The following is a 122,219-nucleotide window of genomic DNA, read 5'->3' as shown; positions in this document are numbered from 1 at the left end:
CTTTTTTTAGAAATTTAATTTTTTTAATTTAACTACGCATTTTTTTTTTCTAAACTGAAAATTTTTATGTTAGGAAATGTTATTAAAACTATTCAATTATTTATTGTTAGTTTAAATAAAACTTTTTTAAAAAACTAATTAAATATGAATATTAGTCACTGAAGTGAAAAAGATTAAGTTTATGTAGCCTACTAAAATGACTAAAACCAAATCTGAAAGGAAAAATAAAACTACTAGGGTTATAATAATAAATGTAAAATATAAAAAAACGATTAAAAATTACAAAACTAAAATGAAAACTGAAAATATAAAAACAAAAGCTAAATCTACGAAATTAATACATTTTATAGCCTAATAGGCTAGTAATATAATATAAACAATATGTAAAAAAAAGTAATTACCATTGCATGTGATGTCAGTGTCTTGAAGATTAAGCATGATGTAGACTATTTTATTTGTAATTTGCCCGTTTGTCCGAAATTAATTTAATTTCTCTTTTATAATAATAAAAAACTATATAAACAAAACTTTAAACACTTGATAACCACAGTCATTTGAGGACCTGCAGTACTCTGTGGGCATGGATATGTAACAATAACTAGGTAATATGGCTTCTCCACAGCGGTTATTAGAAGCACGGCAGTATCAAATACTTAGTCTGATCTGTAGCCTAGTCAAGTGCTTAAAAAACGGACCCTTGAGTTGCCAAATCAAAACAAGTGCATGAAAACAAGATCAGCTCTGAGTGTGGCGGAAGGTCTTGTACTAACCAGTAATCACCAAGCTGGGGCGCTACAGGCCAATTCAACTTTTAATAGACCCTTTAAAAAAAGAAAAAAACATGGCTGGTTTCTGTCAGGTGAAGTAACCATGGAAGTAACGCAATGATCCTCAACCTTTTTTTATTCAGGCCCTCAGTTGTCCAACACAAAGATATTTTCAGAATTTCTAATATTTGTGCTATAATTAGGCTATACTAAAAAGCTTGTTTTCAAACGGTCTATTAACAGAATCAGTGAGTACGATAATATATTGCATTTAATTAAACACGATTCCTTTGTGGGTTACAGATATTTCAATAACGGTTTGTTCTTGAATTAATACAATAAATAGAGGGGGAGAGGATATTGTTATGTCAGGGCGTAGCCATCATTTTAGTAGTGAGGGGGACAGAATGTCAAAGTGTAATCGGCTAATAGGTTTTTTTTCCTGACCCATCTAATTGACAGGTTATATTTTTCTTATCTCTTGCTTTTAATTGGCTAAGAAATAACAAATTATTGGTTATTCTTCAGCATTTTGGTTAAAGCTGCAGTCCGTCGTTTTTCCTCTTTGTCGCCATCTCTGTTCGAAATCTGCAATTGCAGTTATTCGCGGAATTATTAACTGTGCGTGGGTAGTAAATCGGCATGAAACAGTGCGGATGAACACAATGTATTGAGGCTGCCGCGTCGCTGTGGATACTGTACTGTCATCAGCAATCTCAATCTCATCTTTTTGAAAGTGTCAACATTAGAATTTTCATCGGAAAGTAAGTAACATTCACTTTTGTTCTGACCAAATTCGGGGGGTGGGGGGAAGCATTGCAGTAGGCTAAATCATGCTGATTAATTCTAACGATTGCTTATATCACGTCAAAACGTGAAAAATATATTTTTTCTGTAGCCACTGTGAAGTCCGAAGTCTTTGTGTTTTACAACTGGTGGATCTCCAGTTGTCACTGGTGATTGTCGCTTTAAACTTTCGGGATCCGCCATACCAAGTGCTAAGCTAAATCTCCACCTCCATCATCCACACACGCTAGCCGGGGACTCCTTCTCTATGTGTACAGAAGTGAGGTAATGACGCAAAGACATGCTCGAAATTCCCGCGGAAATCCACCAGTACCACTGGAATTAAAATCATTATTACAAGCTTACCGTTTTGAATCGAGGTAAGGCAAGCAGATCGTTTTGAACACTGGCTGGTTACGTTTTTTTTCAAAAATGTCTTTTTTTATATTTTTAAACCCAAAAAAGTGCCGGACTGCAGCTTTAAATACAAATCATTTTAATTGATTAATAATATAATATATTTTACATTTAAAGGGTAACTCAACCCCTGGTCAGCCTGACTCCACCCACTGGCAATATTTATAAAAAAATGCTGGAAAAGTGGGCGGAGCCCAGCGGAGGGGGCGGGGCGTGCACCTGAGACCCGTCTCTCTGTAGGGCGTGGTGCTGGGGTCTCATTTATAAAACTGTGCGTAGGATCCGTTCTAAAGATGTACGTGCGCCGGAAAGGCAAAAATGGCGTACGCAAAAAAAAAAAATTCAGACTTATAAAACCGTGCGTGCGCCAGTACCTGCACAGAATTCACTTTATAAATCCCAGTCAGCGGAAGATTGTGCGCACATGCGTCTCCTCCCCGAAATAACCATATATGGAGCTTACAACGCCTTTTGTTATATGCATATTATCATCTGCATATAATTTACATATGATTATTCATCCACGTGATAACATGTTTAACGGTAGGCTACAAGACATTAGGAAAATATGAAATACGGATTTGCCTCACATTACATTAATACAAATCATTCAGTAGCCTATCCTTGCCTTGTTTTTGAATAAATAAATCAAATAGTGTTAAATACATTTCAGAGAAAGTTTTTCTCAATCTTTTCCACTGGATTTATGTTTTTAATGGAAAGATAGGCCTTATTGTGCATTGCACGAAACTATTTTCTCAGACAATCTGCTATTATCATGATAAGCAATTATATCTGTAGTTAACAACACAGCACGCCAGAGGAAAAGTGTTCAAAAGCATCGCATCCACTACAAATATTTATATTTATTGAATATACTTTTTTTTTAACTTCTCAGTATGATTTCGTAGATTAAGTGTTTAACTCCATTAATGATCATTAACGGCCATTTAATGGCCTGTTTTGTGCTTATGCAACAGTTATGAGGCCCCTTGTACCTGCCAACGTCAGGCAGTACCACAACATCCAATAGGAAAATTCAACTGGAGTAACCACCGTTCAACCTGAAGAGGGCAGCACTCAGACGTTTTTATTGTAGAATTAAAACACTTTATACCCAAATGTCAAAAAAAATTACTTGAAACAATGAACAGCATTAATAAAGCTCCAGTCTTACAGATCATTAACTAAAAAAAGTTGTTTTATGGTTTAGTAAGTCCCTTTAAATGTTTTATGCCATCCTGGTTGAGGACCACTGAAGTAAAGACTCCTCCCTTAGAATAGTTTCATTATGCATATTTTATATGCTACAAACTCCCTTCATTGTATTTTCCTGATATTACTTTATTTAGTTATTCTCACTCTCACATAGGCCTACTTGTTTTTTAAATGGAATCTGATCTATCTATAGTGTGATAGATGCAACATGCTAATTACCGCCCAGCGGTGTACGCACTATCAGCGAGCAGCGTGTCATTAAAGTTGTGCGTAGGTGGCGAGTACACAGGCTATGCTGACAGTTTCTCAACAACTGCTTTATGCCATTAATAATGTGCTAATTTTACACACAGCAACTGTTTGTACTTATTATCAGAAAAATATTGAGTTCAATAAATTAACAGTTTCACTATATGGCCAAACAAATTACAATAGGCCTATACTTTGTATACCTTATCTTTTCATATGCTCGCCATACCCCATCATCCAATGTTTCAGCTGCATTTCAGATTAAAACAAAAGAAAAAGATGCACAGTCTACAAATATATAGATATCGTTTATGAAATGTTGACATGAGGCATTCATCGGCCTGGGGAGGAGCTGAGAGATAACAGGTTGTTAAGATTTTCCCACAACCAAGCAGCATGTGTGGGTAGCCTCCTGTGGCTAATGATGTGTCTGGAGCCCTGATGTAGACAGAAAGAGTGAGATGGTGGGCGTCTAAAGAAACATCTCTTTGGAGAAGATATGCGCAACATAGCCATCTCAGTATGTGTTGTTTAAACTAGATTTTTCCAATATGTATGTTTACTTATATGTAAGGTTAGGTTAATGGTTCTGATGTTACATTGACATAAACTGAATAATAAAACAACAGCTACCATGTTGATTTCAGATAGTTTCTATGAAAATTATATGTGATAGTGTAAAACCTATACATAATTAAAGGTTAGATTTGGTGAATATTTCGGATGAAAGACCAAGAGGATAAACAGCCATATATATATATATATATATATATATATATATATATATTCACAGCCTGTTTTGCTCATATTTACCAAGATAACCAGTATTAGTGGAAGGCACTGTTCTGTATCTTTCAACCTATTGAGAATTTTTTATTTTATTTGATGAGAATCGATCAGCCACAAAGCAGCTTAATAAACTGCCAATACAATCTGTTTTTTATTTAAAGGAGGGCAGCCTGGTTTCTCGTGTAATGGGCCAATCAAACCTACTCCATTAAATGAGCAATGGTGGCAAACAGTTATGGTTTATTCTCTAAAGAGGGCATTTTCAACAGGCAAATTCTTTTTTTTTTTTTTTTACAATCGCAAAGCATTTAATTTAGGCAGGCACCACCAAGAGATAAAATGATAAATGGAAGATTTATTTAACAATATAGGCATGAAACAGGCCCAGAAAAAATATATATTAGAGAAACCCCAAACTTTCTGACAATGAAAAAAGAGGATCAGCAACAAAAATAAATGTATATTGTTCTGCACATGCTTTTATAAATATTCTGCGTGTAAGAGACAAACAATTCAAGTAGTTTTTGGTTAACTTATACAACTATAACTATATAAAATAAATTATTTTAAAGGATGTTGGAAACCAAACAATTCTGGTTACCATTGACTCAAGACATTTCTCAAATGATGAGAAATACTATTTATGTTCCACAAAAGAAAAAGTCATACAGGTCTGCAACAACATGAGAGTGAGTAAATTATGACAAAATTTGGGGGTGAACTGTCCCTTTAGCAGACTTGAAAATGCCAGGGAAATAAAATCGTATTGTATCATGCAATTAGGTACATTTGAATGGTTTTCAAACTGAGTTTTAAAGTGAGGCTTTAAAAAAGATTCTGGCTCTTCGTAATCTATGACTCAGTCCTAGGGGACACTGTCTTATGCAAAACCTACGCGGTGAAACTGCCAATGTAAAATCAAGCCATATAAAGTAAAATAAACCCAACTAGTGGAAACAGATTTTACCTAAATACAATTAAGCATGACTCATACTGACCTTTAAGTCCTACTTTAATCTAAAAAGTGGCAATTTTGAAACAATAGGCACAGTTGTGCACATTATCGTGCTTATCTAGCATAACCCACGTACACTGCTCCCACAATGCATTGCATTTGGCTTAAAATGAGGGCATTATCCATGCAACAGACAAAGAGCATGTTAGACGACTCTTCTTAATATGTCCATCACTCCTGCTCAGTGATGGCTTAATCAATATGTCTTTCCTCAGCAGGTCCTGGTTTCACCTGTTTCCCTCCAGTGGATGAAACGATGGGCTCAAGTGTGTGAACAGGACTTGATCCCACCAGATCATTCTGTCTCAGCCCTGTAGGGAAATGTAGCAAGCTGGAACTACAAATCCCGGAATGCAAATGTGAACTGACTGCTATGAGAGGCTCTGATGGGCCGGTTGGTGTAACGGATAAATGGATGGGTGTGGGTGCCCTGGAGTGCAGGTCAGATGTCATCTGTATGTTTAAAGACGGATGCGACTGACTCTGGATGTTATGGGTGCACAGAGACGATGTGTTGCCGAGACCCCCACTCCGAACCTGAGGGACCAAACCACTGGACGGAAAGGCTGCCGCCAAGCCTAGGAGTGACCCGTCAGTGCGGGGGACATGATGTCCTAGATAAGGAGAGTTTGGTGTGGTCTTAGAAGTCTGATATGGGTTTGGCTGACTCTCTACACCCAAGGTAGCAACCCTTTCCTGGTCAGGGCAGCATGGAAAATAGGCTGAGTGAGAGCTGGGGGCTTGATTGAGGAGCTCAATGTCCCCTTCCTGCCCCAAGACGGAGCCTCTTTCCTGGGCATGGCTGACGCTGCAAATGCACGTGTGCCTGGATCCTAAAGAATCTCTCAGAGAGGGATCCGGCTGCAGGCAAGGACCAGCCGGCATGTTAAAGGCCAGCCTAGACGGCCAGTCGGCGGTAGAGGAGGCCACGTTGGTGCAGTTGGGTGATGTATGACAGCTGAAAGAGCTGAAGGGAGTAAAAGAGGAGGTGAAGTGCGGTGGGGTCACGTGTGAATGCAGGAATTGCATCATTTCGTGGAGCTCCTTGGTCAGTGAGGACACTTCCTGGTTCAGGTGGTTCATCTGGAACAGATTCAAATGTTAATGTCAGAATATTAATGAATAACAAATACTGGTGACAAATGTCATAAATAAGAATTTATTAAGTAGGTGTTTTCTGATACCTCTGTATTGAGTTGACGGAGACTCTGTCTGACTTCCTCTGTCTCAAGGAGAAGGTTTGCGCCAACCTGAAACGGGTCTAAAAGGGCCAAAACAAGTAAGAAACTGACAGTTTTATGTTTAGAATTATTATATTATCAGATAAATCAGTCTCACTGGGATCTCAGGTTTTTTTTTTCTTCAGATTATTGCGACCTAAATTAACTGAATTTGCAGCAGCTTATCTCAATAGTTTTTATTTTATTTTATTTACAATGGAAATGTACCAATACTAATTATTATGCATTTGGATAATTAGAGTCAGTGAAGGTAGGAGTGTAATTAATGATGGCTTAAATGTGCATAATCAGTGTGTTTACAGTATATGTACAACAAAACACTGATAACTATTGAAAATAACATGCGCAAACTGAATAAGCTACCAGAATGGGAGTAAATGTTTACATGCAAAGTAAAACAATTTAAACATTTATACAATAACAGAACACTGTTTAAGGTTTGTACATGACCTGACAGATTGTCAGGTCATTAAAAGTAATAGGTGTAAGATGCATGTAATTGCCCTCCATAACTGAATAGTAGACTGAAGACATGCAAATTTTATAATGCCATAGGAATCATAATAATGAATATAAATAATATATATATATTTGGTTGGACATTTTGAGTAAAACATATATATTTTTAAATCCTTATACTTAATAAGAGGGGTTTTGAATATTGTTGTGGGCAAAGGGGGGGACTTAGAGTAAAAAAAGTTTGAGAACCTTCTAAACCATATGATCTAAACCATAATGCACTAGTGTAATATTAAGGGAGAGTCCACCTCACCTTTGACCTCTGTGTTAGAAGATGGCTCACTGTGCTCAACATTGAAGTGAAAAGCATGTTCGTTATCCTCAATGCCGTCGACAACCCTACAGGACAGACATGAGGACATAAGTGCATCAAAAATCTATATTATCTGCTGTCAATATCAATAATATTTAATATGAGTGTTTTCTTCTAGAGGTAGTGCCACTGCAAATATAGTTAAAGCAAAGAATACAAATAATGAAATAATAAAAAAGTAATAATGAATTCTGGTTTCTGCTTACCGTGGGCTCAGGTCCAGAGGGCTGACACAGTTCAGGGTGGGAATGAGCAGTTTGGCTGGTCTGTAGTAGAAGCTGTTGTCTATTCTTGGGGCGGGAATGGCACCTGGAGACAGATCCTCATGAAGCGGCATCTGAGGAGCAGGGCTTTGTACCCGGGAGCTTTTAATGGGCGATCTGCAGAGACGGAGCATGCTAAGGTGCCGAAACTCCTCCCCTAACATGGCACTCAGATTAGTCTGAGATGAAGGACCACCCAAGCCAGACAGCAGGGGCTTCCTGCCCTGGTTTTGTCCAGCATCCTCCTCTTGCTCTGTCTCCACAATAAAGGGTAGCTTGGAATCGTCAAAGCGTTCCTATGAGAGATGGAAAGGGACAAAAACAAAGGTAATGTGATTTTAGAGGCCACTGGTTGATATGTTATTATTTTTTGATTGGATCACCAGTGCAGAGTATATTTGAATGTGTCAGAATCACAGCCTTAAAGGGTTTATGAATTGTTTTTAGTTCATTTGCAGAGCACAGGAAATGCTGTGTTTGAGTGTAAATACAGCTGCTTGAACACTGCACTAGAAAAAGGTTTCTTAGAGCAAGTAAACAATGCTAAAATATATCCAAAATTTTACTTGATTAATATTATTTTTTGGAGCTCATCAGAAGCATACCATGCAGGTAAATTGGATTAATGAATTTTGGCCAACACTGATACAAATGGTTCTGTGACCCATTTTGGCCTCTTCCCAACATGCACAAGTTTTTACACTTTTGAGGGCAGATTTACTAAACAGGGCAAATCAGCGTGAGATCGCAATTCCAAAACAGCACCGATGGGAGTGGAAAGTTCTGCGCAGACGCGGCCGGATCATTCCCATAATGACCAACGCAATCTACCAGGTAGCTTCTGGTTTAAGACATGCTTTTTTGGGGCGTTAAATAATGGCGCAAACACCAGTACATTGACGAGCGCAATAAATCCTGACAGTCGTTTTTTTTTAACGCCAAAAGAGGGTTTGCATTGGTGCAAGCTGTTAGTAAATCTGTCCCTGGTTGTTGATTTGGTTGCCATGTTTAGAAATTTAAAAAGCATTAAAGGAATGTCTTGTGACATCAGGATGAGTTTATTCCTCTATTAAAATGATTATCCTTTTTTTTATATAAAACAAATGTGTTTTTGTCTTATGGGTGTACATGTGTTAAATATCCATGTTTTCAATAAATCCAAAAAAAAAAAAAGTGTTTTAGAGTTTCATGACCCTTTAAGTATGTATACACAGGTTTTTTGTATACAAACAATACCGGATGCGCGCACATCCAAGAGGCAAGACCACTATATGTTATGCCGAGTTCTGTAAAAGAACATTGTAATTAACGTAGATTTCAGGGAAATTAATTTGTTTGCAGTTTGCTATTGCTGTGATGTCATGTGAGTGATGTCCGGTTGCCCCACCCTTGCGCAGGGGGAACGTTGATGCAAGACGGAGGGAAAATAAAGAGCAATTACAAGAGCAAATAAAAAATAAAAAAAATAATAATAATGATGTGCACGGATAAATAATTTATAACAAATACTGCACTATTTCATAAAAAAACAAGAAATGTAATTAGAGCAACTTAATCTAAATACATCACTGTTATAAGGATGGCTAATTTCAGGTCATGGCAAGACTTCTTGTTGACATTAAGTTGGCAAGTTGACATGTTTACTTAAGAAATTTACATTAAAAAAATGAAATACTGAACTGAAAACCAAAAAAAACCATGAAAACAGCTGCCTTTAAGTTCTATGACCACCTCACTTTTTACTGTGTGGGGTTTCAAGATCTCTCTGCTTTTGCAAAAGAACATTCAAAATGATTTATGAGTCACTGTTCTGTGCATGTCATCGTGTTCTTCTGAGTTTGTGTGAGTGTGCTTCTGTATCCTTCCTTTGGTGTGTGTGTGTGTGTGTGTGTGTGTGTGTGTGTGTGTGTGTGTGTGTGTGTGTGTGTGTGTGTGTGTGTGTGTGTGCGTGCGTGTGTGTGTGTGTGTGCGTGTGTGTGTCTCTTCTGATCATTAAGACAGCTGTCACAGCAATGAGATGGAGGGTCAGGGCCACAAACAGTGGCCAGTTGCATAAACATAGCCATTATGTTAAGACTGTCTTACGTTTTAGTATGACCTACTAGCAGTTAGTCAGGGGCGGTCAGTCTTACTTTTCAGTTTTAAATTAGGCCAATCTCAGTTTTTATGTAACTGATTAAAAAATATATATGTATGAACAGACTTAAAAAAAATGTGATGTCTAACTTGTAAGACTAGTCTTAGAGGTTTATGCAACCGGCCCCAGATTGCTAATTCACCTGATTCAGGCACATCCAGATGAGTTGCTGTCTGCCAGCTGTGATGTCAGACACACACAGCGTCTGCAGTTCAGAGTGACACTGATAATTGGGGAGCTTATGTAACATGGCCGTAGGATACAGTTATGGCAGCGGAGACGCATGTATGCGAGCATGAGAGTGTTAATCAAAAGGTTAAAATAAATACAATAAAACAATTAAAAAGTGTCAAATGCATGGACAACAAATCTACTTGTTACCTGTGGAAGTCGAGTTGACCGAGAGAATCTGGCATGGCCCTGTTGAGATAAAAGAAAATCCTGAGTACCATTATGACTCAAGGTCAAACTGAATACAAATACACACTGCCAACGTACAACAGATTCCAGATTCCAGATTTAATTTGCATATAAAATTATTTGAATATATACACTGTGGTCAGTAAGATTTATTTTCAAAGAAATTAATACTTTTATTGACCAAGGACGCATGTTTTTTTTTTTACTTTCTATTCATTAAGGAATCCTGAAAATAAATGTATCACGGTTTCCACAAAAATATTAAGCAGCAAAATGGTTGTCAACATTGATAATAATAATAATAAGAAGAGTTTCTTGAGCAGCAAATCAACATATTAGAATGATTTCTGAAGGCTGCTGCTAACTTTCTGAAGTAATGACTGCTGAAAATTCAGTTGTGCCATCACAGGAATACATTATATTTTAAAATATATAAAAATAGAAAAGAGCAAATTTAAATTGTAATAATATTTCACAATAAATCTCTTTTTATTGTATTTTTGATCAAATAAATGCAGCCTTGGTGAGCAGAGATCCCAAACCTTTAAAGGGATACTCCACCGTTTTTTCATGTTATTCCCTTAACTAAGACGAGTTGATACATACCTCTCTCATCTTCTCGTGCACTTAATCGTTGTGGCACGCCGTGACACTTTGATAGCACTTAACTTAGCCCAGTTCATTCAAAATAAAACGTGGCGCTTTTCTAAGCGGGTTAAAAAGGATAACTATAATGTATGGCGGAATAGCACTGGGAGCACTTCGATTTGGCGCAGTAATATCATCACTTCTGATATCACTCCTGATGATATTACTGTGATGATATTACTGCGCCAAGTCGAAGTGCTCCCAGTGCATGTTTTATTTTTATGTCACCACACTTGGTCGTGTAACTGTATTTAAATAAGGGAAAACGTGGAGGTGTTTGGTCGCTTCTAACTTCATCTCTGTTTGGTCCCTAATGAATGAACTGGGCTAAGCTAAGTGCTATCAAAGTGTACCGCGCGCCAGAGCGATTAAGTGCACGCACTGAGACGAGAGAGGTATGTATCAACTCGTCTTAGTTAAGGGAATAACATAGTTTAAGATGAAAAAAACGGTGGAGTATCCCTTTAAATGGTAGTCTGTACACAGTTATGCATTCTAAGTATGTACTGAATATATGTAAAATACATTGATATTTTGAAATTAAGTAATACATGATTCTGTTTATTTTCAAAAATAAATGATTAAAATGACATTAAATAATGATTTATTAAGAATGAATTATTCATTATGTGAAAAGAAAGAGACTTCTGAGTGATACGGAAGACTAGCAGAGCTACGTAGGAAGTCAGTTGAATAGGACAACTATATGGTTTAATTGTCATTAAAATATGTTTTGAATTTTTATCCTATTTTATTAGACTCCCGAAAACTCCCAATCACAAGTTGGTCAATCAAACATTCCAGATGTAATTTGCTTACTGTATATAAATTATTTGAATGAATATATAATTATCATTGTTATACTGTATATCTAATTGTTAGTTTATATATATTGTGTTAATATAAAGCACTTTACCTCTCTGAGGTTGTAGGTGAGGTTGTGGTGTATGTCTTCATTGAAGCGGCTGCTATATTCTGGGTAGAGCTCTAGAACCTCCTGCAGCGCTCGGACGCTGATGTACTGCAGGTCACAGTAGGTCAGAGCCTTCACATCTGCATTAGCTTTGATCACCTGATCCTTCCCAGGCAGGTCAGCACCAATCAGGTCTCCTTTACCTGTATACCAGACAAACATTTTACTACATGTGAGCCAAGCTGTTGTTTGATTTAATTGTCCTAAGAAAAAACAGACCACATGCAGAACTGAGCTTCTATCTGCCACAGCTGGCACTAATATTTAATTGTTTTAAAATATTGATTTGTCTAGAAGATGTAGCCTGCTGGACCTAAATGGACTGAAAGCATTAAAGGGACAATAAGTATCTTTTTAGGTATTTTATTATCTAAAATCAATATTTTTATTCATAAATATGTCCTCAATGGTGTACAAATACCTCAGCCAATTATCTGACTTATAATAAATTCTTCATTTATAAGGATCTTTATATACATGGGACGGGTAGGTCCACGGAGGCTTCCATGTAGTTCCGCCATCTTGCAAAACTATAATAGCAGAGAGGGACAAAAAGTACTAAGCCAACGCGTTTCCACAGCGCGTTTTCGTTCAGAGCCAGCCGAAACCAGCAGAAACGCAGGTGCAGAGCAGTGAGAGGCGCTTGAAACTGCACCGGCAAGTTTAAAAGTCTGGATTGCATTGTTATTATGGACCATACATATGCCAAGCCACAGGAGAAGAAAACATCGTCGCCAAAAAAGTCAAAAATAGAACATAAAAGGAAACGTGACCGTAGATTACAGAAAACAAGAGTTAATGTAGCTAATGTGGCTAATTTTATATAGCTCTCCTTTTTCAAAAACAATCCATTAGCTCAAGTTGTGAATATTTTGTGTGGGATTTCCCCCTTTCTGGTCAATGTATCCCTGCCTCTGCTTAATTATTTTTATCCCCGGTGGGGATAAATTTATCCTCCCCTCAAAGTGATCATAGTGCTACTACATAGTGGCGAGACGGATCACAAAACTTATCACGGATCCGTGGTTTGATTAAAGTCAATTTTATTTTAAAATGATTACTCACTCACTCTTGAGCGTCTGGCGCGAGTGATTTCAATGTAAAGACGCGTTTATGCGCGTCTAGAGACGCGAGCCTCATTCTACTCCAGTTTGCGCGAATGAGGCGAATTGCTTTTTACAGATAATGTCTTCTCTATCATTTCACTGTAGCTCAGCATCGTGATGTAAAGTTAACGTTATTGCATGATCACAGTTCATATGTGTGGGGAAAGATAAGCTATTAGAGTAAAAACATTGCGTTAGGCTACTTCAGTTAATAAGAAAAAAGATTTTACTTTTTAGTTCGTTCATTCGTTTGTTTGTTGTCATGTTGCAGTTTGTTTGAAATAACACACCTGTTCACCTAAAGGAAAACTCGACGAACTGCTATTAGAAGACATCCTGTCAAAGCTTTTTGGTACATATCGCCTACCGTAGATGCAATGCGCATTTGAAAAACCGAGGCGCTGGAGAGCAAAATTAGTCTGAATGCAAAATACAAATTCACCACTAGATGGGAGTAATTCCTACATAATGTCCCATTAAAGCTCGTTGGATTTGTATTTCAAGATGGGAGGGGGTACAAGACCCTTTAAAAGGTGTAGTAAGCGATTTCTGAGAAACGCTGTTGTGATTGGACCGAGCACCGCAACACTCTTGTAGCCAATCAACAGTAGGGGGCGAGTCCACTCATGATAGGGGAGGAGAGAGGGTGAGCAAGAGGGAGATTTGAACAAAAGAGAGATGGCTGAGAGACAATACAAAAGAGAAAAGCTTAGAGAAATATCACTGGAAAAAGAAGGGTTATGATCAGACACAAGCTTTAGGACCCGCCCCACGTTAATATATTAGAAAAGCTTTCCAGCGCTGGAGAGACCTAAGCGGGAAGGCCTGAATACATTCGAGAGTAACATTGGTTTGGCTATGTTTCACAGAACCAAGATATGCTGTTGCTGTAGCTATAGTAACCAGGACTGTTTTGAGTGTCATTGTTTGTCTGGAGTTGCTGTGCTGCTGGTGACTAGCAACAAACTCTTGCTTGAATATACTCTTGTGTACTGTATGTTACATTTTTTTGCTCTTCCTTGTCATTTGTTCATCATCTTTACTTTATTTTTCACAAAGTATTTTTTTTTCTTCACTTCAACTGTGATAAAGAGACATCGGCTGCGTCCAAAATCGCATACTCTCTTGAGCAGGTACTTATTTTGAATAAGTGATAAGTACTTCACAACTGCTAAAAAAGTATGTTCGATATAATATGAGTGTGTAGTAGGAATGTAATCCGGACGCACTACATTCGCCATGTTGTCATTATCATGCGATTTACCAGCGTCAGTTGCGCTGCTTCACATGCCATTCACAAATCCTCTCCTGTGGCCTCATGGGATAGGTCATTTTCCATCATATGTACACTTCAGAATCTCACTGGAAGAAGTGGGCCATCGGGGTACTTTTTGCCTACTGTTTTATGAGTACTGTGAATTCGGGCATACTACTCTTGTCACATACTGTTTTAGCCTACTATTTAGTAGGGAAGTATGTGACTTTGGATGCAGCCTTCCGCTCTTATATTGCGTGTTTGTGCATTTTGGGGGCGGAGCAATGAAAGGGGGCGTTGTTCGGTCGAGCTGATTTCAAACATCAACATTGTTTCTCAAGAATCGCTTACTGCACCTTTAGGATAAGTCACTTCACTTGGCGACTATTTTGGTAACACACTTGGACAGCTTTTTTATGTAGATATTTTTCTATACCATCTCTGGAACGTACCTAGTATGGCAAGCACCATGCCGTCCTTGAGGACCTCTAAAGACCCAGAGCAGACGAAGTGTTGCGCATGCAGGGCATCTCCATGGCGAATCAGGTACTCTCCAGGTGCACAGAACGAGGTCTTAATGTGCAAGGATAGTGAACGCAGGCACCCTCTACTGGCAGAGGAGAAGAGAGGCAGCTGCAGAATGTCTTTGTTCAGGTGCATGGCGATGTCTGCCCGCAGCTCGTCTGGGAAGTCATGTAAAAGCTAATGGACAAGTAGACAGATGGATATTACACACAATACATTGAGGTGATGTAAAGATCATGTTCAGGCTATTGTACTCTAACACTGTCCAAACTGATCATTATGCGATAGTAATATTGTTTCAGTCAAGTATTAGATGTGGTCATCCCTCTTCTTAGAGATCAGAATCTCTCTTTCAGTATGATCTCAAACAGATGCAATACCAGCCGTCTACAGTAGCTGCTGTTTTTCAATCACAGCATAAACTAGTAGCATGACAGATGAGAGTGTAATTGAGCTAGGCCACACTTGTCAGTTGTTTTTTTTCTTCCCACAGATACACATCGCAGGGGAGTAACTAATAAGAGCGCTACTAACTAAACTTCATTTTTGGTAATGTGACTGTAGCTCAGCTGCTTTAATAGTAGTGTAGCTTTTATAGTAAACATGCAACTTTTGCCTTAATACTGTGTTGTGCACAAAGCTTTACAGCTGAGCAAGCTGAAGAAATAATTAAATACATACTTCTAAACAAATATCTCTAGAAAAGTCAGAATGATTTTTTTAGTCATTAATTCAGAGTTAATTCAGATGGTTCATGTAAATCAACTCAAAATAACAATTCATTAATTATTTTAAACCCCAGCAAGAAAATTTCCATCATCTACCAACTCAAAAATAGAAATTGAATTGGATCTATCCATCCAGGTTACAAGCTACTAATTTAAAGTAGCTTCTCATACACTGCACTTAAGCTTCCATTAGATATGGATTTTTTTATTGTGGCCTATCCAATTACCATTCTTATTGCTTTAACAATGACAGTTTTTGGCATTAGTGTAATTCTCAGAAAGCTATAATTAGTCCATTGAAAGTAGATGTGACCCAGATCTTTGCTCATGAATTGTCCTCTATCTGATGATGCTAGTATATTATCAAACTCTGATGGGGGCTTTTACACTCGTAGAAAAAAAAAAAAGTTAATTGGGGTTCTATATTTAACCCTTTATTTTGCTCTTTAATGAACTCCATAGAACACTTTATTAAAAAAAAAAAAAAAAACTTAAATCCGAGCCTCCACACGATTACATATTGAAGATAAAGCAAGTGAATTAAACTGTAATGCCACTGTGTAAATATTTTAGTCATATGTTCCGCAGCTCCCACTCAAGAGCCATGGTCATGTGATGGTTTGTTGGGTCTCACCTCGTTTGCGTTAATACCATTGTTGACAGACCAGGTGGTCTGAAAGTACTCCAGCATGCGCTGTTTCAGCTGCTGAGGCAGGCGATGCACACGGATAAAGTCCTTCAGATCCTTCATGCGTGTGTGGTAGAGCGAGCGACGAGAGTACATGCGCTGGATGATGGCTGTCACATTACCAAACACCACCGCATGCATCAGAGCTGTGACAAGATTGAGAGAGTCTGAATCATCTCAGTGAACAATATGTTCTGCATCTTAAATTAGACACCAAACTTTCCAAAATGAAACACTTGCTTATTTTTTTCTCTCAAAATGGATATCAAAAAGAGGCTTGTTTGACCTACAAACAAGTTAATTATACATTAGGCCTGAAATATGCACTGGTGAACACACCCCCGATAAGCATGGTGCAGATGGAGAAGATCTTCTCAGCGTCTGTGTTGGCACAGACGTTTCCGAACCCGACGCTAGTCAGACTGCTCAACGTGAAGTAGAGCGAAGCGATGTAGGCGCTGCGCAAAGATGGGCCGCCAACTGTACCATTCGTGTAAGGAGTCTCCAGACGCTTACCCAACTCCTGCAGCCAACCTACAGACGACAGGAACAGAGGAAAAGAAAGAAAAATAAGGGATTGAAACTTCAACTCCATATTGGTCTAAAAAAAGAAGCTAACAGTTGATTTATACTAGCTACCATTCAGAAGTTTTGATCAGTATTTTTTTAAATAAACATTTATTCATAATTGACTCAGTAAATTGATCAAAACTTATAGTAAAACTTTTATAATGTTACAGAACATTTCCATTTCAAATAAATGCTGTTCTTTTGAACTTTATATTCATAAAAAAAGAATCCTGTGAAAAAAAGAATGGTTTCCACAAAAATATTACTGTTTTCAACATTGATAATAAGAAATGTTTCTTGAGCATCAAATCATCATAATAGAAGGATCGGTGAAGTATCATGTGACACTGAAGACTGGAGTAATGATGCTGAAAATTCAGCTTTGCATCACAGGAATAAATTACACTTTACAATATATATATATATATATATATTGTATATTGTCATAATATTGTACAATATTACTATTTTTACTGTATTTTTGGTTTTAAACATAAGACTCAACATAAGACTTTCATAAAAAATCTTGCTGACCCAGAACTTTTGAATGGTAGAGTTAATACACAGAGTAAACATACAGTTCCTCACCGATGTCCCAGGTCAGGGGGTCATTGCTGGCAAGCTCTTTGCGTCCAATAACGTACCAAACACATGCCAACCAATGTGCCAGCAGGGCAAATACAGACATTAGCAGTGTCAGGACCACAGCACTGTACTGAGAATAACCATCCAGCTTCTGCAGCAAGCGCAGGAGACGCAGCAAACGCACCGTCTTCAACAAGTGCACAAGCGAAGTCTATAAAACAAACACACACATTAAGAGCAGCCAGCTTCCACTAAGATATTTATGAAAAATATCCATTAATAAATAGAAGAGACATGCCAGCCAGTCACAGCTAAATAAATGAGTACTTTTTTTTGAGGTTTAAAGGAACCATATGTAAGATCGTGGCCAAAACTGGTACTGCAATCACTTTCAAATTACTGTAGAGCGGTGTATCCCGCTCATCATGAAATGAACATGATTTCTTAATATCTACTGACATATCAGGGCCATTTTATGATTAATTGAAATACATTTCTTACATACGGTTCCTTTAAGATGTGAAAATATATTATTTAAATGCAAAAAATATTTATATATTTTCAATATATTTTTGTTGGTGTTGTTGCTTGTAGATGTGCATGCAACAAAAGGCACTTTAAATAGATGTAGGCATGCAAGGAAAGAGTCAAGCAGACAAAACAACCATATGTTATACTATTTAAAGCTTTAATATGTATTTTTACCACTGAGATGTTGAATAAATAGAGCAGGTCAAAGGGCAGAGCAGCGATGAGGTCCAGGATGAACCAGGTAGTACAGTAGTGCAAACAGATCGAGCGAGCATCATACACCACCTGACCCGCAGGCCCAACGTAAGTGGTTCGGAAATTCAGAATGATATCTGGGGGAGGGGAATATGATTTGTAAACAGCATTCAAAAATTAAATAATATTACTCACCAGAGCACTCACTTTAAGCCAAATATTGACTGTGGATTCATGAATATTAAAACATGCTAATTGGAGTGATGAAGCCTTGTACATGCTGGATTAAATAAGTATTCATGGATCCTGTGCAGATTCTCATTACATAGAACATTTAGTGCTATCAACCAATTATTTTACCACATCTGTGTACATGAGATTTATTAAATTACTGCTGGCTTCAGGTCACAGTGGGGCTTCTGTATTATCATCATTTTTATTTTTGCATAAAAAGAGACTTAGTTTTATGCTTTGTGTAAAAAAAACAGATTATATTGAGAGTGTGGAATTATAAAGATGGTCTCAGTTGGAAACAAACGAGGGTGTGATTGTCACTTCGGTAACATGTTTAAGGTGAAAGCAGCTCTATGAGGAAGTCAACACTGTTTAAAAATGGAACAGAGGTGGAAATTAACCCCAAGAACAGATACATGTAGGACACAATTTTCCACAAAATCAACAACGGTGACACATACCGAGGATGAAGAGCATCTCCACAGCTATGTCGCTGACGATGGTGGTTCTGGAGGCCGAGTCACAGTCCAGGTTGTCTTGTTCGCTGTCATCGGGGGTGGAGAAGCAGACGTTGTAGGGGACGGTGACAGCTACATAAAATGTTGCAAGGAGGATCAACCAATCCCATAATGCTTTGCACAAGCTGTAATGAAGCAAAATGAAGCGGGATTTCTGCACCGATGCCACCTTGTATTCCGGAAGAGTTGGCTGTGAAAAAACATGCTGTGAAAAGAATAAGAGTGGGTTACACTTTATTTTTACATTGTCATTTTTATATATGTTACATGCAGTTACTATAGTAATAATAACAACTATAAATTAAACAAAATCAAACCCAAATCCTAAATAAGTACATGTAGTTGCTTAATATTGCTCAGTACTTAAATGTATAGTTACAGTGTAACAAAGAAACCTTAAAATATAGTGTAACCAGAACATAAAAATAAACATTTTATTTCTACACCCACAAAATGCCTCCAAATGTATTTGAATTATAATAAACCCTACACATTTCATGAAAAAAGTAGTTTGAAACTAGGACATAATTATTATTACTAAGAGCCTCTTAAGTGGAAGGGTTTTCTTTTTCATGCGCAAGCAAATTATTTCTCAGCAGTTGGCGAGTTTGAGAGTTGATATGAATCATAAAAGCTGCATGCAATGTCTTCTCAGTAATTCAGCTTTTTAGACTTTAGTTTCCTGATTTTAATGACGGCTGATCCAAATATTCTTTAATACATCTCTTGTGTGAATGTGGGCCAAGCTGTGCCTGTATTATTGGAGTTTTTAAATTAACTGGTGACCCAGCATGCCTAAATGTTCAATGTGCATGTGCTGTCACCTCTCAGAAGTTGTTTCTCGCTACATTAAGCATAATCTAGTAACCTTTCAGAACGGTTGGTTATGATGGACAGAGGTGGGCTACCTTGCTGCTAAAGAATTGAACTTCAGCTAAAATTTTGTTCTCACAGTTAAAACCATCTGAACTAGATAAAGTTAACTTTATCGAAAACTATTTTTTTTACAGGGGACCTATTATGCCCCTTTTTACAATAAGTCTCAGGTGTCCCCAGAATGTGTTTCAGCTCAAAATTTTTATACCATGTTGTAAATTTTTGCGTGAAAGGAAAAACATGCTGTTTTCGTGTGTGTGTGTCTTTAAATGCAAATGAGCTGCTGCTCCCCTCCTCTTTCCAGAAAAGGGCGGAGCCTTTACGGTACGTTCACACGGGGCGTGAGCTTCAACGCTTCCCATTGACTTTGAATGGGTGACGTCAAGCGTAGCCGAAATGAATTGTGGATCCGTCGGCGGGGCTTCACTGGCGTTGCTCGCGGCAGAAGTTGAGAATTTTTCAACTTCTGCCGGGAGCAACGCCAGTGAATCGCCGCAGGCGGAAGCGTCAGCCAATCAGGATCGCTCTATGCAAATACAGTAGCCAGGCGGCAGCCAATCACGTTCATCACGTTCATCCTGTCATTCCTGTCTAATTTCATTGGCTGACGCTGCTATGACCATGGCGTCGTGCCAAACTTCAGCCACGCCTTCAGTCAAGCGTTGACGCTCACGCCCCGTGTGAACGTACCGTTACAGCTCATGCCTTGGACACTGCAGAAAACTAACAAAACATCTGTTTGGTTTTGATTCGTTTTGACTATCATCTATATATCAGTCATCTATATCGCGGTCACGCTCACGTGACATTGCAGTTCTTCATCATCATGAAAGTAACAAGTTTATTATCTGCATGGGTTTTAAAGCCATATCAGTCTAAACTTCTGATATATGGTTTTCTGAGCGCATACATCCGAAGCACATGCACAAAACTGGATGTCAGATGGCGCGTCCTGTGAGTATTAAACTAAGTTCTGTCACGTCTTATTGCGCTTAAATAAAAATGTCAAAAACACACAAAGTTCAAATAAACACAGTCGGTTATGTCTCTGAACGTAAACAGCAGGAAATCGCATGTGTATATTAGATCTGTGTATAAAGGTGAAAGCAGCATAATATACAGTACCTACTTCTATTTATGCTGTTAATATGAATCAAACAACAAACGAAATACAGAAAATAACTCACTGCCCTTTAATAAGAATATATTTCTCACTTGAATGCTGCTCTCAAATAGCTTGGCTAATGTCAGACCTCATCTCATTGAGACGTGGTCTGGGAACAACATGTTCATTTTATCGTATTTGAGGCGTGGTTTACGAATGCCCAGAGCCGTTTATTGGGCGCTACGAATGTCTATCAAATCCGCCTGTACGTAGCTCATAGCCAATCGTTTCAATTATACCAGATGACGTATGTAGAGCGACAGAAATTTGACGAGAAAGAAGACGATGGGTCATATATTTATGTGTACACGATAGGGATGTCCAGATCCGATCACATGATCGGAAATCGGGCCCGATCACGTGGTTATAGACTCGATCGGAATCGGACGTTACCTCCCGATCAGGACTCGGATATATATGTATGTATATATATTCTCATTATTTTTTAACACATCTATAGTTATGCGATGGCACAAAGTTAGACCCTTTTGACTCCACACAGAAACAGCAACGTGTGCGGCATGACATCACTTTGTCGTCACCAAAAGTGAAGAATTTATGTTATTTATTACTTGATTGTTTAAGCTACCTCACAGAAGTGCTCTGTTTGTTAACAGAGTTGTTGAATGTTAAAATAAGGTGAATTAAATAAAAAATAAGGAACATCCTGGATCTGTTTTTTCGCTCTTCTTTTTTTATGTACGTATTATATAAGTTTCGGATCGGGACTCGGTATCGGTAGATACTCAAAATCAAATGACTCGGACTCGAGGGCAAAAAAACCTGATCGGGACATCCCTAGTATACGATGGCGTTCAGCAACTATTGCCATTTGTGCAAGACAAACATGAGGATAAATCTGCAGTGCCCATGTTGATATAAACAAACTGCTTCGGTGTGTCGCATAGACGTCGTCGTCGTCTTGCTGCTCCCTCCCCGTTTTGTGATTGGTCCCCTCGCTGAGGGCGAAAATCAAGTCCATCGAATCCAGGCTGCCTAGCAAAAAAATCGCGTTGCGCGCAAGGCAGCCTGTGGGGACCCAGGCTAGCTCTCAAACTCTCGGGGGAGGAGATAAACAAGGGGGACTGTGTACAGCTCACTCAGGGGAGGAGCTAAGCTAATAGGGCAGAGTCCGTCAGCAGTTGTGGGCGGGGCCTAGGCATTTGTGATGTCACAAAATCTATATTCTGCAAATGGCTGTGTTCTGAGACACAGCTTATGATTTAAGGGGATTTTTAAAAAAAGGAGTGGGTGGATATTTACCATTATAGGGTGGTTGTGTACACCATCGGTTCCCAACAGGGGGGTCGCGGCCCAGAAGGGGGCCTCAGCGAGCTCTGTACGGGGTCGCATCATATTTTGAAAAGTTTGGAGCAATGAGCATTAAATAAAAGTCCTTAACTTTTTTCTGTTCAAAATGTACACAATTTATATAATGAGCAAGTTCATCATGAATCCATTTTCCAATCCGTGTTTTTGTCTTATCCTGAACCACTATGGTACACCTATAATAAGTGTTTACATTGGGACTATTTTACACTGGTTCGGATCTCTGCGGAGTAGCCCAGTACCTGCGTGCTCGTCATAGACGTACACAGAGAGAAGTAGTTCCGGCTACAATGTTCTTCCGAAAGACACATTATTCCGTTAATAAACGCAAGTTTATTATCGCTCACTATAGCGCCAAAAGCGTCAAAAATAAAGCCTCACATTGATAAAGCCTCACAAATAACATGCAAGTATTGAGGACCCAGACAGCAGTCATTTAGTAATAGCCTATATTCTTTATTTTTTTTACCTACACACCAGTGTGAATATTTTTGTTATTGCATTTCCAATAGGGACAATTTATAGGCTACTCCTAGGCTTACGTTTTTAAATTACAAAGGGCCTACTGATGTTTTTGTTATTGTATTTTCAATATTATAGGCTATTATTTGTGCATAAACATATCTGGTTATAATAAATATACCGTTTGTTTGAAAACAACAAATTTTGTCATCCTTGCATCCATCCAAAAGAGAATATAGGTCCCCTTTACATAAAAATGTAGATATTCACAGAAAAAATTCGAAAGTTCGAAAAACTTAGTGCTTAATGATTCATGTCTGTGAGAGAGCAACAAGCTGAATGTGGATTAAATCATTTGCCCTAAAGGCACTGAAAGGCACTTGACTTGTAAAAAATCAATAGGTTTAGCTAACGTTTTCTAACTTCCTGAGTGCGGTAGGAATTAATGTTCATTGACTCTACACACCTGCAGCATTTAGAAAAAAAATATTTGAAAGAAAAAAGCTTGAGACATTTTGAAAAGGTGCAGGTACAGCTCATTATGAAAAACAGCAAGAACATTTAACATTCGCCGTGAAATGCCAGGGAAACTCTTCATGCTAACTGTGCCTCACCACAAGAGAGAATGTCTTCAAATTGCTGTTTGGTTCTGATTCACAAGCTCTCATCCAATTCTTATTAATTTGAATATACTTTAGTTACATTCCACTGCTAATGCTATAAGTTATACAGGGCAGTGTTTAGGATTGATTCAAATCATCTTCATTTGAACGAATCATTAACAGAAGCGGCTCATCATAAGAGTGTTTTGTTTCTGGAATCAGGCTACACTGGTGACCCTGTATGTTATTGATTCACTAAAAATATCTGTCTCACATGATTCATTTGTTCATCAGACTACACTGGTCATCTTGTAGCATATGTTTTCCGTACTTGCAGCCCACAAGGACATCTCAAATAAAAGACCTTTCTTGCCATTATTCTTTCTTTTCACTGTGTTGCATTCAGCACAGACTGCATACTCAGAAAGCACTGCAATGATCATAGATCATTCGAAACGCAGGACTGGAAGTGCTGTGAAAATACGGTCACGTAGCCTCTGAAATAGGCAGATTTTTTCAGAAGATGGATTTTTGGAGTTTAACAATCAAACGATCAAATTAAGTTAGCGATTAATTGGATAATCTATATTTTTCCCAAGCCTTAAAAAATTATATAAAATCACAAAATATTGAATATGCTGTTTGGAATTGTTTTCACTTCCAACTCTATCTTCTTTTTTCCCCTCAGGTATGTTGACGATTCAGGTTTGGAATGGTTTCATACAGCTGGGAGTCATTTCCTCATCACTGGAAGTTAAATAGATGTGATTTTGCGTACAAAGCTATTGTTTACACAACATTTATTAAAAAGCATGAAAATCCAGCACAATGTAGGTGTTTAGTGAGTGCTCTTTTCCAAGTGTCAGAACTGATTGTCCTGTACAAAGGGCTGGTGTCTGGATTTTTTATTTATGAGAGTAAGAATCGCCAGTTGGACGTAAATATTGAATATTCTTCTAGATATCAACACAATTCCAGACATTCAATGAGTCTGACCTTTTCATTTTACAGCTATATTTCTGATTCATCTCGTTAGCTGGAAGCACAAGGACATTTACTCTTTAAAAGTGTCAACAGGTTTGTAAGGTCAGTCATTACCGAACATAATGGCAGAGATGGCAAGAATCTCACATTTATATGCTACATGGCAAAATTGCATTTTCTTTATCAGTATTCTTGTCTGGTTTCCAAGGAATCAGTTTCTAAATTAATTAATTAACTTGCATGAGAAGCAAAATTATGTATGATAAAGAGTTATTTCAGAGAATATGACATTTGTATATATGACATTTCCATGTGTCACGATCTCCAGCTGGAATGCCCAGGATATCCACCAGAGGGGACTCCTCCTCAGAACATTGCCATTCCACCATGAACTGCATTTCCCAGAATCCTTTGCCCAGATTCATTATCCCTGATTAGTTTCAGCTGTTTCTCATTTACCCTTGTTAACTCTGTCTATATCAACCTGGTTAACTCAGTCACTCATTGTGAAGTCTTGTATGGGTCAGCATTTCTGAGTGCTCTTTTGGTTTCATGCTGTTGACCCTTTGACCGATTATTGCCTGGATTAGGTTTTTGGATTACCCTTTATTAAATACTACATTTGGATCCTCAATTTTGTGTTTCAGAGCAGTTTCCCCTCTCTTGTTCGATCTCGTTCATCAAAATGAACAAATCTTTTTTCCGAGTCATTTCGTTCATTTAAGAGGCTTTAAATGTTATACTGGTAACAGGTAAATTCCCCGAACACATCCACCTACGCAATCTTGATCATATTCTGAATTAAGAAATCATTATAATGCAGTCAAAAATTATTTACTTACAGGGAACATAAATAATTACTTTACCTTTCGGTCTTTCGTTCATTTGTCACGTGACAGACGCAATGAACGACTCATCACTAGTTTTAAGCACAAGTTAGTCGTCATAATTTAAAATTTACAGAGGTTTATGCTTAAAGCTAGGAACAACTATTGACAATAGGGTAAGCAAAATTGTATTAAATACATATTCTCTGAATTCAAGTTTATTTTCTTATTTTTTATTTACTCAGGCGTTTTTCAAAACTTTCATTAATACTGAAAGACTATGAATCCTTTACTTGATACCAGATTACTTGCAATTTACACAGCCAATACATGAGAATATTATAGAACTTGTTTCTGCCAAAAAAAAAGTAATAAAGCTAATTACGACTATTTTATCTCACAATTCTGTCTTTTTTCTTTTGCAATTGCGAGTTTGTTCTGCCATTCTGATATTATGGCTCGCCATAGCAAGTTTATATCTGGAAATTCTGAAAAATGACATCAATTGTGCAAAAAAAAAAAAAAAAAAAAAATCGCAATTACCTTATTAATTCCATGGCTTCAATAGAATATTGATTCTGATTTACTACACAAAAATCTCCACAAAAACTAGTGAGAATGATTGTTGTGAGTTTCATATCTGCTTACATTTGGCAGCTTCCTTTTGCTCCTGTTGGTAAACTGACAGGTCAGGTGGTACAGAACGCTGCGGCCACGCTCACGAGCTTGACTCAGATGAGTTCGACCGGACTTCCTGTTGTGAGCACAATCCTCTGAAACAAGTAAGAAAAATAAAGTGTCAAAATATCAGATGCCAAACCTATAAAAGATCAACTACCATTTGGATCAACTTTGCTTTGTTGGCTCACTGCCAGTCAGTTACCTTCTGTGCTGGAGCCGGGATGTGATTTGCCATACGAATCAGTGATGTTTTTGAAGGATAAGAGAAAAAGAACAACTTCTCCTTTCTCATTTTTAATAGGGACAATGTCCAGCAGACACCAGAATGTGGTACCTGGTCACAGAAGGCAAACCGTGAAAGCTTTAGTATTTAATCCGGCCACAACATCTCATTTAATGATGTCAATCATACAAATCATACATGCATTTTGAAGAATTATTCTTAAGTGGTCTTTACCGTTCTTCCTGTAATAGCGGACCTCCGTCTGGAACTCTCTCTGTCCTTCCAAGGTTTTCTCCACCTGCTGAGTGACTCTCTCGCTTGTTTCCTGTCCGTGCAGGAACTGACATGTGCATGTCTTCTTCATTACCTCGGTACGTGCAAACCCGGTGAGCTCGCAAAACCCATCCGAACAGTACACGATGGGGTACCCGCGACTCCCCTGAGCATTTCCCAGCAGGAAGTTACTGTCTGTACACACCAAATATAGACACACAAAGGAAAGAATTGGAAAATGGTGATATGTAAAAAGTCACTTGCTCCGCCTTTCATAAATGCTCAAAGTAAATTCAGGATGTTCATCATTATCATAGAACACTGTGTGCCATTTAGTATTCTCATGATTCTTGCCTTTTCATTAACATGCTAATTATAGATTTTCTGTTTTATTCTGAATTCTTTAGATCACTGGTAGAAAACTAAAAGATCTGTGTACTGTTTCCATGGCAACTTTGCTATTCATTTCAGTTTCACCTAAGTTTTGCAGGGGTGGTGGTAATTATATAATAATCGATTGACTGTGGGTGTTTGTCCATGAGTAAAACGAAGTATATGGTCCGTGATCCTAGACAGCCTCCTTTCCCTAATGGTATCAATTTATTGGTTCCAATTAAACCGCCCTGAATATGTACACACAAAAGACTAGTGGAAATATTATATGAACCGAAACTCAGTGTATTTGTTCTCCAGTGATGAAGAACAAGCATACACAGAATTATTTTGTTCCACTCCATATTTTGTTCGGTCAGTCATTCAGATGAGCTTCGATAAATAATCTTAATAAAGCCCTTATTAAACATTGTTAAAGAGATTGAAAGCACGCAATTGATTGGTATCATGTTACTCTTTACACAATATACATTTCATCCATCAATGTGTTCAATTGTTCCATGTTTGAGTAGGAATCAATAGACGGCACTGGTGCAGAGCAACTATAAATAAAGCTTAAGTAAGTTAGATGCATGACCTCACCATCGACCTCAGTCCACAGATCAACTCCTAGTGTGAGTGCTGCATCTGCGCCACTGATTAATGAACAAATAAATGAGCGGGAGTATGAGAGTATGAAGCCATTGAGGTTTCTAAATGAGCAAATAAAACTATTCAGGGGGATCAGATTTCATATGCGTACAATAGAGAAAGGCCCTTGACATCTGATAGGGTTTTGCTTCATCTGTTACTAATATTATTTCATACAATGATGGTATAAAATTATTCTGTTACAGTTGACATACAAGATTGTATGAGAGATTGCCAATTTGTCCGCTCGTTTTTAATGTTTATCATTATCAGAGGCTGGAATCTGTCTGTGGTATCAGATAAGCTAGAAAGAATGCGGTGTGTTAGACTACTCTAAATGTAAAAACAAAAATATGCCTAATACCTGTGGCGCTAGATCAAGCCCAAAAAAGGCCAAACTCAGACAAGTCAACATTAAAGAGAACATTGTGTTTTCTAATTCTGGACAGAAACATTTCAGGCTTCAACATTTGCATAAGACATACAGATCTGTTTATAATTTTTTTTTAATAGGAATGATCGTGTAATGCAGAACTACAAGTAGGGATAATGGAATTTGTAAATTATACATATGTAATCTTAATTCATTTAAATGGAAATAAATTTAAAATGAGATATTTACACACACATACAGTACATATACACTCACATTGTATTATGTAAACTTGGTGTATTCAAGTTTTTTTTATAGAGAAACTAAAGTTGGTGTTCGGCTATGTGTGTTTATTCCCACATCGTATTTCCCTTTCAATCCATTCAAATATACACTGTTAATGCCACAGAAGCCTACTGGTTTGACAGATTCAGCTTTCCAAGATGGTGAAACTGACAGCTACGAAAACTATCATTATGTGCTGTGGTATTAAGGCAAGATTTTTTTTGGTATCTGGTTGCTATGGAAATATATATTTTAAAAATATATATGTCAGTGTGCTTATTTCTGTCACTGAGGCAGGAAACTGTCTACAGTTTATTTTTAATATAAACTGATAACAGGTTCATATCCATGTAATCTAAGTAAGGGTTAATGCCCGACGAGGTGTCCATTGTCAGGTTTTAATGGACGACGGCGAGGTGTGAACCGGCCGACGCGCAGCGGAGGACGGTTGCCTCTGCCGAAGTCCATTAAAACCTGACAATGGACACCTCGAAGGGCATTAACCCGCTTATACCATGGTCACTTGCAAAATAACACATTTTTAAAACATTAGTTTATATTTTAATTAGTTTTACAATCGAAATCTAAAGTTACAAGTTACAAACAATAACTTGGTTTCCTTGGTTACGCCTGACAGTTTATTTAGGTGTCCTCTATCACTTTTTAACGGACACCCTGCAGCCAATCAGAATCGAGTATTCACCCAGACCATGGTATAATGGAAAATATACACCAGTACATGAAGAAGTTGGTTTCTTTTTAAAAACATGCTGTGACATTTACACGTATGCACTTTCTTCAAAAGTGGCTAACATTGCAGTACACAAATAACTGATAAAAGTTTAGGATCAGTAAGATTTTTTATTTATTTTTTTTTAAGAAAAAATTATACTTTTACTCAGCATGGAGATCAAAGGTTTCAGTAACATATAATGTTATGAAAGATGTCTATGTCAAATATTATAAAAGTTTTGAACCTATTTTGAAAAAGAAAAATCCTAAAAAAAATGTATCATGGTGTCCACAAAAGTGTTTTCAACATTGATGATAATAATAAGAAATATATGACACCTATATGACACAAGTAGTATATGACACCTTTTATTTTCAGGTGTCCAGACACCAGATAACGAGTGTGACTCCCAAATGAGCACCACCACAGGGTTAAATGAAGTACAGGCTGAAAAACACAACATTAAGGCCTTGTCAAGCACGACTCTGTTCTAATAAGCCTCTCCAGATCTTTAGTCTGCTGCAGCTAATTAAAAGTGATTATGAAGAAGAAAGAGAGGGAAGCATACACATACTCAACGTCACGTCTCTCACTCACACATACACATACTGACACTGAATTTAGACAGCCAGTGTTGTTTAGGACGGGTGTGACACGAAGGTTGTTCTAAAAAGTAAGAGAGAGCAAATGGCCAGCTTGACATTTCATAGTGTGAAAATCTGTCCCTGGGAACGGCAGCGGGAATGATTCATGATTTATATGATTGCCTGTACAGTGATACTGTACATTGCTTTTTTTTAAGAGCATCACACAGAGACATTTTTCCTCAGCGTCCCCCAGAACAACCCCGTGCACAAAAAAAGAAAGAAGCATAGGCTAACCAGGAGAGGGCAAGAGAAAACAAGTCTTTTGCATGTTTTAGTTAACATGACTATCAATATTTCTGCTTGACGTGCTTGTTGTGTTGATCCTGTTATTGGTTTGTCATTTTTCTTGTTTTAATAGCCTCATGCATGAAAGTGCTGAGAAGGTGAAAGGCTATTGGCGAATTCTCCTGAGAGCTCATTAAGAGACTCCTTACTGCTAACCAAGAAGACAGACACCAGATGCTTCAATGTATCTGATATTCGGGCAGGTTAAAGATGGTGCAAGCTCATAGACCGGAACATGCTTTGTGACTGTTTGAAATGGAAAACCGTACCCAAATCATAAATTATAAGTCAATCATAAGGTAAAATGTCTCTTTTCAGACCAAAACTTGATGTGAAAAAGCAAAACGAGACACAGACTGGTGTGTTCACACCAAGAGTGAAACCGCAAATTCACCATGTTACAGCAGACGGTGTAATGAGCGGTGTAATGATTTCAGAGTGAATCCAATTCAAATTTGTTTCAAATCCATTTAGTTGTCTGTATGTGTGAACAGTAAAAACTGTTTTGAAATCGGATGCTTTTCAGTTTGAACAGTGAGATTGGACTGGATTTGAGAAAAGAGTCGGATTTGGTAGCAGTGAACAAAGGGCTGTTCACACCAAGAATGATAACTAACAATACAGTTTTAGATCTGTTGAGAATAGGGAGACCCACACTACAAATATAACAGAGAACTGATATCGCTGGAATGATGTTGAATCACTTTCTGAATGTTTTTTTCCCCTTTTTCCGGCAGATGAACGATAAAAACATTCAGAATCAGCATCCATTCGGCTTTAAAGTGGTATAAACAGAATGTTATCGTCCATTGGTGTGTATGCTAATAGTTATTGCAATAGTTATCATTCTTGGAGTCAACGGGCCTTAATCTACATGACTATATGAAGTGAATGAACTCATTGATGGTGTAAATCACAGAATTAATTCATCTCATATAGTCATGTATTGACGGATCAGACTATAACACACTGACTAATATCATTGTGTCTGTCAGTTGCGAGCGGATAAGGCAAGTTCAACACTTCAGCACACTGTATCGCATGTGCACGGTTTAGTCATGCTCACCTTCATGGCTTTAGTACGCTTTGAGTTCTCTCAAAAGACATGATGGCAGGTACAGAGGGAGTGAGGACCACTTATACAAAATTATCCCATCATCTACTGGCCTCCATCTTTTGTTCACTTGTATTTGCACAGAACTGTAAGCATAGCTCCCACACTACTGAATATTGAGTGGCGTTCATGCAATGAATAACACTTCAGGATTTTTTCGAGTAGTTCTTCTCTCAAATGTACACACACAAACAAATTCAAACAGCGCAGCCATGATTTATGCACACTGCAAAAGATCACGACTCCAGAACAATACCGAATACAATTCCTCATCTGACCTACAAAAATAAGACATTCAACCATTAAGAATGGCAAAATTTCTGCCTGCTTCATGAAGTGGAACGGATGGTGAATTAACATATAGTAAACATTATAATTCTCATAATATACTTATGATAACCATAGTTTTTTCATCTAAGAATAAAGATGATATTAGCCTAAAAATGTACACAGGACTTTCTCTGAATGAAGGTACAAACTGAGTCTGCCCAGAAAAGACATTCTGTATTCTGCATAAGATAAATTATCGTTCATAATTATAATATTATATGAAAAATATTTCATGAATAAAAATGTTATCTAAAATGCAGTCTAGCCTTCGCAGAAGGTCATTTAAATAAAGTTGAATTAATATAAAACAAAGATGGAAGATGTGGAAGTGGAAGAAATAAAATAACTAAAGCCGAAATAAAATACATTAAAGATAAATAGAACTATTTAAAAAGCAACCGAACTAACAATAATGACAAAAGCACATTAAATTACTAAAACTGAAAATTGAAAAAGAAAAGCTAATTCAAAATATTAATACTCTAATCTATATCAGTAATACTAAAATAACATGTCTTCAAATGCCTTTCAGGCTCTTTTACACATTTCTGCAGAGAAAGAGGGTGAAAGCTCAGAGAAAAGCAGAATTACTCACGTGTGCCATCAAAGCGCTTGGCGATGGTGTCAAGAAAGGTGTTCTGTGGGGCCAGGAGCCCTTTCATCACTGGCATGATGACAAATCCTCAGATCTTCATCGCACACAGAACAAGAAAGAAAAGCGAGAGCGAGAGAAAGTAGAGGGGAGCGAGGTGAGGTGTATTTGTCCGAGGTTCAAACTGTGTTGGTGTCTGGCTTCTACAAGGTGCGATTGGCTGCTTGTTAAGGACAGTCTCAGTTCAGCAGCAGCAGTTTCACTTCAGTCCTCCATGTCTCTGCGCCTGATGTTTAGCAGACCTCAGAAGCTACACTGAGCTCATTGTAGGATGCATTCTTGTCGTCCAGCAGTCTATGTCCGGATGGTTAAGTTCGTGGGGATATTGTGCTCACTTTCTACAGCCCATCAGTTTGGTACAGCTGTTCTGCATGCTCTTTTCAATGAAAGAGTATGATTTGATGTCGTCTTCTCTCAAAAGCAGCTCAAAACATAGACTTTACCTCTTTCCTTGTTGCTTGCATTCAATCTGTCTCTTCAATGCCTCACTTCAGTCTTCACACAGCTTGTACACAACTCACTATTTCTTTGAATTCCTTTTTTTCGTTGGTTTCTTAGGTTGTCCTATAAGGTAGGATGATTCTTTTCATCCTTCCCTTCTTTTCATCGGTGGTGTCCTCTCTGAGGCAGGTGCACAATCTCTTCTCTACTGCATCTCTCTTCCACTCCACTCATCTCTCTACTCTTCTGTCCCTCCCTCCCTCTCTCTCTCTCTCTCTCTCTCTCTCTCTCTCCCACTCTCTTTCAAAACGAAGAAGCACAAAGAGCAACAATGAAAATGGCTCAAGTAGATCACAGTGAAAATGGTTTGTCAAAAAAATGAATTGAATACAAATAAAAAATTACTATTATTTTTCTTTATCTGAAAATGACGTGTATGTACACATATATATTATATAGAAATAATATATGTGTACATACACGCATATATTCCAATCATATAATTACATTTAAATGTAATTATTCATTTTGTATTAATTTACTATACAAATTTGTGTGTCTATCTATATATCTATATACACATTTGTATAGTAAATTGATTAAAAATTTGTAATTACATTTAAAGCACTGATTGTTGCTGTGTGGATGTAATTTTATATTTGTTTGCGAGACAATAATCTGCCTGAAAGCCAGCAGAAAAATCTTTTGCATATAACCAAATTAATGTGGCACAAGCAGATCTCTCCAGTGACTGAGCGACAGTTATAGAGGCTGTAATGGGAGCAGTACGAGTCTTAAAACCACAAATAAAGACACTTTAAGGGCTGAAGTGGGTTTAAAGGGAAAGTGACATTACTAGAAACACAAGAATTAGGTGCAGAGAAAGAGAGAGGTGGTGCGAAAGGGAAAGCAGAACAGCCATCTGTGCTGAGCAGATATTTACATATATTACCAGACAAAAGCAACATCTCCCACAACACACACAGGAATTTCTATAAGGGTGGAATTTGAAAGGATACAGCTTTGGGTCAATACTTACTGGCAGGGCTGCAGGAACAATCTGGAAATGTGCTGTTTTTACAGGCAGTGGGGGTGGAGGGATAAAGGAGGGTCTTTATGAAAAGCACTAATTATCTCCTAAAAAAAGTGTCAGGATGAGGCAAGCTTTCACATTGATACTGGGGCAAGTTGTCACGTTTGTGTATTTCATGAACCATTAAATATCACATACGCCTTATATTTTATAGATGTCGTGAAAGAGTTATCCTAGCCCCTTATGCTTTGTGAGTTTTTAATATATTTCTTGACCAAAAATGTTTTCTCGACTTTATTGTTGTGGTATTTTACAATATTTACATCACCTGCCATCTGCTGACCACAAAACATATTACACGTTACTGAAATGCAACAAATCATCTTTATAAAACAAGATAGGCCTAATGCTTCCGCCCTGACCGACTGTAATAAAATACGCATCATTAACATCTATTTAATTTAGTTGTGTTTTATTAATGAGAAATATTCACAAATCCCACTGAGACAGGTTAACTGTTCACTATGCAAAGCAAATGATTTTGCATTTTTTGAGAAAGCCACAAGAGAATTTTTTTTTTATTATTTGATTTATTTTATTTAGGCTACGTTAAAAAAAATACGTACAACTTTTTATAAAACACACAGCACACATGGGATTAATGTTCGAAAAAACGTTAAAGTCTCTTCAAGTAGCTAATGTTAACCACAAACATTTTTTACTCAAATCAAAAACGCTATTTTAAAAACCCATTAAGAAGCCTTCCGTATTGGCAATTGACGTTACGAATGAACAGCTTGACTGTGGCTTTTAAAAGCGACAAGTGTCATCGTTTTTCATAAGCGTCCAAATCTTCTGGTACCGTGGGTAACGTTATCAGATATTTAATCGGACCCCCAAGTCCTAGTCTCACGGGCGCGCTCTCGGTCCCTTCCGCGTGCACGAGCGGCAGGTGCCCGCCGTCCTCGAACCTCTTTCCCATAGTCAGGATTCCCGCGGCTTGATTCCGTGAGCCGTGCAGGAGTTGTTGCAGGCGGTCTTCGACGCGTCTCTCGCCCACTTTACGTTTGCCAAGAGTTAAAATCCCGACAGCAGCGTCGTTATTAAAACGACCGAAATGCCTTGCCACGTAAGTATCGTTTCGGCTTCCCGCGCGGCACAGCAGCTCGTAAAATTTGCAGGATCTCGAAGTGCTCGTGCAGCAGGAGGCCACGCCCTCAGCGTCTCGCGCCACGTGCGCCACCAGTGCCATGAAGAGGAGCAGTTGAACTTTCTGTGGTAAGAGAGGACGCAATCAATAAATGCTGAATATTAAATCATATATCATACATTTGAAGACGTTTTAGATAATAACATTCAAATCACAAATGCAAATGATTTTGTATGGTAACTTGTATCGGATTTTTATTATTGAAAATTATTTAATTGTGTTTTTATACCATTGCTGAGTTGACACAAAAAATAGAAACCCTTTCTAAATTAAAATAAAATAATATTTTAGCTACAAATAATATCTAAAAAATATCAGCTACAATGGGTTCATAAACAATGCAACTGATTCTTTATCTGATTGTTATTATTTTGTTTTCCACCCAATTACTCAGTTGGTACATGAAAATAAAAAATCTTTACCACACTAAAATAAAATCATATAAAAGACAAACCAGCAATAAGATATGTTTTGTTTGTATTGAAAATTACTTTTTTTTTTTTATGTCCTGATAGGTAAAAATATAACATTTTCATCCACAATTAAATAGAATAAATAAAAAAGTAAAAAACATATATATGTATATGTTACAAATTAATCATCTTGTTTATTCCAAAAATGTCTGAGTTCTAGTTAGCAGACAGCTGTCATTACAAACACTAATTACTAATAGCCTTGTGGAATAATTTCAGACTTTCAATTGATTTATTTGAAAAAGTCTCACTGAATTTTACTGTTAACCTTTAATTAAATGTTCTAAAAACAATTTTCTTAGATCACCAACTGCCTAAAAGAGTTAGATTGTGTTCTTTATCAGTTAAGCTTTGCACCTGCAGGTTGTATAATTTTTTGGTGTCAATGACACTTTATGATCAGCATGGATGTCATTGCCAATTAAACAGTTTAATCCCCAGATGTAAACCTTAAAATGGTAGTCTTCAGTTTAAATTGCTGAAATAATGTATGAACTCTTACCTTGGCTGTGCAGTCCATGAGTCTGGCTGCTGCCCCGGTCTTGTTGTAGACAAATGTCATGAGTCTGATGGACTTGATGTTTAAAGTCGACGGTCCTTTAACTCTCTGAAACGGGACCAGTGTTTTTATACAGACATGCCAGTGATGCCACCCACTGCTCCAGCCTCGGAAGTTAATTATAGGCACAAATGATACTGACAAAATACCCAGCTGATATTATTTCTTCAATGTCATGTTTCTCATTTGAAGCTGGATTATGATACAATAAAGAATTGTTAGGGTTGTTAGCGTCTTTGTCATTAGCGTGTAACCAGGATTGCCTGTATCCAAGTAGGCTACGTAAAGCTTTTTAAGACTATTATAGACAAGCTTCGTTAGCGAATGTCAACAGAATGAGTGTGACAAGGCCTTGACTTAATTAGCTGCAAATGCAGAGGGTCCTGATACAGCAACAAAAGGCTGAATGGAACAAAAGAGCAGCAGCGTCACTAACTAATAAAGAAGGGGAATATGGATGGCAGGATGCCTTTGTGTAAAGCAGAAGGTCAGAGAACGGTCAGTTACCAGTAATGATGAGTAGCCTACACCTGCATTACACCACAGAGAAAGGTCCATTTATTTATGTGTTGTGGATTGCATGGATAATGGCATTCACATTATAATAAATGGATGTCTTTGGATGAAGTCATAGGAGAGAACCCAGACATATTCTGGAGTCTTTCAGACGGTTAATTATAAAGAAATGAGTGGAGAAATGTAAACGTGAAGGAATTCAAAATTTATGCCACAAATATCATAGTTGCAAATGTCTTAATGAATATTTGTTTCAACGTCATGTGCCAACGTCTTGGGTTTGATTCCCAGGAGACACACTGACAAACATTTTTTTTTAATGAATGCACAGTAAGTCCAAGACATTTATGATCTTCTATCATCTACTCTAACGTTCAAAAGTTCAGGGTCAGTTGATTACATTGATCTAAAGTGACAGTAAAGACAGAAAGTTCGAAAAAAGATTTCTATTTAAAAATTTAGTATTTTTATTTGAACTTTACATTTTACAAAAAAAACCTAAATTAAACAAAATACATTTAGAAAATACAAATCAATGAATGATATTAAAATTACAAATTATTATTAATAATAAGGGGAGGGATAAGAACATGAAAATGTATCAGTTTCCTCAAAAATATGAAGCAAAGAAGCAGAACTGTTTTCAACATTGATAATAATAAGAACTGATTGATTTCTGAAGGATCATGTGACACTGAAGACTGCTGAAAATGCAGCTTTGTAATCACAAGAATAAGTTACATTTTTAAATATATAAAAATAAAAAATTTAAATTGTAATATAATTTCCATATATAAGTACCATATTTTTGATCAAATAAATGCAGCCTGGGTGAGCATAAGAGACTTACCAACCCCAAACTTTTAAATGTAGCCTATATGTCCTTTGGCTTTGATATTATGAAAATGTAATGCACACTGACACAAGTATTAAAAAAATGACCTGGAGACATTTCTGTTGTCATGTGGGCTTTATAAACGACAGACATCATCTCAGTAAGATGTTATTTGACATTAATGTGAAAGTAAACACCCAAATTCTTTGACCCAAACTATATCTCCCAAACATTGACATTTCCTGTTCCTATGAGGTTTCCACCAATGAAAACTGGTACAGAATGACACCTGTTTACGCAATTATAAAATAACTTCCATTTCAATTAACACCTACCCACAATATTAACAGCAGTAATAACAATATTCATGAACAGGGTGTGATGTGTTCTTAACGAGATGGTCACGTGTCTTTTGACTTAAAATTATTAATTCTTCACTTATTGAAATATTTATTTGCTTTTCTGATCGTCATTGGTGCTTTTCTCAACAACTGAGATCCATATTTTCCCAGAGTTTCTAATCTTACCAGTAGAGCCTATATTTCAATGGGACGTGTCCAGTTTCCAGTTTAAAAACGATATACACACTTTTCCTTATTCAAAATACTTCACATACGCATCACGCATACATACATACATACATACATTTATATATACACACACATATACACACTCACACACATGACACCTGGAGAAAGGCCCTTTTAGGACCAAGGTGTATTGAGCTGACAGTTTTAAAATGAATAACAATGCGTAGAGCAGCCAGCAGGGGGAGTGAGAGAGTCTTCAGTTGGTTCTATCATGTTAGTGTGAACTGAGGAAGTGTAAACTATGTTGGTGTAAACATTCGCCTTTCACGTGTACTTTTGATTTTCTGTTCTGCTCTTTTTGCTGAAGCTCTCTTTGTTGGCTCAAAATGCTATACTTCTCTTCCAGCTGAGTAGTTTTGCACTTTTTAAAAAATCTTGCTCAATCTGGAGGTTTAAGATTGATACCCTCCATGCAGTTTTAGACGTACCCATTTTAGACTTACTGCAGCCAAACTTCAAATTTCACAAAAGAAGATATTTTGAAGGATGTTTCAACTGTTTTTATCCATTCAATGAAAGTCACTGGTCTCCAAAACATCATTTGGATCCCATTGACTTTCACTGTATGGACAAAAACAATAATTTTTTAGCATATCTTCTTTTGTGTTCCACAGAATATGATTGAAAATTGGGGCTTGTGGGAGTCGTGGCTAGAGAAGGTGATCACAGCTAATTTTCAACAGAAGCTTTGTCACAGGAGTTCAGGTCACTGTAATGCTTTATAACACGATTATACGGTGGGTGTAAAAATGTAAGACCCGAGTCCGGCAGGCATTGCGGAGCTGGGAAGAGAGTAAAGCGCACTGATCAAAATTAAACTGTCTCCAGTGTGTCCTTCACTGACTCAATGCACCTGACTCTTTCCTTTACTGCTCCCTTTCTCTGGACTAAAGAGGCAAAGACCACCTTCCTCACAATGTTGTGTATAAACTGAAGAAATAAAAAAAAATGATTCTCTCTCTCTCTCTCTCAGTGCAGGGTGGTGCTGTCCGTCTCAGTCTCGTGGATGGTGTGGAGGGGCCGCGCATGGGGCGGCAGTAGAGGAGAGGCAGGGGACGTCGAGCCTCCGTTCTTGGCCAAGCCGCATGAGTGAGCAGCGCACTGAATCTGTCGCAAAGTGTCTACCGCTTCTCCTTTTGCATGCTTCAACAGGTCTGCCTGGCCCTAAAAGACAGGACAAAATCGAAAGTTTAATCATTCATGTTAAGTCGAGAACTTCTGAAGTTGCAGAAAGAAAAAAAAAATCCATGCAGGAGGTGTGATCAACTGTGATCTAATAAAAAAAAATCTTAAATATTTTTAAACACACACACACACACACACACACACACACACACACACACACACACACACACACACACACACACACACACACACACACACACACACACACACACACACACACTCACTAGATGGATTAGATTAGATGTTTTTTCATTTTTAAAGAAAAGGTTTTGAAAAGAATGCCAGTGAACTTATACATAGGCGTCAGATAACCGAAGGGTTTGCACAATAGAAACAAGATGAACATTGCCCATCATGCCAGAACAAAATGTGAAAATGTATATAAAAGTAATGTTTATTAAAACAAAAAAGAAAGAAAGTGTAATAATTGCTAGATGAAAATAATGAGAATATAAAATCCTTATATGCACTGAAAGTAATGAGCCTGCAGGGGTCAGTCTAACACTAGGTGGGAAAGTCGGTGGCACTGCATAAACAACAGCAGCCCTAGAATATTCCCAATACCCTCTGTAAATCACCACTCTCTCTGGAAACGTCCCAGAAAGGACTGGATGAAGGGGACAGAGACAGTGTAAGAGGATGGGACAGGAAAGGGAGGGGAAACACAGTTTGTCTTCTCATCCTGTGTGTGTCCCTTAAATCAGTAAGTATGTATTTATGTGTGTGAGAAGACATTTTGAAGGGAAATAATAAATAAATGCTAATATACAAGGACATATTACCAAACCATGCAAACCTTTACCTGCAAAACATGCACAACCACACATAAATTTGCTTTCTATCTCTTTCACAAGGACGCCAGTTCTTCCCAGCCTTGATTCTTGATTGTTATAAATCTGAGCGTTGGACAAAACTAGCGATTTCCCTGTCAAATGACTGGATAAGAAATGATAGAGTGCAGCTTATTTGTCTATTTCAGCAGTTAAAATCCAGATGTAACCAAACTCATTTCTCAAAATGGCTTCCCTTGAGTTATCATTTATGATTCAAACATGAAACAGCCGATGAAGAGCTTTCAGGACATGGTGGAAACCTGCGTCATGAGGTCACCTAGCGGTCCTATTAGAGAACCAGAGTAAAACAGAATTAACTTTGCTCAATTTGATGTCAACTCCCAAGTAGAGCACTGCAACATCAGCTGCACTGCGTTTTTACTCCTTCAGACTGCAGTAACACTCTTTTATACGCAGGACGGGACAGGTGAGACTAGTACAGGCGGCTCGATGCTTTTTCTGCATGTGCTCCAATATGGATCCTCGAAGGACACCTGCATGTGTGCCCAGAGCTGAAGAGGCTCCTTGACCTGGATAGAGGAGTCTTCTGCCATAAATAAGTTATACATTTTAAAACGGATGAATTATGCATACGGGCGTGACGCATATAGACTCTTAGGCTGTGAGGAGAAGAGACGGCTAAGAGCACTGCAGCGAGACAAGGTGGTACATAGGCTACATACTTTATAAAGCCTGGATGAAACGCTTCTATGGTACTGGGTGACAGTTTGATGTCATTTCCTGGAGTAGTGACTCGTCTAACTCCTCCAAATGTGTCACACAAGGTCAAATGATATATATATATATATATACCGTATATATATATATATATTTACACACACACATATATATATATATTTTATTTATTTAGGGCTGTCAAAGTTAACTTAAAATGTTAACTTAAAATATCTATTAAATACTAAGTTTAATGCTTACTAATATTTAAATAACTGCTGTTGTACAGTGAAAATATTAAATAATTGTTTTGTTTATTTTGCAAACATTTTATATTTATAATATCACACTTAATATTTTTTTCACTCAGTATAAATGGGTTTTATATTTACATTAAGTAGACGCTTTTATCCAAAGTTAGTATAATATTAAAAATATATTGCTGCTTTTATGCTTTAAGTAGGGTTGAGAAATCCTGAACCCTGCAGGGAGAGTAATACTTTTCAAGTTTGGCTTAAGAATGTGTGCAACTACACATTCAGTCCTGTGCATGCGGAATAGAAGTAAATAAATCAGCTCATGCACACTAGGACACACAAACAGGAAGGTTTATGTGAGATACACATAGTTCAATCCCTTTTAGGCCTCTTTAGTGCTTTAGTCAACTAATTAAATTAAAGGCTTAATTAAGACCACAATCTGCCCCACATCTGTTACATACCTGTTCTGCAATGGCACACAAACCTATTTTCACCCAAAAATATTTATTAAATATACTACAACAAAATTCTAAAACCTAGAGATTTCAACAAGAACAAATTGCCATTGACAGAGCAATTAAATCCACAACTTGACCAGAGACCCATCCGCGCTGTTGTTCCGCAATTTGACACTTTCATTAACACTATGGCACACTAAAGGTGACATATTTTGTTCCCACTGTGTCTGGTTTATCTGTTTACATAAGTATGGACACAATTAATCTGTTAGAAAACATGGCACTTTAGCAAAGCTTATCTTATCATGAACACCATAAATATATAAACACAGAGAGATAAAAAGAGAGCAAGAGTGATTAAAGGGGGTTGGTGAGATAATGGGTAAGACTGGAAAGAACCTTGAGCATCATTGCTGGTTAATTCCCTATCTATCTTACTACTGTATGTTCTTTATGGTAGCTGATGGTGTTCAGAGATGCACAATATATATATATATATATAGCATTAGCCTACTGTATATAAAGATTCACCATTGTTACTCACTAAAACTGCATATTTTGACATTTAGAAATACAGTAAAAAAAGATCAAAATAATAATTTAACCATTTTCTTATTTGCTGCTCAAGAGACTATTATTATTATTACTATTAATATTATTATTAGTAGTAGTGTTAAAAACAGTTATGCTGCTTAACATTTTTGTGGAAATTGTGATATATTTTTCAGGATTCTTTGATACATTTTATTTTATTTTTTGGAGATCCTTCAATATGGAGATCCTATATTAAGGACAATACTAGTATATTTGGCAAAAATTTTGTATGAGCAATAATGAAACATTGATATAATTGCACTATACACTTTGATTTTCATGTCTTTCAAAATCTACACACATACTAATTTGATAAATGATCATGTTCTGTAATAATTCCAAGGCTTTAGAGTGCATGTTTAAGGATAATCTACATTGTAATGTACACAACGATATCAGGACAATAGCTACTTAATTGTAGTCTCGACTAGCGTGAAATCTGATTGGTCGTGGACGTGGTTGAGGAAACACTCCGAGTAGTAGCACTGAAAGCAAACCTATTAGTACCCCTGTAATGATTATCCCCTAGGGGTGCACGATATTGACAAAATGTGATATTGCGATATTGGTAATGAATATTGCGATATCGATAATAATTTTGATATTTTTAAACATATGTAAAATTACAAAAGTTATGGGGAAACGTATCAAAATAGATTCATAACAGGTTTATTTCAACTGACAGTCATATTGGGCTGGTACAACACAAATAAATAAATAACAACCATGTCTACAGAACAGGACATCTTTTACTGTTTGTACAGTAGGCTATAAAATAAATACCGGTAAATAAAGAGCATGTCAATAGAACAGGACATGTTGTACTGGTTGTATGTACACTACAAAAACAATAAATAAAGAGCAAGTCTACAGAACAGGACATGTTAGAAACAATACAAATAAATAAATAAAAAACAAGTAAAAAGAAAATGTCATGAGAAACAGGGCCCATCAACCCTGTGTAACCTTTAGAAGGCAATTTGCACTTTCCCCGGCAACTCACAGGTAGAGGTTTCGCCGTATGTAAGGGGCTGTTTACACCTGGCCACTTCATGCGTTTTCTGTGATCGGATAGCTATCCGATCGTGAAAAGACCAGGTGTAAATGCCCTCCAAAACGCATTCAAGATGTATTTGAATCCGATCGCTCAAACCACTTCAGCAGGAGGTCTGGGCTAGCCTGGCTCCGCCCTCCTACGTACTTCCGCTCAATTTTCATTTTCCTTCAGTACTTAGTCTGGGTCTGCGGTATATTCTTGGGTTTTCTCTGGTAAATTTTTTACCGGTCCAGTCAGCTAACAGAGGGAGTGGCTGAGAACGATGACGTTGAGGTTGTGTGCTAGTTTGAGTTAAAGTTTCGTCACGACCAAATGTTAGCGATTGGTTATGGCAGATCCAGAGTGGCTCTGGGCAGATCCAATAGTTTTAAAATTCAACAGAGTACCCGCCTACAAGGAAGTTAATGCTTGTCAATGGAGAGAGGCCAGACTCTCTGTACAAATTAAATGTACGAGAGTCTGGTAGGACCAGACTAGGTCTGGGCCACATTCCAGACGAAACTGGACAAGTGTAAATGCATCTGTCTGTTGAAACCACATATGTAAATTTGACTCTTCCCAGAAACGCTAAAAAATAAACGTGTGAGAGCGTGTTATAGTCTTTGGCTATATGTCATGTTATAGCCAGATATGACTACGCTACTGCAACACGCATCGCCACACATGAGCATCTATTCATCAAGCCAACGTTCAAACTATCGCAAATCAAAGTGAAAGTAAGTTGCAGACGCTTAACACTCAATTATCTTCATTAAAAGTAAAGAAACGAAATGATCTTACCAGGGCTGTTGCCGCTCTCTCTTATTGCGGTCTTTGATTTAGAAATTTTAGCTGATGATCAATAAAATGCAGCTCATAACTGTTGCTTTCGGTGACATGAACTCCGTTAAATCTGCATAGCGCAGGAATTTAAGATCGGATTTATATCCGTTTTGCAAAAACACATTTTTGTGACCAGGTGTAAATGGAATCGTTTTAATAAATCAGATAGCTATCCGATCTGAGAAAACGCATGAAGTGGCCAGGTGGCCTCATTTATAATTGTTGCGTATGCACAAAACAGGCCCTGAAAGAGGCATACTTATAAATTTGGGATTTATAAAAACAAACTCGATGGGAAAATGCGTGCACCTGCAAGCAAACTCTGACCCATGCTTACGAACGTTTTGGAGATGGAGCAGTTTGGCGACACCGATGGTGAGCTGGAGTTAAATGTCTTTTTGGTCACTTTTAGACCTAAAATCTAAAGAAAATTGGGGGAAAGAGTCGGGGGGAAATGCAACGTTACCAAGCGATGTGTATTTTTCGAGAGGTGCATGTCGGACGGGACGCATCATAAACGAAATATTGCTTGATTATCGCAAGACTTTCGATATAATATAGGGCAACATGATATCGCGATTAGAGGTCGACCGATTCATCGGTTTTGCCGATTAATCGGCACCGATTGTTGACTGGTGGAACTATCGTTATCGGCAAAAATATATACCGATAGTTTTTCCTGGTTGCGTCCATTGCTGGAGCGGCTGAGAAGCGCACGCTGTCATTCATTACACAGTGTCAGAGCTGAGAAAGGTCTGCTGGCATGATGCAGTACAAGAGCGGCCTCTAGAGGTGTAATAAAAACTCGTGCCTCGTGTTGTTTATTTCGACACGTGATGCTGCGTGCTGCACTGAGAGCACATGCTGCGTGGAGAGCGCTGACATCAGATGCGCGTTCAAAGCACCGACAGCTCAAATGTATGTAGCCCTTACAGTACATTTTGTCATATCATTATAAAGTGATTAATTTGTTGACTAAATGCTGCATTAGTAGAGACAGTAGGCGTTTGTTTGCCTTTGAGGCTGAGAGGACGCTAACATTAGTAGTACCTCAAGCGGTTAAAACACTGACAAACATAAACGTAAGTCCGACCCGAATGTTTAATGTCACAATTGTTACCTCTATTTGCATTAGTTCATATCCAGCTGGTCACTTTTATGCATTACATATGCAGATAAGTTGCATATTTAAAGCTAGAGACGTAAGCAAACTGATATGTTCATACAGCCGACAGAAACATAAACGAATCAGAAAAGCATTCGATTTCGGTTATTTATTTTTTTCATCTTCACTTTAATACAAATTTAGTTACTTTTTAATTAATTAAGTTGGCTTGAAAAGAACAGTTAAATAGTTACATTTTGTAACTGGTTTTATTTGTTATTTAGAGTATTACTTTTTGTTTCAGTTTGAATGAATGTCTTTTATTGACTTAAATATTTATTCACATTTATATATTTATTTCATTTAGCATGTTTTCATGGTTCAATACAGTTTTTTTATTTTTATAATAAAGTTCAGCACTGTTTTACTTGGAGTGTTATGTTTGTTTTTATCCAGTATCAATTTTAAAAACTATCGGTTCATTAATCGGTTATCGGCAAGTATGGCCCAACCTAGCTATCGTTATCGGTAAAATCCACTATCGGTCGACCTCTAATCGCGATAATGATATTGAGTCGATATATCGTGCATTCCTATCCCCTATACAAAAGTGTTTTACCATGTCCTAAATAAGGTAAAGAAGAGGCGGCCATGGTATATAAATCCCTCAGACCATTATATACAGAAAAGGTGCAAACCTTCAGCACAGTGATGTTCCAAGCGTAACTCTCCATGGCCTTTTGCAACTTCCTCCCTTTCAGTCCTTCTCTTGCCCCGATTCGATGCAGATCCTCATGAAAGTCCAATCCTAAAAGTGCAATAAATCAGCATTTGTTATAGTATTTGTGAAAGACAATAATTGCTAGCCAGCATAACGTCAATCTCAAGAATATGCTTTGTAAACATATGGGAAAAGACATCACAGAGTAATATGGACGTATTGTTATTGTCAGAAGCTGTTTTTTTTCTGACACGCTGCCACAGGGCAACCGAATCGCAGTCGTGACTCACTCCATATATCACTCATAGCAGAAACAGCCACAGAGACAGGAAAAAAACAAAAACAGAGCACTGTGACGAATGGATGGATGGACAGATGGATGTACTAAAATGCAAACAGTATGTGAAAAAAAGTATCTGCTTCAAACAATAGAGCTGATGAAAGGCCAACTGGACGATTTAAAAAAACGTTTGTTAACAGCATCTCAGTGGCAGAATAAGCCAATCTGAAGGCAGATGAAGAAACGCTGCTTATGTCTGTCAAAAGAGTGGCACAAAAGTTCTCTCAAGTAGAACAGTTTATGTCAGACGAGACGACACTATCAAAAAGATGTTTTCTGCCTTGTAAACAAAAGCAATTTTTTAGCCATCAATCCCTTATGAAAATCTACCGTGACAGCACATGTGACGGTGTCAGATGTCAATACCATGGTACTTTAATATAAACCATGAAATTAAATGGCTACTGGTATTTAACTGGTACTCCAAAGTACTTCAAAGAATACCATGGTACTTTCTGTTGGTGAATTCTGTCACAATTATCTTTCAGTTTACATCTCTTTGGCACTTGGCACTCTTTTTTTTTGCGTTTTTCCCTTTATTGAGAGTACAGTGTAGACAGGAAGTGAAGTGGAAGAGAGAGGGGGACGGGTTCGGGAAAGGGCCGCGAGCCAGGACTCGAACTCATGTCGGAGCCCTGCCCACGAGACTATCGGCTCCGACTATTTCCATAAATATGACAAAGGTTAAAAGAAGCAACAGCAAAGTGATGTCACTTATTGTTTCTTGAACGCATTGTCTGTTTGAACTATAATATAGTTTTCACACTCCTTTTCCCCAAAACCTGCAGAACATATACTTATGACATCCTGAGTGAAACGCTATATACGATGTGGGCTCTCAGGTGCAGCAGCTAGTGCTCGTGTGTAAGAGAAATGTCTGAGAGTGTATTTGTGCAAGTCCAGACACTCTCTCCAGGCGTAAGCCTGAAGGTGTCAAAACATTCCCTAACACCTGCCCACCGTCCACTTCACTCAGCTGGGATTCATTCCAAGAACAGCTCCTCTCATCTCCACAGCCGAATTTATGCCAACAGACGCTGCTACTGCAAGGCTAGCTAGTCATAAATACTCTTTTTAAGTAAAATGGGCTGTAGTTGCTCAGCATTCATGTGATTTTACAGTCCCTGAGGCCACAGCTGTAAAAGAGGACAGCCATGCTCATTCAAGTTTATTTGCTTACTATGTCAGGATACTGACAACATTGTTATCTAGATGAGCTCATCTGCAGCTCCACATTTTCAAGGGCACAGAGCGAGGAAGGGCTTGTCAAAAGGAAGGAGAAATAGAGCTGCAAACGACAACGGATTTGCCGGAAGAACCATCATTTTCAAACAATGTACATTTCTGAGCTGTCACCGAATGAGAGGACAGCTACATGTGTTTGTGTCTGAGAGCCTTTGAAGTTTGATACAGATGAGAGAGTGTTTAATGACAGACAAAGTTGCCTTGTTACATTTAATGTGGTTGCTATGGCAATGGTGATGTATGGTGATCCTCTTAGAATAGGTCGCCTCCTGATTGGACGATTGGATGTGACACGCTTGCGTGTGGGATGGAATCGTTGAGTCGGAGGTGTCACGATGAAGGCAAGAGAAAAGGAGATGAATGAAGAAGAGGTTTAAGGGAAGAAATGAAGGACAGGATTAAAGTAACAGGATAAAATACAGGATTGAGTGATTGTGATGAATTGAAAGAAAGATTGTGTTAGTTACGGGCAGTATTGAATAGCTGTCTCAATGCGGAGATGATGAAGCCATTGGAAAGGGAATATTGGCATGTCAAGTAGATTATTACGAACTTCAACTGTATACACAGTCACAGTTAGTATATTTAGAATAATGCATGTGTGTGTTTAAATGCATATAGACACATAAGTGAGTTAGGCCTGAAACATCCATCCATCCGATGTGTTGTAGCAAAAATAGGTCACAGATCTATTCTGATGAATCACGGATGCCAGGGAAAAACAATGGTAAAAGCAATTTCAAGAGAAAATATAACTTTCTAGCCTTTGATAATAATAGAAACCAAAACATTTCAATTGTACTGTCAGAGGGACAATTAAACAATTACTTGAACTTTAGCTTAACATTTACTAAAACTTCACATTTTATTTTTACTGTGTGATGGACAATTATGAATTAAATCACTAAGGGTAATTCATAACAAGAATAGCAATGTACAGCAAGACATTTAAGGTTATGTACAAGTCATTACCATTACAAATAATTGCAAAAAAAAAAAATGTATATGAATATTTTTCTATTAATCTATTTGTCTGTATTTACATTGCATATCTTTTTTGACAAGCCATATTTTTATGGCTTGTCATATCGTGTCATATCGTGTCTACACAGATATCTACACAAACTCCGGTATTTTAAATCCGGAGTGAATTCTGACTAAATTAAACAACTTTGATTGGTCATTGCGTTCGAGAGATCCACAAACATGTCTGTGATTGGCTCCATTTTTCACCGCTGCAAAAACACGTTGTAAATTGAAACATTTGACGTTCAGAGCACAAAACCAAATACGCACTGAAGTGTTATCAAATATGATATTATTACAGTATCTACTGAGGGTGCTCTTGCTTTCATTTGAGGGTGCTAAGCATTTGACTTTGTAATGTTTTCTTTTTACCCCTGTTTTAATTGTTTATGATCAAACATTAATTGGCGGACCCCCTGCAGTATCGCTGCGGCCCCCCGGTTGAAGACCCTTGCCTTAAGCAACCAAGGGACACGATTAATCATCTTAAGATGAGAGCAGGAACGGACAGTTATACTTGTCCTAGCTCTCAATCCTCTCCATCTTAATTACGTAACTCACTTTTAATTAGTTTGACCGAAGTGTTTATTAGAATGGAGAGGTGCTGGACAAGGCTATCAGTGCCCCACAGCACTCTGTCTCTCTCAAACAGCTGCCCCCCTCCCCTCACACTGCTAATTAAAGTTCAGATCGGCAGCTGTGACACTCAGATGGACAAGTCCAGATCCGCACGGCAGAATGTGAGAGACGGCGAGTGCTAGAAACGTGTTTATTTTTGAGCCAAAACCAGTAAGAGCAGAGAAGGTCGTTAGCAAAGGCATGATTCAACCTCTCCACCGGCGTGAGATAGATGGAGGGAGGTGGAAGGACACGAGATGAGAAAGAGTGGGCGAGGAGACAGCGCCAGAGCACGCCAACCTTGTTTATTTACTGACACTCTATTGCTCTCTAAAGCAGATTTCTCCATTAACATGGTGACACATAGCCGAGCAGGGGTTCTGGCGGAGCGTTATATAAAACGGATTGTTTCGACTTTAGATTCCGATTGGATACGCTGCATTCAAAGCTGCTATAAAATGACTATAAACACACATACATATTAATGCACACATTCTGTATTAATGCATTGCTTGGCAACCACAAAACTATGAACTATAGTTATTAGCGGAAGATTTTTAATTATTTCACATTTTTATCAAAAATAAATAATTACAGACTTAATTATGTTGTGTCATGCCTAAGGCCACGGTCACACGAGATGCTGCACTTAAATGACTTCCATAATAATTCCATGATAAGCATGTGGACGCCAGAGACCAGCAACACAATCTCATGTACAGCAGTATCACGTTTTGTGTACATCAGTTACAATTTGATGATCTTTAGCCGGCAAATTTGTATAATAATAATAATAATAATAATTCATTACATTTATATAGTGCTTTTCTTGGCACTCAAAGTGCTTTACATAGAAGGGGTAATCTCCTCAACCACCACCAATGTGCAGCATCCACCTGGATGATGCGATGGCAACCATATTGCGCCAGAACGCCCACCACACACCAGCTTACTGGTGGAGAGGAGACAGAGTGATGAGCCCAATTAGTATATACACTCATAGAAGAAAAGGTTCTATATAGAACCTTAAAAGGTTCTATAGGCGCTTCGTATTTGGAACCCCTAAAAGGTTCTACACTCTTAGAAAAAAAAGGGTTCATTGGGGTTCTATATAGAACCATAGGGTTCTTTACTCAACTCCAAAGAACCTTTTATGCTAAAAAGGTTCTATAATGACAAGAAATAACCCTTTCTTGGGTTCTGTATATAACCTTTTAGGGGTTCCAAATACGAAGCGCCTATAGAACCTTTTAAGGTTCTATATAGAACCTTTTCTTCTAAGAGTGATATATATGGGGATAAAATTCATCATTTAGATGAATAGAGGATCTAAATGTCACAGACTGACACAAACTTGGAGTAGATGATATATGTTTTACGTTTTTAATTTGTAATACCATTCTAAAGTCTGGGCTTAGTACGATTTGTTCACTTTTCAGCAAGGATTCATTAAATTGATCAAAAGTGACAGTAAAGACATTTACAATGTTGCAACAACAAAACACAAAAATTCTATTGCAAATAAATGCTATTCTTTTAAAAAATTGATTCATCAAAGAAGTATGGTTTCAACAAAAATATTAAGTAGCACAACTGTTTTCAACATTGAAAATAATAAGATAATATATACTGTAATGAAACGATTACATTGAGAAAATAAGTTTCTTGCGCACCAAATCATCATATTAGAAATGGATTTCCGAAGGATCATGTGACACTGAAGACTGGAGTAATGATGCTGAAAATTCAGCTTTACCATCACAGGAATAAATTTTATAAACAAATAAATATTGTTTTACAATTTCTACTGTTTTACTGTATTTTTTATCAAATAAATACAGCCTTTACTTTTTTGAACTGTAGTTTGCTACTATTTTCATTTGTTATTAAAAACAGAAGCCCTAAATCATGATATCATATCCTGTTCTCTGCGGTGTCTTAAAATGTGATTGTGGGCCTTTTCCACTGTAAAATCACTGCTTCGAATGACCCCTCTAGGTGTATCACTTTATTCATTTAAGTTAAAAAATTGTTTTAATTCATGATAAGTTATAGTTAACTTATATAGTTTTTAATAGTTTTTTAAATAAACATCTTGTTAACATTTCTCTCTCTCTCTCTTGCTCAAATTTTAGCTTTATCTTTAGTTTAGTTTAACTTTAGTTTATCTACACTGTTGAAGGCTTTAGGGCACAAGCCACCTTGCATCACTTCAAAATAATAGACAATTGTGTTGGTGTGTGTGTTTTATGCCAAAAGTGGGTTAAAAAACAAAAGCCCCCGGGCTATTTAATACGTCCACGAGGTCAGATGATTAAAAAGAATGCTAGAACAGACGAAAAACACAGTTTTCCACTGTGCTCTGGAAAAAAATTCACTTCAGCTACAAAATAGATTATCAAGGCGTACACTGATTATTAACCGTGGAAGAAAATATGTGTGTGCAAGGGTTTATGCTTCCTGTTGCTTCATGAGTAAACAGAAAAAAAACATTACAGTCATTAACAATGTCTAATTGTTATTGTGAAGTACTGTATTTAAATGATCAACCGGCATTGTGCTTGCACTGTTAATCTTACTGCTAATATGTGTACTGTATGTGTGTTTGTGTGTGTTTGTGCAACGATACCTGCTCGCTGTGCTTGTGTAAGTTTAGAGTACACGCCGTCAGCTGACTCGATCAGTGTACGACTCGTCTGGATCATCTATAGGAAACCAAAAACAGGAAACAGGAAGTCAGGTATCAGCAGGAAGTGAGACTTCCAGATCAGGCAAGCCCTACCCAGAGAAGCCCAAACTCACAAACACATACACACACTCGGTAATAAACTGTATTGACAGAAGAGATTGAGCTGCATTCCACAGGCCAGATTAGATGTGCTTCTTGCAGTAACCCCCCAAGCACGCACGCACGCACGCACGCACACATGCCACACACACACACACACACACACACACACACACACACACACACACACACACACACACACACACACACACACACACACACACACACACACACACACACACACACACACACACACACACACACACACACACACACACACACACACACACACACACACACCATATTCCTGCATACATTATATTATATGGATGTCTGCTCATATCAAAATGGAATTGTGTCATGAAAGAGAAAATACACAGCAAGGTGTGATAGAGCAGAAAGGATGCGTAATACAATCAAGCACACTTTCACATCTTTGCAGAATTTAATCTGTTAAATTCCCATTATAAAAGGTACAAGCAAGAAAGAGCAGAACGTTGAAGTTATTCTGCTGTAGGCTATGACTGAATTCATAAACACAACTCCAGTTAAAATACACAGGTACTTATGTATAACTAAATACATATGTGGATTTATTTAGATCAAATATTCAGGATATATGTTTATATATTCACTATGTATTCTGGAGTTATGATATAATATTCAGATTGTCAACTACTGTATATAATCAGTAGGCCTATATAGGATTATTTACACATATTTACAACTATATTCAGGGTATATGACAGTATATTAAGATTTGCAAGTATATACAATCAGTATTACTGATTATACACTCATATTTGCAACTGTATTTTTAGATTTACAAAAATAAATTCATTATTTATAACATTATATTGAGATACTATAAATATACATGGAAGTATGTGCGTTCATGACCTCAAGGCTAGATCATTGTAATTATTGTATTTTAATAAACAAACTCCAGCTGGTCCAAAATGCAGCAGCTCGAGTTCTTACTAAATCCAGGAACAGGAAGTATGACAATAGTAGCACAGTTCTGTCAACACTGCATTGGCTCCCAATAAAACATTGCATACATTTTAAAATCTTGCTAATTACTTACAAAGCACTAAATGGTTTAGCTCCCCAGTACTAGTTAAGAGAGAGCTCTTAACGCATTATAGTCCTTCACATCTATTGCGATCTCAAAATTCTGGCCATTTGATAATACCTAGAATATCAAAATCGACTGCTGGTGGTAGATCAACACCCAAACCCTGGAATAGTCTTCCTAGTCTTGTACGGGAAGCAGACACACTCTGTCAGTTTAAATCTAGACTAAAAAAAACTATTTAACCTGGCATACACATAACACATTATCACCTTTCTATAATTTACATCTGTTAAAGGATTGTTAGGATGCATTATGTCAACCGGGAATACTTCCCCTAACACCCGATGTACTTGTTACTTGTAAGAAGAAGAATGGCATATACGCTTAAATTAGTTTCTCTGTTTATCCAGAGACTACCATAGTCAGCCGAATCCGGTCCGTATCCAGATCAGATGGTGGACCTGAACCTCCTAGACACGACCACAACGCAGGCTTGCATGTCAGCAGAGACAGTGTCTACTAAAAAATTCCCTGTAAAGGCCTCGTCGACATGACAGCCATCGGAATAGATCTCAGCAAAGACCATTAGAACCAGATACTACTGTAAGCCCTCTGCACAGACCTATGGCCAGCTTTGTCTCCGATCTTTAAGCAAAAGGAATTGGATATACAATGTAATTTCTTACTTGTGATGCAGCCTGAATCATAATCACACAATGTGCATTCGTTGGCCAGAAGAGAACTGGCCCCCCGACTGAGTCTGACTTTTAAAAAAAATGTTCTTCTCAGATCTGTCACCTGATGTAGTTTCTGTTTCCTTGCAATTGTCACCTCTGGCTTGCTTAGTTGGGTACACTTGATATTCACCAATACTATTGATCTGTCTGCACTGATGCTGTTGAGCTGGATGATGACATCACTGTTTGTTTTCTGCAGAACTGTTTTAGATGTAACTGTTTTTAAATCAACACTGAACTGACTTCAGCTGAACAATGACACTACAACTACTAAACAAGTTAATGTAATATTCGAGCTGAACTGTCATGCATTACCCTCATGTTTTGTCGCAACATATTTTGGTTCACATGTGCTAGCACTTAGGGTCACGCTGTTGAATTTCACCCTACCGTGTCATAAGCGGTGAGCACTTTACGCAGTAGCTCTGGAATGGGGCCATGGGCTTCCATGGTGGGGTAGGCCTCGCTGAGATTTACCATTACCCGTAGCGCTCGCTCACTGTTCATGAGCCAGGAGGACACAGTCAGGATACACTGTTTCATGTTAGCTGCCGGAGTCAGACCGCAGAGCTCCTTAAACGACACCATGGCATTCTGGAGAAAAAGATAGCAGAGAAGACATTAGCTTTAGCAGGTCAGTTTCACATTCAAGATAAATGTGCGATTACCCACAGCAACAGCACACAGTGATTCTGTTTAAATACAGAAGCTCATGTTTACCTCAACCAAGAGAATTACACTTCCCTCTCTGTTTTGTGCACAAGAAGACACAGCACTCTGTCAAGTTGGAGGCCAAATCAAAGTCACGCACTAGATCGTCTATGAAAGCGCATTGTGCTCATCGAGTCCCGCAGAGATGCAGAAAGGACAAAGCTTTGCCTTCTAGTAACTTAACCAATGCTGAAGAACTAAATATCTGAGAGTCAGAAATCAGAAAGAACTGCTCTAGCCAACAATGTTGCCTTAGTTCAGGAAATTATTAGGGATGATATTATACCAATCTGAGGAAAATTGAGAAAATCATACCAATCTGAGGAAAAAAAAAAACAGAAGGCCTTTGAGAAAAGAGCAGCATGGTTTAAGTTCCCATGACATTAAGATCTCAGACCACTTGGATTTTGGGTTGGTTGAGGTGATGCTGTGTTTCTGTGTGTATTAACAAGAGCATCAAGTAAGCAAGTGTTCTGATTCACGAGTGAGAGTGTGGACAGCTTTTGACACCGATCATACTGTTTTCCTGGCCTCCTCACACACGCAGAGACTTAGGGCTTCACAATTAATCTGATTAAAACCAAAATCGCGATATGGCTCAGTGCGATTGTCTGATCTCAAAGGCTGCAATTAACTTAAATATATGCGCTTTGTGCTTCAGAGTGAAGTGTGGCACTGTGTCCTTTTACACACGAGCAACTCATGATCTGGTGTTTTCAATGTCTCAGAGCGGTTTGCAGTAAATCCTGCTCCACACTTCGCCATCTCTGCATCAGCTGTTTGGGTCGCTATTGGATTGCATTTGGGAAAGCAACATACGGCAACCATATTCCCAAACTTTAAATGAGAAGCACTTAAACCAGCTGCCATCAACAAAAAGAGAAGCTTTAAGACAATTATTTTCCGACAAAATAAAAGCTATTTTTTAAATATTTTTTAATTGAAGAAACTATTATATTAGCTATATAACCATAAATTAGTATTGTAATTTTACAGTTATTGTTATTGTCATTATTTTCCTTAAGCCTTTTTATTTTACAATGAAATTCTTATTATAGCATTATTGTAGTTTAACAACTACTGCTAATCACTAGTAATAATAATAATAATATTGTAGTTATATTGCTGAATAAACACACAATTTTTACCAAATTATTCAGCCCTCAAACAAGCACTGAAAGCTTGGGAGCTTTAAAACATGCATTTTAAATGGCAATTGGAATTCTTATCAGAAAAGTTGCAATTCGATACAAAAGAAGATATTTTGAGGTTAAAACAACATTGGTCCCTAATGTATGGACAAAAACAGTTCTTCAAAATATCTTCGTTTTTGTTCCATAGAAAAGTCCAAGTTAGGTTTGAAACAACATGATGGTGAGTAAATGATGACAGATGTTTCATTTTTTGGGGGGAACTCACCCTTTCATACTCTTTTGGTCTCATGACAGCAATTGTCAGGCCGACAACCATTTCCAATGCAGACACATGTAGTCACATATTCTTTCACACACGTGAATTTATATTTAGCACATTTATTAATCTGTCTTCCCTTTGGAGCCGAGCAGCTGACCCCTGCAAGACGCTTTCAACAGGATTTGCTATTCTCTTGGGAAATTTTCTGAAAAAAGGTCCCCACAGGAATACCAAAATATGCTCACACACACCCACCTACTGTACCTACTACCTTGTGCTGCAAAATGACAAATGTTTATAACTAAGACTGATGCTTGCATGTAAGGGAAATTAGTCGAGTTTTTAAACATAGGTATCTAGGAGTGTCTAGAAACAGGTTTGGACAATTTGTTCTAATAAAGAGAGAGCCATCAGTGGTCTCACACACCCACCCACATACACAAGAAGAGCTGCTCTATCTGTCTAATGCTCTATTTCCCCCCCTCCATTAGACATACATTTTTGTTATTTTCAGTTTAATGAACTCTTTGCTGCATGATTCAAATTTCATTATTTAATTCACACACAAACAGCGTGGCTCAGGCCAGGAGAGCGCGGGAAAGAGCCGCTTCCGGCACACGCTCGGATAATGTGTTCCAGACACTTCGTCCTGTGTTTGTGAAAACAAGGGTGTTTGTGTTTGCATGGATCAGGAAGAGTGGGGGTCATGAAAGCTGAGCTATAATGTGAATGTGTTTACAATAATATAGTGTAAAAACATCGTGACTAGAGATCTGGGTACAAATTGAGCCTGATGTAAGTTATCGAGAACATGAAAAATCATGAATAACCAATTTGGATTAATTGGAATTTGAATTAGCAGGTGAGCCAATAGAGGGGAAAAAAATCATTAAATTATCTATTGTGAATGTAAATTGAGCAAATTTGACAAGTAAATTCATAATCTACTTTTCCCCCATGTTGTCCCGAACTCAGGTGACTTTCCTTTATGGAACACAAAAGGAGAAATCTTGAACAAGGGGTTTTAAACTGAGATCTGGGGCCACAAGGGGGCGCTGGGGAAAAACATGAGCAACGTTTCGGTCTCACAAACTTCATCAGGCATTTACAAATATTCGATTTTTTTTTCTCTCTCCGAACTTCGATATTATTATTTTCAATTATGGTTGTAACGGTTTACAATTACGTTTGTAACTGATGACGTGTTGTTACTTATGTATTCTCAATGAGCTTAAGTGGTTACAGATGGAGCGTTGTTGATTGGTCCTGTGTTTATTTTAAATGGGATGAGTTTGAATATTTGTATATGCCTGATGAAGGTCGTGAGACCGAAACGTTGCTAAGTCATTTTTTTAATATCAATTTGCAAGTACCGATAGTGTGCGGGAGTTCCTTATTTGCAAATTAAGAGAAAAACAAACAAACAACTGAATAAATAATTAAGTTTAGTCATATTACTGTTTCATTCCGCTTTTTAAACATTGGTAAGAAATCATGAAATTAGTTTTTTTGACAAGTAAAAAAAAAAGGGGGGGGGGGGGTGACTGGAGCAACATAAACATAAAACATAAAAAACAAACATCTGCTCTTAGCTCTCCTTGATGTTCAAGAGAGAATTAGCAATGTCTGATTCATGAACAGATGGTTCTTTCGAATCAGATCCTTTCAATGAATCAGCTGATATTTCACGAAAGAAAGAAAATCACATGGGTTTAGAATTTAGAAAATTCTAAGTTGATGCTACAATGAAACTAATGAGCTATATAGCAACATTTGATCCAAAACATTTTCCCAGTTAAAGCAGAAGTACATTATCATGAAACTCTACAGATGCTCTTAAAGTTCTCATGCTAAGACAGCTGTGATTTATTGTTGTCGTTGAGGCATAAAGCTGTCGCTCCATGGCCATGAAATACTCATATTTACCCATTAAATAAGGCAGCACAAGACTAATTCATGCACTCACTAGCTCTGTGCTTTACACAATTATAAAGCTCAGTCTAGAATAGGCACGTTAACTTTAGGCAGGATGTAATAGTAAAAAGTGCTGACTCATGACAGTGTGCATAGTAAACACTGAGCGATGTGCACGCCAGTATGTCCATATTTAAAGCACAGCAGATTTAGATTTAGAGCTTCAATATGGTTGCAATACAAGCCTGACTATTTTTGTCTGCATTGAAAAATTACTTTGTCATGATGGAACGATAGCATCAAATTTAAAAGTGACATGCAAGCCATAATTACAAATGGCTTTGTAAGACTAAAATAGTTCAAGATGTGCTTTCAAAAATAAAAACGTAAAAGTATCCATACCAGAGAAGCATAATCTTATCTGCATATTCACATTGGTCTATGTTTCATTAGTGTGAGAGAGCGGTTCACAGAAGTGACAGATCATTCTACACAAACAACACTTCCTGTGGGATTGCTATGACACCATGGAGACCATGAAGACCATGCTGTTTAACTGTATGAGAGAGACATGGAGAAAGAGGAAGCAGCAGCAGACAGCTTGATGTTGAAACTTTATAAGTGATTGAGCAGAATAACATCCTGCCAAGAACAGGATCACTTGGCGCTTGATACTGATGGTCTGCACTCATCTTCCCTGATTTTATTCCAAAATACAGCAGGACTAAAAAAAGTGTTACACAACACATGCATTCTTAATAGCAGCATTAAAACCCTACACACATTCTGCAGTGAGTGACTGGCATTGTTCAGTGTGTTTCCTTTAACTGTTTGCACACTTGAGTGTTTTCCTGCACCCTCCCCCTTCTTCTCTCCTATTTAGTGGACATGCATCAGTTTCTTCAATCAGTAATCAGTGGAGAGACTGGCTAATAGGAAACGGATCCACTGTTTGAATTGCACAGTGACTTTTATGAGGGTAAATTCTGGCTTTCTTTAAGAAGTTTTAAATACATTTTTTTTAATTAAACAAACACATGAAACTCTATTAGCTAAATTAAATATATGTAAAAGATCTACAATTGTTATAGCAGAGTTAGATAATGGTAAGTTATCAATTTAAATAGACCTTTAAAATATGTTTTTGCTGTTTAGTGGGGTTCCACAGGGGTCCATTCTGGGCCCGGACTTGTTTTCTTTGTATATGCTGCCTTTAGGGTCAATCTTTCGCAAATACCAAAAAGTGACAATTATTTTTATAAATCTATTGTTTTTTGCTTCAAGTGAATTTAGGCATCACAACATTATAATGTAAAACACAAAAAAATATATATATTTTGAAATCTTCTAAAGATTATACTTATCAGTGTTACATTGTTAAATTATTAGTTTTTAAAAGATTATCTTTAAATGAGCATAAGATTATGGCAAAGGTATTCTAAATGTAAAAATACACAATGCAATATCGGCTGCAGCTCATACAGCAGATCATGGCGCTAGGTCAGTTTGCAGGGAATGCAAGAACTGATATTATGGACACATTAACTGCACTGTGGATAAAAGTTTCTGCCAAATTAATAAATGTAAATGTTAGCTTTAATTACACAAAGTAAATGACTAGAAACATATTTTACTATAAAACCTAGCCCTAAGTCATCTGCGTCAACACCAGAGAAATGGGCAATGCAAGAAAATAAGAATATGCAAAAACAGATCTGTGATATAGGAACAGCACAAAAGGCATTCTGGCAAATGAAATAACACAATTACACACATACGTGCACAAATTTAAAGACAAGGGGAGAGATCCACAGCAGAAAGACAGCTAAAGCTGGCCATATGTGTTCTGTCTCTAATCATCTAATGGGATGTCCTTTGAGGTTTTAGTCTTCTTAAATTAGGACCATGCGCTAGAGGACATCATGTTAATTCTGCTGAGCAAGCGTCCTTTGAAATCAATATTATTTGCAGCTTGCACCCAATCTTTCATGACATGAACTATAATGATGTATTGCCTTTATAACCCTGCCATTTTACTCTTCCGATAGTATTCAGTGACAAAGCATGAATAACATTCTAGCATTTGAGAAACATCTGTTGTCTCACTGAGTTCTCTCATCTGTAAAAACACATTTTGTGAAAGATCTTTAGAAACGAAAACCAGGTATCCAGTTTTAAGGGCATTACTAATGAGCTCAACATCAAACGCTTCCACTCCGAATCTTTCTTGTATCATTAACTCTCTCACTTTCTACCTGTCCATGACTTCACATGTAATTTTAAGTGTATGTTTTCAATGCCGTGTTGTCATAATCCTTGTTACACCCCTTTACCTTCATTGAACAAGGCAAATTTCAAGACTAAAAGTGGCAGCTGATGCCATTCCACAGGGGAGTTATTATTATTTATTTTTTTGTAAGACCTTCACATGGCATTGTAAGCAAATTTTGTACTTTTCATACCAAATATATTTTGTGCTTTGACACAACATTTATCATTTGGATTATTTAAATGTGTATCTACAATCTCCACAGTCACTACTATTATTGATTACTTCTGAGTCCTGAAGCTATACAAATATCATTAATACTTGTATATCAATATCAGTGCTTGCTGTCAGAGAATTAATTTCTCAAAAGACTCAAGATTTAGAGCAAATGGACTCAACAACCATATCTTAAAACCATTGAGCCTGAAAAGACCCTACCTGTACGTTTTCCCGTAGATCTGTTGCTTCCCGTAGTGGCTGGGTCGATGCCCTGAAGAGCTCATCTACTACTTTGATCCCTGTGGTCTTAGTAGAGGTGTATTCTCTTGCTTTGCGACCCTTCCTCACAGAGAGACCCCTCTTATGGGCCTTACCCCCACCTCGTCGGTTTGTAATGGCAACGTGAACAAACAACGTGGTGTTAGGCAAAAACTCCCCTGTAAGTGACTGCAGTGGTACGTGCCGGTAGCCAGGAAGCAGGCACTCAAAAGGAATGGTGTACTGGCCAATAAATTCATCACCAATGTAGTCATCATCAAGTACTACAAAACGCAAAGCAGCCAATTCAGGAAGGTTGATCTGGAACTCGAAGCTTTCATCAAAAATTGGATTGTCACCATTTTGCGAGACAGTTTTTGTGCGTTGTTCTGTGCAGTCTGCAGGAATTCCATGGATCTCCACATAGATGTATGGCTCTACCACATCACCTTTAGCAGCAGAGCCTCGAGGCTTTGGTAGGTTTTGGCCGCTGATTACCTTGATGTGAAGGAGCTGGGCTGAGACTCCAGGAAGCGAGTCACGAGCATTTGCACTAAAATATGACACCTCCTCGCGCATTATTGCTGGACGTAGGACATAACCACAGTTGCCATTTTGCCTAAACCAGCCAAGGTTCAAATCCATCATCAAACCTGGAGTCTGGTAATTCATTGCCACAATCTGGCAACCACACTTCCAGAAGTCCTGTGGATTCATGTTGCTAGCATCAATGCGCATGGGTGTTGGGTACACCCGTGACAAAAAACGCTTATTGTAAGAGACAAAGTCCTCAGGAAACTCGTTGGCAAAGTGGTTGGCGTCAACCTCATTAAAGGAGCAAATCTCCCAATACCTCTGTTCCCGTTTCGACATCTCAAAGTCACGGAACTGCACAGACTTGCAGAGGGTGACTAGGTCAGAAAGTTCTTTGCAGAGTCGTAGTCGTTTGCAGCCAATTCCGTTGAGCTGATCCTTATCGTCACCACCCATCATTCTCCTGGACATCTCAAAGCCTTCTTCTTCATCCGTGACCTCCCCTTCAGAGTCTTGAGAGTCAGTAGGCAGGCGCTTCCCTTTGATGAGTATCTTTCCCTTGAGTTTCTCAGGGGAGGGCAAGTAATGGTCCTCCATATTAGGAGGTTCAATGTGAAGTTTGTCTCCAAGAATCTTCTTTAAGTGTTGAGCCAGGGCCCTCTGTTGGGGAACACTGCAGTGTGTGACAAGACAGAGGATTAGTGGATACTCTGAACTCTCGAAAGCATATTGGTTAATGACATCTAGAACTTTACAGAAGGCCAGCTGGGATGCAACAGAGCTACCAACATAGACTACTGGCTCACAGTCAGGGCCATCCCAGACTACGACCTCTATGCTTCGACAACCCATGCGTAGCGCCCTAACGTAGCTGCTGAGGTCCGATGAGCCCCAATAGTGATCTTCCAAAAGTGAGGCGTTGTGGGAAGAGTTGATGTAGTAGTGTGAAAGGGGCTGAGTCATATCCTGACAAACATGCTTGTGCTGCGGGTCAAAAATGTGGCACTCGGATGACAGGAGGTAGTGTGTGAAGCCATCTATAGACAAGTAGCCATTGTTACGTCCTTCAGCGGAGGGTTCGTACTTGTGCACAATCTCCCGACACATTTCCTCTGTGACTCCCTCCACTCCCTGCTCCACCTCTACAAAGAGCATCAAGTCTTTGGAGTCCAGGTACTCTTTGTTGCTGGAGAACTGCACCAGCAAGAAAAAGATCTCAGGGCGTGTACACAGTTCACAGTAGGCTTCTACAAACGTGTCTAAATCAATGCCTTCACCATAGCAGTCCTTGGCTTTTTGTAGCTCTTTGAATTTCAGTTCAATGCGAGACTCCCTCATGCCAGGATTGAGACCCTTGATGATTTGGGTGGCCCGGAATAAGTCAATGTGTCCTTGCCTTTCTGGATCAGCTAGCTCGAACACTGACCCAATCCAGGATGTTCTTACACTAGGTTGATTGGGTTCGACTACGCCCACCATGTGCCGCCCATATGAGACCAGGTACCGTAGTCCCATCACCCAGGTGCTAACCACTTCTGCTGTGCTTGCGACCAGATCCAGGGACTCGTAGTTGTCTCCATATATAATTGAGAATGCACACTCATCTGGGAACTGATCTGAAAGGCCATTGCTGCGTAGGATGGGTGTTTTCTTTCCCAATCGAACTTCTTTGATGCTCTTGATCTCAAGCTTGGCTTTCTCTGAGTCTTTCTTCGATGGCTCCCAGCGGAGCCAGCGCATGTCGGGGTCCAATAGGAAGTAACGATTGTACATGCGAGAATTGGAGCGAACTTTCTTCATCTCACAGCCTTCCATCATGAAGGCCATGCAGGCAGCTGTGCTGTTCATCTTGCGGTCACTTGGCATAGAGCTGAACGAGACAGTCTTCTTCCTTGCCTGCCTCTGCTTTGAAACATCCTGCAGAAAGAGCACAAAGAAGACTGGTGATTATAGCTGACATAGACAATCTAAAAAGGAAACATACATATAATGTTTTTTTCCATTATCAAAGCCTACAGAACAAGCTAATGTTTTACAATGCTAGGGACAAAGGTGAAAATAGCAAGAATTATTTTACAATAACATCATGATGAAAAACTAAAGTTCAATAAATGATTACTCAAAATAAATCTCTCTCTCCAATACATAATCAACAATTGACTAAAAAAATTTAACTAATCACTGCTCCTTATTTGTCCTTTTTTACTGGCTGAATAATTGAATAACTAATTGAATTGAACAGGATGCAATGTTTACTTAACTGGGAAATACATGTCATTGTTGTAATTGAATTTATTCATATTTATTAAATTCCACTAATTAAATTAAACAAGCAAATCATTCATTCCTATCACAATGTCACATTAGTTGAGTACTGAATATCGCTGTGGTATTGATATGTTGATAATGAATATCAGAAAATTTCACTGGAATCAACTTTACTGAACCCTTGCATAGAGCAATCACACATGTTATCTTTTCCAGGAAAGATATAGACAGATATAGACAATAGTGATCCCTAAGGTGGAAGTCAGGTGCAAATCAATGGGAATAGGCAATAAAAATGTTGACAAATTTACAACTATATACATTAGGGCAGACATGTATCAAAGTAAAAAAGGAAAGCTATGGCCTGGAAGAAATATAAGGAAACTAACATAAAATGCGATCTAAACCCACCTCAGCTAGAAATCCAAAGTACCCATTTTACCACACAGGTCAATGTAATCTATCACACAGCAATCAATAAAAAACAGACAGGAAAGAGCAGTCTATGGCTGATAAGACACTTAAATAAAGCTTTTAACATATAGGGCCCTATTTTAACGATCTGAAACGCAAGTGTCAAAGCGCAAAGCGCAAGTAACTTTGTGGGCGGATCCCGGCGCTGTTGCTATTTTCCCGGCGGGATAAATGATTATTGCGCCTGGCGCAAATCTAATAGGGGTTGGTCTGAAGTAGCTTCATTATTCTTATGTGTGGTTTGGGCGTAACGTGAAATAAACCAATCAGAGCGTCCTCTCACATTCCTTTTAAGAGCCGGCGCGCTTGTTCCACAGCGGATTGCTATTATAAAGGCGGATTTGCCAGCGCACGCCAGGAAGCGGTTCACAGCCGAGGAGACCGACGTTCTCGTCAGGACCGTAAAACTCAGAGAAGTGACATTGGGGATGATGGGAGAAACCCACCCAAATTAGCTTCGGTTAAACAGGCGTATAATAATTTGGGTTAATCTAGATTTATGCCTATTTCTTCACATCTTCACGGACACAACAATGATTTCCCTCGTGTGCTAATATTTTTCCTTGTAATAATGTATGATTTGCAAAAATGAAAACTGCTGCGTCTGTTTATATTAGAGAATCAAAGTGGATGCGCGTTAACACACTACATTATGGCCAAGCACGCGCCCTTAAAATACCATATCACTAACGCGCAACGCGCCACTGTCTTTAGACTGTTTTTTTCCTGGTCAGTGGCGCAATTGCTTTTTTCTAAACCTGGAAAATAGCACCAGGGGAGTTTTGCGCCGGAACACGCCTCCTCTTTGCGCTGAACCGCCCCCGCGAGCGCAAGTTCATTCCCTAATTTACCGACGTGCGTCTGTGGAGGGAAAAGTCCGCTGTGCGCGGGTGCAAAATAGGAATGATACATGCGTCGGTGTTCAAAGTCAATTGCGCTGGGTGCAAGATAGGGCCCATAACCTCTGATAACAACCCTTTTTAAAGAGAACAGTACACATTAAAGAAATAATATATTTGATCTTTGATATATATACACACACATATTTAATGAGTCTATAACACATCCAGACAGTACCAATCTCAAATAAGCAAAAAGAGCATGCATACACAGAAGATCAGAGATATGAATATGTTCACTGCCAAAGAAAACATAAAAATAGATCTGATTACTTGGTCTAAATATGAACTCTTACTCTGGACTGGAGGCTTTCCAAGTCAAAGCACAAGCAGGGAGAAATACCAGGGGAGTCTTTAGCTGGATCAAAACCGTATCAAGCTCATATCACATCAACCCACCTGTGATGAAGAGGACTGTTATGACAGCTGAGCATCACATACGCCACACATGTATCAAAGCATGCACAAACGTCACACTACACTGTTTAAAGGCTGCATTAAATAAAAGAGTGTTGTGGAAGTTAGTCCAGTAACTTTGAGACTATGTGAAGAGGGAGACCTGATCTGGCAGCAGGATGGTGCTGGCTCTGACACACACACACACACACTTTTTTATATATATATTTTTTCCATCTTGGACCATAACACATAAAAGCAGTGGGCTGCTCAAACCCGTTTCCCTATACCTAGTACCGTCTTACCTGAATTGATTTTCATTGGCTCTGTTGAAACCACGGTGCAACAATAAAATAAATTGTATTTTACCTGAGCATTTAATGCGAGTTTGCAGTCTGAATTGAATGAGAACAAATAGTACAGTTAGCCACAAAATAATGGTAAGAAAATATTTTTTTTATTGAATGCTAGAGAACTGAACAAACAAACGACTCTCATGGGCCAGTTCAATTAAGTGAATCAAAAATATACAGTGCAACCAAAATAGTTATGAACAAATGATTCTTATAAACTGATTCTTTTAATGAATCGGTGTATTACATCAAAGTACTGCGAGAGCTTACTGAACTGCAAGTCATCATTACTTTCAACGATGTCCGAAATCTCGAAATGAAGCACGTTTTGCATAGATGCGAATTTGCAACACTGAATATTTAATCATATTGGCTATTTATTTTTATATAAACTTATTTTATTTTATTATTTAAAAAAAGATAGTCCTGTCCCGAACTCTCACCATTAATTAGGCTGGCTCAAACAAACACTCGAAATGACTTTAACATCCAACACTTCAAGTAATGTATCTGTATTTACTATTTATATTCAAACAGGCTTGTAATGAATTGTGCTAGAAACCGGATTAAATTATCAAAATAAAGCACCAAGCACAGAACCTTGTATTTCATTTCCTGGACAATTCTAAGCTTATTTGGGCACTTGGATTATTTGGACATCACTGCACAGGAAGTCATTTCACCAAGCCATGTGCATGCTGAGAGCAGATCTGTGAGGGTCGTCTGCACGTTAGCCTTGTTTCATAACACAGCTGTGTTTGCACTGAACTGCTGAAGGGTGTCTGCATTCAGACTGCTCCTGAGAGAGAATGGCAATGTCAGTGCATGTTTGAATGTGTCATGTGACGAGGAGTAACAGAGAAAAAGAGAGGTTAAGGGTCAGAGTGCACCAAGTTGACAGAGAATGATTGGCCCCTGGCCTTTGTCATTTAAAAGGATAACAGAACATACATCTACACAAAGCCAAACATACGAAACATGAGAAGGAGCACGATTGTCTTCACTCACAGCTTTTTACACTAGTCAAAGTGTCATCCTGTCTGTTAAAGGAATACACAAACATATCCTTATCAAATAGTCTATTCGTCCTTATATGTGCCTATAGGAAAGAAAAAAACATGGCGGAGGTTTCTTTAACATCTTAATTATTTCTCCTAGACCGCAATAACATTAAATGGTAACTTAATCAGTATTGTCTCTTGCTGTCCAGTCAATAAAGTAAATAAATAACTCCTTAGAGGGACAGTTGTGACATAATTTTGTCATCATTTACTCAACCTTATGTTGTTTCAAACCTGTATGAGTTTCTTTATTCTGTTGAACACAAAAGAAGACATTTTGAAGAATGTTGAATACTAATGAAGTCAATGGCTACTGTCAACTGTTTGGTTATTCTTCAAAATAACTTCTTTTGAGTTCAACAGAAGAAAGAAACTCATAGGTTTATAACAACTATCGGTGAGTAAATTATGACAGAATCTTCATTTTTGGGTGAACTATCCCTTTAAAACAAGATAATTTTACTTGAGAAGCAAAATTGAGATTTTTAGAGAATATGTAAATAAAGTTTATTTTTTCATATCCTGTTTAAGCATAGATCTAGCAACATTTTGTGAAGTTTATGCTTAAAACAAGCAAAATAGTTCAAATATTTTTCTGCTGTAAATCGAGATTAAAAATGCTGATCATTTTTTGTAGTGCTTTGAGAGAGTACACTGTGCTCAGATTAAAATATATAAAATATTTCATAAGTATAATTTTTTTTTTTTTCAAAACAAAATTATTTGAGTTATGCCATTTGAATTTTTCTTCTTCAAATTGTATGGCTCTACTTATGAGACAAAGTTGATATTTAAATTAAATATAGGTGACAACTTGTGAGGAAATGAAAACTCAACCTTTGAGCAACGTATGTTTAGTTGGATTGATATTTTAACATAAGCATTGAGCTGGGCATGCTAAATAAACACTTATTTTCAATCAATGAGTCGTGATGTGGCTCAAAACCCAATAACAAACAAACAAATATACATTTGCTAAGAAATCTTATTGACTCATTTGAAGAATAAAAAGGTTAATATAAAAATGTATATCTGCTGCGATTTTAATGAACACTGCCGATGATAAAAAAAGAAAACAGACGGCGAATGGTATTACTTCGCGCATTTGATTTAAATCAAAGCAAAGGAAACACATAACGATAAAGTTCAAACAAGTAAATGTATCATGCTGTTGAAAAAAGAAGATAAAACATACATGAAAGCGTAAGCAATTCTGACGTCTGCGCTTTGAAATGATATTGGTAATGTTACAAACACAAACACACACATACTGTCACAACAGCAAAAATCATAAGACTTCATAACTGTTGACCCCTGCGTAGAAAAACATTAAAGACTATTAAACACATTCACATAACAGTGAATGTTTACAGAACTAAGCATACATGCGTGTGTATGTTGAAGAGAACAGGAAGGGTCTCCCTGGTGTTATCTGCCTTGCACTCAGCTCATGTTTTTGGGATTATTTTTATATTTTTCCAGCTTGGGCATGCATCTACTCCAAAGGGACCAATTAGAGCGCTGCCTGTGATACTTCCCTGCTCATACCTGCTTAAATGAATGTGTACGAGCATTAATGTATGTGCACGCCGTGCAATCGGTATGTGCTACATGTCTAAGTGCCTGTAAATCAGTCGGTCTTTGTGTATGTGAGAGTGTGTGAGTGAGATTTTTCTCTGTCAGCTGCAATGCAGGTTGCGCTCAAGGTTTCTGCAGAGGTATAGGCAATGCATATTACTCATTCAACTCAATTCAAATCCTTTAACAGATCTCTGTCTCTCAACATGGTGTATTTCAACTCTCTTTCCTCTCTCTCCTATTTTCCTCCATTACATACAGAAGTTTCACTGACATGTTTGGTTTAGACAGCTGATATAACTAGAACATACCTGCTGTGATTAGGGTACCCCCTATTTATGAAGTAATTTTACCTTATAATTATACGCTATACATTAGTCAATCAGAACTTATGAGAGTTCATTCCACTTTATTAATGGTGACTTGTTAGAGACTATCAGTATGAGTATACAGTTGGTTTCTTCTGATAGGTCAGAAGGTCTGAACTCATAGTCTGCATTATGATGCAATCACTCCTCAGGCGGCAAATGATTGGTCTGGTTTGGTCTGTATAAATGGATCTAAGCATGGTCTCATTGCGTGGGTTTGCCTTATAGAGAATGTATCACTTCTGAAAGCTGTAATGGTATTGGGTTTGACCTGACATTTACATTGCATAATGCATTTATGCATTTGGCAGATGCTTTCATCCAAAGCGACTTAAAGTGTATTTAAGGTATTTGTTTTTATCACTTCATGCATTTTCTGGGAATCAAACCCATGACCTTTGAAAGTGTCATTATGTTTGAGCTACATGAAAGACATACTAAAACTTTATAATAATAAAAAAAGCTGTTTTCCAACACTCAATGCATAATAAAACATATCTGTTCTGACATTGTATTTGGGCCGAAATCATTAAATTCAAATCTACCTAATTTTTATGTTTCTTGGCAACCACATAAAGCCTACAGTGAACAGAGTAATTAACTATATTATATGGCAGCATTTTTTTCTAATATTAATAATAAACGTAACAATTTCTTTTGAAGAACACTGATATGGCCAGCAGCCATGTCATCCTGTAATCTAAGACTGGTTGCCCACTGAAGCTAAGCAGGGTTGAGGCTGGTTAGTACCTGGATGGGGGACCTTCTGGGAAAACCAGGTTGTTGCTGGAAGAGGTGTTAGTGAGGCCAGTAGGGGGTACGGCTCACCCTGTGGTCTGTGTGGGTCCTAACGCCCTAGTCAAAAAAAACTGTTATCCAGTCTTTGTGTGCGGGCCCGGATGCTTCGGTATCGCCTACCTGAAGGCAACAGGGTAAAAAGACTGAAGGATGGATATAGTGGATAGTATAGTGATGGGGACACTATACTGTCAAAGAGTACCGTCTTTCGGATGAGACGTTAAACCGAGGTCGCGACTCTCTGTGGTCACAAAAAATCCCAGGATGTCTTTTGAAAGAGTAGGGGTGTAACCCTGGCATCCTGGCCAAATTTGCCCAGTAGGCTCTATCCATCATGGCCTCCTAATCATCGCCATATACTGATTGGCTTCATCACTCTTTCTCCTCTCCACCAATAAGATGGTGTGTGAGCATGCTGGCACCCACATGTGTGCACACAGACCACTCAATCTATCAGACATTTATTAAAACACATGCAAGTGTGAATTTTACTTGCTGTAATATACAGTACTCAAGAGACACGCAGTAATTATTTGTAATTGTGTTTAGTAGTGGTTTGTCGAATGAACTAACCAGTTCCCTTCTGTCTGTAATCTGCCTTTGTAAGTGACCGCACATTGTGTTCTCAAGTTCGTGTGTATTTAAAGAATGTACGAGAGCCAGTTTTAGCAAGCTCACTCCGCTAAAATTACAGACTGAGGAAACGAAACACAATCTCAGACTGTAGACCAACCAACTGAAAGAAAGAGGGGAACAAAGAGCCAGAGTGAGTGAAAGAAAACGGTAGGAGTTAGAGAGGGAATGGAATTGATGTCAAGCACTGAAAATGTTGATTAATTATCCTGTGTTCAATACATAACTCTTATTAACAACTGTGTGTGTGTTATATATATATATAAATCCCAGCTTGGTAAGGCTGGTCAGTTGCCTGAGGGTTTGATGTAGAGGGGTTTTGATCACTTTTCAGCAGTCAGATTGGGAGACCATCTTTCACCAGCAAAGCAGTAAATTTACTGTGCATTTCAGCAGTAAATACACAAAAACAAAAATATTTATCCTACAATAGATATATCTATCATTACTTAATTATATACTGTATATCAGCATTATATCATTATACAGCATATACATAAGGCTAGTATCTTGCAGAACGTACAATTTATAATTCATTCTCCACTTATATATTCACCAATCTTTCATTTGAAAGTCACGTGTCTAGTATCTGTAAAACCGCATTCTTCCATCTTAAAAAAATATATATATAAATTACGTCATATACTCTCAATGACAAATGCAGAACAATTAGTTAATGTGTTCATGACATCAAGGCTAGATTATTGTAATGCTTTACTGGGTGGTTGCCCTGCACGCTTAACAAACAAACTACAGCTGGTCCAAAATGCAGCAGCTCGAGTTCTTACCAGAACCAGGAAGTATGACCATATTAGCCCCATTCTGTCAACACTGCATTGGCTGCCAATTAAACATCGTATCAATTAAAAAATATTGCTGATTACTTACAAAGCACTAAATGGTTTGGCTCCACAGTACTTGAGCGAGATCTTAACGCATTATAGTCCTTCACGTCTATTGTGATTTAAAATTGCGGCCAGTTGATAATACCTAGAATATCAAAATCGACTGCTGGCGGTAAAACCTTTCCCTATTTAACAGCAGAACTCTGGAACAGTCTTCTTAACATTGTCCGGGAAGCAGACACACTCGGTCAGTTCAAATCTAGACTAAAAACACATCTCTTCGACCTAGCATACACATAACATATTATAAACTTCTATAATTCAATGTTAGGCTGCATAGATTAGGTCAGCCGGAACCGGGAACACTTCCCATAAATCCTGATGTACTCATTACATCATAAGAAGAATGGCGTCTACGCTAATATTAGTCTCTCTGTTTATTCCGAGGTTTACCACAGTCCGCCGTATCCAGGCCGTGTCCAGATCTGATGAAGGACCTGCACCTGGACACGATGACAACGCAGTCCTGAAGTGTCAACTAGTCTCTCCCCTGTGGAGGATCCCTTCTCCGTCCCTTTACCTCTGTACAGATAAAACATTGTCAAAATAGTTTCGGTTCACATGGCTACTCGGAAGCGATAAATTATTCTTAATAAATTAGTCAATTTGTAAAGAAAGACTACACGTTTGAACATAAATATGTGTTGGCAATGTGTGTACACAACCACCCTATAGTGATACAAATCCACCCAGTGCTTTTTTTAAAATCCGGATAAATCATAAGAAGAGTCTCAGAACAAGCCGTTTTTAGATTCAGAGCAATGTGACGTCCTTTTGCACAAGTCCCTCCCACGATTGTTGACGGACACTGCTGTATAAGCATAGACCCGCCCTGAGTTAGCTGTACACAGTCCGCCATTGTTTTGATGCCGGAGCAGCTGTTGACAAGAATGTCTCCTAAGCGATATGGATATGGATAGTTTATGGATAAGACTTTAAAGGGGACCTATTATGCAAAATTCACTTTTGCATAGTGTTTGGACATAAATGTGTGTTGGCAGTGTGTGCACACCCTACAGTGGGATTTTTTAAAATCCCCATAAATCATAAGCAGTGTCTCCCAACGACCTGTTTTCAGCCATGGGGCTGGTGTGACATCACAACAGCCACAGGCCCCGCCCACGAATGTTGACAGACACTGCCGTCTTAACATAGAACCGCCCTGATTGCTGCACTGATGAGAATGTCTCCTAAGTGTTGTAGGTGTTGTGTGGCTGGATGTATTAATCCACATAGCTCTCTCTATTTACTCCCGGAATCTGAGCCAGCCGCTGAAGACGAGGTTGATTCATTTTGTTTTCGAAGAAAATGCTCCCTCATCTCTATCGAAATTCATTTATGTACTTACACACTTCTTATACTCTGTTTACTCAGCTCTCACAGTGATTTTCTGAGGTAAAACTGATGTTTTATCTTTTGTGTGATGAACAATAAACTTTATTAAACTCATCAGTATATTTTTGTCCATCATTCGGACGGGGTCCGCTACCGCAGGCTTGTAATAATAGTGGTTACAAGCACATGACAAATACGTTATAACCGTAATTAAACGTTATAACCGCGTTTTTGCTCACCCCCCAAAAGTGGCAAATTTAACATGCTGTAAAAAAATATCTGAGGGGTATTTTGAGCTAAAACTTCACATAATGTACACACTCTGGGGACATAAGAGACTTACATCTTGTAAAAGGAGCACAATAGGTGTCCTTTAAATAATCAGTGTTACTGTTTTTTTTTAAGATGTTCAAATGGTCTCTTCCTTGATGTGTGATTTGCTTTAAAAAAGATAGACAGGCAGGCAGACAGACAGATAAAGAGAGACATAAGCCGCGTTTCCATTACAGATTTGCGCAAATGTTTTGCGCTATTATCTAAATATCGATAAAAAACTATTGCGAAATGACGGCGTTTCCATTAACCGATGTTATGCGACTAAAACGTCCTTTTTTCTCTCGCGATAAGTCATTCCAAAAATCCTGGCAGCGGACGTTGGTTTATATAATCTCACAGCCACCGCATTAGACATTATTATTATTAATGGAAAGAGACGTACGTGTTATCCAAGCATTAATGGCAGGGAAAGACCCTTATAGGCCTATTCCAAACGAAATATAAGGAGTTTCTGGGTGTTTCACCCTCATTTCTGCGCTGAGGTTTTGATTGTGGCATTTCTTTGAAGTTTAGAATCCAGTATTCCTATAGGTTAATTATTGTTTATTTTATGAATTTAATAAAGAACTCTGTCTCCTATTCCAAACGATCCATATAGGCTGCTTTTGTGTCCATTCGTTTTTTCCTTTTTAAACCCGTAATTGAAAAACGAAAAATAAACGGTTGTCTTTTTAAAACGCAAAGTTGAACACCACAATTTTAATTTGAACTGGCTACACCAACTGCTGCGCAAAAAAGTAAATATCAACGAATTTTCAGATGTTTGTTTAATTACATTTTTCCCCTTTATTAAACATGTAAAATATTCACAAATTAATATGGAAAACATGTTGATTTTACTGGTTTTCTAAGGCCAAATTAGAACCTGGAATTGACATTTTCCCGCAGTGCTGAATAAGAAGAGCCATTAATATTATTAAACTATTGTTTTCTAACTCGGCTAAAAACATCTCCATCTCCGCTGTTAAGCAGATGCGCTTTTAGAGAGAAATGCACCTTTCATACGGATTACTTAATCAGAACAAAATGTATAGCTTTCAATTCGAATTTGTTCGTTTTAAAGTGGTCATTTCAAGCTTTAGCTACATAGGCTATATTTTGTTTCAGTTCTCGCGCTCCAGTTCAGGGAGATCATGAAAACGCGCCTGATTGTTTTATTTTATTTTACAAAAGCACAACATTTTCTTGTTATTGTTTACACAAATAAAAGTAGTTACAAATAATGTATTATTATTTTCTGTATGACCAGAAATTATAGAGTAGGCTATATTAAGTTGTTTCACTGTTAATAGGAAAATGCAAGTGTTCACGCCCGCGCCTCCGTGCCATGTAGTGCGCGCTCCACACTCCACACATACCCTTAGATATGCGTCAAAATATTGTGTTTATTTGTGATAATCTCAGCTCTGTATTATTATTGTCTAACCCGTATTATGAATGACATTTGACGAATTGCTTTGTTCCTTTTTTGGATAAAAGCCTCATCTAAATATGTAGCCTAGTAAATGTTATAGGCTAATGATGATAATTATTATTATTTGCGTACACGGACCCCAAACACACCGCGTCTTCTAAGTCAGGTGACTGTAAATGCGCAAAAACTGTTTCCATTGCAGTTTTGCGAAATACTCCTTTTTCGAATTGGCTGAAAAACCTCCTCATGCGAGCGTAAAAACTTTTTTGCGATAAACGAGAGTTTTTGCGAAATTGACGTGTTTCCATTGAGCGTATTTTCAATTCGCAATTTCAATTTGCGCAATTTGAAGGGTAATGGAAACGCGGCTTAGACAGACAAAGAGAGAGAAACAGGCAGACAGACAGATAAAGAGAGAGACAGACAAAGAGAGAGACAGACAGACAGAAATTATAGATAGATAGATAGATAGATAGATAGATAGATAGATAGATAGATAGATAGATAGATAGATAGATAGATAGATAGATAGATAGATAGATAGATAGATAGATAGATAGATAGATAAATATAGAGTCTTTCTCTGTGTGTTTGTAAGAGAGTAAATATATGCATCTCTTTATTTAGCACATAATGCTTGGCTTGGTTCTGCTACATGAGGGTTCCTCTGGCATGTGACACGGGCCGCCCCTGCAATGGCATAACCCACACACTGCTATAAATACACCCAGCATGGGTGCACTGCTATAAAGCGGCTCAGCCCACTGAGCACCTCTGAGCCTTTGGATCTCTCCTGACGCTCCAATGGACCAGAACTTCAGACCTCAAAGCAAAAAAAGGCTTTTTCTTTGTCTTGCTGCCAAAATGCAAAGGCTACAGTATTTGGTTTCTGTTCTACGCAGAGGAGCAAAGAATAAACCCAACTTGACTCTGATTTGACAGATGCACTATGCAAACTGTCACTGCACTCAGTTGTCTTGATTGCGCCGTGCGCTTGGCGTTTGATGTCACTGTTCTTTTGTACCTGCTGATGTTCCACAGAGTTTAAAAGAGCGGTTCTTGAGATCTGAACTATTTTTGCATGAACATATCCAGAAGGCCTGAACTGTAAAATCTAAAAGGTTTTCACTAATCTATTTTTCCATGTAACCCTTCTTCCTAAAGACCCAAGCTTTTGAGCAGGATTGTGTGAGAGCTTGTTTTGAAGAATATAATTTAAAGCTGGAGAAAAAAAGAGAAACAAATTTAATTACAGTATGTATTGTGTGTATTGTTTTATTTCGGTTTTTGTTTTGACAAAATAACTAAATTAAGAAATGTTCAATAATTTATGCAAACAACACATATGAGTCTTCAGGAACGAACCCAATAGCAGACAGTTTGCAGGACACACAGGCTTTATTAATGACAAAAACAGAAAACAAAACCCACGAGGGGGCAAAACAAGACAGGGTAGACAACACTAGACTAACACTCAGACGATGTACTAACAACTAAGACAGGATCAAATACCTCTTTCAAGACAGGACTTTAAACACATTACTCACGGGTAGATTCACACCATGTATGACAATGAACCAGCACAGGACAGCAAACACAAGGGGATTAAAAAGGGAGAAACTAATGAGGGGAACAGGTGACACTGACTAGGTAATAATGACAAGACGAGGATAACAAGGGGGCGGGGTTACGTAACGAGACAACGCAAGCACACAGCCCAAACACAAGGCCATGTGCTTGCACACAAAACATGATGCTGTCATGATCCTGCCTTACGACCAGGGAAAATCAAGGACACTAAGGCAGAATTATGACACACATTCAAATATTAAGTCACTTTACCCATCAACATTGTGGTTTCCTTAAAAGCATAGTGGTCTAATGGCATTGTTGTGTGCTATTTCTAAAGATTTTAACAGATTTTAACCATTTATTGATTACGCAAAAAATAGAAAAAAATGATCATCTAACCATTTTTTTAATCTGTGGTGAACAGCACATTTCAGGGCCCAGTTTATGGCCAGGCCCCTCTGTCTGTAACAGTGGACAAAGGTTTGCTACATTTTGATTGCATCTTGGTGGACTAACATAAACAAACGGTCCAACCTCATAGGACAACAGCCAAACACCAGGCAAGAAGAAGACCTCTGATACTAAGCCCGGGAAGGATAGGACTTCTGATTGGTCCACATGCAGTTTCTGCCCTTCACCCATCTAAAGACTAATTACTAAGGTTTTGGCCTGTGACCGGGATACAAATTCCTCAAGACCTCTAGATTCAGCAGCAGAGGCCACAATGTTCCATCCAAATCCATTCATAACCATGTTTGGAACCTTTAAAACTGACGTAAACTACACCCATCCATTTGCATACTAATTCAGAGAAACAAGTATTCTCAGTGACAGCTATTTGTAATACAACATCTTACATAAATTCAGCTGTTAATGTACAAATGACCCCCTGCGCAAAGTTACCTCCAGATGACGTAGTTTCAACAGTGTGCTTGTCCGTCCTATGTCGGTATCAGGACAGGAGGGTGCAGACTGTGACGCCAGACAACGTATTTTTTCGACTTCTACCGCACGTCTAATGTTGACATCCGTGGGACCTCCGTGTAAGGGTTATTTATAGTCCAAATGTGGTCGTTTGTGGACGTCTTTTCAACATCAAATTTAGAAAAAATGTACGTTGTTTTTATACAACTTCTATAACTGTAGTCCCATGTTTCAAAAGGGTGGAGAACGTATGTTCTGTACCATTGTATTTACATTTATGCATTTGGCAGATGCTTTTTATCCAAAGTGACTTACATTGCATTTCACATTTATATTCCTATCAGTTCTTGCTTTCCCTGAGAATCGAACCCATGATCTTGTGTTGCAAGCACCAATGCTCCACTGTTTGAGCTACAGGAAAACTATATTAAACTGCGTCTCCAGTTATCACCTGGTGCTGAGACAATCAAATGGAGTTTTTAGGAAACGATCTTAAATAATTATTATTAATCTGTATTCATATGTATTAATCATGTTGATAACAACAATGTTGATATTTGTCAATAAAAAAATATTATATATTAATCATGTAAATTTCCTGCACCTGTCATAGACATCCAAATGACGTCCAAAAAATTACCCATTTCAAAGGTCAAATGTTGAATGTCAATATGACGTCCAAGTTGGGTCATGGTTGGACGTCCAAATTGTGGACCTAGTTTGGACGTTGAATAGATGTCCAGAATTGGTCATGGACCGACGGACCCAATATAGACATATGTCAATTTCCTGCACCTGTCTCAGACGTCTACATGGCATCACAGTCTGCACCTTCAGGGAACCAAAATCTGACTTCCAAACATGACGTAGAAAAGACCTCATTTGGAGGTAACTTTGCAAACCTAGATCATGTCAATTTCCTGCACCTGTCTTAGACGTCCACATAACATCCAGAAAATGACCTATTCCGGCGTTCAAATATTGAACATTATATTGACGTCCAGGTGGGGTCATGGTTAGATGTCCAAATAGCAGACCTAGATTGCACGTTGCATAAAGGTCAAAAATTGGTCTTGGAACGACTGACGCAATACAGACATGATCTGCCTGTCCAATAGACGTCTGATGTTTAGTGGGGACTGACTGCATGACAGTTCAATCTTTTTCCATCTTGTTTGGATTCTATTTGTTTAGATTATTGCCAAAGGTATTCTGGTGGTGGTTTGGAAAATGAGAAATGCATTGGTAAAACTTTAAAGACACTTTAAAGACTTCTAACAGTGTGCTTTATGCAGATAAGTTCCACATTTTATGCAAATGTTTCCCTTCTGATGCCAGCAGCCAATCACAGCACTGGAATGGAGAAGCACCAAATTCTAATCTCCTCCTCATTGAAAGAGATAAAGGTACCCATTCAACAGACACTCCTTGTTCTGGGTCTCTGGTTAGACATTAAAAATCAGCTGAGCAACTCCCTCCAGTTTACCCTAATTCTAAATGATTGAACAGCCTCTTGTTGGAAGTGTTCTCAAACTGTCAGGGTAAAAGTCCTTGACTAGTGCCCTCAACTAAGAGAGCAGGGGAAGTGGTAATCTGATGTACTCATGACCACACCTTAAGTGACGTGTGATCCAAAAATCACAACATCAGCGGTGATGTGACAACCAATCACAACAATAAAAATGTCTAAAATAATTTCCAATTTAGTATTGTAGACTTTAAAATGTAGTAAATTAGACTACAAAGATTATGAAGAATCTTAATCACATCATAACACACATCTGAATTGAGAATTTGACCGCTAAAGGAGACGCAGGAGGACGTGTGTTAATTATCTTTAAACCACTCAGCATCCACATACAGTAAAGGTGACCTGCTGATTACCCAGAATGCGCTGTGGTCACATATCAAGGCCACATACCCGGTGGAAGTAGGACGCTGGATAGCCCTGCACGTACTTGCTACTTCCTTTGGGAGAATAAAGAGTGGATGCTATAGTACCTCTGCGGAAACAACTCTTCTCACCTTGTTTCCCAAGGGGTCGATGCAAGAGAACAAACAGCGCAAAGTCTATCTGACCTGAATTCAGTTTTTGCAGTTTCCATTACAGAAACATATGCAGGCTGAACTGAAGGAGAACCCAAGTTAGCACTGACTAATGATTAATGGATGCCCTCAGCAGTATTCCGGATCCGGATATAGCATTCAAACAAATTCACATATGCTAGTATGTCTATGGATGTACAATAAGATTAGCCATCAGATTTGAACAGCAAGCGAACAGCTGCATTTCGAGCAAAATAATAATTTAAATGAACAGGTCCTTCACAATAAGGGCCTTTGTTTAGAGAGTCAACAGCAGCAATTTTCCTTCCACTCAATGGAACAACAAAGACACACACATACTTCACAAAATGAATCAGAGCAAAAATCTCATAGAACTCACATAGGTCCTAAAGTTCACAACACCACTCTAAAGTAGGAAAAATCCCAGCAGCCAGCTTTTGATAAACAGAGCTCACTTCTGCTAACCATGCTCTGTATCACATAGTGAACACAATCACTGAAGCATATTGTGACTTACAAAAGTCAGCGGGTGCTTTCTCGTTCTCAGAATGAGATCTCACCCTGTGAAGAACACAAAAAAATACACTCAGACAGAAATAGAGACTTTGAGAAAATAGAGAAATGAAAAACTTTGGAATAACACAAAGAGCCTGATATTAACATGCACAACGGATTCTTCTTCATACACACAGTGAAGTACAGCATTAGTCAGAGCTCTCCAGGGAGAGAGGAGGACCTGTTTGTATGTTTCAAAAGGTAAATGGCCATACGTGACTAATAAAAAACTGTGGCGAAGCTATTTAATGATGGTCTTTCAGCTGAGGTGTGTGTTGAGTGGACAGAACGGCAGCACTCAGTCTGGGGGAGGAAGGCTGTACAGAATTTGCAAAGCCGTTCGGATTTTCCCAAAAGCACCTGGACGTCATTGTCTGCTATTGAATGAAGAGTGCGGATGAGGGGGAAACTCGTTCTGGAACAATCCACCACTCAACCCAACATATGTTCATGAATTCAATATTTATTTTGTCAAAAAATACAGTATATTACTAGAATTACATAAGCCCAAAACATACTGTATGCTAGTATGTGAATGCAAATGCTTCTAATTGCTATTTTATGCATTGTTTTCTGCATTGCCACAAGGGGCACACTATGTGGGGATTTACATGAATAGCCTTTTTCTACTTTATATCTGTTGTGTTCAGCAGAAAAAAGAAAGTCATAGAGGTTTGGAACAACTTGAGGGTGAGTAAATGACATAATTATAATGAAGCGTATTTAGTTTCAATGATATTTCATGGAAAAGACATGATGCACAATGCGTAGCCAATTTCACATGCTGAAACCTAATTCAGAGAGATGTTATAAATAGACGATTATTAAAATATATTTTTGGATATTTTTTTCACGTGGTATCTTGTAGTATTATTTAATGAGGAAATGAAAGAGTGCAGTGTGTTTGTGTCACAGCAGTGTGTTTATACCTGTACTGTATGTCATGTCAATTCATAACCCTACTCATTGCATTTGCAGTGTTGCTGCAAGGAGCGCTATAGCATATCGTGTAAACGGTCTTCTTTTATAGTCAGTTTTCTCTTTCAGTCATGCAGTGTTCAATAGTTAGATTCAATAAAATTCAATGAACTCTCAATGTTCTTTTATTAGTTATTATCTGTAGTTAAAAGGTAAGAAGTGTGTGCTGTAAGAAAAACTTTAAGGTACCATTCCTGAACTTTTTCTCCTCAAACAGCATTTTTTTGCCACAGCTTATCCAGAAGAAGGGAGAAAGTGAGTGATTTGAATGATTATGTGTAGGTGTTGTGTACTAAAGCTTTGAGATTCTGCCAGCCTTCCACTGAACACAAATTCACTTTTTTGCTTTCTCCACAAGGTGCGACCTCTTCTCTCTACACCACAGACAAAACTGCCTACAGCTGCGCTAGCTCTCCCCCTCTCACACATCAGCTTTATGCAGTAGAAATAATAATATTTGCTTACATATTTGCCAGAGGTTTTTTACTGTCAAGACTCTGTAGGTTTATGGGTATTTTTAGACAGGCAGGTCCAAGGCTAGTACCACACACGAACACTGCCTTTTGTTTTCCGATCAGTCTTCAGGAAACTTGCTTTAAAGGTGCAGTCACACTTACTGTTGTTTGGTGAAACTTCGTGGATGAAATTCAGTCTTTTAACCCTTGTGCATCGTTCAAATATCCATCCTTTCGTTATGTTCGTGGCTGAAAACAGCCACTACTTTAAACTGCTGTAAAAATTGATCAGATAAATATTTTTTTGAATTTTTTTTTGCATAAATCTATTAATCAACCTCAGTCCTGTTCAAAACTACTAAATGTTTTTAAAAAAATCAAGATTTTAACTCTTTAATTGCCAAATTCATAAATTATGTCGCTGATTTTGGGGGTAAAAAAACACAAAATTACTTATTTTCAATATAAAATGTGATTGTGGACTGGATTTTTTTTTACCTTTTATCACAGTCTTGGACATGTCAAAGATTAGAAACAACATTGGTTTTGATGCATTGTTAGTTTTTGTGCAGCATCAGATTTTAACTTTTTCTCCCTCATTTACTGTTCGTGGCTGTTTTTGCCCCATTGACTTCCATTATAACCACATTTTTTGATTGCAAAGCCATGACACCATAAAATCATGCATTTTTGATTGTTGGTGGTTTTCCCTGTTGGGAAGAGGTAAAATTAGTAATTTTTACTGTTGATAACCAGGTGGCACCATTAACCCTTTATATAGGCCTGTGCAAAAAAAAGCTTAGTTTCTGGCTTTTACATGGAGTCATATGGAGTATAATAGCATAATAAAGTGTGTGTGTGTGTGTGTGTGTGTGTGTGTGTGTGTGTGTGTGTGTGTGTGTGTGTGTGTGTGTGTGTGTGAGAGAGAGAACTCACCTTGATGCGTCTGAGAAAATCAAAATATGCACCTCAGCTCTCAGAACTACATGGAGTAAACAAAAAACTAAGTAAGTGTATTTATGCATCTGCCTTTTGATGGTGAGAAATGCAGACTAAACAAAAACAAAGCAAGTGGACATTTATCACATGCTTGCAAGCCTGCTGGTCATTTGATGGTGAGAAGAGCAGCAACCAACATGAGAAAGGGCTTGACTTGCAGTGAAGTTCTAGAAATTATTTTGCAGCCTGACCCCTCCAGCGAGCGGCAGGATGTTTTACATTTACATTTTACATTTATTCATTTAGCTGACGCTTTTATCCAAAGCGACTTACAATTGCTATATATGTCAGAGGTCGCACACCTCTGGAGCAACTAGGGTTAAGTGTCTTGCTCAGGGACACATTGGTGTCTCACAGTGGATTCGAACCCGGGTCTCTCACACCAAAGGCATGTGTCTTATCCATTGCGCCATCACCACCCTACCAGGATGTATTGTCTTCTCCCTCTGACACCACAGACTCAGGAGAGTCAGACCATTATTTGGATGTGGCACCCTCATCATCCTCTCTAGCTTCCACTGAAGGCGAGGAGGATTCGGAGGATCCTGGGTCTGGGTGGATTGGGAGAAACGGCGAAGTGTGGTTTTCCACCAACGCGGAGACAACTCCCTTTCTTCAGCCTGCCAGAGGCGTGACTTCATGGCCGACGCGCTATGCCATCGCAAGGGTCCAGAACATTGATTCTGTGTTCAATCTGTTTTTTTACGGGCGCCGCACAATGAGAAACTGGACCGGGGTGGACTCCACAGATCTCCGTGCCTACATGGGGCTACTGATTTTGGCCGGTGTCTACAGGTCCAGAGGGGAGTCCACACGTTGCCTGTGGGATGATCGCAGTGGTCGTGCGATTTTTAGAGCCACCATGTCCCTCTCAAGATTCAAGAAATCAGCAGAGCTCTGCGTTTTGGAGGTTGGTCATGCTGACAATGAGGTCAATAATCTCGTCGGCCCTGGAGTCGACTCTGGCAGGCTGAAGAAAGGGAGTTGTCTCCGCGTTGGTGGAAAACCACACTTCGCCGTTTCTCCCAATCCACCCAGATCCAGGATCCTCCGAATCCTCCTCGCCTTCAGTGGAAGCTAGAGAGGATGATGAGGGTACCACATCCAAATAATGGTCTGCCTCTCCTGAGTCTGTGGTGTCAGAGGGAGAAGACAATACATCCTGCAGCTCGCTGGAGGGGTCAGGCTGCATGATCATCTCTAGAACTTCACTGCAAGTCAAGCCCTTTCTCATGTTGCTTGCTGCTCTTCTCACCATCAAATGACAAGCAGGCTTGCATGCAAGTGTTCAAATCCACTTGCTTAGTTTTTGTTTAGTCTGCATTTCTCACCATCAAAAGGCAGATGCATAAATACACTTAGGCCTACTTTGTTTTTTGTTTACTCCATGTAGTTCTGAGAGCTGAGGTGCATATTTTGATTTTCTCAGACGCATCAAGGTGAGTTCTCTCTCACACACACACACACACACACACACACACACACACACACACACACACACACACACACACACACACACACACACACACACACACACACACACACACACACACACACACACACACACACACACACTTTATTATGCTATTATACTCCATATAACTCCATGTAAAAGCCAGAAACTAAGCTTTTTTTTTGCACAGGCCTATATAAAGGGTTCATGGTGCCACCTGGTTATCAACAGTAAAAAATACTAATTTTACCTCTTCCCAACAGGGAAAACCACCAACAATCAAAAATGCATGATTTTATGGTGTCATGGCTTTGCAATCAAAAAATGTGGTTATAATGGAAGTCAATGGGGCAAAAACAGCCACGAACAGTAAATGAGGGAGAAAAAGTTAAAATCTGATGCTGCACAAAAACTAACAATGCATCAAAACCAATGTTGTTTCTAATCTTTGACATGTCCAAGACTGTGATAAAAGGTAAAAAAAAATCCAGTCCACAATCACATTTTATATTGAAAATAAGTAATTTTGTGTTTTTTTACCCCCAAAATCAGCGACATAATTTATGAATTTGGCAATTAAAGAGTTAAAATCTTGATTTTTTTAAAAACATTTAGTAGTTTTGAACAGGACTGAGGTTGATTAATAGATTTATGCAAAAAAAAATTCCAAAAAATATTTATCTGATCAATTTTTACAGCAGTTTAAAGTAGTGGCTGTTTTCAGCCACGAACATAACGAAAGGGTAGTGAATTTGCCCAGAGTGTACTGTTGAGTTTTTGAAAAATTTCAAAGCATTTTCCCAAAATGTGTGTCAAAATAAGATTTGTCACCAAAAATCATTACATTTGCTGAAACACAGAAAAAGTTATGGCCAAAATAAGACTAAAAAATACCCCATAGTGGCTGAAAACAGCCCCAACAGCACATAAGGGTTAAATAGGAATCTACCCCATATGGAGTTTCACGTGAGGGTGGAAATTTTCCAATGGTCTCCCACACTGATTTCTGACAGAAAGCTCCAAGTGACTTCTGTGTGAGCTGTGCTTCATAAACTGTTGACAATAGACAATATCTTTATTGCCTGCGAAATTTCATTGAAACATCACTAATGTGACCGCACCTTAATACAAAAATACACATTACATTTGTTTGTTTTTTAAATTGGATAAATTGCACAAGTGCAATTCCTTTGAAATTTGAGCTTCAAAACTTTGATCTAAAGCATAAATGCTAAGTGAATGAATGTAAATCATGACATGCCTCTAAACATAGGTTAAGTTAAAACATTTTTTATAAATCATATTAAAATGTACTGTTCAGCCCTCCTCCATCCTGCAGCTATCAGAATCATTTCCAATATCTTTTTTCCTAAGATCTGTTCCACACAAGGTCATCTGTGTCTGCACAGCCGTATCACGCTTAGGGAGACTGAGGGCCCGCTGTCATCTGTAATGTTGTAAATCTGGGCCTGACGGAGGCTTAATTGAGTAGAACAGTAGCATTGATTAATGCAGGAAGAAACTCTGTACTAATGTTCTACAAACGTTCCAACAACCTCCCCTCTAATGTCCTCCAAACGTTTAGGTGACATTGAAGCAAGGCAATAGTGAAAGAGATAAAGTGAAAGAATCAGACTTTTTCAGACAAAGGATGATAAATCAATAGCCGTGTTTCCACGGTCCACTTTTCCAGGGCCAGTCATGCTTCCACTGTCACTTCCGGGCTTGATTGGGCCTCATCTGGGGTTTCCTCTGGGCCAACGGCCAGGGGTTTTTGGCCCACCGAATACCTTGGTCCAAAGCGGGCCAACTGGGGCTTGAAGAGTGGTTATGAACAAAGGCTGGGTTTACCGTCAGGGGACGGTCAACACCGCTGCTCATTTCCCATGTTATTATACCAGGCTATCAGCTTACTTTAAAATGTAAAAAAAAAATGTTTAGCTCAAAACTCACTTTCAGGCACCAGCGAGGGTTTGAAATAACTTCCTTGAAATCCGATGGGGATTCTGATCACCGTATGAGGCAGAAATATATTTATATGCGATGCTAAAGGCTACTTATGCTAACCATTGCGATAATAAATACATGTTTATGGAAAATACTAGAGACTGCTTGAAGAACGTAGACAAATGATATATTATTATACTAATGTTTTTATTTGGTTTAATGTTTTATCTGTCTCTTCCCTGTGCCTTTGATGATACCGGACTAATGCAGCCGCATACATGTCATTAAAACATGCACTGTGGTTAACTAGTATAACTAATAACTCCTGCTTTCTTCTCGAGAGCTCCCTTTGTTGCTCTGATGGAAGCATATAATAAAAAAAAATAAAAAAATGGAAGCAAGTGCACATCAATTAGGACACATCTGTTATATAAGCCGTATAGCTGAATTCAGTCGACATTTTGCATGCTTTAATTTAGCTCCTAAATGTATATGTGCATTCGGCAGGTTTGACAGAGGATAATACCTCTTAAAAATAAGAAAAATGGGTATCTGAGATTAGCCTTTTTTTTTTTTTTTTTTTTCAGAGGCCAAACAGCCAATGAATTCATCCATTTGACGAAGTAATAATAACAGTCCTAATAAGCATGTGTGCTTTAAATGACATTAGGGAAATATTTCAGTCTGCCCTTGACATTTTTCAGCATATTCAAATAACAAAGAAAAAACAGCTTTCATAATTTTTTTTTTATTACAGTTTTCTTCTGCCAGCCAATAAGAATGCAAAGTGTTTTCCCCTATCAAATACCGACTGAAAGAAATGGACAGAACACCTGTTAGATGAATCCTTGAAACTACTGTTAGAAAAAGTAAAAGGACTTTAGGTCAGATGTTCAATTGGACACTAAAGCTCAGGTAAGTGGCTCTCAAAGCCTGGAGACACACATTTTATCATGGCTGGGGATTTCCTTTGACTTCTCTTGTTTTATTGTGTTAAAGGGCCCCTATTATGGATTTTTGAAAATGACCTTTCATGTATTGTGTAATATAGCTCTAAGACAAGTGAATGAAAACATCCCGCAAAGTTTTAAATCTGAAAGTGCACCGTATATAAAGTTATTGTCTTTCAAAAGTAAGAGTCGACTCTCAGTCAATTAAATTAATTGAACGAATCATAAGCCGTTTCGTTGTGAGGTCACGACGAAACATTAGCTGACACCAGGGAAACTTAAACCGGCAGCTGATTCCTGTGGACACTAGACAGCATCATGTCGAGGAGACGCTGTGCTCTACAATGTGACGGTAAATACTTTTTTTTTTCACTGCCCAAGGACGAGCATGTGAAAAATCTGTGGTTAAAATGAATCTTTACCATGATACCACAGCAGTATAATCCTAAACTTTTCCTGTTTCCATTATTTTACTGACGACTGCTTCTCAAATATCAGAGTTCAATGCAGGATTCGCAAACTGCTTGCTCTTGAAAGACGGTGTTCAAAATACTAGTTTTGAGTTTTAAATTGTGTAGGTCTCCTGCTAACTGGCTAACTCATGTTATCACTGTCTAACTGAAATACTTCTGCTGATCAGCTGTGGGCCACTATTACATAAAACTGTGTCTATTAATGCAGATTGTCTGTCGTTCTCACTACTTTGAGGAAAGATTAAGCATGGAGCAAGATTTGTTTTACCAATGTTTATGTTACATCAGTCATTCACGCTAGAGCTCGGCTAACGTATACATTGCATACATGCACTGTTATTGATACAGTTTCCACGTGTTCAGTGCAATGTATTAGAAACATACTCTGTAAATAAATTAGTACAAGTAAAATAATCGGTTGATGGACATGCACTTGTTAATGCTGATGGTGAGGAATTACAGTTGCATAATGTTCCTCAAACTGAGTAGTGAATCACTGAAACGTCCTCCTCGAGTCGTCCTTGCAATGGAGGTTCGGGTTGAATGAATAGTTATTCTAGTGTTTCATAATCTCATTCGCGCTCAGATTGATATGGTAAAATTAACGTCATTGTTCGTTACTGTGTAGTTTACGGTGTATGAAGCCTCAGGACATGCAGAGCTGTCGTTGTTATGGCAATGGGAGTTTTTGTTTTCGACGCGTGCTGTACGCGGTAAACCAATCACAACAGACTGAGCTGTCTGGCCAATCAGAGCAGAGTTCGCAGAAATGAGGGATTTAGAGAGATTGATCAATTTGGCGAGTCGTTTGAGAATCATTGAAAATCTGTTGATGTGCAAATTTATATTATGAGAAAATGAAACAATTTTTTGACCTTTAATGCATGTAAACATGTTGTAGGAGACTCCAAAACAACATTAGGAAACTTTAAAATAGCATAATAGGGGCCCTTCAAAGATATTTTCTATCTTGTAAACCTGCCCTCAAAAGAAGATATTTGCTTTTAAAGAAAAGGACTACAACAAACGGCTGGTAGGGACTACACAACATTCCTCCCGGGTTAGTGACATCAGCAAGCCTAAAATTTAGATAAACCCCACCCGCAGGGTTTCACGCAGTCCATGTTGAGAAGAAGAAAAGTTGTTGTATAAGAGTACATTTGTGAGTCAGCTCAGACTTTAGCATCCATCTTTTCACATGCAATAGAAAGTCACTCTGTGTGCATCTCACAACTATACGAGCGATTTACAGATAACCATAACAGATTATGCTAATTGAAGATAGCTAACTCCACATCAGCAACATAAATTCATCAACTAACCATTCAGAGATGTTCTGTTGCATTCTGTGTTGTCACTTCTTCTTGAGTCTCTCCATCTTTGTCTGACTCCGTTTTAACATTAATGACAGAACAGTTTCTGTCATTTTAGTAGGGCTGTAACGATTAATCGAAATCCAAAATAAAAGTTTGTGTTTACATAATAAATGTGTGTGTATTGTGTATAATTATTTTGTATATATAATATAAATCATATAAAAATATATATGCAGTATATAAATGCAAATATTTCTCAAATATATACATGCATGTGTGTGTATTTATATATACAAAATAATTATACACAAAACACACACATTTATTATGTAAACACAAACTTTTATTTTGGATTTCGATTAATCGCGATTAATCACGATTAATCGTTACAGCCCTACATTTTAGTGTGTCTGCGTGAGGTAATCGCAGCTGCTAACACACATGAGCTCTTGAAACCCCGCCCTCTGCAGCAGCTTATTTGCATTTAAAGGGCCAGGCACAAAACAGTGCGTTTTCTCAAACCCTCAAAAGGTGACAACTTTAACATGCTATATACAAATATCTGTGGGGTATTTTGTGCTAAAACTTCACACACACTCTGGGAACATCAGATAACTATTTTACATCTTGTGAAAAGGGCATTTTACCACCCCTTTAACACGAAACAACCAAGTTATCCTGTCAACAAGAACTGTGGTAACTCCAAGTACTTCAACTTTATTTGCCACAACTAAAGCAAACGTAATACGCATAAATGTTATATAGTTGGCAAATGTTTCAACTATGCAATGAGATGAACACCTTTCTGTAGCATCTTCGTTTGAACACTAATAATATTAATATCATAAAATACAATACAATACTACCCCACAAATACATAAGGAATAAATGTAAATATTTATTCCTTATGTATTGTCTTCTGATTCTGGACCAGACTCTGGCTCGGACATGTATAGCTGAATTTCACCAGAAAATCGAAAGTTTTCAAAACAATTCCTCACATGCAAGGGCTGTGACGTTGAAAATTATTTTAATATGCAAAACCAATCATAGTAGAGGGCGTTTACTAGTGTTGAATGTGATACGCCTATCAAAACAGAGTGGAGAGAGGGTAAAAAACTGAATATAAAATTGCCTATACCTACAGCTTCTAAATTAGGATGTTTTGATGTAAAAAAAAACTGACCCATACATATTTATATCAAAGCAAAGTGAGGACATAGTACGGTATACCTCTATTGTTTTAGATATTTTTTTCTAATTACTATAGACTAAAAAAGTAAAAAAATAAAAAAGATCTTCCAATTGAAAATGTTGATTTATTCAATTTTACCAAGATAAAGCCATGTAAACCCACACTCACAACACATCTAATGACTACACCACTGCACTAAATGACCTCAGGAGTCAGTAATCTCTCTGCTAATTGTGCATGCTGATATTGACGCTGAATTAGATTATTAACCATTTGCCATTCCCAATTAGCCGGTCAATTGATTGCTGAGCTAATTAACAAGCTAAATCATAATACCAGATTACCTCATTATACCAGTGTAAAGTCATTGTATTGTTGTGTTCCCTCCATTAATGGTATTTACACTTCAAGTCGTCATGAAATAAACCCATAATAAGCCATTCATGAATTTTACTTTGGTAATCTGCCGTATTTTCAACCAGACAAAATGTAGGACAGATTTTATCCATCAGGAACTGATTAATTCAAACAAAAAGCAAATTTGTTAAGCAAGTTGTCAGCAAGATTTAGAGCAAGTTCTTTGATTTTCTATTTAAAAAAATAAAAAAAATAAATGATGCACAGTAAAACAAGTAAACAGGGTCCATTTTGATTTCATGTTGACTTAAGGTAATAAAGTTCTTCAAGACTTTTGATAAACAGGAACAAAAAGAGACTCAATGAAGTCAAGGCCTCATTGTCCTGCTATAAATTACCTACTGACAAAAAGAGGCCACGGAGAGTTGGGACACAGGAAATCCGCATCTGAGAAGCTCTCAATCTCATTAAAGTGTTAAGCACTAATCATGGACGCTGGGCAAGAATGCTTTAGAGCTGGAGGAGTGATGATGTCAGACACGGTGTCTCAAACCACAGAGAGCTGCCTACATTGACATCGGTTTCAGGCTTTATAGACGTGTACATGTATACTATCTACATAGAAATATATACATGGAAAACATGTTGTATGTATATACAAAAACAAAATGTCGTTATTTTATCATACATTTTGCAGGCATGCATTTGACAATTTACGTATATTTCTGTATTCGTCTTTCGTCAATGATGGGCAGCATTTCACCAGCATCGCCTACTTTCTTTTATTCCTTAAACAGTGGCCAGAGGAAGTGCAGGAAAGGCTGGTTGCTAGGCAATGTGAATGTCTTTTAAAACATGATTGGCATGGCAAGTTCAAGGACTCCTTCCTCAGACGTTTCCCTTGTTCCCAGTACAAGGAGTAAGAGCAAATACACTGTTTTCAATTCCAATTAAGCTAATTGAAAATTACTACTAAGCTGGTGGCCTGAATCGTGAATAAAAATAGCAGTTTGATTCTTTGCAAACTCAAACCCATTTCTTTTCACACTGTATTTGGGTCATGTTACTATGACAGTGAGTACTACCACTTGTTTACCACTGTAGTGGAGTAATGACTCAAAAGGAGAAGAAGATGCCAGTTTAACTGTAAAACTTTAAGTGTTTGCCTTTGTCTGCTGCAGATGCCGTACAACTTGCAAAAGGTGTGCAAGCCACTCTCATTGAGAAATGCATTATACTATAGTAAGTGTGACTGGGAATATGCAAAGACGCACATTAGACACTAATTTACATTCGTTTTATATTTTTGAAACTTTTTTGGCGTTAAATCCTGCTTTAAAAATGTAATGGAAAGCTTGTACAATATAGAATATGTTTTCTATCCCAACAGTTCTGGTAAACCTTGCATCCTGGATTGAGAAATGTGAAGGGCTGAAAAATGAATCCTAATGACTGTAATTCCCAAAGGGAGCCGCCATACTGACACAATTTTCCACTGTTGACAGGAATATATATGTTGTCCACACATAATGAGACTGTGGCTTAGGGGAAGACCTAAGGCTCTGGAATGCAGCACAGACAGGAATCAGCTGCCCGGCAGGGGGTGGATCTGTTTCTCTGGCCTTATGTGCTGGGTCAGCAGGATAGCAGAGGAATCCTGACCTCATCTGCTCTCAGAATCAAACTCAAAACGTTAGAACGCTGTGCTGGACATATAAAAAAGGCGCATGCATACAAACATGCAAAATGCATTAAAAGTTTCTGTGCGTCATATAAAATGCCCACATCTCAGGCAATGAGAAATATTTTGAATGCTTAAACATACATGTCTGTATGGTTGTTTGTATATTATTTTCTAATAATATTTTCTATTGCCTAACCTTAAACCTAACTCTCAAAGAAACCTTTCAGCATTTTTATACTTTCATTAGTACTTAGTACAAGATGCACTTAGAAAGAAAGAAAGAAAGAAAGAAAGAAAGAAAGAAAGAAAGAAAGAAAGAAAGAAAGAAAGAAAGAAAGAAAGAAAGAATTCACAAAACTAACTCTGAAAAATCATTACATGAAGTGGCAACCCAAACGAGGTTACCCACAAACCTATTGGGTATCTCAGGGCCATCTGGATTGCTGTGGCCAGATTCAATAGAAAACCCATTCAATTTAGCCATTAGACAGCCTGGGCCACATTTCCAAGAGTCAAGGACTCTGAAGGGACAGATTATATGTTGGTAGGAGATGCTTTCACTGCCTGATGACGAATAGATCAGCAATCTGTAGGGAAATCATATCTGAAAAGGGAGTATACTGTATGTCACTGCTAATGTTCACAATCACAACCACTTACAATTACAAACACACCCACACACACATGTTGTGTGTAGGGTGACCACCATTAAACAAACCAAATGTGGGACGATTATAAGTTTGAGTGGGACAATGTGGGACATGTTACCAACACTAAAATATAACCTGAAATAATGTTTATCTAAACTTAATAAAAACATTTGTATTCTGCCTTTCAGCTGATAAAAATGATTTGTGCTTTAGTCCCTTCCAGAAAACACCATTACATCACAACCTAACATAACATGTCTTTATTTAAATTCAACATCACTGAGCCCAAAGGCAGCAGGCATCATGCAGATAACTATTTTTGAAACAGTTCTGACCAAGTCCAACTAAAGTCCAACAAAATAAATAATGAACAAATAAAAAAAACAACAACATGAAATTAGAGCATTGACAGTCTTATATATTAAGAATATATTAAACCAAAAACTTTCATATTTTTTAAAGAAAGGAAGTGAATTAAAACAACCACAGACAGCAGGTAACAAGTTGATAAATTCTGTTCAATTTAAATTTACTGAATTATCTATTGTTTTCTGACAGGGAACACATGGAACGAATCACCGGTCCACTATACTGTACAAACTGTATATTCTCTCCCCTTACACTCACCCTACCCATCACATACAACTTTCTGCATTTTTACATTTTCAAAAGACAGTGATTTAAAAGCTGTTTTCCTCATGGAAACCAAAAATGTCCCCACAAGGACAAGGATTTTGGATATTGCCATCTTTGTGGGGACATTTTGTCCTCGTAATGTAGGGTTTACCAGGACACACACCCACACCCACGCCCACACCCACACACACACCCACACACACACCCACACACACACCCACACACACACACACACACACACACACACACACACACACACACACACACACACACACACACACACACACACACACACACACACACACACACACACACACACACACACACACACACACACACACACACACACACACACACACACACACACACACACACACACACACACGTAAAAAAATATGGTAGTAAGTACCGGTATGGTTAAAACACCATTTTCATTGTCAACACTTAACTTTTGGTATCCTGAACAGTTGTTGTCCGGTCAAGTACTGAAATTTGCGAAATGATGATAAAACACAGTATTTTTTTTCCGCCACAGTACTTTTTCCATGCAACCTCTTATCAGGGCAATCGGCCCTGTTTTCTATGTGTATTTGCACTAATGTTTGATAAATGGCTCCCTAATACGATTGAATATGTTTTATCCTCTAATTTAAAATCCTTTCCCTTTGATTTCTCTCTCAGTTCCCTCATCTTGTCTCCTTTCCTCTCTATGTCAACACACCTCCCTACACATATCGACATCTGTCTAAATGTGAATATTCATCACATACAAACGAAGGAGAAGATTAAACAGATGGTGCGTGTGCGCGCAAGGGAATATTCTAATTACAGGTCACCATTATTCATTTTTACTTTCCAGTCCACACACAAAGGCTACAACTTGTTGGGATAAAACAAAAGCCAACTTTGAACAAATACGTATGTGTGTACACACGTGCGCGCATCTAGTAAAGCCCTGCCAGTTGTCTGTTCTTCATCTCAGATGTTTTCTCTCTGACAGCTATCCAACGGCTTTGCATGTGTCTGAATACTTATGATTCTCACAGTTTCTAGTCTGGTTCTGGGAGAAAATTATGCAAAATTAACTTCAACATTGTAAAATGTATTAAACAGAGCTGTACTACACTATTACAGGTATAGTAGAAAACCCAAACAAATTGGCTGAAATTTTTGATAAATGAACCCACAGGGGGCTGGAGATGTGTACACCTTGGTAAATGACAGCATTCTGACTCCACGGAAATCTGCACGTGCATATTCTATGCATGCCTGCTTATGACATTGTTTGTGGTCAAGGAAATTACAAAAATAAAACATAACTAGTGCACTGCACAATCTCTTTCTCGCTCTTGCTATAATAATTACAGTAATTTTCAGTGCATTTAAAAAAAAACTAATACATCAAATATCAAATACATCTTTTGCTGTTTAAATGGTCCTCAGTTGCTTCTGCCTGAGAAAATCATCTACAACCACACACAAGTGTGTGTGTGTGTGTGTGTGTGTAAGACCTGAATTACTGTTCATCCTAGAGAAATCACATAATAACAAATACATCTCTGAAACAAACATGAACACACATAAATGCCTACAGTCAGCGTTCTTATCAACATTGCCTCAAGTTCTCAACTTGATGTTCACACACACGCACTCACACACACACACACACACACACACTCACGCGTGCGCGCACGCACGCACGCACGCACGAACGCACGCACACACATACACACACATACAGAAGGCTGATGGGAGGAGTGGAGGTGAGGTTGTTGTGACTCACACAACAAATAGAGAAAAAACAGAACAACAAACTCTTCTATTCCGAAATAAAAGGCCAGCTGCAATAATCTATTCAATTGTTTACTACTTCCTCTCTCTGGCAATTTATTTTCTTTTCTTTTAAATCAACATTTGTCTGTCTGTCATACTGGGACCTAAAATTATTAAATCATGGGTAAAAATATTACTTCTGTGTGGGAGGGGGAAATTTGAGACAGATTAATTGTCCCGTTAGCTTCACAAACTATTGGACCGATCAAAAATGCCCAAAGTCCACTCTAGAAAACATGGACAAACACGAAATGAGTCTAGTTTAGTCTTTATCCTGAAAAATATCAATTACACACAGAGCTGTAAAAATTATTAAATGATTAGGGTCGGTGAGATTTTTTTATGTTTTTGAAAGATTATGATTTAAATTATGCACTTATGCTCACCAATTAAGGTAATTTTAATTGTAATTGTATTACAATTTTAAATAACTGGTTTCTATTTTGATATATTTTAAAATGCAATTTATTCCTGTGGTGTCAAAGTTGCTTAATATATTATTAATTTTTTTTCAGGATTCTTTGAACTATAGACAGCTTAAAATAATAGAATTTATTGGAAATATAAATATTTAGTATTTAGTAACATTATAAATGTCTTTACTGTCATCTTTGCTTAAAAAAGTATTGATTTCTCTTCTTTTTTTAAGTTACAAACCACAAACATGTGTAGTGTATCTAGATGTGACTCTAGGATTTCAGTCACAATGTGTGATATTTATAGGAATGCGTTACAGGATCAAATAAAACCTGGAATGTACAGTACATGGATTTACATATAAACTGTGATTGCATTCATTTCTGAATCAAAGTGTAGTGAATCAGTGCAACATTTTGCAACTAATAACTCAAGTCTCAACTCTATGATACAGTCAATGTTCCAGACTGCTGGAGAGGGACATTAGATAATAACTGATTTTTAATAGATACGAGGCAAGCACAGATTTGGAACTGACAGCTGAGTTGAAAACAGATGTTCAAGGAGGACAGGCAAAGATGAAATACCTACACAGTAGGACTGGTAATGATTTTGCAAATAAAATAAGCAACATTGTGAATATTGCAATGATTTTAAAATGGTTTCTTAATTTGCCCATCACATTACCTAAAGAAGACTGTCATTTGACTAATGATCCTACTACATGAGAGCATTAAGACAAACTTTTTGGAATTTAAAATAATTTTGGATGCTTAAAGGGATACTTCACCTCTGTAAAGATGAATGTGTATTTAAACGGGTCATTTATGTAGTAGAAATGTTAAATTATTTTTGAATTTGGAGCCTTCTAGACTGAACAACAACTCCCAGAATGCACTTGCTTCACTGCCCCACGAGGCCACTCCCAAACCACGCCTACCGGTAAGAGAGCAGTTAAACAACAAGGCTAGGCTACTAGTGAGTCTCCGTGACAAGTCTGCCCGGGATTTCGGATTTCGAAATCCTAAAACAACTGTAATTGTGCTGTAATCTGATTATTTGAACTAGCATAAACAGCACCAGAAGCCGGCAGCATAGGGCTCAACACAAGAAATGTTCCAGAAAGCAGCGGCTGATCTGCCAACAGGATCTTGCCCCTCAGGTAGTTTTCTGTGGAGGAGGGTCTCTTAGGAATTTCACAGTTCAACTCCAGATTCCAATACACAGAATAATTTCACTCCACTGCTGAAGAGAAACACACACACACACACACACACACACACACACACACACACACACACACACACACACACACACGGCTCAGTGCACATGATCTCAGCAAGCAAAAACCTTGAGCAACAGATTGAATCAACATGACAGCCCAAAACAAGGATGCTATTTCCATTTGCACACGACCAAATCCTACACACAATGTGTCCACACACACACAGCATGTACACGCCTCCTCCACTTTCATGGCACTAGATGCCATCGTATCGAAGCCATCTGTGTACCAGCAGTACTGGAACCTTATAGAGAGAAAGTGAGGACAGAGCTGGCTCTGCTTTGGCAACAAAGAACCAAGCTTAACTACAGCCGATTGTGCCAGAGATGGATTTAGAACTCTTGCACTTTAAAACAAACTACCGTAAGGAAAGCTGACAGATTTATAAGGTGTTAGAGGCATTATTTATCTAGATTCCTATTTAGTGATCTAGCAAATTGGCAGTCATCAAATATTTGGCATTGGTATCTATCTATCTATCTATCTATCTATCTATCTATCTATCTATCTATCTATCTATCTATCTATCTATCTAATCTATCTATTCAAATCTGTAATTTATTCCTGTGATTTCAAAGCTGAATTTTCAGCATCATTACTCCAGTCTTCAGTGTCACATGATCCTTCAGAAATCATTCTAATATGATGATTTGCTGCTCAAGAAACATTTTTTATTATTTATATCAGTGTTGAAAACAATTGCACTGCTTAACATTTTTGTGTTACCATTCAAACATTTGTGGAAAGAGAGAAATTAATACTTTTATTGATCATAGAATGGATGCATTAAATTGATAAAAAGTGCCAGTGAAGAGACATTTATAATGTTACAAAATATTTCTATTTAATATATGCTTTAATAAATAATAAATGTAAATAAATGCTGTTCATTAAACTTTCCATTTGTCAAAGAATCCTGAACAAAGTATCACCGTTTCCACAAAAATATGGAAGGAGCACAACCTTTTTCAACATTGATAAAAAATAATCAGAAATGTTTCTTGATCATCAAATCATATCAGAATGATTTCTGAAGGATCATGTGACACTGAAGACTGGAGTAATGATGCTGAAAATTCAGCTTTGCATGAATCCTTTGTTGATCCCCAAAGTTTGATCTTCCTTCAGATATTTTTTTATTTCATTAGTTGTTTACTGCTCTGGCAGATGTCTTTTTTTAGTAAAAAAAAATAAAAAATCCAAACTAGTCTGGACTGTTTTGGAAAACATTTATAGACCAGCAGAAAAAACAAGTCTAATGTGATCGTCACGAAGCCTGCAAACACAGGAGGACAGGGCTTAAACAAATAAAACAGAGTATTAAAGTCTACTTTATATATCAGGCACAGACACACACAATGCCTTATTACTAACATGGGAACAGTGCTCTTTCTAGCACAGTGCCAGGTACAACATACCGTATAACACACAACAGGGAATTTGCGTCGAGGTTGTCAGGTTGGTGGATGGCGACCTTAATCACGATGACTCACATTAAAAACCATTTTCAGATCTGTTCTGAGATCAGTCTACTCACTACAGCCTCATTCACTAATCTGAATTTGAGCCGGACGCCTGGCTGAGAGGGTTGGCGTACTATCAAGATTGTGTCTTCGGGACTTTTAAAGAGTGTTTGAGTGTTCCCACTGTTCTTTACTCTACCTTGTGGGAACAAGTGTTTTTAGGGTGCGGAGCCAAGAGTCTACACAGCACAGATAAACTTACCTTGCAGCTACTGATCTGAGGAGATGTTTTAATGATGAATTCACCCACATGTGCTCTAGGTGTGCATGCATGTTTGGTCATCGGTTAAGAGTAAATAACTACAAATACATGCAGGACTTTTTACAAAATTGTATAAAAAGTCAATAATGGCAGCTTTCCTTTTTGGTTGAATTATCTCTTTAAGGTGTGGTCACATTGGTGGAATTTCAGTGGTATTGTGCGTGCAAAATAATGTCCATTGTCAATAGCGTAGACATGTATGATTCATTGCTCACATAGAAGTTACGGTAACACTTTACAATAAGGTCTCATTTGTGAACATTGATTAATGCATTAGCTAATATGAACTTACAATGAGCAATATATTTCTTAAATCATTTATTAATCTTAGTTCACAGTGCATTAATTTGTTTTTACAAACACAACCAGATTTTAAAGATGTATCAGAAATTCTGACCATTGACAAAGATTAATAAATGCTGCAGAAGTATTGTTCAGTGTTAGTTCATGCTTCACAGAATTTTAACCCACTTTGCATTGTTACATTGTCCGTAGTATATGTAAAATAACAAAGTTTACTCATTCTCCATGTTACCAGGGCCGAGAAATTCACATTTATTTGTCAGCAAAAGATGACAGTTTACTTTTTGACAGCTCCAGGGCTTTTTTAAAAACTACAGATTATACTTCCGCATTTTTGTATTCCCGCCCAAAGACAGTCGGATCGAGAGAGGATTTTTAGCAGAATAGTTCATGGCCTAAAACACTGTGTTCATGCTCATTTGGTTTGAAATGTTGACTACAAACACGGATTTGTAGATTTTCCGTCATGGCTTTCTCTCCGTATTTTCGATTCGTTGCAGCCTTTAGCCACTGCCTACAACGCACTGGATCCTTCACTGGAAACCGAAAGTAACTCACTCCCGCTAAACGTTTATTCTTTTAATTTTTGCACCCATGACCAATACAAGTCGACACCATTATGAATAAAAGTTTCCTACGAATAATTTCCTACTAAAGTAAGGCGTAATTTGACTGTATACGTATTTATAGCAGACTGGTGGGAGTGGCCTTGGACAGCAACATGACCAGTGCATTATGGGTGTGGAAATTTGACGGTAAAAGTGACCACCTGAAAAAATGAATGTGGAGTAAATGGTTCGAGCATGAAATATTGAGGAGCAAAATGCAAATGATTCATTTTAAATCGCACATGACGGAAAAAAATACTGTGTGAATTTAGTAAGGGCTCTGCCTCTGAAGAGTTTTGTTAATCTTTCTGACTGACCGGTTAAAAAGAAACTTTTTTAGTAACTTAATTTTTTTAGAATTAGACGTAATGCTGGGCTGTGTTCATGAGATAAGGAAACACTGGAACGCACTCAAAAAAACCAACAAAAAAAGCCACCTACAGGATCGCCAAGAGCAACAAGATTTCAAATATTTGTTGCAAATGTTTATGTTTTGTTGCATTTAAAACCATTTTGTTCACAGTCTGGATCGTTTCTCCATTAACAAGAACATGGGTAAAGGACACAGTTTCTACTTTTGGGTGAACTCTCCTTTTAATCATCAGGGCTCCAGACTTAAAAAATTACTAGTGCGCAACTGGCTTCAAAAATGAAATATTTAGGAGCCAAAATCCTTTAGCTGTCAAATGCAATGATTCATTTTGAATCAGACATGACCAAAAAAGTAGTCCCAGTTCAGCGAGGGAGTCAGTTGTGAAACCAGTGAGGGCTCTGAGCGATTCAACCACTGAGTGAGTCATATTCACATTAATGACTCACAAACCAAGGCTGTTTTGCAAATCTTTCTGACTGACTCATTAAAAAGAACCTGTTCATAAGATTCTTTTTTTTTTTTATAGAATTGGACGTATGGCCATGCCACCTCACAGGACTGGCAATAGCAAGGTTTTAAATAAGTGTTGCAAACGTTTATTTTTGTTGCATTTGCCACTATCACAGTCTGGATCTCAGTCCCTGCTTTAACATTTCTAAAGTAATATGACTTTCATTTTGGGGTGACTATTGACAAATGACGACAAAAAATAAAACAGAGATCTACAGGTAGTCTACAGGCAAAGCTACACTGATTTCCATGCATGTGACAACCACAAACACATACAGTGCTGAAACATGATCTGCTATGTGCTGATAACTCTCATTTCCTGTTTTTTTCTTTTTGAAAGCCAGCCAACTTCCGCCGTGCCACATGCACTCCTCATCCAGGCAAGACTTCCTCATGTGACAGAATGACTGAGAGAAGATGCAAATGCATGAGCAGTCAACAGTCCAATCAGCTGGAATGTTAGATGGGGTTTTAATGAAAGAGGATAAATCGGTTCCCTTTCTAGGGACTCTCTCTCTCTCTGTCATCATGCTCTCTATTTACTGACACCTGACTTTCTGCTCACAAAACTTGATGGATGGATATAATTATACATATGCATGTATGAAATTGATGAATGATTCATTACATTTTATGCTGAGAATCTCAGATTGAAAAAATCCTTTAACAATGGCAGAAAGACAATGGGATTTATTTTAAGAGACAGACAGACATAAAAGTTAATTACTGTATGGGATCAATACCTTTTCAAACATATATCCATCCAACGATATAATCTAGTCATATTTTTTGGGCACTTAAATAATTAGGGTGACAGCATTAAACTTCAAAAGATACATTTACATGAAACAGAACAACAAAAACTAGAATACACCCTAATATAAAACTGAGTCGAGAACATACACAGGGAGTCAGATGTGAACTAACAGCTCTAAACGATTCACTCACTGAGTGAGTCTGATTCGAATGGATAAAGTGGCGATCACTACACTTTTTATATTCTGCTGACTTGCGTTAAAACGTATGCATGTGAGGAGACCGGAAATGCAAGCTCATGCTAAAAAGTTTTGGATTTTGCTGCATTCCAAAGTTCAAGTCTGATGAACTCTGACCTGCACATTGTAAATTTACTGTAAATCTTTTTGACTGATTCATTAAAAAGAACTGATTCATAACTCTTTTTGTGAATCAAACATCATGGCAATGATCACCAGCTAAATAATGCGAAACGTTTGAACTTTTCTATTGTTAAATAAATTCATTAACAGATTTACTTAAATAAATCCAATGCTATACATATATATGGGACACGTTTTAAGAATAATACATTCAATATGCACATTATATACTATGAAAGCCCAGAGTATCAGAGTAAAAAAAAACAAATATAAATAATATTATATTTAAAATATGAAACTAAGTCACAATGACAAAAAATACTAAAATCAAAACAGTCATAGAGCCTAAAGTTTGCCAAACATATCAGTTTCAGGTGAAAAGAATGCACTGCTCTACACTAACTGACTGAATCTTCATGACTGAAATGCATTTGTCTACCAATAGCGATGAAATCCCGCAGTCTCTATGTTAAAGCCAGTCTTCATCAGCCCAGTCCGCTGGTTGAGGAGATGACAGATGTGTGGTCAGCCCGATAGACTTACAATGGATGTAAACAGCTCCTGCCTTTTCAATGAAGTCGCTGTGGTAATTTGTAGCATGTGATATACTGAGCTTCGCACAGAGGATCAGAGTCGATGAAAAAGTGCCACATACTGGGCCTGCAGCCAGCCGCCTTACCTGCTGCCAGGAGCGGCAGGCAAAAAGAGGACAGGCATGGAAAGAGGGGGAAATGGGTTTCTTGAATTACCTTTCAGTTGTGTATGCATGAAATAAGTGCACAATGATTGGTATGAGTTTACACCACCAGACATCTCATCTACCTGCCTTCCGGAGAAACAATGGGAACACAGGCAAGAACAGAAAGAAAGCATCCAGGACCTCCTGAGAAGCTAAATGACTCATGAATGAGAATGAGAATTTCATGACCACCTTAACTGAATTCAAGACTATAGAGTGGACTGTACCACTTTGCACACTAACCATACAGTAGTACACAAAATTAGAAAAAGTGTGTCTTAAATCACAGTATACAATGACATATTTTAGTGTTTTATTTTATTATTTATTTAGACATTTTAAATATCACCCTTTTCAAAGGCAATAACATGAAAATAATCATCAGCTTATTGTATAGGCCAGAATTGCAGTGCATACTAAGTAGCGTTTGGCAGCTTGGATAGACTACAAAACCAGCTTAGGCCAGCAAAACCACCGTAAGCTGGTTTTTAAGCCTAGTTTTGTCAGCAGGGACGTGGCTTTGTTTTGGCATAATGCTAATGCTAGTTCGCCAGAACAACATCTAACTAACACACACCAGATGCAAAAGCATTATGAGTGAGAAAAACACTGTCATTGGAACAGTTTCGCTCCAGCTAGATGAGTATTCAGTTTCATCACAGCCTCACTGGTCTCTGGGATACTAGATTGAAAGTATAGCTTTTGGATAACAGAGACACTTCCTGAGAGGGGGGTGAGGGGAAACACACTTGGTGGGGGGAGGTGAGAGGAGAAAGAGAGAAAGAAAGAAGGGTCCCAATCTGGTACACATGAGGTCATTTCTGGGAAGAGGAGAGAGAGTATGCCCAGATTTCATACCATGAACAACAGACTCACAGATGCACTGTCTGTCTGTTTTTTATTTTAAACTATCTTATGCTTACCAGGGCTGCATTAATTTTATCCAAAACGCTGCAAAAACAGCATTACAGCTGCTTAATATTTTTGTGGAAATCTTGATTAACTTTTGTTGATGAATCATAAATCCTCATAAATCACATAAACAAGCACACACACACACACACACACACACACACACACACACACACACAGTATGCTCTGCAGCTAATGTTGTATGCTGACAAGTGAGCATGTCCTTCTGGCAACTTTCGGGAGCCTGGTGACAAATTGTAAACGTGGATCGAATGGACCGTTACCACCGAGACATGATACACATATATCCTTAACATACGGTCTTTAAAGGGATAGTTCACTTTAAAATTAAAATTCTGTCATCATTTACTCACCCTCAAGTTGTTTCAAACCTGTATTAATGTATTTCTTCTGCTGAACACAAAGAAAGATATTTTGAAGAATGTCAGTAACCAAACAGTAGTCTGTACCTATTGACTTCCATAGTATTTTTTTTTTCCTACTATGGAAGTCAATGGGTACAGACTAGAGGTCGACCGATAGTGGATTTTACCGATAACGATAGCTAGGTTGGGCCATACTTGCCGATAACCGATTAATGAACCGATAGTTTTTAAAATTGATACTGGATAAAAACAAACATAACACTCCAAGTAAAACAGTGCTGAACTTTATTATAAAAATAAAAAAACTGTATTGAACCATGAAAACATGCTAAATGAAATAAATATATAAATGTGAATAAATATTTAAGTCAATAAAAGACATTCATTCAAACTGAAACAAAAAGTAATACTCTAAATAACAAATAAAACCAGTTACAAAATGTAACTATTTAACTGTTCTTTTCAAGCCAACTTAATTAATTAAAAAGTAACTAAATTTGTATTAAAGTGAAGATGAAAAAAATAAATAACCGAAATCGAATGCTTTTCTGATTCGTTTATGTTTCTGTCGGCTGTATGAACATATCAGTTTGCTTACGTCTCTAGCTTTAAATATGCAACTTATCTGCATATGTAATGCATAAAAGTGACCAGCTGGATATGAACTAATGCAAATAGAGGTAACAATTGTGACATTAAACATTCGGGTCGGACTTACGTTTATGTTTGTCAGTGTTTTAACCGCTTGAGGTACTACTAATGTTAGCGTCCTCTCAGCCTCAAAGGCAAACAAACGCCTACTGTCTCTACTAATGCAGCATTTAGTCAACAAATTAATCACTTTATAATGATATGACAAAATGTACTGTAAGGGCTACATACATTTGAGCTGTCGGTGCTTTGAACGCGCATCTGATGTCAGCGCTCTCCACGCAGCATGTGCTCTCAGTGCAGCACGCAGCATCACGTGTCGAAATAAACAACACGAGGCACGAGTTTTTATTACACCTCTAGAGGCCGCTCTTGTACTGCATCATGCCAGCAGACCTTTCTCAGCTCTGACACTGTGTAATGAATGACAGCGTGCGCTTCTCAGCCGCTCCAGCAATGGACGCAACCAGGAAAAACTATCGGTATATATTTTTGCCGATAACGATAGTTCCACCAGTCAACAATCGGTGCCGATTAATCGGCAAAACCGATGAATCGGTCGACCTCTAGTACAGACTACTGTTTGGTTACTGACATTCTTCAAAATATCTTTCTTTGTGTTCAGCAGAAGAAATAAATTAATACAGGTTTGAAACAACTTGAGGGTGAGTAAATGATGACAGAATTTTAATTTTAAAGTGAACTATCCCTTTAAATCCTGCACACTGATTGTGATAACAAGACTAGAGAGCCCTCAAACATCTAATATGTTTGATGATTGATCATGGAAATCCATGACTAGACAAAGCTTCACACACTTATTCACACACATATTTGATGTCTCCACTAAAGCGTATGTGTGAACTCCAGAGACCAGTGACCCAGATTCCCAGCATACTCTTATCCGGCATCTATGTGTGTTTTCCAAATGTCACTTTCATATGAACTCTTTACTTACAATGAACATGAACAGAGACAGCCTAACAACACTGAAGTCAAACCCCATTATGTGCAGGGCAGATGGAGCGGTACTCTGCACAAATTAGCTTAGCGGAAGCCTGCGTGAGGCAGCATTATCATCACACACGGTGTGGCCCCGCAGACCACCTCAGCACACCCGCATTAGATTCAGCAGAGGGCGATTTATCCAACACGCAAATTCCTCCAGCCATTCTAATCTCAAAACCTCCAGACAGCCGACCTCCTGAGCGCTTCTCCCCAGATGACACCAAAAGGAGAGCCATCTATGGCCCAAATCCATTACCACACTCAAGAAAATCAATGATGCCGCATGGATTTGAGTGGACTGTTTATACCAGCAGTGCATTTTATTCTCAGGACTGGAATTTTGTTATTTGAGTTATTCTCATAAACTTAAACTATTAAAACACATTTTAGTTGTTTAGTTAGAAATAAAGCTGCCGCTGGAATTGAAAGCTAATTCAGAAAATTAATAAAAACTATATAAATCATTCGAAACCAACACTGAAGCACACAGAACAATTAAAAATAAAATAAAATAGATAAATAAAGATATTGGAATAATCTGATAAGAAATGAGTTTGAAGCTTCTTTGGCAAGTGTGGGGAATGTTTTGAGATCCCTTCTGAAACTCTAGAATAGACACGTGAAATTATTTTTTCTTAAGACAACGTTCTGGAAACAACGTTAGCAGAAACCTCAATTTATTCTAATTTCTGTCTAGACAACCCAGTACAATATAACAATATAAATGTGGCAATAAGGACGAGTCCAAGAGCTGTGGGAATGGAGCAAGGTCAGTGGCGGGAGTGTTAATGAGTTCAGGGAGGATAAAAGGAGGAGCGACGACAGTGAAGGACGAGAGAGGACCAGGCCTGGACTTTACATTGTGTTTTGTTTATGTTTCTGCAACAGTCGTCCGCGAGGGGCTGACGCTTTACTTTAGTTTTGTGTTTGTGCTAAACGTTTGCCGGTTCCCGCCTCCTTCTTCTCTGATCAACTAACCTTACAATAAACTACAGCCTAAAACTACTATACAGCCATAAGTCAGCCACTTACTAATGTCATAATTAATGTCTGCTCGACACCAACTCAATCATATAAACACTAGGCGTGTGATTTCATCATCAGAAAATGTCACGTTTGTTAGTATGCCGTGGCCTGACTTCACTTGTTGTTTCCTAATATGCAGAGGCGTGCACATTGCTACCGAGTCTAGATATTTTTCCATTTGTCAGTGACATTTGCTCAGTTTAACTGCATCTGATTTGATTAAATGCTCCTGTGTTCACTCAACCAAGCGCACAACAACCCACACACAAACCTCTCCCTTTTACTTTTTCCCTTTCTCGCATACTATTGATAAAAATCACCCATCGCTATTTTCTGGGTGGCGATATAAATTCATGAGAAAGATGGTGAATTGATTACCAACAGAAATGTCACTAATGCAGGTTTGTTTTCTTAAGCTGTGATTTATGACACATTTGTGACTGACACCTCAGAGATTTATAGACGTCAATCATTATTCTTCAAGGATGATGCATCTATCGCCCTCCTAAACAACTACAGTCTTAGGACCGGTTTACACAGAACACGTTTCTGCTGTTTACAAATACGAGACGTCGCAGGGCAGTGTAACGAAACAATAGCGCTAGGTCTAGAGATAATTTTTTTTACAAGTTGAACTTCTTTTAACTTGGCCATTTTTAGAATGAGACGCTGCAAAAGACATGAGCGCAACAGTCAGAGACGTCCATCAAGCGCATTTACATTGAAAAACAATGGAAAAGTAGCGCAGTGAAATGGAAAAACATTCTGATACCTCAGTCAGGAATCAGGATAACTGCCCACACAGGTTATAGTAACCTAATCCCATTTTACTAGTAAGATCGATGCAAAACCGTGGGCCTAAAAAGATAAGAAGGCAAGACTCAGAGCAGAGGTGAGAAGAAGTAAAGGTAAAAAGCAAGACACATTCTCCTTTCTGGATTGCTTTGGCCCTGGGCGGTTTGACTGGAGAATCTGTTGTAGCAAGTTTAACTAACAGAGTTTTAGCTAAGGACCAGTTGTTCTGCTAGACTGTCACTTTTAACATCTCATACTATACAAAAGCATATTGCATGACACCTGGAATCACTTTTTGCAACCTGCTGTAAGCAGATGGAAAATCATCTTTAAGTTCCCCTATTATGCTACTTTAAAGCTTCTCCTACGATAGGTTTACATGCATTCAAGGTCAATAAACACTCAAATTTTCAAATTGTAGCATCACATCTTTTCTCACAGTGCCATAAACGGTTTGATAAAGAATTCAGTCTCTCTAAAGCCCTCCTTTCCTGAGAGCCTGCTCTGATTGGTAAGATGGCGCACGGCGCAGTATGTTGGGATTGGTCTATCGCTTAGGCCTACAGCGTGTGTTGGAAACGAAACGGCCATTTCCATATCTGAATTTGACATGTCGACAACACGAACCAAATTCTTCTAGGCCAATGAAGTCCATAGGATGGCATTATGCAATTGACCTATGGCTAAGCCACGCCCCCTCCACTCACTGGGACAAACAGTCAACATTCGGTGACAGGCGCTATGGCAGCTGTCACAGTAGGAGACATTTCACAGGAGGCAATTGATGATTTTTGGAGACAGAAAGATTATATATCATCTTGAAGTCACCAAAAAGGCCTTAACTATTGGAGGGTTATATTAATAATTTTATTGTTGAGAAGGTCGATGAAAAGCTTCAGCTCCAGGCAAAAATGTACAGGTCAGTGTAAACGTGATAAACCGCAAAAAAACAAACAAAAAAAACACAAAGTTCCCCAGTTGTTTTGGTAGAAAGTTGTCTAAAATGTTGTGCTTCAATATGTAATTAAAGGTTCATGATCAAATTAAATATGTACAGGTCTAAGTTGCATACGTTTCCAGGACAAGCCTTTTTACCATCTTTACCAAGAGTAGCCTATACCTCTCCGTTAGTTTGGTGCTACAGTATTTACATGAATCATTCAGCACAACATTGCTAACAATTGTAATCTCGGTTATTTACAGATACGTTAATGAAGCTAAGTGACATTATGTACAACGCAGCTAGAAGCTAACGTTAACGTTTTCTAATGTTAGGCTAACGTTAGCCTAACGTTACGTTAGAGATGTTAAAGATAACGTTCAAATACGTTGTTGACTTTCCTTAGAACAGATGTAGACATCCTTGTTTAATTTATCCACGTTTTGTTGATGTTGTGGTCTACCGCATAACTTAATCCAGAGCAGACACTTATCTCGGTTGAGATGTGGCTTGGGAAAGGGTAAAAAATAAACACCGTCGCCCAGCCTCTCGGGATACCTAGTGTCGGAGTTGCATGTACCCCATGCACAGCGTTTGACCATTTTAACTTAAAATGACTTCAACTTAAAATGACAAGAAAAAACATGTGAAAACGAATGAAAACTGACTAACTGCAATGCATTTCAATGGATGTGGAAGCAGAGAATGTTCGAGTGTATTGGGTTAGCTATGCGCACTGTGATTGGCTCATCGCATTTGGGGGCGTGGCTTAGCCATAGGTCAATTACAAACCTATTTGTGTTTGTGCAGGAAATAAGACTATAGAATTACTGACGACTCATTTCAGGCAGTTATTATTAACTCCATTTATCGTGCTTAAATCTTTTAAACTTTGCAGACCTTTTACATTCACAAACAGCTATATAACACATTGCATGAAAAGAAATATAAAAAGCACAAGGTGCCCTTTCAACCAGGGAAGAAATAGCTCTTCCAAAAAGAGAATGGCATGAAACAGTATTCGCAAAAGAGCAGTCAAGCCAAGCCCTATGGCAATAAAACAGCTAGTTGATTTCTAGCAACTGGGTAACGGAGATTTAAGTATAGGAAAGTTGATTCTCCATATGAGACTTAAATTCTGTGTTTTAGTGGGTGTCTTAATTAAAGACTGTTTACTTCCAGTCAGCTAAATCTTCTACAAAACCACCACAAATTCACACCAAGTCTACTTTAAGAGCTCAGATGTCGGCACTTCGCTTGTTTCCCTGTCACACTAGTCCCCTCGTGGATGCCAAGACACCCACACAGTCACATAGGAATTCAATAAATTGAGGGAATGGGAGAGTACCATGCTGTTTTGTGTCAGTTGCTAAGCAAAGTGAATCAACCAAATGACAATTTTGACGTTCGGCTCTTGGTTCATCAGCAGCACTGACCCACAACGCCATGACACAGACACAGGACACACTGAGCAAAACAACCTCTGCTTTATAACATAAAGGGTGAAGATAAGTTTTGTGTCTTGAACTGTCCTTACACTGTCTTACCCTTTTTCTCCTTCCATCTCTCTTTTGACCTAAGAACAATCTTGACATTATAGGTCAAAGTGCAGTGATTCCTAACAGCATTGTGCTTTGCAACTAAGGCACTGACTCCATCATCTATTGTTTGACTATGGTAATGCCAACTAATCAGTTGTATTGATTCATTGATCCAACTCAAAGCATTTGGTTTGCACCGACATCCATTAAAATTCACCCAATTGTGTGGTTCAGGCCCTCTGTAAACTATAACGAATAATGTTTTCAATAAAAACGCCACTTGACAGCTTAAGCAGTTGTGTTGCTTAAGGTTCAGCTTAAGTTCAGAACTGCACTGTCACCTGTGCTATACAGCTGTCATACAAATATATTTCTGAGTACCCTAACAGACATCAGTAAAATAATAATAAAACACGTTATGATCCAGGATTGTAACCAGGTCGTCTGACAGATAAAATCTGATGAGATGCCTATCTGGACAGCCTTTTGGATGCAGTGGGGCTCACTTTCATGGCAATTTATAAAAAAAAAATTCAGGTTTTGGTGTATCAGTAACTAATTCATATGAATTCGGAATCTTATTCGCGCATTTTTCATACTATCTACTTAAGTCCCACAGACGGTTTGATTTAGGGCTGGAACTTCATGCTTACTTTTTTTTTCTAAAAATCATACTTTCTACAAATCACATCATACAAATCAATACAATATCGGCATTGGCAGCACCTCGTAAAATAGTTCTGTTTCCTCATGAGAAAAGATGGTATAATTAGTTTGATCAATATAGGTATCAATATACTGTAGGTAATCAGTCAATGTATGATCAATAGGTAATCAGTTATTGGTTCTTTAACATCAGGCCTACCGATAAGTGCCGCCATTTGATGCTTACCTAAAAGTATAGCTTATTTATTTAAATAGATTGTTTAGTTTAATAACAGAAAATAAAATTACAAATGTAATTATGAAAAACGTTTTACATACTTGGTCAGGTAAGTTTTAAGCTTATAGACATAACTCAAAATAGTCCTAAAGAAATATGCATAAATATAAATTGCAAAAACAATAGGCCTACTAATTAAATAGGCTACTTAAAATTATTAAAATATTCATAATGAGTTACAGTAGCCAATATTTTTAATGCTGCAGCCTACTGCTTATTTATTAGGCCTACTCAAAATAATCATCAAAATACTCTAAAAATCTACATAATCTGTTATCTAATAATTGTCAATCTCTTAGTGGGCATAAGATGTCCATAAAATATTCCAACATCTTCTAGATGGGCATCTCACTTGATTTTGAGCCAACGTGTCAGGAGGACAGTCCTAAACAGGGGAGGGCAAACGAAATAGCCTATAGAAACAGTTAAGTAGGTAATGCTACATGTTTCTTGCAGTGGACGGTTCTGTGGGCATTCGCATCGCTGCAGAGCTCTGAAAGTCCTCAGTCAATAACAAAGTGATGACACTCACTCACCTTCATAATACCGCAAGGTGGATTCCCGGTGCCGGTGCACCTCTCTGCAGAACTGTCGCGGTTCCGGGTACCGATCCGAGGGCTGCTGTGCTCCCTATAGCCCCGTCCGTTAGAGTATACCCCTTCGGCCCCGTACACCGGGTGCGCAGCCGCCGACACGTCCAGGTATGCCTGGTAGGTATCGCTGATGCTCAGTCCCGATGCCGCCGCCGCGTCCCGGGTCGGAGTGGTCGCCTCGGAGACGAGCTCGTAAAAGGGTCCCGCCACGGATTCGGAAGCCTGCGGCTCAGCCATCGCGCGCTCTGCCGTTAGCTACGCCAAAAAACTCACCATCGGAGTGAGTGAGCCTGTGATTTTAAGAGCCCACGGCGAGACAAACAGCCATAGGAGTCCTGTGCGTCCGCGTGAAACCGTAAAATCCATGAACAGAGAAGGCACCGCACGTCCTCTACCAACCGAGGTGGTGAATAGATTGTGCGGGCGGATAGATTCAAACTCCCCTCTGCTCCCTCCCTCTCACCCCCACTCTCCTCCCTCCCTCTCTCTCACCCCCACTCTCCTCCCTCCCTCTCTCTCACCCCCACTCTCACACCCTCGTCGCCACTAGGAGAAAATAAAGCGCACAGATGGCGTTCGCGCCGCGTTCTGCCGGTAGGCGTCCGTAACTACCGAGATAATACAGGGTTATGAGGGCCAATTAGCCTCGTTCTGTCGTTTGATTGCCAGACGCTCTATAAGCAGTGATGGGAGGATTTCCGATTTCTCGATGTTGTCAGTACGCGTTCAGTCACTTCGGTAGGCTGTCCCTCCAGCGTCTCTCATGCGTAACCAATCAAGGATGACTGAAGATGGTTGTGACTGGATTAAACACACATTTGGAGAGTCGGGTCCTGCCAATTGATTTGCAAACTATCCCAGGCATCTCACTTAAACGGAACCATTAAAATCCATAAACACGAGCTGATTTATATAAACATGCTACTCAACGACTTCCAGCCTGCCTGAAAATGATAAACAAATGCCTCCGCCTGTGGTACACTTAAGTACACCATGAAATTATCCAGTAATTGTCCCTTTTAAAAAGGCAGCAATGAATGTTTTGATTTATAAATAAATACATAACTTGCATGGGAAAATAAGGGAACAAACAAAGTATATTATATAGTTTTGTTTTATTATATTATAAAGTTGTCACAACCTTGTAAAGTCAAACACAGTTTCTAAAATTTTGTGCAAGACCAGAGGAAAATTGTAGATTGCTCTCTCCAAGCCTGATTTTTTTTTATTAAGGATATAGTAAGGACACACACACACACACACACACACACAAAATATATATATATTGACAGATTACACTAAAAATATATTTTATGTGGCTTGGATGATGCATCAAACACAAAGACAAAACACCATCAGGGTAGCACACATGAAACTAAAAGTAATGCATAAACATTAACTAAATAACAAAGTGTAACACAAAACACCCCAATGTACATGACGACAAAAAATCAGAAGAAACTAAATTATTTATGTAAAATATAACCATATAATATATGACACATACCGTATGTGATGTGATGTCATGCAGGACTTGAATGTCCTTTTTTTCACCATAAATTATAGCCTGCTACATTAATTCATAGTTTTTTACTGGCAAAAACGTTTTTTTTTATTTTATTTTTTACATTTACACAGTATGCAATGTTGGATCAATTACAAACTGTCACTAAGTTTTTACTGTAGCATTTTTACACTTTTTGTTGTACAGTATTTAGTATTGACTGAATTTGATAAAAAATGCTTGAGTTCATACTGAAATGCTTTGATTGCAGACATCATGAAATATATTTTTATTTATTCTTGTATACAGCCTATATTAGCCTATAATCCTCAAAACACTGAAACCCTGTGCACTTTCATATGACCTGACCTTCACGCAAAACTTTTTGCATTTCTACATTTTCATTATTATTTAATTTAATTAATATCCCCCCCCCCCACACACACACACACACTTATCATGCACATATATAGGCAACTATTTGCACATAGACATAAAAAAAGAACAGAGAGAAAGAGATGGCATGAATTAGCTTGTGATGGCATGATAGAAATCATATGCTCCTTTGTCTGAGCAGCCATTACAGCATAATTTATCATTCACTGGCTGTTGCAATCAAATGCCGAGCTAGGACATTAAGGCCAGACAAGAGCAATATAACTCAGAACAAGGTCATAAACAGCTGACCAGAGCGCCATTGCCACACACTCCTACAAAACTGCATGGCACATTTACATTTAATAATTTAGCAGATGTTTTTATCCAAAGTTATTTTAAAAAGGGGAGAACAATAGAAGCAATTGCTGTGACAAGTAGCACACACATATAGCAAGTTTATAAAAAATAAAAAAAATAAAAATTATTTGAAATAGAATAGAAAGTAGTATTATTGGGTCAAGTGTTGACAAAAAGATGTGTCTTTAGCCGTTTCTTGAAAGCGGCTGAAGACACAGCTGCTCGGGTTGAGTTAGGCTGGTCATTCCACCTGCAGGGAACAGGCAAGGTAAAGATCCGCGAAAGTGATTTTGTGCCTCTATAGAATGGCACCATAAGGCGCCATTAGCCCCTTTCGCACCAGGTAGTTCTAGGAATAGGAATTTAGGAACTAGGCTAGCCACCAGGGTGGTTCACCCGAGAACTAAATGTTCCCCTAGGGCCATTTTCCTGGTTGCATGTACATCGCCTGTAACTTTGTAGTGTAACAAAGCCGCACTTGTTGTTGCTGCAGACTTTTATTTTGACTGCGCTGAGAAAGCCAGAACCTGAGCACACAGCAATCCCATACTCCATCTTCATTAGTTTACGATCTGTTTAACAGTCTATGTTATATAACTGTTAAGAAAATTCCTGAAGAGGGCAGTGCAGTGTGGTGGGTGAGCTGGAACCTGATTCTGAATCATTTCCAGGGGGGACAATATAGTGGTGCACCTCTGAGAGCACATGCTGGTGGAAAAGTTTGGAGAAGGTATCATCATTGAAAAAAAACAACTTTCACACATTCAGCTCAAATTCAAGCTTGAAGATGCAACTGGTATTTAAATGATGTTGATGTCAAATAAAAACTTTGAAGTTGTAAAATGTCAGTATTGTGTTTCAGCTTATTTTATGGAATTTGCTACAGTACTGATTGATGCTAAGCTTTATGCTTTGTGTTGAACAAGTATTTGAGTTTTAAAGGTGTTTAAGTTTGTTAACATTTATCATTTTTTTGTCATGGTATTTGATTTACAGTAGTTGATTATAGTTCATATGGTGATGGTGAATGAGATTTTAAAGTCCACATTTTGTGGTGAACAATTCATCCATGCAAGTCAATCCACACAAAAAAAATGTTGGCTTCGTAATCTTTAAAGGTAGGGTAGGCAGGATTTGTCTAAAAAACTTTTCCTCCAAATTTGTTTAAACTGTCTTTATATACCAATACATAATTAAAATGTAAGCACTCTGAAAAAGAGAGTATACAAATCGAGTGTCTGTAGTCCTCTCAGGGCTGCAATAAACACAGCTACTTATTTCCATTAGGGACGAATGAAATGATTGGCTGGGCGACTGTCACTCTCCCTCGCTACCATGGCTACCACCCCTGCTGTTACAAGACCTGCCCACATGCGCGCGCCCGTTTGACTCGAGGAGGGGAAGAGGCACGGAAGCTAGGAATAATCACAATTATAGCAGAGAGAAAAAGCAGTCAAAATTCCCAGTACCTGCATATACAGTCAGCGAAGGCAAACAAGGCAAAAACAAGGCAAGGACCTGTCCTTGAGCCGACGATGCGGTAGGCTACTTGTCTCTGCAGTGTAAGTTAGTCTTCATCAGAGTCAACAGTGCTTTCATCGTGGAAGCTCTTAGATGCAAAACACGGTATATGTTATGAATCTTACACGAAATTTACTTTCATCACAGTGTAACTGATGGTAATGGGAAAACGTGTATCAATGCAAACTGTTTTTAGCTTTGCCTTATGTTTCTAGCTCGTTACCGAATCAAACTCAATATATTTTTAACTTTACCAGTATCGATTTGCTGGCTTGGTAGTGAGTTAACAGCCATGTTAGTTGTTTATATTCATAATGATAAAGTTAGGTATTTTATTACATGTGATTCTGACATGATCAGGACATGCACTGCGCTCCTCTCCGCTCGGCGCTGGTAAACCATAGACAGTATATAAACTGGACACAGCGACCCCATAGGTTTCAACGGAGAAAAATGAAGTCAATTAGAAGCACTCACTTCCTGATGGCTGGGCGAACTGCGCAGACTCAAACTGAGCTTGACGACGTAGATGTGACGTGAGCAACCTGTCTGACAGCTGTCAGTCTTCTAGTAGCTTTGCCGAGAGAAATCTGAATCATTCCCTTCTGAATCTCGCAGAGACGGAGAGCGTGAGCATTAGCTGTCCATGAGCTAGCAGCAGGATCAACTTTATGACTCTCTATGGGCTTCTCTCTTGACTTTATCGGACTTTATGCCTCCACGTCCCCCCGATTGCATGCGAGCTTCTCCGCCGGTCTTTACGGTAATTTCTCGACTTGTGTGACAGTCGCGTGGTTATGATGCAATCGTTAGCCTATTTTTACAAAAACTGCTTCTACGGTGCCATAACGTAAGATACAAGGTAATGGAGCCTTTTATACATTTTCGTGTTTCTTTAGAAATAAACAATGGACAAATGGAGTCTTTAAACGCCTCAGATGTAAAGTTATTCGCTGTCAAAGTGACGCCAAAATGACGCCAAAATGAATGGGAGTCAATGGAATGCTAACAGCAGGTGGGGGTCCGCTAGCCAATGGCGGCGCCCGGGGATGCTTCAGTTTCCGGGGGATAGAATACCCCCTTGTGTCCAGCGGTCGCCATCGCGCGTTCATGTGTTTTGGGGGCGTGTCTTTGGAAGGAGCCCATAAGGGAGGGGGTGGGAGTTAAAGTGCGTGAAGCCTGTATCAAGGGTACAAAGGCGGTGCTGCTGAGCACACTTCAGAGCGTTAAAATGATGAATGGGACGGCCTACGGACTCGTAGACTCAGCGAGCACGCACAATTTAAGTCCACAAGACCGAAAGTCCACATGAAGTGCGCCATTTGGGACAGGGCCAATGTAGCTGTGTTTATTGCAGCCCTGAGAGGACTACAGACACTTGATTTGTATACTCTCTTTTTCAGAGTACTTACATTTTAATTATGTATTGGTGTATAAAGACAGTTTAAACAAATTTGGGAAAAAGTTTTTTAGAAAAAAATTCTGAAAATGCCCCTCCCCTCTGCTTTAGACGACCTTCCCTGATGACGTAGGCTTGACAGTTTTGGTGCCTGCTTAACATCCGTAACCACGCCCCTCCAACTGACAGTACACAGGCTGCCTGTGTGTTTGTGAGCATTGACTGCGCATGAAAGGAGAGATGTAGCCTGGGAAAACCCAGACCACTTCCGGCAAATTTAGATTTGCTCTGCAAGTGGGTCTGGCAAAGAGCCCATTGAAACCCATTTCCAATCCGTCGAAATCGCGGCACCAATCAGAAACGTTGGGGTCCACAACATCACAACATCACTCGTTCGAATCAGCTATCACGTCTGTTTCAAGCGATTTAAAAATTGTCATTTTCATTAACACAAACAGAGAATTGCTGAGAGTTTCAGATGTTTCTCCGTCGCTCTGCATACGTCATGTCATTCATCGCTCTGATTGGTTTTAGATCTATCCAATTGCGCCCAGAGCCATTTAAGCGATGTCCGTTGGTGACGCCCCTGTGGAAATGAATTGTCTATGGAGCTTTGCCAGACCCTAACTCAGTTACAACTGAGAGTGGTCTGGGTTTTCCCAGGCTAGGAGAGATGGCGAGGATGTGCATTTTTGGTTGTGGCACTCACAGAACACTTTTCCCACTCCCTAAATTTCCCTCGTTATGGTCCAGATGGCTTGATTTTTTATTATTATAGATAATATAATCATTATAGATTCTATTCTATAATGTCTCTAGGATACGTCTCTAGGATACGTACCAAATCTCTAGGATACGTACCAAAAACCTTTAAGCTAGCTGTGATTAAACCGCTTGTTAAAAAAAACGCAACTTGATCCTACAAAATTAGTCAATTACAGGCCGATCTCCAATCTGCCTTTTCTGTCAAAGATATTAGAAAAAGCAGTATCTTCACAACTATGTTCCTTTCTTGAAAGAAATGATATCGGCAAGGATTTTCAGTCCGGATTTAGACCGTACCATAGTACCGAGACTGCTCTCGTTAAAGTCACAAATGATTTGCTCTTATCATCCGATCGTGGTTGTATCTCTCTATTAGTGTTACTTGATCTTAGTGCTGCATTTGACACCATTGACCACAACATCCTTTTAAATAGACTCGAACATTATGTTGGCATTAGTGGAATTGCACTAGCATGGTTAAAATCATACTTATCTGACCGTTATCAGTTTGTAGCAGTAAATGAAGAGATCAAGTTCAGTATGGCGTACCACAAGGCTCAATACTAGGACCACTGCTGTTCACTCTGTACATGCTACCATTAGGAGATATCATTAGGAAACATGGAATTAGCTTTCACTGTTATGCCGACGATACTCAGCTGTATATTTCTTCAAAACCTAACGAAACCTACCAATTCACAAAGTTAATGGAATGCATAGCTGATATAAAAAGTTGGATGACTAGTAATTTCCTACTGCTTAATTCAGAAAAAACAGAGATTCTAATCTGAGTCTGATTTTTTTTTTACATGACAGTATCCATGTTTACCACAACATTTAACAAACATTCAATATTGACATTCACTCAAACCACACAGTTATACAGTCATTACAACATTTATCCATCGGCCCCATCATCCCAATACTCCTGATCTCTGATTAGGTTAGGTTTTGTTCAGCGCTACGATTGCCTGATGCACAAAATAATTTTTTAGCTTCACCTTATTAAATTTGGGAACTCTATACCTCCGCTTTGACGGTAGTAGTTCGAACTCTTTGTGCAAAATATGCATGGGATTAGAAACTATATTGTGAGCCAGTCTGAGAATATTATTGTGATAAACTGAGTCATAAATCTTCTCAAGCGGCTGACCTACTATCTTTGAGCAGATTTTTAATTGATTAACAACCTTTGTTTTTAACACGACAGACAGACTTTTATACCAACTAGAATTACAGTATTGCAGTAAACTCAATATTACAGACCTAAAAAACAACAGAAGAATCTGCCGCCTTACTCCAAAAGACCTAAGACGGCGAAGAAAATAGATTCTCTGCTTTGTCTTTTTACATAGAGTCTCAATATGATCTTTCCAGGATAACATGTCATCTATGGTCACCCCCAAATACTTATATGTCTTGACCAGTCTAATTTCCTCCTTATGAATAAAGACAGGCACTATATCTGCCGTTGACCCAAATACAATCTCCTCAGTTTTACTCGTATTAATGATAAGAGCGTTATTCTCACACCACTCAATCAATTTACTTACACCGTGTTGATGAACCTCAGGACTATCTAAGTCATTCAACACAGATATTAGGACAGTGTCATCAGAGTACTTCAAAATATACTGATTTAACATGTCCGTTCGACAGTCGTTGGTATATAATGTAAAAAGTATGGCAGAACTAACGCAACCTTGCGGTACTCCGACATTTGTGATGATTTCAGACGACATGGTTTTATTCACTCTGACTCTTCGGACTCTGTCTGGGAGAAATGAAGTATACCACTGAATCAGATAAGGGTTCACCCTCAGCTGTACGAGTTTTAACACTAGTCTGTCAACCTGTATGGTGTTAAATGCAGAAGAGAAATCCAAGAACAAAGTTCTCACAATTGTTCTTGGTTTATCTAGATTTTTAGAGATAATATGCACTAAAGCAGCAACTGCATCTTCAGTACTACAGCCTTTCTTATAGGCAAACTGCCATGGATCTAATTTATCTTTCACTGCTGCAACCAAATACTTAAGTAACAGTCTCTCTAGACATTTCACAATCACAGAGGTGAGAGCTATTGGTCTAAAGTCTTTGTATTTTTTTGGTCATGATATCTTCGGTAGTGGTTTTATGTCAGCGGTTTTCCATATCGCAGGGACAGCATGTGTGTCAACTGAAGCTTGAAATACTGGTTGCCACACAGGTGCTAGTTCCTGAGCAATTTTTTTTAAAAGGCCTGCACTACATCCATCAGGACCCACAGCCTTTTTTGTATTAATAGATTGAAACATTTTCCTTACATCTTCAACCTCAATAACAATTATATCCGATGGTACTAGAACTCTATGTTTTGTTTCTTTGATCTTATCTTGTTTGCCTGTTAATTCAAACCGTGTAAAAAAGGTTTTTAGTTCGTTCCCAAACCTAAGTTCATCATCGGTTACAATGGATTTATTTGAAGATGACAGTCCAGACATAGTTTTCATAATATCCCAAACCTTTTTAGAGTTGTTAATTTTAAATGCTTTCTCCAAACACTTCCTATGAGCTTCTTTTGTTTCTTTTAGTTTAATTTTTAACTCTCTTTCCGTTTGTTTAAGTACCAGACTATTTTTATCTTTAAAAGCTACTTTTCTCACATTTAAAATTTCTTTAATATCTTTAGTCACATATGGTTTGTTATTTGGGTAAACTTTAATCTCTTTTGTGGGTATGTTCAGCTCCACACAGAAATTTATATAATCATTTAACACTGTGGTTCTTTCGTCTAGTGAGCCTTCGTCAAAGATTTCCCAGTTTGTCCAATCAAAACAGGCTTTCAGTTGTTCTACACTTTCATTTGACCATATTCTGATCTTTTTCTTTTCTGGTTTACTTTTTTTAAGTTTAGTCCTATACACGGGAATCATAAGCACAACATTGTGGTCAGAGTTTAAAATTGGTGGCATACTTTTGGACACATAAGCATTCCTGACATTCACAAAGCATTTATCAAGGATATTATTGTTTCTTGTTTGAGTCTTTACATACTGTTCGAATCCCGGCAACGAAGTCTCCAATTTGCACTGGTTTAAATCACCCAGTACGATCATCAGAGTAGCTGAGTTGTAGTTCGTGAACATAGTCCGCAATCAGGCTAGCTGCCTGAGATGGTTTGCCGCTGGGCGGTACATATACCACGAACACCAAGATACAACCAAATTCTCTAGGCAGATAGAAAGGTCTTACAGTCATGCCGAGAATTTCCACATTTGGGTCACATATCTTATATTTTACTGAATAGTTTCGACACCATTTCTCATTTATATACACACAGATACCTCCCCCTATATTTTTACCTGAAGATTTATCTCTATCAGCTCGAATTAATGTGAAATCAGGGATTTAAAAAATCGAGTCAGGCATTGTAGGCTTCAACCAACTTTCCGTGAAGCAAAGCAAGGATGCTTCACGAAATTCGTTACAGTACCTTGAGTGTGATCTTATCATGTCTATTTTGTTATTCAGGGAGCGCAGATTGCTGAAGACAATTGACGGCAACAGTGGTCGTTTAAATCTCCTTCGCAGTCGCCTCCGAATTCCTCCTCTTTTTCCTCTTTTCTTTCATTTTGTTCTCACCAGCTCACGTGGAACATTTTCAAACAAATCCTTAGACTGGCCTGTCATCGACTCTTGCGTTGTCTTGACATTTAACTCCAGCAACATCTCCCGAGTGTAGGGGCATGCAACCCTCGTGACACCGCTTGTGTTTGAGATTCCACATGCAGTTGGGCATTGCATTGTCAAACATAGTCCATAGCCGCCGATCATCCACAAAATCCAGATCAGGAGTACGTTTTTCTCAACCTTCATCTTTCCGTTACTAATCGCCGACTGGACTTACTCACTCATAAACATACAAACAAACAAACAAACCGTAAACATGGAATACTGAAACGCAGTGCTGCCGCTGAGCAGCGCACCTCATGATTTTGAAAAAATTGTACTGCCTAACACTTGATGGCTGCTCTGTTAAGTCTTCGTCGTCGGTTAGGAACCTGGGTGTGCTCTTTGATACCAATCTTTCATTTGAAAGTCACGTGTCTAGTATCTGTAAAACCGCATTTTTCCATCTTAAAAATATATCTAAATTACGTCATATGCTCTCATTGACAAATGCAGAACAATTAGTTCATGCGTTCATGACCTCAAGGCTAGATTACTGTAATGCTCTACTGGGTGGTTGCCCTGCACGCTTAACAAACAAACTACAGCTAGTTCAAAACGCAGCAGCTCGAGTTCTTACCAGAACCAGGAAGTATGACCATATTAGCCCCGTTCTGTCTACACTGCATTGGCTGCCTATTAAACATCGTATAAACTTTAAAATATTGCTGAGCACTTTACAAAGCGCTAAATGGTTTAGCTCCCCAGTACTTGAGCGAGTTCTTAACGCATTATAGTCCTTCGCGTCTATTGCGATCTCAAAATTCCGGCCAGTTAATAATACCTAGAATATCAAAATCGACTGCTGGCGGTAAATTCTTTTCCTATTTAGCACCAAAACTTTGGAACAGTCTTCCTACCATTGTCCGGGAAGCAGACACACTCTGTCAGTTCAAAGCTAGATTAAAGACACATCTCTTTGACCTAGCATTCACATAATGCATTATAGACTTCTATAACTCAATGTTAGGCTGCATAGATTAGGTCAGCTGGAACTGGGAACACTTCCCTTAAACCCTGATGTACTCGTTACATCATAAGAAGAATGGCATTTACGCTAATTTTAGTGTCTTTGTTTATCCCGAGGTTTTCCCGCAGCCAGCTGGATCCAGGCCGTATCCAGATCTGAGGAAGGACCTTCGCCTGGACCCGATGTCAACACAGTGCTGAAGTGCCAACTAGCCTCTCCCTATGGAGGATCCATTTACCACTCTACAGATAAAGAATTGTGGAAATTTCGCGTATCTCCCCGTAGTGATAAAATAAAATAAAATTCTGTATCAAATTTATAGGGCAGGACAAGTAGTTTAAGGCTTGGTTTGTAGAGGATTACAAACATGCGCATATATTCAAACGCACATAACTATAGAATTAATCCTTGATGCGCACGTGAGCGCCATCAGTGTTTATCACAGGTTCATGTTTAAAGTCTGTGTAGAGAGAACGGTGTCGTCTTAGCGGCCCCTAATATAATAACAAATTATCCTTTCGACGGAAGTGAATCAATCAAAACTAACTTTAGCTGGAAAATAACATTATTCAAGAACCGCTATAAAGCCAAAACAATCTGTTACCTTAAATTATCAGTTTATCTCTGTAAAGCTGCTTTGAAACAATCTACATTGTTAAAAGCGCTATATAAATGAAGATGACTTGACTTGACTATTCATTAACTATTCTAGACAATGTACAACACTCAAAAACTTATGAAAACATAAAACGCAGGTTACTATCATAACGGTTAATGTTGCAGGCAGCAGTAATAGCAAATAAAAATAGTTTTATAATTACAATTAGTGTTACCATTGGGACACATCGAGATGCTCGCGAGTGTGAACTTGCTCCTGAGCCGCCACGTCCAGGTGACCATTCGAACTCTCCGCATGTAACGGCTCAAACATGTAAGGTCTGATTCCCGTGACAAAATGATCTTCCGTGTGCTCCTCCTCCTCCTGCTGCAAACAAATTTCTCGATTGAAGGGGACTGCTGGCTGTGTTTCAGGCAGCGAGTAATCCTCAACAACTGATTGTAAACTTGCGTTTAGATCTGCCTCCATTTCTGAATGAAACACCTACTTTTCTAGATCCAATCAGGTGCTAGTTGGAAAAGCCACGCCCACTATTTTTCCTCATTTAGTATTCCGTTTCTCTCGGAAATACGTCACAACACTGAGATAAAGTCGGTTGCAACTTCCGGTTCACGCAGACTTTAAATCTGAATATAAATAATACCTTTATTTATATGAATGCATATTTTTGTTTAGTTTCAATCTACCTTTTAAAGGTTATCAACCTACAGCAACTACTGTACTGCTGCTTCTACTATTACTTCTGCCAATACCTCTGCAAACAGTAAATAGTAACAGTAAGTAAATAAAAACAGTAAATCTCAATAAGTTGTCCTCTGGCGTCCTTCAAAATTTGAATGCCATTTCAAGTTTTGCCAGAGCTGAAACACAAAATCTGGAAAACTTCACAGTATAAGTGTTTGTCGTGTGGTTGATGCCAAATGTCGCTAGCTAAGTAGAAATACATAATCATGCTTCACTTGGTCCCCTCAAAGTTGCGTTGGATTTTCTCCTTAGTATAAAGGTTGAGAGGTCCATCTATCATCTATCACTGTTTTCCATGTTCGTAGAGTTAGTTCTTGGAGTAAATATACTATGAAATCTGTGTGTACACTGCTTTTTAAAAAATGGCAGTTTCGCTTGTGTTCAGCCAATCAACGTACACTTACGTCACTGGTAGTTCCTATTCTGCTAGGTTAAACCCTACTCTAAGGCTTAATCCCAATTCACCCCTTGCCCCCACCCCTCCGTTTTGTGCGTTCACGTCTAGGGGTAGGGTGTCCCGATTCTTGCTGCGATAGAGGGGTAGAGCGAAGGGGTATACTACATAGCTCTCAAAACAGAGATTTTTCAGGCACACTCCGAACGGAGGGCTACGAGAAAGTTTTTCCACACAGTATCTTGTATTTGTATTTTAAATAAATTTCCATGTGTTTGTGCCCATCTCTGTTCACGGTATTCCATCTTATCAGACCAGCACACATATCACACAATCTAGCTAGGCTAACTGAAACAAAAAAAAAACTGTAAAAACACATCGCTTCCGTAACGTCAGAGCCATCATCGACGACTGATGACGTTTCGGGTTCATGAAGGGTTGTTCCATTTCGTAGGGGAATGTTTCAACCCCTTGGCCATTGTAACTGTTTTAGGGGCCAAGGGGTACACTCGAAAACAAGGAGTAGGGGCAAGGGGTGAATTGGGATTGAGCCTTAAAGTAGGAGCTAATTTAGTTCCCCCAAAGGGCGTTCCTAGAACTAAAATCTTTCCCAGTTCCTGCGGTGCGAACACACCAAACAGCAGGTACTTCCGCCATTAGTTCAAGGTACTATGGTTCCTCCGGTATGAAAGCCCTTATTATCTTGCAGAACGCATAAGTGAAGTAGTGAATTTAGGTATGGGTATATGCAGAGCCAGTGGTCGTTATAGGCAAACCTCAATGCCTTGAATTTGATGCAAGCGGATATTGGCTACCAGTGTAAATTGATGAATAGAGGTGTGACGTGCGCTCTCTTCAGCTCATTAAAGACCGCTCTTGCTGCTGCATTTTGAATCAGTTGAGAGGTTTGACAGTATATGCTGAAAGGCCTGCCAAGAGAGCATTACAATAGTCCAGTCTGGATAAAACAAGATCACAAGGAGTTGTGTAG

The 122,219-nt window shown here is 38.3% G+C and overlaps 3 protein-coding genes across 3 annotated transcripts; all 3 read right to left on the bottom strand.

The window, feature by feature from the left end:
- Positions 1 to 4,562: 4,562 nt before the first annotated feature.
- On the bottom strand, positions 4,563 to 26,307 carry kcnh4a (potassium voltage-gated channel, subfamily H (eag-related), member 4a). Its single transcript, XM_079633438.1, has 15 exons — positions 26,074 to 26,307; positions 25,819 to 25,950; positions 25,584 to 25,708; positions 18,634 to 18,895; positions 17,918 to 18,075; positions 17,216 to 17,423; positions 16,397 to 16,591; positions 16,004 to 16,203; positions 14,569 to 14,818; positions 11,699 to 11,898; positions 10,096 to 10,134; positions 7,521 to 7,873; positions 7,255 to 7,340; positions 6,426 to 6,502; positions 4,563 to 6,324 (listed from the first exon to the last, which is right to left on the bottom strand). The coding sequence occupies exons 1-15, from the start codon at positions 26,201 to 26,203 to the stop codon at positions 5,434 to 5,436; spliced, it is 3,306 nt and encodes a 1,101-aa protein (XP_079489564.1). The 5' UTR covers positions 26,204 to 26,307; the 3' UTR covers positions 4,563 to 5,433.
- Positions 26,308 to 33,625: 7,318 nt separating this feature from the next.
- Positions 33,626 to 35,296, bottom strand: hcrt (hypocretin (orexin) neuropeptide precursor). The gene is made up of 2 exons (XM_079624290.1): positions 35,214 to 35,296; positions 33,626 to 34,301 (listed from the first exon to the last, which is right to left on the bottom strand). Exons 1-2 carry the CDS (start codon positions 35,271 to 35,273, stop codon positions 33,855 to 33,857), a joined length of 507 nt encoding a protein of 168 aa, XP_079480416.1. The 5' UTR covers positions 35,274 to 35,296; the 3' UTR covers positions 33,626 to 33,854.
- A 1,445-nt stretch (positions 35,297 to 36,741) lies between these two features.
- LOC307004617 (inactive phospholipase C-like protein 2) lies at positions 36,742 to 109,399 on the bottom strand. Its single transcript, XM_079623965.1, has 6 exons — positions 108,810 to 109,399; positions 59,499 to 61,988; positions 53,144 to 53,347; positions 50,780 to 50,855; positions 44,899 to 45,008; positions 36,742 to 38,375 (listed from the first exon to the last, which is right to left on the bottom strand). The coding sequence occupies exons 1-6, from the start codon at positions 109,101 to 109,103 to the stop codon at positions 38,181 to 38,183; spliced, it is 3,369 nt and encodes a 1,122-aa protein (XP_079480091.1). The 5' UTR covers positions 109,104 to 109,399; the 3' UTR covers positions 36,742 to 38,180.
- Positions 109,400 to 122,219: the final 12,820 nt, after the last annotated feature.

The sequence above is a fragment of the Phoxinus phoxinus genome (assembly GCF_949152265.1).
Source record: "Phoxinus phoxinus genome assembly, chromosome: 1".
Taxonomy (NCBI): domain Eukaryota; kingdom Metazoa; phylum Chordata; class Actinopteri; order Cypriniformes; family Leuciscidae; genus Phoxinus; species Phoxinus phoxinus.
Note: the sequence above shows the minus strand (reverse complement) of the source record. Positions and strands in the feature narration are given on the sequence as shown.

What these genes read in the sequence shown, in the direction of transcription:
- kcnh4a (XM_079633438.1), bottom strand. Translation starts at nt 26,203, where the DNA reads ATGAAGAAGACATGCACATGTCAGTTCCTGCACGGACAGGAAACAAGC. An exon ending in ATTTATTCAACATCTCAGTG is followed by an intron (nt 17,424 to 17,917) that starts GTAAAAATACAT and finishes TTTGTTTTATAG; the next exon opens with ACTTCGCTTGTGCACTTGTT. An exon ending in TTCTAACACAGAGGTCAAAG is followed by an intron (nt 6,503 to 7,254) that starts GTGAGGTGGACT and finishes TGGCCCTTTTAG; the next exon opens with ACCCGTTTCAGGTTGGCGCA.
- hcrt (XM_079624290.1), bottom strand. Translation starts at nt 35,273, where the DNA reads ATGACATTTGTCTACAACAAGACCGGGGCAGCAGCCAGACTCATGGAC. An exon ending in TCATGGACTGCACAGCCAAG is followed by an intron (nt 34,302 to 35,213) that starts GTAAGAGTTCAT and finishes CTCTTACCACAG; the next exon opens with AAAGTTCAACTGCTCCTCTT.
- LOC307004617 (XM_079623965.1), bottom strand. Translation starts at nt 109,103, where the DNA reads ATGGCTGAGCCGCAGGCTTCCGAATCCGTGGCGGGACCCTTTTACGAG. An exon ending in TGCTCACCGCTTATGACACG is followed by an intron (nt 50,856 to 53,143) that starts GTAGGGTGAAAT and finishes GGTTTCCTATAG; the next exon opens with ATGATCCAGACGAGTCGTAC. An exon ending in TACACAAGCACAGCGAGCAG is followed by an intron (nt 45,009 to 50,779) that starts GTATCGTTGCAC and finishes TTGCACTTTTAG; the next exon opens with GATTGGACTTTCATGAGGAT.